The sequence below is a fragment of the Scleropages formosus genome, chromosome 2 (assembly GCF_900964775.1).
Source record: "Scleropages formosus chromosome 2, fSclFor1.1, whole genome shotgun sequence".
Classification (NCBI taxonomy): domain Eukaryota; kingdom Metazoa; phylum Chordata; class Actinopteri; order Osteoglossiformes; family Osteoglossidae; genus Scleropages; species Scleropages formosus.
This window is the reverse complement of record NC_041807.1, coordinates 23298654-23420549: the sequence shown is the minus strand read 5'-3', so window position 1 is coordinate 23420549 and position 121896 is coordinate 23298654. Positions and strand designations below refer to the sequence as shown.

The window sequence follows — 121896 nt, the reverse complement described above, 5'->3', positions numbered from 1 at the left end:
TACAGGCACATTTCTTTTCAGAATGAAACTGTCTCTTCAAATAAGTCGGAAGTAAACATGATTAAAAAATGCATTAGAGTTTCAGATTTGCATTTACCAAGGGCAGAATTTCTTCCTTTATTCTTGTATTCTGTTTCGCTTCAATCCGTTCCTTACCTGCCACAAGAGAGCTATTTTCAATCTTCCGCCTTTCTTTCTGTCTTTCATTCGCACTGAGTTTGGAACAATTGTACCTGGTTGCAAATGTGCCATTTTACCTGTCCTTTTTTCAAATCGTCATATGTACCCAGGGGTCGGCCTACTAATTAGACTTCAGCGGAGAAATGAAGATATTTCTGCTCGGCCAAGGATATTAAAAACATAATTTAAGTATTTCTCCGCTTGAAGGGCCTCAACTTCTTCATTTGAAATGATTGCTCAGGAGAGGAAAACTGTTATTATTACAAAGTCTGCCGAGGTAGCGGAATACTAAGCAGGTGCCAGTGAGGCCCCTGCCTGTTTCCGGGAGTGTGTCGCGTTCACGAATGAAGACGATCCGGCAGGCGGTGGACCCGAAGAATCCTCTATGGATGACGGTCAATTACATTTGGAGAGAGACCTCCCAGCATGCCATTTAACAATAACCAAGATGAAATGTGACGGCCTCGTTTGTGGCCATTCGGTATTTAAATAGGACATAGATTTTTTTCACCGCTGTGGATTTTTTTTTTTTAAATTTTCTCTCTAAATAATTTAAAGCATTCACGTTAAGAAAGGCATAAGCATTATCTAAAGTCATTATATGGGGAGTGCGCATTTTTAATTTTAAGTAATGCAGATCCGGCGTCTTCTTTTTTTATTTGCACTTCACTGGCGGTGGAGAGAGGGGTGTAATGCAATTTGCCCCAAGTGGTGAGCAGTAACTGTTGCTCGTATTTACCCAGGAGGATGGAGCTGACCTGGCGTGGAGCCGGCGACCTGCTAGCTTGTTTGGTGGATGTGACGGAGCATGGCGCAGCACTACGAGGGCAGGGAGGACAGCGCAAAGCAAGGAGCCGATCCTCAGCGTCCACAGGGCTCACACTAAAGGCCTTACCGGAATGCACAAAAGCACACAAAGGACAGGCAAGGAGATAATTACAATGCTGGGTATAAGCTCAAACAAAAACACAAGATATCTGTGGCATCTATACAAGTTATTGTGCTTATTGGGGTGGCATGGTGTCAAAACGAGTAGCGCCGCTGTCTCACAGCGGCTGGGTTGTGTGTAAGAACGTGGGTTTGATCCCCGCTCAGTGTGTGTGGAGTTTGCATCTTCTCCCCGTGTCTGCGTGAGTTTCCTTCAAGCGCTCTGGTTTCCTCCCACAGTCCAAAGACATGCTGTTCAGGTTCCCCCATAGTGTGTGACTGACACAGAGAGAGTGTGTTCCATGTATGGATGAGTGACCCAGTGTAAGTAGTGTATCTAGCAGTGTAAGTCACCTTCGTGAATAAGGTGTGTGGGCTCATAACACTACATGGTATCCAATGTTAGTCACTTTGGAGAAAAGAATCTCCTAAATAAATAAATGGGAATGTGCTGAAAAATACATAGGACACAAGCTATCTGGATTTTCATAAACAAAAATGATCTATACAAATTCATCCACGGTATTATTTTCGTCTGATGCTTCCCTTATATCTTCCCTTACATGTGATCTAATACTTCCCTGCTTTTATGTTAAGCTTAATTCATGTTCAGCAAAATAAACAGGGAGAACCATGTACATATGAGCTACATACATATAAACCTGCTCGGAGAAAAGCATCTCTGAAACAGGGAAATAATGCAGTAGAACAGTTTGACACAGCACGCATATAAAAAATCTGTGTTTAAATAATTTATAACACTTCTATACCGCAAACTTCCGTTGAACCCAAAGTAAATGTGCCGATTCCTTCTTTCATGTAGTCCGTAAAGGCTCTTTCTGCATCAGTTTTGCGGCTTGTCTGACTGCAAGTAAACAACATGGGGAACTGTATAACTTTTCTATGCATATTACACAAAACAAACAGTGAAGTATTATGCATGTAAATAAGAAGATCTCTCCATGGTAGAAAGATGGAAAAATCTGGAGTTACTGCAAAGAACCTGTATCCATTGCTCATAGCATGAAAGGGGACAAAATACTGTAGGTATTTTAATTAGCTTGCCGTGCCTTACATGATATATGCATATTTAGTGGAATAAAAATGAAGAAAGCATAATCAGTAACGTAAAATATTTCTGTCATTAACAATATATGATGCCGCTATTTAATTAATCCCAATTTAATTAATTTGATAAGAGGAAAGGTAATGAATCAATTTATATTAGTAACATATATTTATTAAGAACCTTTTTCCAACACGTTTTTATAAAAATGGACTTAAAAACAACTTTCATAATTCATTCAGATAAATATCTCTGCTGTGATGATACTAAACATTTCTCTTTTTACTTTCCTTTTCAATCCTGCACTGCCTAGTAAGAACACTCCTATAAACGTGAAGCGGTTATTTAATAATAAATCATAAAAATGCTCTGTGTTTCTTGACGATCTTCATGATGACTTTTTTAATAATTAACACTTGCAATATTTCATATAACTTCTCTGCCATCCACCTGTAGCAAAGTTTTTCAGCACAATTCCAAGTAATATGCTAATAATGATATAATGTATTTGATTCATAATTGTCGTGTGTAGATGACCCGTTCTGCTTCAGAAAGCTGATCTTTTTTGGTAATGCGCATCAAAATATATATTAATCACTCAACAGTTGTGGCGAACCATTGCATGTTTCATGATGTTTCATACATGAACACTAACTCATCGCAATGAGAATTTCCATGCAAAGAACCAGAAGCGGAACTATGCAGAACGTGATATAATATCCATTGGGAGATGACTCTTCACTCAAGCACAATATAATAGGAAATTTCATCAGAAACTTTAATAAGTGAGACAAACAGTAAGGGGGAAAACCGAGTTTCAACTCCCACTCTCTTTGTACGACTGGACGGATTGCTGCAGCTGAGCTAAGGGCTGGAATAGCAAGGCCCTGCAGGGGCCGTTAACCTCACTTATCACTGTTCCTGGGACGATACTACAGTCCCCAGAGGCATCCGGAGGCATTCATGACTTGAGGGTGTTGGTAAGTTCTGCGGACATCTGCTTGGAGAGCCAGGCGGCGCTACAGGGAGGCTGAGGGCAGGAGCGGGATGCCTGGCCTGGTGGCCCTCCCGTAGCCGCTGGCCCTCGGTCTGTTCCCCCAGCCCATCACGATCCCGCTCCTTCCAGAGCTCCACAATGTGGCTGGAACGCCAGTGGCCAGACCATCTGCCGAGCCCCCGTCTGCGGCCAATGCTCACAAAGCACGCGCAGCCCCCGGCACATCTAGTAGCTCCAGCTGGGAGCAGGTCCTCCAGAAGGGCCAACTGGGCCAGCGACCAGGACACTCTCGGCCACGGCGAGCCACCGAGCCCCCGATTGCAGAGTGCAGCGGCACAGATAAACTATGCAGGCCTTGGCTGGGCCGCACTGTCTGCACTGACACCCACACACATTCTATCAGCTGGTGTTTGTGAAGACGTGCGTAAATATGTGCCCCCACTCTGCTGTGCCTCCTCATATTACACTTGATCACACGTGTCTCTACTATGACTATTATTACAGCGGTTCTATCGGACTGCATTTCAAGTGTTTGATAGCGGCGCGCTCGCATATGAGGTATGACAACTATAAAGAAAATTGCCTTCGTCGAGATACAACCGTCACAGAGAGCGATTAGCTTCTCCAGCTCTGCTATTGCCAAACTAATGGTTTAATATAGTTATATAATTGCTGTAATGGAACGCTCAGATTTCGTATGGTGAATATTTTTCACGTACTCTGTAATATGTGCTTTATGGAGATTAGATTTATCACTTTTAAGATGTTTTCATACCATATAATTAGAAAAGGAAATCAAGAAATTTCATACTGCTTTCCAAGGGCTTCTGTAGTAAAAAGAAAGCTGAAGCTCTACGGTGGGGAATGTTGGCTGTCTCAGCCAAATCCACAGTAACTAGGCAATCGGCTGGGGTAGTCTAAACCCAGGTGGGAATTCTCTACTCTATTAATTATGTATCTTTTGGCTATTATGTATATCTTGTATGCTGGTTAAAACACACACTAGTTGTAGATGTGTCATGAAAACAGTGTAAGAAAACTATAGACAGCGATTTAGAAACCTGCGCTGAAGTTGTTTGGACTGGAATCTGTTACAAAATATGAGAGTAAATGTCAGTTTAGATTGCCTGAAAGGTCAGCTGAAAATGTGGAGAATTAGACTACGCAGCAAAATTTTTCAAAGTTATGCCAATTTTGCACTGATTATTACTCATTTGCATTTATTCATTTAGCTGATGCTGTTTTACAAAGTAACTTATAATTGAAAGGTGCTTAAATCAATTCACCCACTTATACAACTGGATAATTTCCACTGGAGCAAGTTTTTTGAGGGTAAATATCTTGCTTAAAGGTACCACAGCTGGAGGAAGTGCTCAAACCTGCAACCTTTTGGGCAAAAGACAGGAGCTTTAACCACTACAGGAATAGCTGCAACTGAAGTGCAGTGATTAGAAAAATACCACTAGCTCTTCAAAAGTGTCAGTTTTAGTTTAGTACTGTACAACCATTAGAACATTCTAGAAAACATCTGATCCTAAAAGGTACAGGAATTTCCAGTGCTTTGAACTCTGTACCAAAATTTGCCAAAACTTACTAATTTCAAGAATGTGCAATATTTTTCTAAAAACTGACCTATATTAAGGACTAACTCCAAAAGTATGTTAAATCTAACAAACTACATGGAAAATAAAAAAAAAAAATAATTAAAATTATTAACAAATAAAATTTGTTACATTCTGTCATTTATTGCTGCCTTATTCTTTTTTAAAAATATTTACCAGTAGAGAGCGCCATAAACACAGTATTGTCTTAGTAACACAGTTTTTTTTTTTTTTTCTTATCATTTGCACAAGATGCTGAAGATCAAGAAACGGAATTCCAATTTAAAAAATGTACAGTAACTGTGTAAAAAAAAAACTTATGTTCCATGAGCGTTGCAATGCTACGTTCATCTGCTTCTACCTGTAGTCAACTCACTCGCTCACTTACTCGCCATAACTCATCCATAACTACTTATCCTCATGCAGGGTTACGGTGGTCCGGAGCCTATCCTGGAAGCTCAGAGCATTTCGCCTCCCGATTGGATTGCAGTCTATTAGAGTCTACTTGGACTTTTAGATCCAGTTTTATGTTTACTTAATTTTTAAACATCTGAAATCAAACCAGAAAGTGTTAAAGTGTTTGCGATGCTCAGAACTCGATAAAAAACATGAGCTGCCGGTTATTAATGTTAAGTACGAGTTATGGTTTTCTCCTGCGACTTGGAGGAAAAGATGGTAATTTGGGAAACTGCTTTTGGACGCGACTAAAGATGAAAGGCGAGGCCTTTGTTAGAAGCCTTTGGTGCTGCCACTGACATCTTACAAAATTTGCTCTTCAGAGCTGGAGGAGCAGAGTGAATGAATTTATGTGTGAAAGATCCTGAATAAACCCTGAGATTGGGATCACAACCACCTATGATCTCCCCTTTCATAAGTCTAACAAAAATTGTTCTTGAAGCTGGTTTTCCACAGTAATGTCATAAATGGCAACAGTCAGATAAGGGGGTGTCTAATAACAGTAAAATCTCAATTCAACCTTATACAAATGACATTAGTCTGAGACAGCCTTCAAGTCTCAGCAGTGTGAGATGTGTTAACTGGCATTAAAAATGTGAGAACTATTATAATTTCTTTTTCCTTCTGCACCCCTTGTGCCGCAATCCACAGAGGAGCGGTGTATTCCACTCGGTGCTCCGGCATCCTCGGTGCTTCCCGGCCACCCAGCGTGCATCAAACAAGAAGGAATGTATAAATAACTGGCAGAAGCTTCCGCTGTATGAAAGAGACTTCAACTTCTACACTTTGACAGCTTCCAGTGGAACGAGAACCACAGTGGGAGATTCCTAGGTTCATAACCCAGCCAACCTCCGAATGGCTTCCTTTGAGATAAAAAAGTGTTTTAAACCCCACAAAATCTTTGCTTAAAATCTTCTTGTGGAAATGAGTGCCTTGCTTTGACATTGATGCCATGCTGGATATATTTTCGAGGTGTTGGCCCTCTGTTCACCCTGTTACCTGCAATACTTCTCACTCTTGGATGTGGGTCCATACAGAGACATATCCGCATACCTGCATTAATGTTTCCACTTACTTGGAGCAGTAGCATACATTAAAAAGTACAGTGAGGGCTCCCGGGGGGTTCTGGTGGTGCAGCGGGTTTGGCCTGTGCCTGCTCTCTACTGGGTCTGGGGTTCAAGTCCCACTTGGGGTGCCTTATGAGGGACTGGCATCCTGTCCTGGGTGTGTCCCCTCCAGCCTTGTGTCCTATGTTGCTACATTAGGCTCTGGTTTGCCATGACCCTGCTCTGGTCAAGAGGTTTCAGTCAATGTGTGTCAGTTACTGTTCCATAATGCACCAGAGAGCTCAAGCTGTGCTGTGTTGTTGTCTTCTCCTGCAGTTGAGCACGGGCATGGCTCAAGACCCCTGCCTTTCAAAGAAATGACTCCAGGCTCCACAGACCTTCTGTTGCACTCTGTCACATACATACATACATACATACATACATTTTCAGAACCGCTTGTCCCATACAGGGTCACGGGGAACCGGAGCCAACCCGGTAACACAGGGCGTAAGGCCGGAGGGGACACACCCAGGACGGGACACCAGTCCATCGCAAGGCACCCCAAGCGGGACTTGAACCCGAGACCCACCGGAGAGCAGGACTGTGGTCCAACCCACTGCGCCACCGCACCCCCCTCTCTGTCACATATAAAGTTAGAAATCTACTTTTTTCATCCAGTTCGGTTAGCACATTCCAGCTTAAGACAGAATACTCGACAAGGACTTTTTTTTCATGCAAAGAATTTTGAAATGCAGTTAAGTTAGAAATACTGAAAGGGGTCTGAAGCTGAAATGTTTTATATTTGTCTCACACTTTTATCCACAGTAACTTAGGATGTTAAGCTAAATGCAGTTATTTACTTATTTATGGAGCTGGGCATCTTTCCTGGAGAAATATAGGTTAAATACAGTGCTCAAGGATGCTACAACTAGAGGGGGATTCAAATCTGCAACCTTTGGGTCCGAAAGAAGCAACTCTAACCACTACACTACATTTATTTAGCGGATGCTTTTCTCCAAAGCAACTTCCAGTGAACTCTATGTAGCGTTATCAGCCCACACACCTTATTCACCAAGGTGACTTACACTGCTAGATACACTACTTACACTGGGTCACTCATCCATACATCAGTGGAACACACTCGCTCTCTCTGTCACTCACACACTATGGGGAACCTGAACAGCACATCTTTGGACTGTGGGAGGAAACCAGGGCATCCAGAGAAAACCCACGCAGACATGGGGAGAACATACAAACTCCACACAGACTGAGGGGGGATCAAACCCACATTCTCTCACACCACACAGGCACTGTGAGAGAGTATCGCTACTCGCTGTCCCACCCAGCTAGACTATCAGTGTGTTTGCATGAGGCTAACATACAGCTGCCAGCTTTTGCAATGTAGTGTATACTGTATTTGCATGTGGCTTTCATAGAGAAGTGTTGTGTTCAGACCTAACTGCTACGAAGGACTGGGGTTTCACACCCACAGACAGCCCCGACCGTGTGCACTTGGCGTGTTCTCCCCATGCTCCCTCGGACAATTCCCTCACGCGTTCCGAACACATGCTGTTTGGGTGAACCTCTGACTGAAATGGCCTATGAGTACGTCTATATCTCCTTAGGGCAGTGGATAGCGTTTAGTCGCCATCCAACAGGAGAACCTGGTTCCGATTCCACTCTCCCGCTCTAGAACCTCTGAGCAAGAAATTATCGCGTTAGAGAAATGAGTAACACGATTAACTAAGTATGAAAGTAACCTTGAACGTTACCTTGGACAAAAGCGTCAGCTAAGTAATGGTTAATAATAATGTGCTGGTACCCTGCAACATGAAATCTGAATTATGATTTTCTGGGATTGGTCCCAAATCACTATGACGTAAATTGCATCAAACAGAATTTGTTCAATATAGAATATTTTAGTAGAATATACAGAATGGACAGATTGTTGAAAGAAGGAGTATATTTAGGGATTTTTCCAGCACCCCTTCGGCTTAAACTTGTTTTCATCGCTGGTTGAGAAACCCGAGCGTGTTTCCTGGCTTGGAAGGATTACCGGGGGAGCGACAGCACGTGGCCTGTGTTTGCAGTAAATACTTACTGGAGCTACAGGAATCCCGCTTTGTGCTCACGGGGAGAACCCAGTAAGAGTTGCCTTCTCTTTTTGAAGTGGCAGCTCTCAGTTCTGGACACAAAAACCATGACAATGATGGTTTCAAGGAGATCTGTTCATCATTCACAATAGCTGCAGCTGCATGCATTACGTAACGTAACCGTTCAAGGGATGGCGTCCTCTCGCTCTCGGTCCGACTCTTTGTTTCAGTTCCATCTCACGTTCCTCCCCTTCCTTTCCCGACTCTTTCGTTTTGTATGAGTAACCTGATGTTACGTTTCTTTGGGCCTTTGATTTCTCTACTACGCACACAGCCTTTCAGTGCGGTCACTCCAATGCTTCTCCCACAATGCTCTGGCTTACGGTCCGTCCGGTGTCGAGAAGTCAAAGGTCCATCTGTGTTGAGAAGGTGAGAGAGACGGAGCCGGGAGTCGCAGGGGCTGTGGATTTTTTAGAAGCTGCGGCACTGTTGCCATGTGCCACGGCTCACTGCGGCCACAGAGCACGGCGCCCCTGTGACCGCTCTGCGTGTGCAGTCACGCAGCATCCGTCGCCGCCAAGCTCGTGTGCAGCACTTACGCCCCTATCCATCTTTGTGCTCAACGTGTATTCAAGCTTTGCCCAGTTCCCAAAGATGGCTGCAAGCCATCACCCAAGAGTTACTGCACTGCCCCCAGGGCACAGAGCAAACCGAGCTCAGATCACCGGTTCTCCGGAACTAGGCTCAAGAGTGACGCAGAACAGAGGGGCTGAGTGATGGGACATGGTGCGGGAGGTAAATAGAAATGGTTTAACTCATATTCTGATTCCAGTGAGCTTACGCATGCCAGTTTTGATCGCTGAAGAGCCAACAGGTTGGCACTGCTCCACTATTTCATACCACCTCTATTTCACATTCTTTATGGTGAGCAAAAGTCAGAGTTTTTTGGTGACCAGGAGCAGAGGTGGTCAATAATCAAACCTTTGGTTAGATCTCTGTTAACAGTTAATGTTAGGCAAGCCAGGTATAATGGACAACTCTGGCACTGAAAGCCATCGGGTTTTGTTTCACTGAAACAGCTCTAGATTTTTTTCTTAATGTTTCCCATTTGGGTGCGGTGGCGCAGTGGGTTGGACCACAGTCCTGCTCTCTGCTGGGGCTGGGGTTGGGGTTCAAGTCCTGCTTGGGCTGCCTTGCAATGGACTGGTGTCCCGTCCTGGGTGTGTCCCCTCCCCCTTCAGCCTTATGCCCTCTGTTACCGGGTAGGCTCCGGTTCCCTGCGACCCTGTATGGGACAAGTGGTTCTGAAAATGTGTGTGTGTATATTTCCCGTTTGGCTTTAAAACATAGCATTTTTATCAGCGCGACTTATTGCATGCCTCTGAGCATATTTCCATTGTTTCAAAGCAAGTGATTAAAAGTGACCTGATAAAAAGGCTATGCTTTTGCTATGCAAAATGATTTCAAGCAAATTATGCTGGGGAACACAGTGGTCTGGAAAGGCACCGAGGTCTATATCAGTTGTAAGTTCACATGCAGACTGAGCCATTTCACTTGACTTGTGCTCCTGTGCAGATCTTCTCAGCATCTTCCCTGCAGAAGCACCCTTTGGTATCAATAACTCCGGTGAAAGAATGAATGTGTGTGTGTGTGTGTGTGTGTGAGAGAGAGAGAGACATTTTCATTGTGTGTATAGGCTTGCGTCTGAGTAGGGGTGAATGGGGGCTGTCTTTCTAATTGTCTCTGTTAATTCTGCACCAATTCCCTTATTATGTCTTTCTCTCCGAGAACAAGGGAGCACACACTCACTGCTCAAAAATAGCTTGAGCGAAGCAACACAGTGAGGTGAATGAAATAAATCATGTTCCATATTCTTTAGATCGAAAAAATTAGGTTACGTCTTCCTATATTTTTGTTGTTCCAGTTCATTCTGTGGTGCCCTGTGAATTTGTGAGAAACCTTTATCCTTGACAGGTAACCCACAACCCTTTGACTGTGACTGATGCAGCGATTGTAAGAGCAAACTGGGAAGCTGCCAGTCCCCAGTTCCTGCCCATGAACACCATTCAAATATTCCACTGTGACCATATTAGCAATTATTGGGAAAAGTGTGTTATGCTGAAAAGGGGCAGTCCAGAATAACGTGATCTGCACCATGGATTCGTCAAATCACACCCCTGCTCTTCTCTCAGGTACACAGAGCCTAAGATAGGATCAGCATCTCCAGCACCTCCAGACATGTCCACTCAAGTTCACCAAAAACCAGTATCAATAAAAACCTGGAGTTATTTAATCAAAGAAGTGTTTTTTTTTTTCTCTCTCTTGCCAAGCAAACATAAGTAACTCGATACAACCCACTCATTTTATTTTTCTCTGAGATGTAAGTCGCTTTGGAGAAAAGTCTGTGCTAAATGAATAAATGTAAATTTAAATGCTTCTTCCACCTCTCCACCCCCAACAAATTCTAGCTCCGCACAGCCACCGCTCTTCCCCAGCCACGATCCCACACACAGCCGGTGCGGTATTACAATAGACACGGAGATGGCGCCACCACTCACAAGTGTGGAGCCCCGTCGGGGTTCTGCTTCGCTGACTTTATAAGGAGGAGATGGGTCATATCATGGTGCTCTCACATAATCTGACACTTCCCCGTGGAGCCAGAGTGCTGCACAGAGCTGAACTTGCTACGTCTAGCCATGACGAAACATACTTATACTGCTATTTACTGTATTAGAAAAGTGTTTATGAGTGTGTATGTGAGTGTGTGTGTCTGTGAGATGTAGTGTCGTGACTGTGTGTATATATTGCTCAGGCAGATTAAAAAGCCAATCTCTGTAACTCATTTTTATTGCCTATCTCTTGGATTTTGCTGAGGCACTAGATGCTGCTCCACTGGTATTTTACTGTACTGTAAATACAAAGATGACAAATTAGAAGAGTGAGGGAGCTTCAGAAGGGAGGGGAAGATGATATTTCTCTTCTTAAATAAGAGTATATTTGAGGAAGAGGTCAAGGAGGCACAGTGGTGTGCTTGCAGGGAGTGTCTCGCATTATTGGTGTGCAAGTCAATCGAAATTCACAAGGCTTTAGTCAATATAGCTGGTATTGTATTGAACTATGTAGTAGAATGCATCATTCATCAGCCTCCAGATGAGCAACCGGTCTGACAACCCATGGTAACTCACACTGTAAAAATAATGCATTTTAGATTACTGCACCTACTGTAGCTCAGATCTGTGAGACCAGGGACTACTCAGCTTCCTTAAACTTCATGTTAGCACAGCGTGACTAAGAAGGATCTCATGACCTTTTGAAATAGTGGTTGCACTTGACGAGGTTATTATTGTTAAGATGACTGTAATTTGACTCCTTTTACAGTACTGTTGAGACGAGATCTTCCTCAAAGAGCACCTAGTAGGCTGATGTCCAACATCAGTTGCTAGTGTGTTTCATTCTTGTCTTCCACACCTGCCCTACTCTTTGTTCCTTCACTCTGCTCTCTGAAAGGTACACTTGAAGATGTCACAGGTCAACAGTCCATCTCTCGATTTGAACCAAGTTACTACAGGTGCGGTAACTATCCAGGACTTACTAATGAATTATTCTTGAGGAGATAGTGAAGACCCCCCCCCAATGTATTTATGCTGAAATGCATATGCCTCTTGGCTTCAAGTGCATATGCATGTACCATTGATGCAAGCTACAGGAAATAATTGTAGAAAATGTAATTCTGTAAGAGAAAAATCAATGTTGCAACCTTTTCTTGAGTTTGAAGGACCACTGAGGTTAAAGGGCATCCTTTCTAATAAATAGGAACCTATAGAATGTATAGAATTGCTGAGCAAGAATGCCCTGTACCGCACATGTGTCTTTTTGCTTTAGGATAAGAAATACAACAGAGGAGGTGAAGGGGCTCCACATTGGGTCATACGTGAGTCAGATAAAGGTGTTTTCCTCCTCCTGAAACCGACATGATGTTTAAGAATGCTATTGGTGGGAGAGTCTGGCAAACAAGCGGTGTAATGCAGCTATCAACTTCCTTCATGAAGTGTGTATGTGACCTACAACGTGTATAAGCACGAGGGACACTGCTGTCAGTCGGATCTCTCTGGAGGTTCCTGTGAGCGTGCAGAGAGAGTCCCCGCGTCGTGAAATAAAGCTGACTGGGTGCTACTCTCTCACTCTGCTGTGATTCTTTGATTTTACAGCTACCACAATTCCTGTACATGGTTACATGTGTAGGACATGTATAGTGCATTGTACGTTCAGCAGTAATATATGAAGGAACATATATTTGTTTTTTTTAATTAATTAATTTCAGTTATATTAACAAAGTGGTTCTGATAGTGCTGCATTTTGGAGAACCCTGATGCAACACTACTTTTGAAGCAAGATCTGTGAAGGAGTTCTCCTGAGTATTAATCTTGTATAAATACACTGACGGTTATACTTCCTGGAATTAGACACAGTCCAGCAGCCCAGCCCCCGCATGCAATCGCTTCAGCATAAGCGGAAAGGCAGTCAGTTGCATAACTGTGAGAACATCGCGTAGTATTTCACCCAGCCAGACACCCACTTACGATGTGAGAAACTTTCTTAGGGAATGGAGAGAGGGGAATCATACTGATTGATAATAAATCCTATGCTTTCAAGTTAAAGCTCATCCAGTACCGTTTTGTAGAGTTTCAAATAGGGTCTGCATGATGACTCTTATATTTTGAGGTTACTGTTAATAAGTTTGGCAAGCCCAGCATAAGGCACGTGTAACATTTTGGATAAAAAGTAAAGGCGAATGCCCATAAATCTCATCTATCATCTGAACTACAATACAGTGCATGCAATGAAATTAAAAAAGTTAAAAAAAGTGCAATTTCTTCACTGAGGCCCCCTTCAGCGATTACATTTTGGAAAAAGTCCTGAAAATATTCAGTGACAGATTTGCAGTAATAGAGGAAATCAGGAATGGGACTGTGTGTGTGTGTGTGTGTGTGTGTGTGTGTGTGTGTGTGTGTGTGTGTGTGTGTGAACTCCGCTATTGCTGGTCCTAAGCCCAGATGAGAAAGGAGGAAGGCTGGGTATAGGGTTAGCAACCCTCCCATGTAAAAAAATGATCTCGCTGTGGAAACAAGTGCAATAAATGGAAGTAAGACCATGAACATCGAATGGGCAAATGCTGAGATCATTGCTGCCAACAGAGTCCATTAGAGAACACTCATTGCCCAATATGTTAACCGACGTGGGAGGAACTGTGTGTGTGTCCAACAGTTCTGTTTTGTCTACAGCTGGTTAAACCCATCGTATCAACTGTTTACCATGAGAAACAGGCCGTGCTTTGGTGTTCTGCATCTTTTACCGTATGTGACTTAATTGAAACATAATGGCTCATTGTGTTCATGCTATTCTCTTAGCATCTCCACTGTTTAAAAAAAATGTTATGATACTGCTGACTACTGAATAAAGGACAGTTAATATTGCCATTTATTCCATATATGCAAACAGTTTTTCTTTACTAAAGCCCAGCTTGATCTGTGTCACTCTCAGATTTTGTTACGCACGCCTTCTTCTGTCACATGGAGACGGAGGCGCAGGGGCGGCTGAACCCAAGTGCAGAATCGGTCGTCAGGAACCAAGGAATCAGGCAAGTTCTCAGTGTCGGGGACAGGCGAAGAGTCGGTCAATTGGCGGGCAGAGTGAGAGCAAGGATCCATGGACGTGGTCAGGGGATGAGGCGAAGGGTCGGAAGGAAGGACAAGGAAGCCCAGGACATGGCGCAGACAGGACAGTTGAGTCAACAAGTTTCCACAAGGGAATGGGAGTTGAGGAGGGTCTTCTAAGGGTGCATGTACTGATTGGTGTCAGGTGCTGTCGATTGTGATGCGGGCGTGGACGTGACACCTTCTTTATGTAAGAATTAGTAAAATTTTCCAGAAATTGTCCTAGACTGCCTCATACCACAGGCAGAGAATTTGTTATAAAGAACACATTGCTTACTTTTTATTCTGTGTTTAACATTTTTAAGTGTGTGGTGAAACCCCTGTTGAAGTCAAATACAATCTGACTGACTGAGTGACTGATTCCAGTAGTTATATAATTAAGAAAAAAGCAGGCAGAGGTCTGATCACCAAACTGCTAAACAGTGCTTCTACTGTTGTATTTCCTTTCTGAATTGAAGTTCCCTGCCACTGTTGGTCTTAATGAGGCTTTTGTTTTCATCATAAGAAGCAGACAACTGTGGCTGATGATCAAGCTTTCTCGTGAGCAACACACACCTTCCAACTAACATTTTCAATCTACTGGTTTGAGAGAGAAAAAAAGATCAAAATCACAGGTACTGTAACTTCAGTGGAATTCTGCTTGTTGATGACAGCTTATGTCGAAAAGGCTGCGCCGAAGCTGTGCCAGTAATTGTACCCTAATTAATAATTAATTCAGTGAATGTGATTTTTTGTTTTCTCTGAAGCCAAAGTTCTGCATCCCACATGAAACTCTGTTGTTCATTATAGAGAGTATAATTAGTGGAAGTTCTGAAAAAAAAAAAAACAAAAAACAAACAGTTTTACATGTAAGTCTGTATATTCCATTTTAAATCCCATCTTTAAAAAAAATTTTAAAAACTTTTACAGTGATAATTTATAGTATAGTGAGTACTTGTGTTAAGGCACAATCCTTATCCGGCATTTAATGACGGTGATATATTATAAAACTACAACTTATTCGAAAAGCAGTTTAATGAGTGATTAGCTTGCACCACTCTTGTCTCAGGATGTTTTATGAAGTCTGGAAAAGCTTTGTCAAGAGCTGTGCTTATACAAGTTGCAAATAAAAGGACTTATTTGGCCCCAGCACTATGGGCCACACAGCAGCATAGACCAGAACTCAGAACTGCTGGATCTCTCTCAACATTCAGGGGTATCAAAACTCAGCTTCTTCAGATTCACTTCTCCCCTGATATGTAAGTGCTCAATAAATGTTTATGTGTTTGTTACTTTTAATAGCGTAACCACCTGTGTTATTGCAAGTTTGAGCGGGAAACCTGTTTATTGTAAATAGTTGCATTATGGGAAAAATGTGAATAAAGTGTGCAACCACTGGGGGGACTTACAGGCAAAATAAAGGAGTGACTGTGTTTATCAGGAGAAAGAAGAGAAATGCTGGTGGGTGCTAAGCAGTTTAGCTTGAGATGCAGCTCTTAGAGAAAAAGGTGTTATTTCCCTGTGTACTGGTGTTTTTCTTTATCCCCCGTCTGAGCCCGGAGCACTGTCTGCTGCGGTACTTTTAATAACAATTTGTTTAATGATGAAAAAGCCTCTATGCAGCTTCTTATGTAGTTTATACTGGTTCATATGGTGGACGGTGGCAAATGGACTTCGCCTAACAGTGTCTTTACTCAAGAATCACGTCTGAACCCAAATCACTCCTTCTGTTGATATAATACACTTTTTGCATTGTTTGCTGAGATGTATGTCACTTTTGAGAAAAGAATCTAGTAAATGAAGGCCATCCTAGAGGCCCAGTTACAGGCATATTACTAAACCTCCTGCAGCACTTTTCACAGCTCTTAACATTCTTAATCCCTTCTCTTTCCTTTTATTCATTTCGCTGACACTTTTGTCCAACAAGATTTACAATATTAAGCTACTTACAGTAATTGACACATTCATACAACTGGGTAATTTTACTGGAGTAATTCATAGTAAGTACCTTGCTCAACAGTACTGCTGTTTGAGGGGGGATTCAAAGCCGCGTTCGCGGAATCCAAAGGAAGCAGCTCTAATCACTAGAGTACCAGCTGCCCAAGCTGCCTCTGACCAGGGTAAACAACTATTGTAAGAAACAATCCTGACTCACTCCTGTGGACTGTTTCCCTATACTTACCATGTGACAGTAGGTAGAAAGTTTGTAGTAGGTGAAATCGAACCCACATCGACTAAATCAAGTAGAATAACCACATGGACATCCAGAGGCGTTTGTGATCTCTTGGGGGTGCCTTGGTACCCACTACAAGGGAAGCCAGATAAAAGCCCAGGATGTTCATCAGCCTTTCCAACCAACTGAGGATAAAGAGACTAGTCTCCCTTTTTTAATCTGGCTGCAGAAATTGGAAAAAAATAATGAAAGCAGACTTATTAGGAATTTCCCTGTGTTGAGAAGATCCAGACCACAGCTGTTCCATGAAACTTGTCTTTGTCCACCAAACATGTCAGTGGGATGACTTCCAGCCACCCAACACAAGCACATTTGAGTCTGCACTGCAACAATTTAAGTCTGAACTGTAGGACTGCACCTGATCAAAATAAATGTCAAACACACACACATTTTCTGAACCACTTGTCCCATGATACGGGGTCATAGGGAACCGGAGCCTACCCGGCAACAGAGGGCGGAAGGCCGGAAGGGGAGGGGACACACCCAGGACAGGACGCCAGTCTCTCGCAAGGCACCCCAAGCAGGATACGAACCCCAGACCCACCGGAGAGCAGGACCTGGTCCAACCCACTGTGCCACCGCACCCCCCTAAACGTCAAACATAACATGTAAAACTCGAGTATAAGGTGACTTGCCTATTACTGGAAACATCTTTCACATTACATACTCTCCATTCACTAGTTCACATATTTGACAGTGAAACGTGCAGTTCAAGTTCTTGCATAATTACAGCATATTCCGCCAGCAGGAAGTTTTAAAATTATTATAAATTCCCTTCCAACCCTTAAAATTCCATGCAAACAAAATTTATTTGCTTTGATATGAATGTAGGAATTGAACTCTAGAACAGTGGTTCCTACACTCAAATTAGTTAGTGGGCTTTGCATGCGACACACTGCCTGCAGAAGCATAACAATGTCATGGGGAAGAAGTGGAATATGGTTACGAAGTAAAAAAGATGGTGATGTAGTTCAGAGGACTGGAGCCTTGAGTCTTGTTAAACACTTTAAAGAACTTCCTCTGAATCTTCCAGTTCTATAAATATAACACACATAGATTATTTTTGTTTTATTTTTTAATTTGATCACCCATTGGTATCCATGGGAAATTTTGGAAAGTCTTGATTATTCAACTATTTAGTCTCCCTGATGTATTGATTTTTCAGGCTGACTCAGTTTTCCAGGATAGACTCTGCTTTCCTGAGATCTAGGTTGTTTTATGTTTTTTTTAAAGATTGTAATCTGTCTTTTTGCATTTACTGCCAAGTCCCAGGTCTCACAGTACTGAGCCACCAAAGTCAGGGTTTGCTGTAACTCTTATTTATTGTGTGCCAGCAACATCAGATGATCTGTAGAGAGGAGAAATATAACTCCCTCGCTGTCCAAAGTGAGAGATGAAGACTGAACAAGTAAAACTGATCACTCTCTGACTCAAACACTGAATAGTCCTCGGGTTGCAGGATAGGTTCACTCCACACCACTCAGAATTCTGCTCTTTACTGTCAGTATTGGCACATAACGTTACAGGTAATTTGGACACTTAGAACACCGAAAAGAACTTTTCCAACTCGCAGCCCAACTTCCGTTGACAGTAATTTAGACACATACAGGCTGGAACATAGGAGCCACTCTTGACATCTTATGTTTATTCATTTAGCTGATGCTTTTCTCCAAAGCAGTTTACAGTTATTTTCCAATTTATACATCTAGGTAACTTTACTGCAGCAATTTAGGGTAAAAGTAGCTTGCTTAAAGGTACTATGATTAGAGAGGGGGATTTGAACCTGTGACCTTAATAGCCCAAGGCAGCTGCTCTAACCACTATACTACCAGGTTTCAGAATTACTGATTATAAACTAGAACTCACTCTCATTAACTGTTAGTATTTGGCAGGGTAACAGCAATTTAGAGCCTATCCTGGAATCACTGACTGCTAGTCTAGAGCAGGTACACCCTAGATGGGATGCCAGGTAACCACACATGCACCACTATGTGTGTGGACTGTGAGGGGAAGCCTGAACACCCTGAGGAAACCCATTCGACAAGCGGAGAACACGCAGACTCCACACAGAGCGAGCTGGATTCGAACCAACGCTCAAACAGAGCAGGGGCTATGAGGTGGTGGCACTACCCAACATGTTTTTAAAAGTTCTTTGATTTTTATAATTTATTTAGAAGGGTTATTGATTTCTACATTGTTGGTGAATTGCATTCAGAATTGCAGCCGGCTTGTTTTTCCTATATGGAAAGGCTTGCCGTTTGATGCTTGATTTGCAGTATGTGCGGGACAGTCCCTCACACACACATCCCCAGGAGACAGGGTGAGTGTAATGCATTGACTTCTAGGAGGAGACAGGAGTGCTGGTTCTTCTCTCCGCAGGAACGAGCAAGTACAGAGGTCCGGTGCCGCTCCTTGCTCCACTCTCACTATCAGGAGCAGAATGTGCCCGAAAAGGGTGCAGTAAAGAGCAAAGTTACCGGAGCTGGTAAGGAGCAACATGGGAATTCAACCATTCTGTTCTACTGCAGTGTATTGCTCATCTCTAGCTTGGACCGATCACTTCTGTGCAAGGGCGAGATGGTCAGTAAAATAATAATGCATGGTGCTGGGCAGGGAGGCTCAGCTCGTCTACATTCAGGTGTTGATGGTCCTGATAATGTGGCGTGCAAGCAGTCCTTGGAACACCGGCACACAGCGAGAGTCCACTCCCGCTACGACCATTGTCGCGACTATCACGCAGCTGTCGCGATCATCGCGATCGCGATCAACTGTCGCAACTATCACACAACTGTCGGGATCGCCACCACCGTGTGTGCGACTGTCGCGATTGACTATCGCGACCACTCTTGCGACTATAGCAATCGCCGCGATAGTCGCGACAGTTCATCGCGATAGTCCGGCGCACGCGCGCTCGCTCACTTTGAAGTTGTTCCCGCGCAAACGAAAAAAAAAAAAAAAAACCTCGCAGAAAGCAGAGACAAAAGTATTTCTTGAGTACAAGCGAAATACATGGGCAGCGTTTCAACAGAAGTCCATCTTTTTTTTTTTGCCCCCATAGAAATGAAGCTGTGATAAACCTTAGTGGAAACACGCATTCGCAAACAGTTCAGACTCGGAAGCACTGATCCAACATATGATTTTCTGTCTTGTTTTTATCATCTCGAAAAGAAGCCTGAGGTTTTCTCCTTTTTTCGAGAAAACAAGACAGAAAAAACATGTATCCCTATGTCATCTGCATAACATTATTAATTATATTTATTATTAATTACATGTCATTCATATATATTTGATAAAGTGATAGAATGTTAAACTATATAATAAATTATAACTATATATAATACAATATACTATGAATAGATATATATTTTTAATAGAGCCTCCCTTTTTCGGTTGTTTCAGCAATACCCTGACCCAACAAATATTATTCACATAGTCCCAACACAACTGGATAAGTAAACGTAGATGGATTGTACACAATGAAATTAAGTTGAGACAAAATGCAAACGAATTGTATTGCATCAACTAATTTTTATTAAGTAAATTGAACAAGCAGTAAAAGTCATGGTGAGTGAAGACCGTCTGTTAGAAGTCTACATAGATCGGAACATTTTATTGCAGCGTGATCATCACTTTTTTGATGTATTGAATTTCACTTGGACTTTACGCAATATAATTTTGTTCTCATCACAAACATACATGTAAATTGATTGTAAATGTATTGTTTTAGTATTTTCAGTAGAGCTGCTTTCCATTTTTTTTCCAGTCAGTGATCTGCTCAAGAGGAAGCCTCTGCGAAGCTCTTGTGTGCTTCTCTCTCTTTGCCGCATTACCACGTTCACGTCCACGGCGCTCTGCTGTGGCAGGGGGTCCCGGGTCCTCGGTGCCAGGGGACCCAACAGCTGGATCCCGGGGGGTTTCCGCTGTGTTCATACACTACACTTGTCACAATTGCTCTTCACTCAGATGTTTCCCCAAAATCCATGCTAAGCCTAAGGCCACACCTTCGCCTTCTCCCCCCGCTTCTGTCACTTCGCTCGCGTGTGAGCCTCGGAATAAAGTGCTCCCTCCCTTCCCGTGTGGAGTGGATCCTGTCCCGGAGGCGTCCGCCGCCGCCGCTGCTGCTGCACCGATCGCAGGGGAGCACCGCGGAACCGCCACTTAGCGCCGTCCCGTAAGTGGAGCGCCTTTCGCTGCGCTACCGCCGCGCTCCCGCCGCGCTCCGTCACGCTCTTCGCTGACAGCGCTCCTGAAACTCCAAGACGCAGTCGCTTGTCGTACTTAGCGTGGCGGCATTTTCAGAGAACTTTTCAAATATTTTTAAAAAAGAAACTTTTCTGCAGCCTCATTCATTTGAACCGTATGAACAGGAGTGTTTTTTTCCCCCCCAGTTATTATTTTTCTTTTTTATTTTGTCGCACTTCGATGCATTCACGTTCGTATTGTTGGAATTTACATTCGACTCCTGACACAGAGATTATGATGCCGTGCGACTTCTAAACGCCCTGATTGCTAAAACTGTATTACCTTTATTATTATTATTATTATTATTATTATTATTATTATTATTATTATTATTATGGGGGTGCGGTGGTGCAGCGGGTTGGGCCGCAGTCCTGCTCTCCAGTGGGTCTGAGGTTCGAGTCCCGCTTGGGGTGCCTTGCGACGGACTGGCGTCCCGTCCTGGGTGTGTCCCCTCCCCCTCCGGCCTTACGCCCTGTGTTACCGGGTAGGCTCCGGTTCCCCGTGACCCCGTATGGGACAAGCGGTTCTGAAAATGTGTGTGTATTATTATTATTATTATTGAAAAAAAAATCCCACTCTGTTCTGTATAATAAACGTCTAAAAACAACAGGTGAGCCGGATTTGGACCCTCCCTTCTCCTCTCACGTTTTTGCAGGGATGACTATTTCAAGTTTCAAGTTTAAATATGGACATAGCTCACCGTACAGCTTGAAGTAATGCAAAATCATTGCGTTTGTGCCGTATATGGAGAATGTTTTACAAGGCTTACTGTAAGGGGTGTGATGTGTGTGAACATACCCTGCACAGCAGAAAACAAACATATAACTGTAAAATATGTGGTACGCTATCCGAGAGGGCAGAATACGCAGCTTGCGCTCATTGTCATTTACTAATTACTCAAGTGTTTGCGAGTTCTCATCACTGATTTAGTGCCCATGCGTTTATAAAACACAGCAACGAGTTGCACTGTACGTTCATGCACGTGCCACTTTGCCAAAGGGATTTCATGATTATTGTATGATTTCATGTTGGGTCGCAGCTTTTGTTGGTTCTGCAACAGTCATCTTCGGCTGGTTAATCATCTCCATGTGGTGGAACACCAAAACCAAATCTCTGCTTTCTCTTTCTGTAGCTGAGAAATAGGTCAACACCCCCCACCCCACGCCACCCCACCCCGCACCAGTTCAGTGGGCTATACTAACTGGCGGAGTCCAGGATCCCTGAGCAGAGCTGACCCACTGCCTCAGTCTCTAGCATCACCTGCATATTTAGGGCAGCTCACTAGTCTCTGAAATACACACAGCGACATACTTAAAAGCCTGTTTCTTTCATTGTGGTTTTTTTCTGAACACCCACATAGTTTTGCACTGTTGGTGTTTCACAGCGCCTGGGTGGTGCGAGAGGACATGGGTTCAACCCCCACTCAGTCTGTGTGGAGTTTGCATGTTCTCCCTGTGTCTGGCATGGGTTTCCTCCAGGTGCTCTGGTTTCCTCCCACAGTCCAAAGACATGCTGTTCAGGTTCCCCCATAGTGTGTGAGTGACAGAGAGAGTGTGTTACACTCATGTATGGATGAGTGACCCATTGTAAGTAGTATCTAGCAGAGTAAGTTACCTTGGTAAATAAGGTGCGTGGGCTGATAACCCTACATAGAGTTTGTTGGGAGTCACTTTGGAGAAAAGCATTTTGCTAAATTCATAAATGTAAAATTGTTTCAGAAACAGCGTTGTATGCCCAGGCCCACTCTATCACAGTTTAGAGTGTTTCTTTTTTTTTTCCATGCAAACACACAATAGTATCACGTACACACAGTGCTCATACAGTAGATGCAGGACAGTAGTGTAGTGTTCAGTGGTGTCACCTTGCAGTCTGAAGGTTCTTGCTTTGAATCCCACACCAACTGTGCTGCTCTTTATGAAGAAACATGCCAAGAATTTCCACTGTACTCTTTGAATGGTTAAATCATCCTAATGTGGCTTCTTAAACTTGTAAGCTGCCTTGAGCAAAGATGAATGTTAATCACTGTGTTCATATCCCACCATAGTCTAAACTGATTGCCCACACTGCAAATATTTGTACTGTACGTTGATCTCGCCCAGGCTGTCACGGACAAAGATTCCAAGTACTCTTGTGTATGTTTGCATTCTTTAAAATGAATCGCAAAAAGCAGACACAGTAAGAAAGAAAGTGAAACACCACATATTGTTGCAGATGTTGCCACAATACCTTGACTGAGAATTGCGTTTATCCTCAGAAACCTGTCGCTTTGGCACTCTCTCCGAGTTTGTTCAACCTCCGTGCCTTCAAGTTGGCTTTTCCTCTGTGTTCTATCCAGTGGTATTCCAGGCTGTTTCCTCGGAGTCATTACATAATTTATCAGCTTACGCCACAAAGAGCTTCTAAATACACCGTTTTGTTATTCTGTTATTCTGCCGCTGCTATTCTATTCTCAGAAACAGCTGAGTTTTATTGATTCAAGAAGCATTTCATGCAATATTGCCATAATATAGATTATCCCTGCTCATACGTGTTACAGCCAGACCACTTCCAGGAATGAAACCAATCTTCTCCATCTTAGAAATCTGAGTCATGCACTATTATCACGAATTTTATAAGGGTTCAACGGCAGCTTTTCTCCTGAGATTTGAACTCAGATGTTAAGTCTTGTTTTCTTTCTCCTTCTCATGAACATGCACTCATGCAGCCACCAACAGATGTAGACAAAAATGCTCTCCGGTTTCCTCGACCGCTGTCAACGTGTCCCCCCTGCTGAGGTGGATGTGTTGTTTGGGCTGAGCACAGGGGCAAGCATCAGCAGGTGGAATGGACCTCATTCCTAGTCGGTAGTGCCTTGGGGGCACTGTGAGCGGGCAACCAGGTGGAAAATGTGCTCTCGGTGTCCAGGCACACATCTGCCTTTTAGGCTGTCAGGCCGTGTACCCTGCACTGCAGAGGTCTCCGTTGCCAAGGCAGCATGATGATATCATAAGTCACTCATTGCCAGTCCATTATTTTGTTTTAGGGTCTGTACTTGAAGCCCATGCTATTTCGTTTTTATGTTAGAAACAGAGGTGATGTTAAAAAAGGCCAGCATGCATCTCTTTATGTCATTGCAAAGTCTTCAAGCAACAGCTTTTAACAATTTTAGCATTTTAAGAGCTTTTTGAACTGATGTTATTACTTGCCTTCTGTATATTACTCAAGTATACCAAATTCGATGTAAATTGCAAAATGGGAAATAACATTGACTTCTACACCTGAATTCATTGGATAGAACATTTTTCTCTTCAGCTTTCTAACACAAGACTATGTTTTTATACTCTCCAGATGGTTGTTAAGTTAAAAACTCTGGCACTGCCCATCTGGCCGCAAAAATTAAAAAAAAAATTTAAAAAAAAGTTTTGGAATTTCCACCTTTAGGCAGCTTGATTGCTTCCACTGAGCAGTAATGTGTCATAATTATACAAAAATCTGAAAACACGTAGCATACCAATATGTTATGCGCATACGTACAGAAGAAACTGGAGGGAAAATAGGGTGTGATGGAAGGTCTTCTGTTTAAGAACACCAATCAGTCAAAATGTTTTAAAAAAGGCAGGTTTTAACCCCAGTAGCCAAATCCCCCAGTCCATCCCATGGAATTTATCCTGACAGTGTGTAGTGACTGTGAACCTTCAGGGCTGTGTGTGTGTTTGAAAGGAAAAGAGAACAATTAGCTACAGAGGGGATCTTAAAGACGTAAATCTTTGAAGTCCTGGAACCACGGCAGGGGTAGCAATCCTATCAGGCTTCGCGGGCGTAGCGGTTTTTCATGCCACCGTGCAGGTCCCCCGCGCCCGTGTGACAGGTCCCTGCTGTGTGCGTCTCTGTTCCCGTTCTGTGTCGCTGCGGTGCTGGAATACGGCAGGAACAGCTGGGGTGCCCGGCTCCGCTTGAGGCCGCACGGTTGTGTGAACGGTCCCGCCGTGCGTTTTTACACAGGGAACAGACAAACAGCTGTTTACCATCACAGGGGCATTCAGATGACTTTTTAATGCTAATTAACATAAACGCGCGCGCCTCGCTTCAGTTATTTGTAACGGTGGATCAACTGTTTGCATTTCAAATGGCTGAGACTGCATTGCTGCAGCGAAATGGTCCGGTCCGGTTACGCATTTTGTCCGTTTTGTCTACGTAGACTCGTCCGCAAAAAAACCTGCTGTCTATCTGCTTTTTGTTGCTTTGCCTTGTCTTCGGTTCATTTCCAGAACAGCCGCCGTCGATTTTTCAGGCCGCCCTAGTCACCTTGCAGCACCTCGTATGTTACCACCTGTTGCTACCAGACCTGTTGGTCGCAAAATCCCTGGTTTTCCACGACTTTCCGTGAAGACATGTCAACTTCCAACCAACACAGGAACATCCCACCCCCTTGTCATATATAAGAACCCCACTTCAGACAGGACACCCAGTATGACTTTCCTCTTCATGAAAGGAAGAGAAGAAAAGCACTCCATCTACCACTGTGCAATGAGTAGAGTGGGTTGTTGGTTGTGGGTTATGCCAACTTGCATGCTTTAGTGGCCACTTTCCAATGCCTTCAGTTTGACTAAGAAGGGCAGTTGGATCACCTTTCCTTCCATAGATCAGGGGATTTGTCTACATGGTCTACATGTCTTCCAGTGAACTGGCTCCCAGAGTGCCCAAGTTCAGTGCTTTCAGCAGAGCACTGATGCCTGAACTATGCCCTCTGTGTTTCTCCATGTACACAGTAATGAAAGAGCTCTCCGCTCTCGCACTCTCTACGGGCAGTGTTCGATTTGGGCAAAAGCAAAAAAAAAAGAAAAGCGCTAAACATGTTCTCTAGAATTCTTCCCTTACTCCCATATCACCACTTCTCATCTTCTTCTTCTCCCACTCACATGGACAAATCAAACATCAGACCATGAGAACAAATAGTCTGCATCGATACCGTAACCCTGGTGCCTTGGCCACTAGCAATTTCGATACCGGTACAGTTCTATAGCAGGCTCATATAAAGAGGTCAGTTTAACATTGCCGCTCTTTTTCTTCGTACAAAATGCTCCAAGTACAGTCATATATTTCTGTTCCCAAGATGAGAAAATGGATGAGATTTTACTCCAAACCTTTTCTTTGCACATGAAGAACACACAGACAGCGGTGCTTGTGAAGACTAGTTCTTTAATAAAACAGCCTGCATCATTTCTGAGAGTGTAGTTTGACAAAGTCTGTTTTTCTTGGCAGTTCACTGGCGTGCACTTTTGTTGTGCAGAGTTCACGGAATGAGCTTTGTGGGTGCTCAAGGGACCCGTTTGCTTCAGACCGATTGATGAGCCCAGAGCTGCCAAAGGGCTCGGTGCTTGGGTTCCTGCTAAATGGACCACGAGAGGTGCCATTTGTTGGCCCATCAGTGAAAACAGCTCGGGTTTACATGCGCCTGCTGGGATGGCCGTGGATGACGGCATCATGTGTAAATGAGGAAACACGGTTACTGATTTTTTTTCAGACAGGGACAAAGTGTGGACATTGAAGCTGAGATCGGCAAAAGCGGTGTTCACCATGACATTCTCATTTGCATGGATGGGTGGCAGCATGAAATTTCTCGCTCAGTATCTGCAGTAATCGCAGCTTGGTCCAAAAGTCACTCATGCCCCGTGGCTGTTTGGTGAAAGGTGATGAAACAATCAAATGTTTACGCACACGTTTTTTGCAGGATCTTAGATTATTACCAGCCCTGTTGAGTAGACAGTGGCCTTCTGACATCTTGTCAAAGTAAAATGGACTTTTATTGAACAACGTAAGATTTCCTGAACCAACTGCTTTAGCTATGTCAGTCTGCCAGCTTCCTTTCCCTCCAGTTCAGACAGCTTGCCCGATAATCACTGTAGATAAACAAAGTTCCCTGGCAAATAAAGACCATTTCTTCAAACAGAGGCAAGTAAACACCTAGATTAATTTAGCTTCAAAGAGTGCAGTGCTTTTTTTAGTGGTTTCTAATTTCCTGAGTGGTTGATATAGGATTGAATATTGCTTCAGGGCTATAGAGCACATTCCCCTTTTGACCATAGTTATACTGTGTCTCAATATTCATGTGATTTTCATTTTATTAACTGTAAAATATCTAGTGTAGAGGTAATAACATATGAGGGCTTCAGGGTCTTCGAGGTGTTTGTTCCGCCTGAGAGAATTAAATTGTTTTTATATGTGCTGAGCATCAGTATGTGAACATTATTGTATGACAATTTAAAAGTGTCAAAATAATATGAGGTACAGACAGAGTTATTACAAATTATCTTAAAACATCACTGAACAAAAAGCTATGTATTTCCTGATAGAAAGCTTAAAGGAGTGTCACAGGAGTGTCACGCGGACACTTTAAAATACCTCTTCCAGAAAATGCAATGAATGGAAAATTCACCCAGCTGCCTTTTTTTTTTTTTTCCTTTATTTTCTCTTTGTGTTCTCTTTTTTTTTAACTTTTACGGACATGTTGCATCTCTGTGTACATTGCTTTATTTTGTGCTGTCTTTAAGTTTTGAAAGTACACCTACTTTACGGACGGTTCATTTTTAGAAGGCTATTCTAGTACTTCTATAAATCTTTTGTCTGAGCTTATTGAGATTCAGATTTTTCTTTACTGTTGGTATATTCAAAAGATTTTGGGGAGACTTTTAAAAATTATGTTATTATGTAAAATTAAAAAATACATCTTAAAAATTTTTTACAGTATTTTGACAACATGTCGTTGAGTTTTGAATTAAGCAAACAACGTAAGTTGCAGTAACAGTTCATTACTTTGATCCATTTCCAAGAAACCTGAGTAAAATTATGGTGAAAGTGCTGCCTAAAAATTCAATATATTAAAATTATGTTTTTAAACTTCTGCTTTCTAAGCAATATCAAAGAGCATATCTGAACAGTTTGTACGGAATTACTCTAATTCCTCAGTTAATTAAAATGATCTAATTTTAATAGAATTTATGTGTTTCCCAAGTTTATCCGGTTATTTAATATGGGGGAGGATTGTGGTGAAAACTGACAACAATACCAAATTGGTTCATACTGAAACCATGTAGGGGGGGTGCAGTGGAGCAGTGGTTTGACTGGGTCCTGCTCTCCGGTGGGTCTGGGGTTCGTGTCCCGCTTGGGGTGCCTTGTGATGGACTGGCGTCCTGTCCTGGGTGTGTCCTAATGCCCTGTGCTGCCGGGTTAGGCTCCGGCTCCCTGCTAACCCACATTGGACAAGCAGTTTCAGAAGACGTGTAACTCAATTGTTATTTATTATATCAGTCATTTTCTTCTTAAAAAGGGAGTGGCCTAAGAGCAACCTATTTCTTTGAAATTGAATTACCAAATACCTGCTGGCTTCCCGATGTTTTGTGGTTTGGAAGATGGCCACTTGCTCTAACTGTTGTATTTGTGGTTTAAGATGGGTAATCTCCACCCCAAATACTGTTTCAAGTAAATCTCTGCAATATAACAGGGAAGTTCACAGACAAAAAAAAAAAAAAAAAGCCAGACCAGAGAAACGGATGCAAAGCAAATTGTTTTCCCAAAGCAAACCCACATGTCACCACCTCTTCATAGAAATGCACAAATACCCACCACAGAATGACCTCAAAAACCCCTGCCAATTTGTGTTTCAGTCGGGCTCAAGCAGTAGTGTAAACACCGGTACTTTCATTCAGCTTTCCTCCAAAATGCAAATGCTCTAGCTCTTATGTAGAGTGGCTGTTTATGCCCAGGGCAGGTGTGAGGTGTGCATTTCTCCTGAAGGCTGGTCCCAGCAGGTACAGAGCGTGTGAACACAAGCCACTGTGACGGAGCCACCGGGAGCCTGTGCCATGTAACTGTCAACGCCAGGCAGGATGGGGCATGCTGCTGGTCGCCAGCAACCTCTGGAGAAATCGTTCACCATCAGTCAGATGCCAGAAATCAAAACAAACAATCTTAAAACTGACTTTTGCTGTGGCTATCAGCACCTAATCTCTTATTCTATTCATGACCTTGAGGGAAAACACAAATCACTCAAAAGAACTAGTGTTACTCTGAAACAGTCAATTCTTATACATTTACTGTCTGCCGTTATATTTTTAATAATTTGAACGACATGTCTGAATGTAAAGTAAAATTATTAAATATGGGCAGTGGAAATCACTCCATGATGGTATTATTATTATTATTATTATTATTATTATTGTGATAGAAAGGATAGTAAGGATAATAATAATAGTTTCTTTTTTTCATTTGCAATTAATGTTTTAAACATTATGTATATATTTCACTGAAAAAAAAAATATATACACACACACACACACACACATTTTCAGAACCGCTTGTCCCATACGGGGTCACGGGGAACCGGAGCCTACCCGGCAACACAGGGCGTAAGGCCGGAGGGGGAAGGGGACACACCCAGGACAGGACGCCAGTCCGCCGCAAGGCACCCCAAGCAGGATTCGAACCCCAGACCCACTGGAAAGCAGGACTGTGGTCCAACCCACCGCGCCACCGCACCCCCCCCCAAAAAAAAAAAAAAAAAAAAAAAAAAAATATATATATATATATATACACACACACACACACATTATCAGAACCGCTTGTCCCTTACGGGGTCACGGGGAACCGGAGCCTACCCGGCAACACAGGGCGTAAGGCCGGAGGGGGAGGGGACACACCCAGGACGGGACGCCAGTCCGCCGCAAGGCACCCCAAGCGGGATTCGAACCCCAGACCCACTGGAGAGTAGGACTGCGGTCCAACCCACTGCGCCACCGCACCCCCCTATATATATATATATATATATATATATATATATATATATATATATATATATATATATATATATATATATATATATATATATATATATATATATATATATATATATATATATATATATATATATATATATATATATATATATATATACCCGTGACCCCGTAAGGGACAAGCGGTTCTGAAAGTGTGTGTGTGTGTGTGTGTGTGTATATATATATATCTACACTGCAAACACCATTGCATGCCATAATGTCTTTATATTGGTTTTATTTTAGCATGTTCTTATTTAAATTTACTAGAATTTTAGAATAAAATAAATAGAATATTTATAAAACTTTCTGCCAGCTGTAGGTTCAAAGAATTACTTCCTTTTCTTTTGAAGTACTATGTGTACTTTTAATAAATGTTTTCTCGTTTTAATCTTTTATGTGATAACTTATCCCAATACTTAAAAACACATAAAGCATCTTCATTTTGAAAAAAATGTTTTAAAACAATTTGAGTTTTCAAACACTGGTGCTTTTTTGGACAGAAGTTAAAGTGTTTCTAAATACATATTTTCATGTGTGACTGTGATTTACGTACAGTATGTTTTAGCGGTTCGAAAGAAACAAATTGCGTGTTGTGGGAGCTTGCCAGAGATTTGGAGATGTTGGAGGAATGTTTCCGGTCTCAGACCTGTGGAGTTGGGGCTTCCTGCTGCTATCGCTCTGCATGTTGCAACGGGTCAGAGCGTTTTCCCAGGTCATCACTGGGGTCAGTTGACATTAGGTGCCCTTTAATAGAATATTTTTCTGTTAACAGAAGTTAAACTGTAGATGGTCGCTTCCGTCATGAGCTTTGTCCATTACCTCGCTTGTGCTTTAACATGGCTCTTGCGCGAACCTCCACAAGTAGACAGCTGCCCCACCCTCCTATTGACTCAGAATTTACGCCTTCATTCCCAGTACAGATGCACAGTTCTGCTTTAGTTCCACACTCCTGAGTGGAGTCATGGGAGGAGGTCTGATCTTTGTACACTTTATTACTATAGCAAAAAAGACTTCCTTTATTCCCCCTGAAGAGAACCAAAGTGAGGACTGAAGAGCCCTAGCAAAGCAGACGATGCTTTGTGTGCCGCAGCTTGGCTTCATAGTCATACCGTGCAGGAGCAGACACGAAACGCAAGGCAACATGCCGTCCGCTGACGTGTGAGAGCTCTACAAAAGCCTTGCTGAGAAAGCTATCATCAGGCTGTCAGGCAAGAGACCTCGAAAGTCGAAACTAGCTGCATCTTCTCTGCAATTATTTGTTTCACTCACGGGATGGTGCAAGCTACCGGGGGCACCATGCAGCCCGGATGCAGTGAAATGATGTAGAAGATCTGAGGTCATCAGAGAGGCAGGACCTTCTCTAGAGACCCCATAGTACAACATGTGCTGTGCTATGCATTTTTAGATGTAATTGTTTCTAGGCAGCAGCATCCCATAGCCCATGTTCATTATTATGATTTTTCTCCATTATCAGTTTTTCTGGGTTAATATACAGTTTTTTTTCCCATTATATGGCTTTACAATTATTATTAGTTCATTTGAGCAGTTGCTCTAAAAATCAGAGGTCATATCAGCCAACCAGAATGAAAAATGCAGCATTTTGTGTATAAGGAAGATTTGGCGCTGCTGATGCTGATGACTTGTGTTTGAGAGCCACTCAAGTCCGTGAGTGCTGTTCAACATGGACTAATACAGAGTCACTGGTCTCACCGCTCTGCCTACATGCTTAGGTTCAGCAAGTTAAGTGCGCCACTGTTCATTTCTAGATACTTCCATCCAAGCCACATATCACAGTGTGTACTCGTGCAGCACTTACATATCTCTGCACGTAAGCAGATGACTAATGAAGCAATTATTATACTATTGTTGTTTAGCTGATGCTATTATCCAAAGCATCTTAGAGTACTTGACCCGTTTAAACAACTGTGTGGTTTAATGGAGCAATTCACAGTAAGTGCCTTGATCAAGAGTACTCCAACAAAAGCGGAGAGTCACACTTGCCCAGTCGACATTTTCGTCTGTGTCTCTAACTAATACATCCCCCTTCCCCAGATCCCAAGAGCTGACCGTACTTCTGTTGCTCACAGTGATAATTTGGAAGCGGAACACACCTCGAGTCCTTGAACCTGCATCACAGGCCTGATTTGATGTGTGTGTTCAAATCAGCTGTTGCGCAATACTTTACCCTGCTCCAGCCACTCGTCTTTGAAATTTGAGATGTTTGACATTTTTTTTTTTGTTTCCTCTTTCAAGAGGTAAGCATGCGTGCTCCTTTTTCTTCAGCTACATTGTATCTTCACAACTGTAATTTAATACAGGTAATACAGGTCTTCCTGTCAGAGGGCTTTCTGAATCCTGTGAGCGAGCACCCGTTCCGCTTTGCGCTGGTTATGTCCACACACTCCACCAGTGTGCCGGACAGAGGGGTAAACACTGAGCGGGAAAATCTTTTCAGACAGGATTTCTGCAGGAAAGGTAAGGGCTCCCGCAACGTTTCGTTTGCTGTCAGCCAGCGGGGTTATGTGCGATGGAGAAATCTCTAATAAGGCATTTTATCCCTGTCAGGTCAAAGCTTTTGACAAAGTGTTAAATCAAAAGCAGATCTGTGTATGAGTTACATCATTATAATTACATACATATGGTATTATTCTTCTGCTTTCACGTGTCAAAATGACATTATTTCACAAAATGAATTTAATGGTGTGCCTCTCTTATAGAGGGGTGCAGTGGTGCGACAGGTTTGGGGTTCGAGTCCTGCTCGGCGTGACTGGCGTCCCATCTTGGGTGTGTCGCCTCCCCCCCAGCCTTACGCCCTCTCTTGCTGGGTTAGGCTCCGGTCTGCCACGACCCCGCTCGGGATAAACGGTTTCAGACAATGCGTGTCTGCGTCTGTTATATAATAAACTGCCTGCGTTTCTAATTATACCGACTACAGAGAACTTTTAAGGATGTTTATGCTGTAAACGGGGCTTTTTAAGTTGGAGAAACACAATAAAGTTAAATTTGTTCAGTGAATGAATGAATGAATGAATGAAAAGACATGGACTGCTGAATATGGAAGGTTTGTTACTACTCAGAGTTTTGTGGTTTCTCACTCGGACAGCTAGGGGAAACAAGCACACGGGAGTAGGGTGGTGTCAGCACACACACACACACACACACACACACACAGGTCCAGTGGAAAGTGTCTGCTTGGCCACTGCTAAGGGCTTTGCAGTGTAAGGGGAGCTCTCCTGGTGTAGTGGTATTGTGTTTTTTTATTAACTGCTTGTGGTTTATGTAGCTCCTGAGGTGTTGACTGATGACTCTCATAGCCCGGAGTTGTTTGTGACATACTGGGAGAGGGACATCTAAGCAAAATAGCCCCTAGACTGGCTTGCCTATCCCCATGCCATGATTTTTCACTTTTGTTTTTAGAAGCACGAACGGAAAGTAGGTCCCAGCACCACTGCTGAAATTAACGCATCTTATGTTTAGGAGGTTCTCGAAGTTCTTGGCTGTTCAGATTTTGCAATGTTTTGGTTCGTCTCCGCAAATACTGAGGATGGGAAAAATAAATTGCAGGTCTGTTGCTCAGGTCATGGCCTGTACAGCTGCTGTTTAAACTATGGTGTCGGCTCACTTCTGTTTGTTAAATTTTAGTCAGATTTGGTGTGTTTTGCTTTTCCTTTTACCCCTAATTCCTCTATATTGCAGTTTCAAATGTACACATGTTGTGCATGTATTTTCCTGAAAACTGGTAACACACACACTTATTCCATGTACCCTAACATATCAGATTAGTGATCAGAGCTGTTATTTACATTTATTCATTTAGCAGACATTTTTCTCCAAAGCGACGTACATGTCATAGAAAATACAATGTGTGCATTACATTAGCAGGAAGAGAAGCTTAGATGCAGATGTTTTTGTGTTATTTCACATGTTATTTGGCTGTGGCACCTTTAACAAAAAGTACCTTCTGACTTTCGAAATACAAATAACATTACTTTCTCATAAGGAAGTTTAACTTGAATTTAGGCTAAAATTGCTACTGCCCAATTCCTCAAATCACTGCAGCACTCACATACACATATCCTTATTCTACTAAAAGAAGACAGTTGAGAGCTTTAAGAAGCAAAGGCTGTGTTCAATGGATAATTTCCCTAATAAGTTATCAAACACCTGAATTCTCATTTCACACACACACACACATACACACACAACAGGATCAGAGATGAGAGCAATTTCAAGAGTAACAATATAATAACAATGCTGAGATTTGTGGTTTATATGAAGCATTGCAAGAATGTATTTACCCGAAGCCTTAACAAGAATCCAGCCTTTGTTTCAAAAGGTTTCGTTGAAGGCAGATGGATCTTCTCAGTTTACTTTAAATCTGAGAAAAAGTAAAGTACCTTTGTTTGAGTGGTCATGAGATATCTTTGCAGTTAAAAAAATAGTACTGAAATAGACCTGAAAGAGGTTATTAGGTTGAATATTTATTTTTAAGCATATATTTCATAAATGATAGCATATCAAATGAATGCTGCTGGGCACCATTTAGGATACCATGGTACAGTTCTTACAGGTACATGCTCCTTTGTGGAGTGAATATAAGACCTACGATCCTGTTATTCTGCAGAATAAGTAGGATAGTCACTCATGACCATGTGTGACTGCTCTTTGCTCATGTAAGTAAACCATACGAAGTTGAATTAGTCTTAGAATACTACACAAGTTTAATACAAAAAGCCCATGCAACAAGTACCACAACACACAATGAAAAACAAGCGTGTGGAAAAAGCCATGGGGCAATGGAGGAGAGGCAACAAAATTCTGAAAATGAGATAAAATCATCACTGGGAGTCCAAGGACAGGTACCCATGATTTTTAATGCAGCTTCTGCACAGTTCTGGTTGATGTCTGGGAGGGAGACGATTTTGGGTGGGTGACACTACATAAATGCCATGGGTTTGCAGGTCCCCAAGATTCACTGTGGTGAACTTTAGAAATGACACTAGAGTTCCTAGCTAATTCTACAAAAGGTGAAGTTTAAAAGTACCAAGCTGATAGCTGGGAACAGTAACCGCCTACATACCTCATTTCTTCCAAGAACCAGGACTTCTCTTTTCCTGAGTTCAGAGGCAGATAGTTGTCATTCATCCAGTTTTTAATCTCATAAAAACAATTGGCTGTAGCTGTTACTGGTGCAGTCATTTTGCTCTATTGATAAATCAATTTCTGTCAACAGCATAACAGTGGAAATCAACTGGATGCCTTTGAAGGATCCTTCTGTTAGATGTCTCCACACAGAGAAAGCGATGGTCTAAATAGAAAAACAACTTATGGGTATGGTACAACATATTGCATAAAAGATAGCACCAAGCTTATAACATTTATAGCATTAACTCTTGTGATTTTGGTTTAACTGCTGTGGAATGTGGAAATATTAGAATTTTTGAATGATCTAAATATATGCACTTTCAAGAATTTTTGAAAATTAAGGTTTGAGGGGGGTGCCTTTGACTGGATGGGATGCCAGTCCATCGCAAGGCACCCCAAGCAGGACATAAACCCTGAAATATAGTATTAGTCAATTATAAAGAATTGTAGTGAAGCTCTGGGAATCCTGTATTCTCTGACAGTTGTGGTTTTCTCATTTTCCCTGAGAAAATACTGCTAAGCCAGGAGGGAAAAAAACCACTCAGTTATCAACATATTTATCTAGCCATATGGAATAAGTAGAGAATAGCTATTTCAAGGTTCAGGAAATTTCTATTCAGCCTGCCTTGTCATAACAGCATTTTTGTGATCTAAATACAGTGGATAAGAACGTCTTTGGGCTGCAGAGCCCTTGTGTGGAATTCATAGGAAGAGTTTAATACGTTGGAGAATTTATTAATATTATTATTATCTGCAGGTATGACTTTTGGTTAGCAGCTGACAGGGTTGTGAAGTTAGGAAAATTCTATGAAAAAAACACTAATCATACACATAAACAAGTTCATTCTTGCATTATATTGTGGGGTAAGACTGAGGCCAGCATAACTAGTCTTGCCTGCATACCAGAGGCAGGAGTGTTTACCGTGTGTACTGTGTGTATAGTGGTATGATTCATTTTTAGGCAGTTTTCATCTGTTCTCAGCACCTGTATTAGTAGCAACACTGAGGGATCGAGACACCAGGCACTTCACTCATGAAGGTCTGAACCAAAAAAAATGATGATAATAAAATATCTGCAAATACAGAGCTGTAAATCCCAAAAAGAATGAAAATTAAAACACCTGCAAGTGGAAAAGTCAAGTGAAGACCAAAGAGGATCAAGGAAGCCCCATTATTATTAGACACTGGCCCTTGTGCTGTGTTTCAGGATTGTCTTGTATATGTAAATTTAGTAATTACTGCCACTATGAGTCTACTTTCCTCATACTCAGAATCTGATGTATAAATGTACAGAATGTTTAGTTCTTTTTCTGCAAGTTTAGCACAGTGATTATTGTTTCATTCACCATTTACTGGAAATTCTCCCTGGAACAATTATTTCACAGTGATTAAACTTTAATAAGGTTATAACTGTATACATCAATAAATTGAACACTTACTGAAATAAAATATTAAATATTAACCAGTCTTCTATAAACAGCTATGTTTTTATTTATTTATTTATTTTTCACAAAATTACGGTATGGTTAGCCTTAACTGTAGCCGACTGGCTTGGAACCAGAATGTGAGATATTCATTTGAAACATCATTTCTGTTTTTATTAGTTAGTATTGGTTTTTGCTCTAATGTTTCATATAAATGTAAAACTGTAATCCCAATTACTTCTGTATGAGACAATAAATATAATATTTCATACAGTTCACATAAAAATACTTAATTTGTAATGTAAATGTGTGTTTATCTCACATTTAAGGTGGACATCTGTTTGTTTCAGAACTCCCAGCTAAATATGAATTGAGAAGCGCTTCATTATGTAGATTAAAACTCGGTATTCCTAATAGTCCTCCCTTATTAAATGTTATTAACTGTTAGCCCTCTGTCAGTAAATGCTCTTTGATGAAAGGCCAGCAGATGGTTGAGAAAATTAAAAGCATTCTAGCCCAGTTAAGAAAATGCAACTAATGACAAGGATTTCCGTGGGCCCTGAGGGCACATTCACAGCGAAGAACTTTGTTGCTTTCGAAGTGTGACAGAAGCGGCTCTGCTTGTCTGTTATGAACATGGCTGATCCAATACAATAGGTGTGTTTTGAGTCCCCATACCGTGATTGTACATTCAAGTTTCATGTTCAAGTTTCAGGTCATTTTTTTATTTATTTATTTATTTAGTTGCGTTCCACATTTTAAGCTTGAATAAGTTCAGTGTGATATAACCCTATTCTGGCTGGAGAATGTTCTTTTTATACTCACACACAATGTCTACAGCTGCTCGTCCCGAGCGGGGTCGACGCGTGCCGGAGCCTAGCCCGGTGCAGGGCGAGGGGGGGACGCACCCCGGACAGGACGTCGGTCCACCCCAGGGCAATCCAAGCAGGACTTGAACCCCAGACCCACCAGAGAGCAGGCCTCAGCCATATGCGCTACACCACCGAGCCCCCCCTTATACTTCTAATGTTAATTTTTTGTCCAATTACTCATTTAGGAATGACTGAAAAGTCAAGGTGCTTAGTCTTTCCTCTGTGAAGCTATGATCAAATCTTTATAAATTTAGCATTTCTACATCTATATGTGAGTGTGTCTGCATTTATTAGGGGGGGAGGGAGTTTGTGTGTGCGTAATTAATGGGTGCATATCCTGATTTTCTTGTGTTTTTGCAGGTACCAGCCTTACAAATGCTGCATGCCACATAAAAATATGTGTTGCAGTGCATCACCCCTGTTTTCTTCCAGTAGTTTTTTTCTCTCTGGAATTACAGCTAGAATGTGTTTTGATAGAAATCGGTTTCTCTGTGAATGTTTACTTTGGTGTCTCACAGCATACTCTTTACTTCTTTACTTCTTTTACAGATAAGATATATTGATAGTGATTTTTAAGAACTCCACCTGTGGTCTAATGCTTTAGGTCACTGTTTCAATATTATCAACATACATTATATACGTGTGTATACATATATATATCTATATATGTATACACACGTATATAATGTATGTTTATAATATATATATATATATATATGAGGGTGCAGTGGCGCAGTGGGTTGGACCACAGTCCTGCTCTCCGGTGGGTCTGGGGTTCGAGTCCCGCTTAGGGTGCCTTGCGACGGACTGGCGTCCCGTCCTGGGTGTGTCCCCTCCCCCTCCGGCCTTGCGCCCTGTGTTACTGGGTTGGCTCCGGTTCCCTGCGACCCTGTATGGGACAAGCGGTTCTAAAAATGTGTGTGTGTGTGTGTGTATATATATATACACACACACACAGTATGTAGAAGTGAGCGAAGAGAGAGAACAAAGGTGGAATTATTGGAAAGTCTACCTTAGACCAATAATAATATGAATGATAAGAATAACATAAAAGTGTCTGAATGGGGTTAGAGTCACACTTATTATACCATAGTTAGGCACATTACAGATAGATTTTGCCTTTTTGGGGACTGTGGCAATTCCCCTCAAAGGAGCAGGCATCCCAATGCATTCATATAAACCAGTATTCAGAGTCTTCAGCTGTGTTACCACCACATTCCACCCCCACCCCCAGCCCCACCGGGGACATCTTCAGTCCTCAACTCACCTTCACTAATTCGCTTCTGTGTACCATCCAAATTAAGATTTCCTCATAGCTCGAAAACCTCCCGTAGAGGCCAAGTTAATGATCACCTAGTTTATTTCTATAGAAAATACATCTCCTTTGAAATCTATCCTCAGAAGAATGGTGCATTGTTTTGAAATTCACTTTGTCGTGAGCTGCTGTGCAAGTTCAAAATAATATCTAGTTGTGCTAACTTTCGAGCTTTGGCAAACAGTGGCGAGGGTCCAACACAGAGAATGGTCTTTATCAGCTCTGCCCGCCCTGCCTCTTATGACTCAGTGCATTCTGCCACGTGAGATGCTTTCCATGTTACGGGCGCACCAGCTTAAGATAACGAACGCAGGCCATTATTAGCTGATGGCTTTGAACCACTTGTGAAAGGGGCCCCTGGCGGCGATGCTGTGACCATGGGATGTGTGCCTACGTATTGTCAGCTGATAGTTCAAAGCACCCTGAATGATCTCATCCCTTTCACTTACTCACTGTTCTCAGACCGGGAGCGTTATTGATTTCAACAGTTTGAGATACACTTATTCTGTGACATGACCTGCAGAGAATCTACACCTTTTAATACTTATGCTATCCAGATAGCCAAAATTTATTTCAGTTCCATTAATAATCATGCAGTTAATCTTCATGTGAAAAAAAAAAAAACTCCTTGAGTCTTTCTGTATATCTGTGATTAATTTTATTATTATGTTGCTTAGTCAATGCTTCTTATCCAGCAGTTTATTTGTTTCTCATTTATTTTATACTGTTTAATGCCGATGTCATGAGACTCCAGTAGGACACTCCAGAGGCTCTAAGTCCATTTTCTGGACCGGTACACAACATGCGTCCACTACTATAGACTTTTCTTTTGACTGTGGCGAAGTAAATGACACAAATGAACAAATGCATGCAAATTATACCAGTGCTCATTTTTCTGCCATTGCTGGGCGAGATGCAAAAGTGAAGCAACCGGTTGAAGTGCCCCGTCTCGTTTCCTCCCATCTGGGCTCTTTGAGCATGACATGCTGGGAAAGCATCTGGCCACTTATCTACCTTTCAGCAGCTCTGCCCACCTGGGAGCTCGGTGTTTGCACTGTGCTAACAGGGCGTTGCCCGCATTGTGTCTCAGTGATGGCTACTCTAGCTTGAAGGCCCTCCAGGGTGAGCACCACCCTGCTTCTGGCCTGGCGCACGCGGGCGGCAGCTGTCCTCACATATCATCATTGCGCTCGACTGCACGTTCGAACATTCACCGCTGAGGCATGCCGCTGCTGCGCGAAAGCACTGCATTGCATTGTGGGTAAAAAGACTGCTGGATAAATTAATATTAGCGCAAGTGAGAAGGAGAAACAATTATGTACAGTAAATCAAGAAAGAACAAAACAGTTGTTGGGGGTTTCTGCTGGTCACAACTGTCATCTGTTCGGTATGTAAGTTTTATATTCAGAACAATAGGGGCTGTAAAATATTAAAAAGATTTAATGAGAAAAATTTAAATTAATTTAAGCTTGAATTTCATATTGGTCAGTAAATGGATAGAGGACAATGGATTAAATTGTTTCCAGCTAATTACATGCAAATTGAAAATTCTTGATGGCCTTTCTAATTAAAATGAATTCTATATTGCACAAACAACATTTGAATTATGTAAAGGTCATCCATCTTAAAAAATATTAAGTGGAAGTGCTTTTCAATCAGTCAGTCAGCTTTTCAATCAGTGCACTTTTTGTCTGCCATTCATTATGATGAATTTATTCCAATGTTTGAGAAACAGGTGCAGACAAATCAGAACAGAAGTGATGGAAAATAGTAAAAACAAAACCTAGTAATTAGCAAACTGTGTGGAAGTTTTCACTAATTTCCTCATTTTGCTTATTTTGGAAACAGCCAAGTCTGCTTTGTTCATAGCTGCATAGATATCTTTTTTTAATGCACTAAATTTTACATTTTTAGCTTTTACTGCAGTCTTTATTAAATGAATGCCTGTGTGCCACCAGGATACCTATTTAACTGTAGTTTATGGGTCTCTGTTTCATCCTGTAGCCCACAGTGATGTTGTTTGTTTTGAGACCGAAGGAGTTCAGGAGATTTGGGCACATGTTGTTCAAACATGCAGAGGGCAACATGATCCAGATAATCCATGACATACAGGAGAACAGCATGTTGTGGAACCACAACATGTTATGTTAGTTTCTGACATAAATTAGACACCAAGCTCCAGTGACACACAATAAATGCTCGCCAAACTTAGCACTGCAGTGCCTTAACCAGGTGGTCCACTGTCCCTTTCAAGTCAAGTCTAATTGCCTTCCAATTGTTCATTAAGGAGTGAAGAATTTCTTCTGTTGGTCAGAGCAGAGTCTAGGCCCTGACAGAGGAGACGATGTGAAATGTAAAGTCCATCCTTCTCTCTGTCCTGGCTGGACTGGCCATGGAAATAGTCTGCATTAGACAGTCCCAAAAGTCACACATCTGCTGAAAACTTGAGAATGTTGTGCCTGTCCGCTCACACCTACGTTCATTATAAATCAGGGTGCAATTTTACGGTTACTGGCATTGATGATCACACACGTTGAGCAGAACCCTGTTCCAGATGTCGGGACACAAGTGAATTGCTCCAAGGGTTGTTTCTGCAAGGGTGCTGATGAGGGAAACCGTTCTCAGTCCTGCAGCGCATATATACATACGTGGCATGGTGGTGCAGTGGGTTTGGCTGGGGCCTTCTCTCTGGTGGGTCTGGGGTTCGAGTCCTGCTTGGGGTGCCTTGCGATGGACTGGCGTCCCGTCCAGGGTGTGTCCCCTCCCCCTCCAGCCTTGTGCCCTGTGTTGCCGGGTTAGGCTCCGGTTTGCCATGACCCCACTTGGGATAAGTGCTTTCAAACTCTGTGTGTATACATATAGACAAAGCAAATGAATAATAAATACATGAAAATTGATCTGAACTTTCAAAGCGTGAACCCACAAAGGCTGAAGCGTAGCTTGACCACTGCTCCAGAGGACAACTAAGCAGGCTGTCATCAAGATCTGTAAGCTGCGAAACACACTCACGCTAGCGCTCACACAGAATCACAAAGGGACGATGAGCATATGTGGGTCAGTGCCGCAGTCCTTTGCCCCGCTGAGGACAGCGAGTGCAGACACCCCCTCCCCTTGATCGTTGCAACCCGGTGTGATCCATCTTCATCTCTGCTGTGGTCACACTCGCCCGCGCTCGCTCCCAGCTGCCATTCGTCATCGTCTCAGCTCCCGACCCACCAGCTGCCTGCCACTGATGGTGCCACAGTTAAGATGTCCACATACAGACACATGTGAAGAGAAAAAGACTCTGGAGCCTTAGGCAAACTGGGCCAATGCAATTTTTACTTAAACATTGTCATAACATGCTAATTTCATTCATCTCATTAAAATGGCCATTTTCTTCCTCTGCATTGCATACACTGCAAATGTTGCAAATTAAACTCAATGGAATCAAGTGCATACATTTGTCTATTTGATATTACTTCTGGGGTTGTTTTTTCATTTAATTGAAGACTTGTTCATGGGTTACACAAATAGTGTTGTTTAGGCCCATTTTAGATGCTCCGAAAAATACGTACAGCTCCATTTCCCCAGCTTTAATACTTCTCAGTGGACGTTTTGCATTGCTTTGTACCGGATATGCTCATGAACACTGTATATAGCCTCACTGTAGTCTTCAGAATCCACAGGTGCATTTCATATGTAAATTAAGTGGTACCATGTGACCTGTGAGCCAGGTCGTTCTCTCTACCTTTCGACGCACGCTTAATAAATAGTGTGGGAAATTTTCATTAGCCCAGCGGGAGATTTCTAAGATGGACTGAATGGTCACCTCCCTTCTGTAAAATTTTTATGCTGAGTGCTTCCCCGAGAGAGATATTTTACCAGAGTGCATTTAAATGCTCAGTTAAACAAAGCAGTTAAACAAATCAGTTTCCAGTAAGAAGTTGCATGAGCTATTTTATACACAAACTCTCAGCAGGACCAAGACTCGAGTGTTTGCTGTCAGCTATTGGACATAAAGAGAAGACAAAGATCAGGTTTATGGCTGCTCAAAATGAATGGAGTGATCTGTATTCATTGTGTATGACTGCAAATGGTTCTGGTCTCTTAACATCTTAGTCCTTTTCGGAGCTCAGAAGACTGCACAGCATGATAGCCGATGCAAAGTTTGAATGAAACATCTTATCACAGACAGAGCAGAGTGCTGGTCCTTCTTTTTTGTGGTGTCTGAGCAGAAACCCTATTGAACTGAAGAACTTTTTTCTCAAAGTTTTTTTTTTTCCTTTGTGTAAAGACAAATGTCACATTTCTATTGTGTGTGCAGTTCCAGTCACGTCTGAGAGGTTTTCGGGTGTTTCCTGAGGCAATGTCTTAAGACTGAAGGTCAAATGCTGATGCTACGAAGTGGTGTCCCCAATAAGTCCCTTGCATCTATCGAGGACAATGTGCTGCAGACACAATGTGTTGGCAGTGCAGGTATTTCTAGTTTAACAAAATGTATCTGTGCTGCATCTTTTTGTTCAGATAATGCAAATCGCCACCTTATGTAACTTAAAAGTTGCCTCCCTTGCTCAACACCACGAGCCAGTTAGTTTAACCAAGGAGAATGTTCAAACAATGCGTTCCTTTATGAAACAGCATTATGAGACAAGTTTTAAGTAGAATGTGGGGAGATGCAGACATTATTATCGTGGGATATCCCAGAAATCATAGAATCAGCACACAATTTTGGCCTTATTCATGCTGGGCGCTTTGAAATGAACCTTTGAAATATATGTGCACTTTACATCAAAGCTATCTGGACCTTCCAATCCATCCAGATCTGCTTTCAGACTGTACAGTCTCTTCGGATCCTTCTTTGAATTGTTGGTTTTCATCCTACGTGGATGCCTGCTTGGCAACCAACTCTCCTACCTGCATGTCAGGCTTTCTTGTGGTATCTTTCCTTACCACCAATCCACTGTCAGAGGTGCTGATCATCCCTGATAACCTGGTGAAACAAATTAACCTTCACAAACAGAGCGGGAGGGTTTTTCCACGATTTATGTGAAATCATTATCATATGTTATGATCGTGGTCACCAGCATTTCTTCACTACCATTCATGGGACTTGCCAGTACTTTCCCTGTGTGGAGTGACTCTTCTCTTAAATATAGGGTGTGATTTCCCACATGTCCTCAGGTCGAGTTGCTCAGTTTAATTGAAGGTTTAAGCTGCGTGTGTGCGTGTGCATGTGTGTTTGTGCATGCAAAACATATTCTCATTAAACGTTAGAAAGGTGAGATTCAGCAACTTTAGGAAAGAAATCTGAGAGCTCCTCAGGACATCTTCTAGCTTTTCCAGTCTAAGGAATGGGATCTGACATGGCATGATGTCTCTGTTTCTGGCCATAGGCTTCCCCAGATTTTCTTCTCCTTGTGGAAGGTGAAGTGGACTTAGTGCACTGTACTGACAGGGACCATGTCAGCATTTTGTTTTTCTCTGGACCTCATCACCCCAACCAAAGGTCGTCCCATGGGGTCATCGTGGCGCCTCTCCCTAATGATCCTTTCTGCTGTGTGTTTCCACGTCCGCAGCCTGGATATCCCATTGGAGGGTGAGTGAAGCCCCTCACCAATATGCTGTCAACTCAATTCACAGCTTCACCGCCTCTCTTCATACTGGTCTACTGTGGCATACCTGCTTCGGCCAGTGCGTTCAGCTCCACCCTGTAGTCCACTACCAGTTACTAACAAACTATGCATTTTAATCATTTTAAGCAAAGCGACTTGTTTTGTTACATTGTCAGTGAGCCTTCAGACTGATGAAAATAATCACAGTGCAAAGCATGGCATAAAATAACCTGCTTGTTGTTTTGTTTTTTTTTTCCCCTGCTGCCTTTAATGAACAGAGTAAGTTTTGTACTTCATACCTTTACTATGGTTTGTCTTCACAAAATCTGGGTAACATCCTTCACTTTCCCTCCCACTGGTGTGTTACACTATATTTTATTCGTGTTTCATTTTCCGTCTGTATTTCGCTCCAGAACACATTGGCCTGTAACCTTCTTTACCTTCTTTATGTGGTGATCAGGTGGCCTGAGGCTCTTTCACTCGGACTGTGAATCTGTAGTTCACGTGTCCTGAGAAGGCCGGAGCACTGAGGTGCCAAAATAGTGGTCAGGTTGTTATTTCTGGGGAAAACCTTTCAGCTGTGAAGGAGACATGCACACAAAAGTCTGAAAAAGCCCCTATCAAATGGAAGTGACTGCAGCCCATCGCAGTACGAAGGGAATGACTCTGCTCTCATAGTACCCCGCCCTAAATACTATTAGTATAGTATTACAGTTAGATCACGGTAACACCTCACCCTCCCCCTCCTTATTACCTTCCACAAATGAAAATTAATCGATACCTATATCAATAACCTGGAAAGCTGGTAGTGTAGAGGTCAGAGCTAGTGCCTTTAGACCCAAAAGTCGCAGATTTGATTCCCCTGCTCGAGCTGTAGTACTTTCGAGCAAGATAGTTACCTTATTAAATTTCTCCAGGAAAATTATCCCCTTGTATAAATAGTTAATAATAGTCAGTCGCTTTAGAGGAAAGTGTAGGGAAAATGTGAATTAAATGGCAGGTATTAGTAGTGTCAAATTTACAGTCTCATTTGTTTTCCTGATATGGTTTTTTGATTTGAAATTCTCTGCGACCGACTTTAACATCTGACCTCAGTCATGCTTTCCTCTCCCCTCCTTCCTTCTCCAGTTGAACAGCTGCCCACTATAACCCAGCAGGCCCCTAGGTTGCTCATCGCCTTCCCCTTTGACGAAAGCTACACCTTCGAGTGCAAAGCAAGAGGCAATCCTGAGCCCGAGTGAGTGGCAGCAGCCGCAAACGGGCCCCCTTCACGGCTGTCTCCTCCAACTTCAGCTCGCCTCACATGATCGCCCCTCACATTTGTAGCTAAAAATGGAACGTTTCCTCTTCTAATGTTGACATTCATTACATCCAGTGGCTGGTGAAGCGCCTCTGGTCTGGCTTTCATCCAGTTCCCACACCGTAACGTATGATGAACTGTCACTCCGGCAGATACCACTGGACAAAAAACGGCTTCAGGTTCGACCCACGCCAGGACCCCAGGCTGATAATGGAGGATGATGCCGGCAGCTTTACCATCCCCAGCGGCAAGAACATCACGCAATACGGCGGACGTTATCGCTGCTACGCCTCAAACAGACTGGGGACGGCCGTGTCCGAGGAGACCCAGTTCATTGTGTCGAGTGAGTAATGACACGTTCTGGGTTCACGCCAGGTCAAATCTTCTTGCTACCTGTTTGGGCTGAGCACATTTTCCCCTGCGCTGCCGCATTAGACACAGCGCCTCCATGTTCTCTCCAGATATGTTTTCAATCTACGGTACTTATACAAAAATCCAGCTGGCTTCCAGACAGCTTCTGATGAAACATATGTACGCCTGCAGGTAGCATGATCATTACATAGACTTGTAACCTGAAGGTTTCTGTTTCAAGTTCCATCCACATGAGCAAAATACTTGATCTGAGTTACCCTAGGAAGTATGTAGCAGTATATTATACTGTGCGGTATAGTTAGGTCCCGTTTCTTATTGTCATTTAAGCGTTCTCTCTCTTAGCAGCAGACTTTGTACAGTGGAAGTCAGCTGCCAATGATGGGACTGAATTACAAACTCATTACTGTGTTTGTAAATGCAACAAACAGAGGACTTTCCTTAACCTTGTTTATTGCTTGGGCAGATTCTCCAAAGTTCCCCAAGGAGAAGATCGATCCCATTGTGGTGGAAGACGGCCAGTCTGTCGTCCTGGAGTGCAACCCTCCATCAGGAATACCCCCCCGCACGATTTACTGGATGACCATAGGTGAGTGAGGCGTGTAATGCTACCTCTGAGTATCACCATCATGCGAAAAGACAGGTGGTATTTAAACTGGTCAAGGAACTAAGTTAGAAGCAACTTTAGTAGGGGTAGCATGTTTCACAGCGGTTAAGGCTACTGTCTCTGGGCTTAGAGGATGCAGATTTGAATACCACTGAAGTATCCCTCAGCAAGGAACTTAGCCTGAATTGCTCCAGTAAGAATTACCCAGCTGTATAAATGGACAAATAATTGTAGGTAGTTTAACACTGTAAGTCCCTTTGGAGAAAAGTGTGAGTTTTTAGATCAATGTACAATTTGTGTTAAAGATTTAAATTCCTGGAGCAAAAACTGCAGTTGAACTCTGTCAGACTGGCAAAATTGTGCCAGTAGTTATAAAAGCATCCATCCATCCATCCATCCATCCATCCATCCATCCATCAAAAGCAACTCATTCAGTACAGGGTTGTGGTGGTCCTGAGCTTATAGCAGCTCAAGACTTGCGGTAGGACACACCGTGGAAGAGATGACAGTCCATCAGAGTAAAATAGTAATAAATCTATATGAACTTTTAAACTAAATAATTGGGTAAATACACCATGTAATGAAATTAAAGCCTTCATTTGACCGAACACAATCCACAGGTGATACTGGCACTTATAACATCACTATACTTCTCAGATTTCCTACTGACTCCCTTGATTGACTTCATCTTAATAATTTTCCAATGTGGGGATGAATGAGTTATTTCAGCAAAATTAAGGAGCATTAAAATTTTATTACAAAATGCTAGGAAGAAAAAATTTAACTCAAGGTATGTCAGCTGCACCTATGGAGAAAATGCTTCTGCAGTGATTTTAGTAATAAGCACTGAACTAGATGTGATGAATTGTTACCTGAGGCCAGTGAAGAGGAATTCCAGTGAAATTTTAAGTTAAAAATAGGCATGACATGAATTTCAGAAACGTGTTGTCTAGTAAGAACATCAGTCAGGTGAAGCAACGCTTGTGAAGTATGTGTAAGTAATTTATTGCTTGACAGAACATAAGCAAGTTAAAGAATTTCATTGGCCTCCCAGATTGAGTGGTGATTGTAGCAGCACGGTCAAAGTAAAAGTAAAATTGTAAATGTTGTGAAGCACTTGTGAAGGAACATAGATGAGATGACTTCATCTTCACTTGGTGCCCTCAACATAGGCCTGAAGCAAATTGAGCAGAACCAACGAGTGTCCACAGGTCTTGATGGGAACCTCTACTTCTCCAACACCCTGGAGGAGGACAGCCGTGAAGACTATTGCTGCTTCGCTTCTTTCCCCAGCATACCCACCATTGTCCAGAAGACTCCCATGGCCATGCTGGTCAGGAGCCGGAGTGATGGTAGGTCTTGTGTGCTTTTGTGTCAAAACATGCTGTGTGAAACCGAAAATGGTTACTTTCATGTGCGTGACAAAGATGTGCATTTCTTTGTGTAACTGTTTAACCCATTACTATACCTGCATGCCACTGTTTCGTAGAACTTCATTGGCTCCATTTATTTATTTATTTATTTATTTATTTACGTACTTACTTACTTACTGTGTAATTACCAGATAAGTTTCCCAGTGACCCAGAGCACATTGTCGCTGATGGTAAATATAGAGTCTTGGCACACTTATATGTTTATGGTGTTTTATGAGAGCTAGTCAATGCTCCATGGACTTTTAAAATGTGCCAGTATTTTGTACATCAGTACACGTATAAATGTAAGTATGCAGTATTTTGCATATTAATCATGTAAGAGGCCTACACCACACTGGTTATTGTATGTAAATTATTCTTTCTGTGTGTAGCTGATACCTATTAAAAAAAAAAAAAATTACTTACAATTTTAGATAATGAGATTTAACTTGATTTACATATGTACGTAGCCAGTTATTCTCACTCTTCTAATTCAGAGTAAGTACCTTGATCAATGCTATTTGAAACTGAAGCCTACAAGTGTGATATAAATGTATGCAATATGTTGTGTGCTTTCAAAAGCAGCCTTGCTGAGATTTTTTCAGTAAATTTTCCAGATTTCTCCAGTACAGTACTTTTCAAGTTAATGCAATTCCTCTGTCCCTGTTTAAAGATAATTCAACCGTTCAGAGGAAACCCAGTCTTATGGCTCCCTCTGGAGTCCAGACACAAGTACGGCTGGTGAAAGGGGAAGATCTGCAGCTGGAATGCATGGCAGAAGGATTGTAAGTACAGGTGTGCCCCCAACGGGGCCTGTATACTGTAACTCTCAAAGCACGAGGAGGCGATTATGGATCGATACATGTGCACATCCATTCATTATCAATAAATGCTTGTCCAGTTTAGAGTCGTGGTCCTCTACCCCAGAAGCACAGTGGTGCAAGAAGGTGCAATGAGTTTCCTCTCACAGTAAACTCAGTATGTGTTTCAAACTGATTACCCCAATTTGCCCTTAGTTCTTAGTATGTGTGAGCATGCTGTGATTAACTGGTGTCCCATGCAAGGTGGACTCTACCCTGCCCTGCCTTTCTGGGGGAATGGGAGCACCATTCCACTCCGTTGCCAAATTTTGCACTCTTCTTTCTTAAATTGCTGTTAAAACCTAAGTAGTATGTTTACATTCATAGCATTTATTGTATATTTATTGTTTATATTTACTATTATGTTTATATATATATATGGTTGAAATGACAATAAAAGCCACTTTGACTTTGACTTTTTGGGTTAGTTCCAGACTGCTGTGACCCTGAACTGGAAAAGCAGTTCCTGCAAATGAATGGATATATACTACATATAGTGAACTCTGGTTAGGATGAAGTAGTTAAATTTCACGGACAACTATTTCTGAAGGGGTTTTTATGCTTCTTCTCCTGCTTGTATGAAGCCCAACTCCAGTAGTCACCTGGACTAAGTCAGGAGAGAACCTGCCCAACCACAGCAGCATCGAGAACTTCAGGAAGCGCCTGGTGATACCCAAGATTAACAAGGATAATGAAGGGATTTACGTGTGCAAAGCTGAAAACTCGGCAGGAGAGACCACTCATGAGTTCCATGTGACCGTGGAGGGTGAGGAACTGAATGTGTGTGAAAAAGTCAACGTCCATATATAAAATATGTGGTGCCTACAACGTTGCTTCACATACATGGTGTTATGTAGGAAACATATCAATTTGTATTTGGTTCAAAGTCATCAGTCATTTGAATTGGCAAATTTTCTGCATTAATTTATTGCTTGGTGCATTAATCTATTAGACCGACCTGCTTCCTGCATGAAACTATTAGTTAATTAATTTGTTTATTAGTTGAAGCACTTCAAATGATGTTACTAACAATGAATATATAGTTCCATTCATTAGTTTGAGTACACCTGTGTAATAACTGCATGTGACCGTCTGAATGGAAGAGTTTTATTTTCCAGCAAGTGTCCTCAGACTGATGGCTGGTGGAAAAAAAAAGTTAGGAAACCCTAAAAGCAGGATTAATTGTGAGGAAACCATGCATCCCAAACCTCATCAACCACCACAAAGAAAATGTTTGCCATGTGCTGGATGTGACGTATGTTCCCTTTGCTCCAGAACCACCCCACTGGCTGGTGAAGCCGGAGAGCCAGCTGAAGAGCAGCGGCTCTGATGTTCACCTCCAGTGCTCCGCTGCAGGAAATCCCCAGCCGGAAATCACCTGGATGATGAACGGACACCTTCTTAAAGGTGCTGTGGAGGAGAAATGACTGTCGCATCTCTTCCACTTTGTCCTTCCTTGCCGTGTGTGCCCTGCTGAGTTCCGTCCTTTCGACTTGTCCAGACAGTGGGCCGCAGTAACAGACGATCTGTTTCCCTCAGATGCCCCGGAATTTGGAGGACAGCTGCTCGGTGACACCGTTGTCCTGCACAATGTCAAACCGGCTGACAGCGCCGTGTATCAGTGCCAAGCTTCCAACAGGCACGGGACACTTCTAGTCAATGTTAACGTCATGGTCCTAGGTGAGCGCTGCTTCGCACACGCAACGTAGTTAATGTTATGATGATATTCCATAGCTTACTAGATACTTCCATCCCAGTTACGTGTATGGCTGTAAAATGCTACATTTTCACATGACCAGTTCTGCTTCTGAACATGGTAAAAAGGCCCCTCAGGCAACTGGCCCTTTAACCCTTTGGTCACAGACCCAGTTCCTCAAACACATGAGCACCTTATGAGTGTATTTTGTTGCAAAGGTTTTGTTTGAATACTTTTGGATAATCATTAAACCAACACATTACATTCCGGATGAAGAAGCTGTAGCACAATACGAATCATTTTGTTTTGTCTGGTGTTAAAAGTCATCGGTTGCTTTGTTTGTATGTGCATTTTTGCTGCTGAATTGACAGTATTGCAACATGTAGCACAATGATTAAGGCGTTGAATTTGCCTAAAGTCTGCAGGCTTAACTTTCAGCAGGGGAACCTTAGAGTTTGGTATTTAAACCAGATTGCTTCAGTAAACACCCAGGTGTGTAATTGTGTGAGCTGTTAAAGCCCTGTAAGACACTTTGGATAAAAGCAGGTAATCTCCTAAGCAAATAATGCAATTAATAATCTAGAGTATTGCCAAGTATGAAAGTATTGCCCAGTGTATGCCTATTATACAGCTATTTTTGTCTTCTTGTACAACATAACTAATCTTCCATGGTTGCCCTTCACCAAGGAGAGCAGCCTCAAAGGGCAGGCTTCTTCCAGCATTCGTCTCACCAAGCTCAGTCCTACCCTTCCACTGTTTACCCTTCTGTTCTGGCCAGCTGTTTCTGTCGTTTATTCATTCCACGGTAATGATGCAGGGGATAAACAAGCTGACGTGTAATTGGTAAAGGATGGCTAACAGCTGCTAGTTTGTACCTGACAGAAGAACAGGAGCCCTGGGATGGGGGTGGGGGGTGTCAGGCCTGGCAAGTAGCCGGCCAGGTGCAGCATTGCTGGACGGGGACAGCTTGTCATTGCAACATGGGAGATTCAGATCCCCCTGCCAGCAGTGCGGTTGGTCTTTCTCTAAGTGCCAACAGGTTTTGAATGGTTCGAGAAATGGTATATTGAACACGCTGAGAAAATTTGTGGGACGAACACCTTAAGTATAACCCTGTGTTGTTCGGTTCATTGGAGTCACTGCTGATCGTACGGGCGTGTCTGTGATCTTGTTGCCATAGTCACAACAGGAGATGCTGCACATCAATGATATGGATCAGATCCGAATCATGTCATAACAGCGCTGAGTTCTTGCTGCACATGATTAATGTATGAACTCTGCCAGGACTGAGGCCTATGAATGACTTCTGCCTCTTTCTGTAGATCTTGGCCCCTTGATTCTGACCGAGGACAGAAAGAAATATGAGGCTGTTGTGGGGACGACTGTACTTTTGCACTGCAAGGTCTTCAGTTCTCCTCCCTCGGTCACCACCTGGTGGGTATCTGCTCTGACACAAGTCTCATTTCTTCTCCACCACTAAATGCTTTTGACTCCTCTAGGATAGGCCCAGATCGTATCCCCCCACTTGATCAAGGACTGTGACATGACTCGTTTTAAAATGCAAATTGCACGGCAAAATCATTTATTTAACTCCAAATTTGCTCATTTCAGATAAACAAACATTGGCAAATAGAAAAACACGATATTTACATTTTATTCATTTAGCAGAACCTTTTCTCCAAAGAGAAGTGCCTCAGTATAAAGAAAAGTACATTCAGCAACAGCCAAAGTGCTACAGAAACAGAGACACTGTTATTAAAGCACAGCATGTCTGTCTGATACTCTACTTCCACTTTCCTGGCACTCATTATTCAAAAAGCTGCCTATAGATATGACAATGAAATAGCAGATAGTAAATCATAGAAGCAGACAGTGTTGGAGCAATTTATGTAGCTCTCAGTAGATCAGGAGAGAAATGGGTTTCAGAGTGATGGTCTTTGAGACCCTTCTTGAATGACATGAAGATGAGCATTATTTGCAATTTCTCTTCAGTACAGTGTAACTAGGTGACCTTTTCATGTTATAGTTTATATCGTACAAAATGACTTGTTGCATGGCATTATTCAGGGTGAAGTCTTTCCTTGGCAGGTGATTATTGCTCCCATACCCCCCCAACCTGCCCCAATCGCATCATTGCAACATCAAGGGTCTGTTGAATCTTAATGCACCTACAGGGCCAAAGGAGACACGGTGGATTCTGTAGCAGGTGAGAACTTCTATATCCAGGAGGATGGATCACTCAAGATCCATAACGTGCAGAAGGAAGATGCTGGAGAATACACCTGCTTCAGCATAAACTCTCAGGGGAATGCAACTATTTTGGCCAGCCTAGACATAAAGGGTAAGAATTCATACAGAGCTGGATAGTCACACAGTGGATGGAATCTGAACCATCCCTTAGAAACAATAGTCAAGTCAAGTACTTGAAATCTACTGGTAGCAAAGCAGTTAAGGGTCCGGACTAATTGGGGGGTGCAGCTGGTATGTTAGTGGTTACAGTGACTGCCTTTGGCCCCCCTTTCCAGTTGTAGTACCCAGCTGCATTAATGGGTAAATAGTTGTACAGTAAGTGAATTAATGCTGTAATGACTTTGGTGAAACGGGTCAGATAAATGAAAATGTAATGTATATGTGTATATATATATATATAAAATAAAGTTACCTGGAAGGAAATGTTGATATTCGGATAAAGTTTTGAGCAGCTAGATGTGTGGTGTACATTGATTCATATGGTGGATAGAAACAAACTGAATGTACTTCAGAATCACACGTCTGTATTTGAGTCTCTTGCTGCTAAGGTAATGCACACATTGTATTTTCTATGAGATGGTCTTTGCTTTGGGGAAAAGCGTCTGCTAAATGAGTGAATGTAAATGTAAAATGTGCAGGTTCCAGTCTTAGATGGTGCCATCTGTGTAATCAGGAATATTATCTTGAATTTCAGAGGCAACCCAAATTGTGGAACATCCACAAAATCTCCACGTTGTCAGTGGAAACACAGCGCAGTTCACCTGTCGAGCATCATATGATGAATCTCTTACTCGGAGCTTTGAGGTGCACTGGGAGAAGGACAATGTGGAGATATCACTCAACCAAACTGAGTTTCCTAGGTAGGAAGGCCTTGTAACTGCATGAGTTTGCAGCGCTGGGAAATGAGATCTAAAGTGTCCATGGCAGAGTAGAACTTCATTAGAAAGATCAAGGCAGTTATGATTTAGAAGTAGCAGTACTGAACCCTTACTGGGATGCTGCAGCTGAAGTGAGTGGATCAAGGTACGTTTTCTGCTCAACAGGTGGCAGTGTGGTAAAAGGTATGAACACTAGACTCTTCCAGGTCCAGTTCACAGTGGAGCCGGTGGTTTATACCCTTTAGTAAGAATAGCCGGCCTGCTCAATGAGCAGGTATAAGTCTAAGATGTGCTGTGCATGTGCTGTGCGTAAGAGTGCCATCAGAACTAATCAAACGGAGATGTGATGAACCCTGCTTTGGCAGATATTTTGTGGAAGAAAACGTCCTGCATATTACCAACGTCAGCCACAGTGACCAGGGCACATACCAGTGTGTCGTCAGGACCAGCCTGGACCAGGACTTGGCTTCTGCCCTCCTCATCGTGCAAGGTGAGTCAGTGTGTTTAGAGAACCCTCGGCCAACATTGCTGGAATCAAACACAGCTGTTTTAAATGTACCAGGGTTGCGGATCCAATGGAATTTAGTCCTCATAATTTTTGCGCTGGCTAATCAGAACACATCTTAAATACAAGGAAAATCAGTCAACCAAGACAAAGATCAAACTTCTTCTATCCATCACCACCTGTCCAATTTAGACTTATTCAGGGAGTCTGGAGTCTAATGTGACTTTATGATTATAGAAAAATTAATATACTTGCTCATTAGCTCATCATAAATGCAAGCAATAAAGGAATTTAAATGTTGCTGAGTGTTTGGATGTTACATTCTCAGGTCCAAAGCTTTGGGCTTATTGTTTTTCCTGCATTTACAGTAGCTCTCCACTAAGTACCTAACCTGCCCTAAGTTTATTGACTTAGTGAATCCAACAAGTCAGTTAATGAATCTCTATATGACATTCAATTATCAGTCACTAATTATGACTTTCTATCCTGTTACATGTCAGGAGTTTATCAATGGCAACTATTTATCATATGAGTGGCTTATTGTAGCTTGTTTTTCATTCTGTAAGAACTATCATTTTTCAACTCAGCATCAACGCAGTCTAAAAATATGCTTTTTGTGGTATTTCGTAACCAGTTTGTGTCCCCAGAGGATTGAGAGTCATCTGCTAAGGCTGTGGCAACACTCTTAAATTTGTCTGTTTTCCCCATTATATGAAAATGTTGATGCTCTATAGTAGAGTTTATTTCTATGCAAACTTGCTTTTATTTGATGGTAGGTTAGACTGACCCAGCTGTGCAGCCTTTTTGTATTCACTGGTTCTGCAATCCGCACTAAATACCAGTTTTTACATCTGCATGAGTCATGTGACCTGATCCTGAGAGGACAAGTCCATCAGCCGTGACCACACTTTTAAGCTGTAAAAATGTTCTCTCAGGTGTTCCTGATGCACCAGAACACCTTGAGCTCTACGAACCTGACAACCGCAGGGTGAAGCTGAAGTGGGTGCCTGGGGATGATCACAACAGCACCACAACCGGTAATAGGAATGTTCTCCTCTCGATGAACTAGGCAAACCACCAGACTGATCCACAAAGTAACACTGCTCCTGTCTACTCATGGTGGACCCATGTGAACCAAAAACACTGACAAAAACTAGAGGTATACTTTACACCAGGCCTTGGGGCACAGACTGACAGAATTGGTCTTCTGTGGACAGAATTCATTGTGGAGTATGAGGAAAGCAGGTGGGAGCCAGGGAGGTGGCGGGAACTGCAGAGGGTGTCCGGGAACCAAACCTGGGCCCAACTGGACCTCAACGGACACTTAGATTACCAATTCCGCGTGTCTGCGCTCAGCGCCATTGGGAGAGGCCCACCCAGTCGGCCCACAGAAAGATATAAAACCCCTGCTACAGGTGTGACTCCTGTGTGCCCACACCCCGTCTTACACCTGTCTGTTCATCACACTGTCATCCCCCTCTTTTCAAGGGGCACCTTTGGGTTGATTCATTTTGTGTGAACTAAACATTCCAGTCTCTTTGCAATTAAGATGTAATGAAGTGTGGAATTTCAAACCGAACTGAATTCAATTCAGTTTTAAACTGTAACCGTTGTGCAGGATCTCTGTAATTGATTTACTTATTAGCACTAAACTGTAAACTAATGTACCTCAATACTGCTCATAGGCAGAATAAATTTAATTTATATGTAAAATGTTCTTTAAAAAATCAGTTTTGCTGAAAATACTGAGCTGAAAGAAGAACATGAATGGTTGTAAGGTTAAAAAAAAAAAAAAAAAAAAAAACATCTCATCGGTGTGTTAACAACAACTTTTCTGTCTTTTAATAGCTCCAGACAGCAGCCCCAGTAATATTAAAAGTGAAGGCAATTTGCCTCATGAAATGATTATTCACTGGGAGGTAAGAAACTTTCCACATCTCAATTTTTACTGTAATCTTTCAATGAAGTGGATCCAACAAACATTTACCAAAGGAGACATTTATCATTGAAGAGTGTGCGAACAGAAATAAAGAAAGCCTGGAAAAAAAGGTGCTGGATATGTCACTGTGAAACTCATTTGAATTTTTACAGGCTTTTCCCCACCTTGCATGTGATCCACGCCAGCTGATTGTCTCTCTGCACTGCATTTTCAGCTTCGAAGTCTGAATCTTCAAACCTATGACTTTTTCTTGACAAACTTGTAATATTTTTTCTGTTTTCATACCATGTCCAAGGTCCTCACTTTCTTCATTGCATACAGATGATTTTAGAGGTGTATATTGATGTTACCCCAAACAAAGTCTATGCTCTACCTTACCTTACACACACACACACACACACACACACATTGTCTGAAACCGCTCGGCCCAAGCGGGGTTGCGGTGAACCGGAGCCTAACCCAGCAACACAGGGCGCAATCTCTGAAGGAGGAAGGGACACACCCAAGGCGGGATGCCAGTCCGTTGCAAGGCACCCCAAGCAGGACTCGAACTCCAGACCCACCAGAGAGTGGGACCTGGCCAAACACACTGCGCCATCACACACCGCTACCTTTCCTTACTTGGCACCTAAAATACACAATCATTTTAAAACAACCCTTGAAATAGATCAGTGAAAGGAAAATGGGCTTGTTAAGTGATCTGTTTGATTTCCTCCTTCATTTATTATACTTTATTGGCTGACTGACTTATTATAAAAGTCTTCAGTGTGAATAAATGGTAATATCAGTGATTGACCTTTTCCTTTATCCTAGCCCCTCTTACCAGTGGAGCACAATGGGCCAGGCTTAGAGTACAAAGTGAGCTACAGGCAACAGGGTGTGGAGGAAGACTGGCAGGAGCACATGGTGAAAAGACATTCCCTCGTGGTCAAGAACACTCCCCCCTACGTTCCATACGATGTCAAGGTGCAGGCAGCCAATGATCTGGGATGGGCTCCAGAACCCAAAGTCTACACTGTGTACTCAGGAGAGGACTGTGAGTACTGTCCACAACCCACACAATGTCCTCACCACACTGACATCATGAAAAGGCTATACTATCCCTGCAGTGTTGCAGAAATGTTCCAAGTTGTGGCTGAATAACCTTGAATGGGCTAACACAGTGAACTAAAATTTAATTTTGTTTCGGCCATTTCTGAGATGCTTTTGAGGTAATTGTATTTACTGTGTGGATCTTTTTTTTTTTTTGAAAAATCAATAAATGATGCTCGTAGCTGCAAAGGTGTTGAAAAGTATTTCCTTCAAGCAACATAGAGAAAGTGCTTCTAGCCAAGTTTTAATTAGATATGGTTTCCTACAGATTTCTTTAGATATGGTGTTCCGTGTTGGGGAAATTCTTCGCTACAGTGTGTCCTAGAGGACAGATTTTCTGATACGTTTTCTGTCAGAGGTATTTTTTGACTGTCTTCTACAGGCGAGATTATTTTATACAGTGTTTCTTAAGAGAGTTTTTTTTTTTTCCTGTGTAAGGTTCCTGCTGGTGAGTTCCTACCAAAGTGTTTCTTGGGTATTTAGAGATATGTAGATGTGGTGTTAGTGAGCGTTAGAAGGTGTGACAATGACTGTACTCATCGCGTCTTCTCTGTCAGTACCTGACATGGCTCCAAGTGACGTGGCCGTGACTGTGCTGAACAGTAGCCGGATCCACGTCAGCTGGACACCTGTTCCTGTAAACCATGTGTGGGGGCTCCTTGGAGGCTACAAGGTGAGTGTCCACACACCTGAGCTCCTACATTCAGCCACCTTGTGTTGCACATGGTCCTCACCACCATCCATGACCCTCCCAGGTTCAGTTATGGAGGCTGCGGGACCTCCTGAACATTGAGAAGGGTCCAAAGGAGAAGGAGACCATGGTGATTTCTGGAAACCTGAGCTACACAACAGTGCAGGGCCTCATCCCGTTCTCCGAGTACAGCCTGATGGTGGGTGCTTTCAATGGACGTGGCATGGGACCCAGCAGCCACCCTGTCACCTTCAAGACCCCAGAAGGAGGTGAGAGAGGGAGTGCATCATAGACACAAAGACTGCAGTACTGGATTATCATAATCCACTACAAAGAAACAGCTGTGCTACACTCATTATTTTGCAGTTCCTGAGAAAATATCTATACTGAAAGCGACAAATGCCCAGAAAGATGCCATCACGCTGGTGTGGTCACCTCCACTGAAGGCCCACGGTGTTCTCACAGGCTACCTCCTACAGTACCAGATGGGTATGTGCACATGGACACTTTTTACCTGCTACCCATCACTCTGCAAAATGCTTCATGTCAGAACATACTCAGTGTTTCTATTCAGAGCTGTAGGGCTGAGATCGGAAGGTTTTTCCTCCAGCTGGTCAGTGAAACACCTTATTTAATTTATCATGTTGACTGGTTCTATTTAGCCTCACTGAGATCTAAGTGCTTTAATCTTGGCAAAAACAGTGTAACAGCCAGTGGGATAGTGTCTAGATCTGCTACCTTGCACTTGAAGAACTTGGGTTTGAACCTGACTTCTGCTGTAGCACCCTTGAGCAAAGCATTGACCCTTTATTGCTTCCGGAATAACCCTGCTGTGCTAATAGCTAAAGCTCTTAAGCCAAGTGGACCTGAACTTCCCAAGGTACAGTCGAATAGCCTGGCAATAGAGTCTGGTTGAGGTGTCAGTGGTGTCCATTGGGTGGTGCTGTTCACATGGTGAAGAAGAGTTCAAGAGCTCCTGCAGTCTGCGGGGCTTCCAGATGAGTGAAGTTCCCCAGCAAAACTGCTGTTATAACAATGAACAGCTTGAAAAGAAACGTAAGCCATGCCAAGTAGACCCTGCATTGTGAAGCCGTATTCATTTTTTCCTTTTTTATGCACGTTCAATTGTGCCAGAGTGAAAATTGCCACTGGCTGTGTCACACTGTATTTCAGAAGCTGATACGTTTTCAATATGTAAGATTCAGAAGCTGTTTTTGAAGTCCTGTTTGATGACAGCCGAGTTTTAAATGTTAAGAGTGACGCCTGCGTCTGTCACTGTGGGACTTTGTTAGAGCCAGTCGAACCGGGAGCACGTTTCCTTTCAAAGGCTACAGTCAGGCTTTGTGACCAGCTCCGAGAATCTCGTGTGCTACCATCTCAGCAGTTTCACGTCGTTCTGCTGAAACACTGAATGTTAATTATGGTGCACGAGCTCCATGTAGCTATCAGACTGAGACTAGCACTGTGACTTCTAATCATCAGTCCTGCATATTTTGAGTCCATGTTTACTACCAGCATCACCCTTGAGTTCCTCAGTCCCACCATGTTTGCTTTGCTCCTTTGTGCAGTGAACGACACAGCAGATTTTGAGAGCCTGCACAATGTTACCATCCGTGGACCGGACAGCACCCAGTGGGTTCTTAAGGACCTGGAGACGGTCACCCGGTACAGGTTCTACGTGAGCGCCTGCACCCGGGTGGGATGTGGGCCGCCGGTCAGCGAGGAGAGCCAAACCACACCTACAGGTGAGTGACTGGTGTAGGGGAGGGACATCCTGCCATCAGGTGTGCTCTGGGTGAGGGCAACAGCTGATGTGGAGATACGGAGCCAGTGTCTTTGTAACCATCACAAAGAACATTCCATTGTACCTGTGGGCCAAATGTAAGTCTGTAAGATCAACCAGTCAAAGAATTCATGTGATTGCACTCAATTATTTATAATGGAGCAACTTTTTGCAAGCATCTTCTTGCAAAGCATCTTACAGTACATTTTATAGTACACCAATTAAAAAAAACATAGGAAAAAAACTGTTTGAGCTGGCTAAAAAAATAGAATACAACCCAAATTGCACCAGAAAAAAAACAGAACTAAATTAAAGGGGACAGCTGTTGCCTTCGGACCCAAAGGTTCAAATCTCACCTTCAGTTATCTTACCCTTGAGCAAGGTAATTACCCTAAATTGCTCCAGAATAATTACCCAGCTATATAAATGGGTAAATAATTGTAAGCAGCTTAACAAGTGTAAGTTGCTTTGGAGAAACATGTCACATAAATTAATAAATGTATAGCTCCTTGCTTCTCTGCACACAAGCTCTCTTCATAGTCTCCATTACAGTTAATTGGCCACACATGGCGTTCATTCTCACTTAATCAGTCATCGTTGAAGTGCAGCCATCACTCAAGGAGATGGAGATGGGGCCTTAGCCACAGCCTGCTACAAGTGCCTCTGGGCAACACAATGACCAAAATCCAAAAGATTGTGACTGAGTGCTGGATATTGTGGTGAGAAACAGTGAAAACACTTTATATAAAGAGTACTAGTTATGTTTAAGGAATTTGAATTTGTAGTTAAGTCATTCATGGGGAAAAAAATGTAACTGCTTCCATCCATGATGGGCTATATCTATACTGGAATGTTTAAAACAGTAATGACAATTACTAGATTATTCACTCTTTGTGCACACGCAGACATTGGCTGAAGCCACCTGTCCCAGTGTGTCAGAGCTTCACCCAGCAACACAGGGTATAAGGCTGGAGGGGGAAGGGACACACCCAGGACGGGATGCCAGTCCATCATGAGGCACCCCAAGCAGGCCTTGAACCCCAGACCTGCCAAAGAGCAGGACCCGGCCAAACCTGCTGCGCCACCGTGCCCCCATTCTTTATACAATGAGATACTAATAATATGTCAAGTCTGTTATGGATTGCTGCATGCATACAGTATGTGCCTGTGGCACAATGTAAAAGAGGATAAATTTCCCCAAAAAACTCCCATATCTAGGTCTACTCGAAAGATGATTTAGTATGCAAAAGCAGAAGGGATTCATGGGTAAGACATGTAGCCAAGACACCCCAGGTATGGCCTGGAAAAAGGCAGCAGAGTTTTCTCTTCTGGTTGAGTTGAGAAGCTTGTTCTAAAGTTGAAGGTTGGGAGAAATCAACCACAAGGACATTTATAGGGCAATGTGTGCGTCTGAGGTTACTTTGGAGGATTTCAACCACCTCTCTGATGTTGGGACTACGGATATTTTCTTTGACACTGAGTAAGTGATTCCAGCCCGAAGGCTTTATATTAAGAAAAATTTATATGCCTTCTCACAACCGTGGATGACAGTGTATCTCCCGTAAAAGAAGTTTTACAGAGTGTGAGGAGACACAGGCCTCGTTCTGCCTGATGTACACAACAGACTCTCCGAGAGATTTAAAGAGTCTGCACCATGCCATTTTAGTGCTCTCATATTAAAAATACATTTCTGAGTATACCAAAATCTATTAGAATATTTTGCTGCAAACTTTTATACGTTTACCCTCAGCTGCCACCTTTGATATTATAATCTTGTACAACTCTAGAAACGAGATTGTTGCATCTCCCAACACAGTAATAGAAAGCAGAACATAATGAAACAATTTAACATGTGTTTATATGCTGGGGTCATTCAGTTTCAGTGCTGTCAGGACTGTGCCATTCTATGTAAGAGATGCAGGGGCTGAGACTACCAGCATCCCCACGCATCACTCCCCCACCGCCGTCTTCCCTATCGCACTACTCCTGCAGTAGTATCTAGATAGGGAAGCGTCGGGGGATTTTCACACGCTGTCAGGACGTCTAATGGTGGCAGACACTGTGATAAAAATCCCTGTTTCTGCTGAACCTGATTAAACACACGCACACATACACACAAAAGGAAGAAAAAAGAATAAGTAAAAGCATGTTTAGTATGAATTAATTTTAGGCATGGAAAAGCTTGGTGAGGTCATAGGTATTTTTGATGCAGTTTGGCACTGAAAATGAGGAGTGTAGCACTAGGCTTCAGAGACTTTGCCAGCATGCCAAGGAACCAGAGCTCAGAGACCAGAGCAGAGTTAGCAGCCCTTCAGAAGGCAGAGATAGCTCAGAACTTCAGAACCACCCAGGGGAGGGGGTGTCTATTCAAAAAGGTGCCTTTTTGCTGCCAAATACATTTGGTGATTCAATGGAAATGAAGGACTTCTGTAATTGCATTCTGGCCCTTACAATCAGTTCTTACAAAGGCCACAGTGAATAAATGAATGAATATAGTTATATTTTATAGAATTCAAAGCTGTCTTTTCACATCACACAAGTTAATGCGCATAATACAACAGGGTATCAAAATAACATTTTCAGAAGTCATTAACTTTCTTGTTTGGTCAAGGGACCCTTTTGATCTGTTTCAATTAGTCTTCCTCTTTATTTATAGTTTCCTGAGCCGTATTGTTTACCTCATTCAAAGTTACCTTGAACACATCCCTTTACAAAGAAACGCAAAGCAATACCTTTCTTCAACACCAAAACACTCTGTTTACAGGAAGAGCACAGCCTACAGAATATTTAAATCTGCATTCCAAAAACCTTGATTAATTGGCAGTTTTTTTTTAATATGTTAATATTCAGTTTAAAACATGTTTAGCATTTAATAATTAATGAAAAGGCTGTTAATCTGGTAATTCGCACATTATTTCACTTCTCATGATCTGCGCTTACGATTAATTTGCATGTCATTAACTTCGGTTTTCTACATGATAACAGATGTGTGGGAAAAGATGGTTCTTGGAAAAAAACCTTATGAAGAACCGAAATTTGCTTGTATCATTCACCTTGCGTTGTTTTATTTTGGAAACAGAAGCTAAATATAAACAGTTTGAGAGACCAAGAGACAGCTGAAGATATGTGTGGCCAATAAGCAACCTAAAGACAGAAGTGAGTTTAGTTCTTGGTTTGTTCTGTGCTTCTCGAACCATTAGCCACACCTGGTCATCAAGAAGCATGTCGCAGTCCCCCCCCCCGCCCCACCCCAGTGACAGAGACTCACACGTCACCCTATCACTCCATGGGCCTGGGTTTGAGGCAGGGCGACGGGGGCGTGCATGAGGGGAGATAGGTGACTGGAGGTGTGTAGACAAATGCAGAGGTGGGGCTCTGTGACGAAGACTAACACACCACTGGGCTCTCCAGCAGGGGAGACATGCTGTCGGAAGTGATAAGTCTGCAAAATAAACATTCTCTGGGATCGAGACAAACAAAACCACAGAGAAAAATGGAAACTAGGGAGATCCATCATCTTTAAACTGGACAGTTGCATGAGGTCCCACTTCCATACATTACAGAGGTGTTTTAGATCCATATTCATAATGCAGAATTATTTGATGTAGCTGAAAGTGCCATTTGAAAGATTGTAGTTCTGTGCAGTGACAGATGCGTTTGCAGGTGTTTGTCTAGGTGATGCACGTTTGCCTGGTAATTAATGTACTGGAACTTTCATACTTACGAGTGACAGATGAGCAGACGATTAAGAGAAACGGTTCCAACTCCCTGTGGCCGTTTTCAGTGGCTCAGCCTGTTTATACCCTTCAGAAGTAGAGGATGGATGGTGTCTGCAATCCTGGCCATTTCACAAGGTTTATCTATATAATCCCAGAAGGACTGGAAAATCAGGAACTAGAGACAAATCGTAACTTTAAATGCCAAGCGTGAGATGGAGGCACAATAAAACACAAACTACTGACATTTTGTTTGGGCAAAATTACATGATTATTAAACTTAATCATAGTCTAAGATCAGGGTGGTGGCACTCGGCACTGCGTCAATGTTGACTAGTGCTTGGTGTGGCCCTTCCTCTTTAACAGCAGTCCTTATATAATTACCAGAAACCATTTCCACCAGCTCCTTTGGACTGTGTGGCAAATGTGGCAAAGAGTGCACTTCATGCAGGACAAAAAGCCCATTGTAGTGAGTGCTAATTATCCAGAAGAGCTCAACTGTAACAATTGCTCCCGCTCTCATGCAGGTCTGGCCGTCAAATCGGAATCGTCAGACCCCTGGTTCATCGGGTCCATGTGCGCAGCGGTCGCCCTCACTCTCGTCGTCCTCATTGCCTGCTTCGTCAGGAGGAACATAGGCGGCAAATATTCAGGTGAGCCTCATGGAGACGCCCCCTCTCTACCCGCCCCCCGTCGGGTTCCACTGAGATGGCGGAGCGCTGTGTCTCTGTGGCGGCGCCTTGTTTGCCACTTCTGTGAGACGCCCTCCGCTCTGCCCATGGAGCCTATTAGCAGGGTGGTCAGACAGGCAGGCTGCAGCATGCCTACTTTGTTCCCGTACTCCTTGCCTGCTACCTCCACCAGCACTTTCTGGCCCTCTGTGTTCTCATCTCACATGCGCAGAGGGCAGGGGGTAAGTGAGGTAGAGGTGGTGGGGGGTTGGTCTCTGTTTCACTTGCATGCTCTGTTGACACAAATTCCTGAATATTTCACTGCTGCCGGATTTCTTAGATCCCATTAGGCGCCTTTCCATGAAATTGAAATTTCATCAAGACCTTATTTAAACTTTTCAAACACAATGACCATATGATTTATTGAACAGTAAAAGAGGGAAAAGATAAAATGCAGAGGTTGAAAAAAATGTAAAAATATATTTGGTATTTTTCACTAATGTTCCGATCTAAAAAAAAAAAGCAAAGTAAAAATATGGTAATAATGACAAATAAATTCCTGAACTAGACTGCAGTCATAATCATCCACACCTTTTACACAGTTAAAGAGAAGGAGGATGCCCGTTCAGACGTTCAGTCCCAGGGCGCGACTAACAACGCCTCGTCTGAATACAGGTAAACACTCCTCCCCTGTTGTCCTGCCTCATGTTTAACATGTCCTCTCACCTTGTTCTTCTCAAAGAGCTCGGCTCCCAAACAGGATGTTGACAGGGACCACGCGCATAAAGTGTAGGGCGAGTTATGGGCCATGCAACCTCCTTTAACACTCCCAAGCCAACGATGCAAAGTACGACATAAATCGAGCTGTTTTTATACGCAAGGGGGCCGGTAAGGACGATGGACACGTTGAGCATTTTGTGGGACTTGGTGGAGAAAAGAACATTGTTCTTTGGCTTCTTCCCTTGTCACTAATAAATTCAAAGCAAAGCCTAAATGAAAACACAACTGTTGGAGGGCAAAGCAATCTAGGTGAATGCCCCACGGAGCAGCAATGCGTTAAATTTAACATCTTCCTGAACAAAGAAGAGCTAATGAACCCCCGTCCCATCGACGGAGTGCCACTTCAGAGCCTTCGGAGCATTTGTGTTGTTGCTGTTTTGCAGCTTTAGACAATACTCTTGATGTGTAAGAGGCACAGAATCAGTCAGTTGGATCTGTTTGTCGCGCAGCACTTCTCAGAAAGGAGCAAAAACATCAAGTTTGCGTTGATGAATACGGAAATAACAGGAAAATCGTTTCCTCTCCCACTTTTATAATACAATTTACATTTACATTTACATTTATTCACTTCGCAGACTCTTTTCTTCAAAGTGACTTACAACGGATACTATGTAGTGTTACTAGCCACACACTTTATTCACCAAGGTGACTTACACTGCTAGATACACTACTTACTTATTTACTCATCAGTTGGCTTGAACTCTTTGGGTATTGCGCGTACAGAGTATTTGGATATACTCTGCACTCTGAATCAGGAGAAATGTCAGGTTAGATTATACTATGTTCATCCTGAGGAAAATAATGAAAAAATAAACTTTATGTGACCTCTATGATCAGTAAATATGACAAAGGATAATTCTGTACTTCTCTCTCTACTTTTTATTCTGTGTTTCTAGAGAGGGAAATTTATGCTCTCTGCATACCGGAATTTTCGTAGGAGCACCTACCATATCTATTTTATTTGTTTTCAAACAAAATCACATTATACATTATAATATTTATATTAACAGACAGGGCACCCAGACCTTTTGTACTCCTCCATTTCCCATGAATCTCTGATGCTAAGAAAAGATAAAGAGTAGCCTAGTTGATGATGCAATACTCACTGTGAATTACTGGTTGTGATACGTACTCCAGGAAATGAAACTCGCTGAAATAAACTAAGTATTATGTGGTGTAGACTGCTGCAGCACTAAACACATTTACATGATCAAGTTTCCCCTATAAAATCAGACCAGTGTGAATAGGGAGGCCAGCAGGCCCCATGTCCAGGAAGGGGACCCCTCCAGGCCGTCTCCTGTTGCCAAAGAGCCGGAACTGGCTGTTAGACTTTAGCTGTGATTTCCAGTCAAGAGAGAAGTTGAAATGTTGTCTCATGTTAAAGCTGCTGACGGTAAGTGAAGCGAATGCAGTACAGCTGCTGTGCGTAAATAATGGAGCCAGTTCCTTTTCCTAAAGCAGCGACAACGAGAAGAAGCCCCTAAAGGCCAGCCTGTGCTCCCTCAAGTTGGACAGCGAAGAGAACAGCTGCGGGGTCAGCATGACGGACAGCGAGGATGAAGATGACCGCTTCGGTGAAGATGGGTCATTCATCGGCGAGTATGCTGGCCACAAAAGGCCTGGGTCCACCGAGGCCAACGGAGCGGCCCTGGTGACAGCATAGCAACAGGGTCATCTACTGGAGAGTGCAGCGCTAGCATTTGCAAGAGAGACGGGCATGGATTTTTGGACAGTTATATTACGTGAAGTGAAATTCATATGAAAATGAATGAGTGCCTGTAGGCTGCACTGTTGCCTCTGTCCTGTATAGCTTTGTGTCTGCGAGTCAGGTCCTTCATCCCTTCCTGACATGTCCACCTCTGTGTTTTTGGAGATCTCTGTTGAATATCCCCGAAAGTTTAGAACAAAAAACTTTTTTTTGAACAAGGGGACATTTACATCAGGTGCAACACAGCATCCATTAAGCTTTGTTTCAACTCTAGTAAAAACAATATTATTTAAGTGTGGGTTTATGTTGTGGAATACCAAATCGTTCTAACTATACCCGTTACTGTTCTTGCAACAAAAGGGATTACCCCTCTAGGATGTATTATTGAAAGGCATCAATATCACAGTGGGAGAAAAAGGACAATGAACAGTGTTCAGTTTATAGTTTAGTGCCAGCATAATTTGATGTGATTATCACAGTAGACCTGACAAAGCTATTTTTTTTTCTAATAATTAGGCAGGATTCATATTTCAACAGTGATAACTCAGGAAACAAGATTTTTTAAGCACTCCAATCTTTAGGGGAAATAATAGGTTCCATGTTATCATTTGACTTTTTGGTAAGTGTATGTGAAACTCTTATTGAAAGAAGAAAGAAAATAAGTGCATATCTTAATGCAAATAAAATTGTTTCTGTTGAAGCAGCACACTGAGATAAACTTAAAGATAATATTTGCATTAACTCTTATGAGTATAGTTAAGCAATCTTATATGTATATTATATGGATTTTTTTTTCCCTTAATAGAATATCAAGCAGCTATGTCCACATATTACAATGTATATATTGCAACCCAATATTTTGCTGGTTAACAGGCTGTGTGCTTCTTGACATTCATGTTCATATTCCTTTACTGAGAACTCAGGAAAGTTAAGATGTGCAATGTGGTAAGTGATGAGAATGTTGGTGTGCTGGAGAAAAGACAAAACCCTAATGATGTTCATTCTATATGTAAATGTGGTGTTTTGAGTATCTGCAACTTCATCTACTCAAAAATGCAATTCTGTACATCTGTGGTAGAACATTCAAACTTTAAATGAGTACAAGTAAGTAGCTGAATTTGTGCCGTGTGGTGAAAAAGCACGATAATTAGGAGATGGCAGATGCTGTAAGACATTATAAAGTTGATGGAATTGGCCGTTCTTTTGCTTAGTGGACAAGATCTCGCATTTTCAGTATATCCTTCTGAAACTTTACCAGAACAAGACAAGGTGAAATTTCATATTTCCAGCTGGAGATGGCAGACAACTGTCCTGTACCAAGTCCTGCCACAGAATGTTATAAATCATGTAGAAAAAACACATTTGTCTGGATGGCCTGCTGAAACTTTACCTTACCAGCATTGTGGCAGGGGCGGTTTTTAAATGTACAAGAAAAATGAGCCTGTGCTGATGCCATAAATCTTTGATTCTGTCACTAGTAAGAAATTGCTTCAGACATTCAAGTTCAAGTGTTAATAACGTGATCATCCTATGTAGGAAATAGATTTTGGTGGAGGTGGTCAAATAAGACCACATGACAAAGCAACTTTTATGTCATGATGATGATAATATCCATGAACAAATTGTTGACATACATAGATCTTTTGATTTGGGACAGCCTCATAGCAGTTCTCTCTCTCCCCTCCCCCGAATGCTCCATTATCCAGGCACCTATAATCAGTCTACTTTCTGCCCTAATAACCTGTGTGATGTTTTTGCCCTCTAAAATTGTACCATTACATTGGATTATATGATGATTCAAAAATTACATATAGGACTGTAGGAAGAGTGTGCCTTGAAGAACATCACTGGATGTGCGTGGAAGTGCCAGCCAGTCACATGGTTTCGTAGGCAAGGGAGGAATGGAAATTGTTTGCCAGTGCCGTCTTGCGTGCATTTCTGCAGGGTGCAAATACAAACATGCAGACTCCACACACCCTGAGCCGGACTGAAACCCGTGTCCGTCAAGTTGCTCAGAAAATTGTCAGGCAATGGTTTGACCTGCTGTGCAACCATGTGCCATATCACTGGATATATCCATCCAATTGCTGAAAGATTTATATTAGTTGTAGTTTAAGATGGCATTTAAATTTCAAACTAAAGCACAATTATAATCACCAGATGGTGAAAGGACAAAGCACTTTACAAAAATTTCAAAAGAGCTGCCTAATTTTGGCCTCACATTTTTAATTTATGCTTGTATTTTGCCCATAATGTGACAATGTTCATCAGGAAAATACTGAGGGGTGTATTGTTAAACCAGTTATAGGTTACTTCTGAAAAAAGATCTATGTCAATGTTAGTACTGGTTGATTATGTTATGTGCTATGTGTAAAATACATGCAAAGCATACCTTCTAGTGTTCTATTTTGCTGTTAACGCCATTGTCTGTGTCCCTCTTTTACATGAAGCAATAATAATAAAATCATGAAATAAAAAAATTACTTGCAAATGAGAATTCTATTAATAATTTATTTTCCGTGGGCAGAAGATGACCTCAATCTTAAACCAGAATTAGACATTGTTATAATCAAAATCTTTCTTCATCGCCTTTGCACTGACTGCAAAACTTTCAAACACTGTGAAACACAGTGAAAGTGGTAGGGAAAGGGAAGGATAGGCACACCGGAGAAGCAGCCATGTGTTTCGCTGCTTGTAACAAGGCAGCAGGCAATGTAGCGGTGAAAGACGTGTAACCTGATGTACAACTAGGGCTCCTGCTGTAGGACCCATTAGGGCAGTGCTTAACATGAATCATGCCATCGAAGCACCCAGCTGCTTAATTGTCAAAACAAGACAATACATTTGAATTTGTTCTCTCCCAAAACTCAAGTTCAAGTTCAACCCATCCTATTTCCTGAGGAAATTAGCCATTTGAATCCCTTTTTAAAAATATAAAGTAAATCTGAACATGGTCCCTGCGCTAACAGCTAAATAATTCATGCGTCAGCTAATGATTCCTAGAAAGTGAGCCTCAGTGCCCATTGCACTTCTACCCCTTCCACCCTCTGGCCATGCAGTATTTTTGATTAGGCTGTTCAGTTATGTGTTTAGATTAAATATATTGCACATAAAACAGACCTTGCCCTGGGTATAGATCACAGACATGTTTTCCTTCTGTAAATCTTCACCGCGCTGCTATTTTTTCAAACAGTCCACTAGTGTTCAGAATACTATATGGTGCGGAGAAGCACTTCTGTGAGCAGCATTAAGCATGGATCTGTGTGTATAATTCATAAGTCATAAGACCAGGGAGAGGGTCACATGTGCCCCCACTGTTTGCTCATTGTCCTATGAGTACTATTACAGTTTTGGTCCCCAACACCTGGAAATTTGTTACAACACTGGTCTAACTACAGAATAACTGAATATGAATTAGGCCCACTAAGCTGCACTGCAGTCTACTGAAACTGACATATGGTCTAATTCTAAAGAGAATGGTGATTGATTTACTCCATAAAAAGGCTCAAGGCTCAAAGAGAAGTGTACTTTTGATTGGTAGAATGGCAGCTATCACTGTTGGTAACTTGCAGGCACCACATGCTGAAAATGTTCAGGGAGAATGAGTCCATCCTTTGCGAAAAGAGTAAAGCATGGTCTTGAAAGTAGCACTACATTACAAGAAAACTGAGATAATTATGCATTGTTCAAATGTTTAAGGTGGCGAAAGCCCTCTTTCATTAAGAAAGAATTCCTAGAGACCTATCCTAAAATACCATGTCTCCGGCAAAATTGTTCTCAGGACTTTTATTGAAAACTCACTAAAGACACAAACTCATTACACCTTTTCTAAATTTGATGTGGCAAAATTTGTAGATTTACCACAATTCATTTTCATTATCTAATAAAACCTATTATGATCACTATTTTGCACTCATGTCACTATTTTATTTGTTTTCAGTTGTACAAGCTGTTTTTGCTTATATGTAGCATATTTGTTAGAGTTGCTGCTTTTGGACCAAAAGGTTGCAGGTTCAAGTCTCACCTCCAGCCATAGTACCCTTGAGCATGGTATAAAGCATTAATACTTCTGTACACATTTATGCTTGGAGCAGCTTATGACATGCTGCCAACACCATAGAATGTTAAGCAGTGGGCAGGTGGTGATGGTTCTTCTAAGTAGTGTAGTGGTGTGGCGATGCTGAGGCACATTTTGTCAGGGTTTAAGGTTAGCTTGGCACAGGGGCGCTATACTTGGTGCCATAATCAAGTTGTTAGGTGTTTTTGAGAGCAAGCGGCAAGTGGTGAATTCTTTGCCTTTCTTTAGCTAAAAAAAAATGCAATTGTCCGGGTAGGAGAGAATAACACTCTGCAAGAGCGAACGTGTCTTGGCAGGTGGGGTAACGCATGGAACTGGAAGCTGCTGGCTGATGTGGGCGAAGATCTCCAGGTGCCGCAGGTCATTGCAGTTACTTTGTGGTGTCTAAACATGGTATTATATTTGGAGTGTGAGTGGATTGTGTACTTTGTAGAGTTAACAGTGCCATTTGAGGATGCTATTGGGGAGACATATGAGCAGAAAATCTTTAAGTATGCAGATCTGGTAACAGAGGCAAAAGACCATGGGTGGCGGACTCATATGAGACTGGTAGAGGTAGGTGTTAGGGGGTTTATGGCTAAATCAGCAAAGTCTTTGTTGCGGGAATTTGGCGTTAGAGGCCAAATGTTAAGGGTGGTGGTGAAGGAGCTGCCTGAGGCTGCTGAGAAGGTGAGTCAGTGGTTGTGGTTGAGAAGAGAGCAGAGTAGTTGGGGTTACAGGTTGGAGGGAGGTGTATAGTTGTGGTAAAATTAGTGGCAAGTGGCTAGTAATGGGGGGGCAGCTGGTGGTAATTAAGGAGGTGTGGCCTTGTTAATTGGGTTAGTTTAAGTCTGTGGAGTGATACACTTGTATTTTTTTTCTTTTGCTAGCCAGTATGTAAGTAATTCATGCTGGTTTGAATTTGTGAAGATGGCTCATTTAAAGGTATGTATGGAGCTGTAATTTAACTGGGGTAGTTGAGTTTGTGAAGCTGTGGTATTTGTTGAGGATGAAGGGCATTTAATGTGTGCTGAGGGGGGTGGATTTGGGATGCCAGGCCCTAATTCAACAAAACACTGATGGCAGGTACCCACTTGATAACCTCAAGGAAATACCGGTGTTGGTACCCTGTGGTTGTATTTGGTAGGATAGGAAGTTTTTTAAAAAAAAAAAATGTCTTGAGTTATGGAGATATATTTGTTGGCAAGGCTGAATGTTGTTCTGTGGCCTCATGGTGATGTTGGTTGGACTGGGTCCTTGTCTAGAGTCATTATAATATATGCATGAGGTGTGATATCATGTCCTGTGTATCTTGAATAACTTTTAATTAAATTGAGAAGTCTCAAGAATAGTAAGATTCTAGTTAAATTCAGAAAGGAAAGGTTACGTTGTGTCTGAATCCAAATGTGGAGTACTTTGTAACTCATGAAACATGATGGCCAAAACAATACTTGCGGGTGGGGATAGGCCTGGGTCAAAATGAGTTGCGACTGTGGTTCTGAGGGATTATCCAGTGCTGTCACATAAGCAGGGAGGAGGTGAAACTAAGTGCAAGGAGGGGAGCTCCTTGGCAAACAAGAAGGTAGAGAACACAGGTGGGACAGTTCTCTCAGAGAGTCCATGGTGTTGAGGGGGTGGTGGGGGAACCTTTATACTCCACCCTGCTGATTACTACCTTGTTTGAGTTCTGGGTGTGATAGTATCATCTAGCATAGAGCCCTTGCCAAAAATAAATTCATAAATCAGATATTTGCAAAGAAAGAAAGGGACATTAGGACTCACATCTAATATTTACTTAGAAGTAATAACTATTCTAATCAGTTCATTGATTAACCCCAGTCTGCAGGAAAAATTTGAAGTAATACAACTGTTAAGGAACAAGTCCCAGCCAAGTTTTTTGTAGTATCTACAAAATCGAGTGCCTTGCATGATGATCCTATTTGTTCACGCTGCCATGCATCTTTGACCAAGAGCTTTATAAATGTGTTCTGCACATTTGCTGAAATTAGATGCATTGTGTATGCACTTTAATTTCTGATTAGTATTTTCCAGGTTTTGTACTTCATAACCTTCTCGGTAGGGTCATAATTTGACTCACTCATGAAGGCAGTTAAGGTTTTTTTGTTTGTTTTTATTCCTTCTGGAGAAAACCAAAAGCTGCAAAGTGTTTTGCAACAACTTTCTCGTAAGAATATAATGCATGAAATAAAATTAGACTGATTATGTTGAACCACAAATGACCCCAGCTGAAACTCATCTCTAATTCAGTTAACATTGCTCAAATGGAATTACAGTCCAACCCAAATCCACTCTGACTTTCCAGAAAACCAGGAGAATTCAGATCAGATGCAAAAGCCACAGCTTCCAGTAAGTTTATAGGAAATCCTGTACTGACATATACAATGTATCCCGATTGCAAGTATATGTACTGTTTAACATAGAAAGCTGTGATATAAGCAATGGAAGTTTGTAACTTCTCAGTAATATGAGAAACCCATGATAGAACTATCAGGACACAATTCATAAAAGCAGTAAAAGCTTCAACTTCATTATTAAATTAAATTAATTTACATATGTCCCTTTAGACATCATAGTTTGATGCCTGAGCCATGGAACAGTAGCCTGTTGATGACAAATGATTTGGAGAACGAATTCTTAATTATGGCTCTTCCATAAAGCGCCAACAAAGGCTGATGGTATAGATCTCATTTGCTTTGTATGCTTTGTATAGTTTGTATACTGCTTCTCTTCCCACATCGTCCTCAACTTCGAAAAGCTTTAAAACTGAAATTCAGACAAGGCTTGGCACAGTGAAACCCTGCCCCTGAAAAAGATCAAATATTAAGTAGTTTCCACATTTCCCATCACAAGGGATTTCTGCATTCCCTATTTCAAAATTGCTTTCCTTGGGAAACGGTAAACAAGACACTTGTCACAATTCAGCTTCACCAGTCTAAACATAATCTTAATATGTTTAGGCATAAACATTATCTTAAGATAAATGCTTGATAAGGTAAGGAAAGCTGTACATTTGAGTAATAAGTGGTTAGGCCACCAGTAGATTAGTAGTGATCAAGGTTAGAGCTTTTACTGCTTATGTTTAATTTAACTGTGTTCAGTTGGGACTGTATGTTTAACGAAGATTGTTTAAGACCCAGGCAAGGCCTTTAACCTTAAGTGGTTTTAAAGAATTTAAGATATATTCCTTCAGCTCTATAATTTTGGGGGGGATGAATGTTGCTTTAGATAGAAGCACTAATCAAGAAATTCAAAACCAAATGTTTTGTGTTGTTCATCACATACACAGTGCCTTTGGTTCAATAGGAGTTTCTTTCAATGCAACACTGGGGTGAAATTGCCACTGCAGTGTCCTTAAATATATGCACAGTGCTTAATGCAGTCTTTCGAAAGAATTTACACTACTTTGAATAAAGTTGCCTTTTAGACATCTTAGTATGTGGTCAAGGGGGGTGCAGTGACGCAGTGGGTTGGCCTGGGTCCTGCTCTCCCATGGGTCTGGGGTTCGAGTCCCCCTTGGGGTGCCTTGCGACGGACTGGCGTCCCATCCTAGGTGTGTCCCCTCCCCCTCCAGCCTTATACCCTGTCTTGCCGGGTTTGGCTCTGGCTCCCTGTGACCCCATATGGGACAAGCGGTTCAGATGATGCAAGTATGTGGTCCATATCTTAGAGCAACAGAAAATGTTAGTTTTTATAGTGCTTTTATAGTTCAATTTATACTATGAATAAAGAGAGAGATGATTGTGGAATTAAATCTCAGTATGTATCTAACAAAAACTGGAATTTTTAATTTGTACAGTGTAGTGGTCCAGCATTGACTGATTTTCATTTAGAAATATTTCCACTATTTCACACTGTGGCCAATGGCAACTTACAGTAATGAGTTTTTTTGCAGATGTTTTGTATGTTTTTAGTTTTAATTTTAGAAACAAGATGCCTTACCAAGTTATACACTGTATGTCTCGTTGGAGAAAAATGTGTGCTAAAGCAAATGTATTAATGCATTTGCTGGGGTGAGTCCAGTCAGAGGAAGGACTTGCCCTCAGGAGTCCTTTAGTGATATCTCCTGCTCTCTTAATACTGCAGTAATAGACAAATGTGTACGTTGAGCCCTTTGGATTAAGGAGCCAACTGTTTGGATGCACTTCGCTGCTGTTTGTCAGTGTGGTGGCTAAGACCTGGTCAAAGTCACTCATCCAAAGATAAAATTATGAAACAGACATGAAAATGCAGTTACAAATAAGTTGGAATAAAATGTACCAGGAGAAAAATTGATTGGTTCTTATTTAAAAAGCCAGCACAACTTTATTCATGAATGTGGAAGAACAAAATAACCCAAATCGGCATCAAAAGCAAGAGTCCATTAATATTTAAGTACAGATATGAGAAAACAGACTCCCATTAAAAGGTAAAAATATTCTGGGTACAAGAATCAGTGTTCACACGTGGAATTAAACTGACATTTTAGAATACATATTTGTGGAAGCTTTTCGGGTTGCTGTGACTTGTTTATGCTTGGATAAATAAGAAAAAGAAAGCACTGTCAGAACGAGGCCTGCATAGAACGATGGACTGTTTTGCCTTGAGTGATAGTGCAGAAGCAGACTAATCTGTGTAAACACAGAGATGAGCACTGGCCCTGCATCAGTAATGATGGAGTCTGCATGCTTGCTGACTGTTGGTGCAACACTCCATTTGTCTGTACTGCACTCCGTTTTTCACGTCTCAATTGTTTTGTTCTTTTTGTTTTCAGTTCCGTAAACACCATTTAATACTCTACACTAGAAGCTCTGATGATATGCTCTGCAGTTGTTTCCAGGAAAAATTTAAAAAGTAATATACCTTGTTTGGGGTGCGGTGGCGCAGGGGGTTGGACCAGGTCCTACTCTCCAGTGGGTCTGGGGTTCGAGTCCTGCTTGGGGTGCCTTGCGATGGACTGGCGTCCTGTCCTGGGTGTGTCCCCTCCCCCTCCGGCCTTACGCCCTGTGTTACCGGGTAGGCTCCGGTTCCCTGCGACCCCGTATGGGACAAGCGGTTCTGAAAATGTGTGTGTGTGTGTGTGTGTGTGTGTGTGTGTGTGTAGTGACTCCAGGATATCTCAACTTTCATATAACAACAAATAACACTCTAACCCAAGCTGATAGAGCACTTGAGTCAGCACCAGCTTTTATGTGCCTTGTGGATTCACTATACTTTCTGAAATAAATATGCAAACTGAAGATCAAAACAATGACAGTCAAACCTGCATGGGCAAAATGATGAATACAAATGCATCTTAATCCCTTTTTCAAAGGAGCAGAAAGCAGGTTTTGTAACTAAAGCTGGGTGGAAAGATGCAAGACCTCATAATTAAGTGGAGAAGAGAACATGAATGTACTGCATCACCTGAGGGCAGAAAACAGCTTTCTTCAGTTCCATCAGAACACAATTCTCTGCTGTCAGTTTTAAATTTTATTAAATCATGTGCTTAAAAGCTCACCTTAACTTAACCAAGAAGAGCTCTTAGCTCATAAAGACCTCTTGGAGTGCTTAAGATTGATAATGATGATTGGATGTCTGGATGGCCTGCTAAAGAAGTTACCACCCTTCAACCCAGTGTGTCATAAACTAAACAACAGAAAAAGTAAGAGCAGCTGTGTCACTCAGTACTAAATGTTCGTCTCGTAGCGTCCTAGGTCTCAGTGTTGTCATTACGGCCTTTGGCTTAAGTTACTGTTCTCAGACATTAAATTGAGTGGTTTCAATTTTGCAAACTATGGAAGAAATAGTGGGATTATTCATGATTTAATATTCAAGTGAAGTGTCTGGTCATTCAGCAAATGTTTCCTGGATTGTTGGAACACTTCAAAATTACACTCACTACATGCACTAGTCTACCGTGGCAATGATTCTGTGAAGATCTAAAAAGTATGATTTATGCTACTTCTGAGATTCCTGTATTGGGTTTCAATAAATATCAAAACAAACTTTAAAGTCTCATTGCTTGCTTCGGCTATGAAGAGTATACTTTTTAAAATTTTATTAGTCCTCTTTGGTATCTCCAAGGAGGGATGCACCCTTTGACCACGGGATGTTCATTTGCTACAGTTAATAAATCTGCTGCTGTTATAGCATTGCTTCACACCAGAATAGTCAATGTTAAGGAAACGCCTGTATCAACCAGTTCAAGTCCAATGTCCCCTGCTTTTTCATGTATGTTCTGTAGAGTGTTTTTCATTCCATTCTCTGTTATTGTCTATCAGTTTTGACTGCTTTGCCTCTTCCTTTACCATACACCTCTAACTTCTCTGGGTCCTGCCATTAGAATTGCTCCACCTCCTGAATGGATCACTTGCTGAGTGAATGGGGAGCACCTTGGCAGTTGATTGAGTTAAGCCAACTTGGACATGGAAGCAGGGTTACGCACTCTGAACAGGAGCAAATGAAAGAAGATTCATCAGCAAGTGTCTTGAATCAGTTGACTTTTAAAGGCAGTCCTGATGGCATAATAGCGGAAAGGTATGCAGGAGAAGGTACTAGAACTCGGGGGAGGGAGCCCTCTGGTGCTCATCAGAAGTACAGTTACCATGGTTTGTGGTGTGCTGTGATCATTACATTTATTCATTTAGCAGATGCTTTTCTTCAAGGTGACATACATCTCACAGAATCATTTACATTTATTACTTATTTAATGTAATTTTTGCATCATTTTTCCAAGTGTTCTGAGGCAGCCTATAGGAAAGGATTATTTTAATTTAGGCTGAAAAGCAGACTGTATGAGTATTTTTAAAACTATAACTGGAGCACAAGTTCACCTCATGCTAAAATTTAACCTGCATTATCAGTGTGCACCTCACAGATATTACGCTTTAAAAAATAAAGTTGCACTGACATATTTGGAGTCCCCTTGGTAGGCCCAGAGCTCTATTACACCAGTGCTGAATCGCACTTAAGACTCTGAATTTGTTTGGTATGGTATATTAAAAGAAATCTGCTTTAAATTAGTGGTAAGACATAGCAAACTCTCACAATTAGTCTCATAGGCTTTTATTCTTTCCTAAATACCCAATTTAAGGTAAGTACCTCACTCAAGGATATTACAGCTGGAGGTGAGAATCAAACCTGTAACCTTTGGGTCTAAAAGCATCAGCGCTAACCACTACACTATTAACTGTCCCAGCACAGAGTTAAAGTGCTCAGGGTTTTGGAAAGATTTCAAGGATCTGTTTGTCAGTCACACACAAAATAACCTCATCTGCATATGCAGAAATAACATGAAGTGAGGTCTTGAGGGTAGACAAATGAGTTTTGTTTTAGGTGTTAAGCAAGAAGCTGAAGGTATTGAATAAATAGAACTGGATATATAGGACAGTCCTGATATTTTCTATGAAAAATAGTTAATGCACACATTCTTTATACTACTTCAAATGGCATTCATAAATTTAGTCAGTGAGGTGAAGTAGTTTCCCAGGATAATTTTATGAATCACTCTAAAATGCTTTCTGCACATCCAATAATCAAAGGGTGCTGATTATATCAAGCTACTGCATCTGAAATAATATATGAATTAGGTGATGTGCACCATTTACTCTTCTCTTCTGACTTTGTTAAAGCCTGGGTTTTGGTGGAGAATATGATGCAGTAATTGTGGGCATAAGTTACTATTTATCAACTTCAAAAAACACAACATATATCAATATTTGTATCTACTGTTTAACTGAATTCATCTGAATTATGTAATGGTGGTTCAGATCAAGACCTTAGTGAATTTTGCATGGGGCCATCAACCTTGAGCAGGTGTGCAAGTTTTCATAGTGTAAAGCAGACTTCCTGACAGCAGTGTCAATGCCACCCTACAATTTATCATTATAGTCATGGATTTTCTGAAATGAAAAGGTTCCTACAAGAAGTCTTGATCTAAAGTGATCCACTCGTAGCCTTCCTGAACCTTGCGAGAACATTTACTTCTTACAGTGCATGAACATGCCAGTTTCAATAAATCATACTGCAGAAAATGTCCTTGTAGAAAAGGGAGTAACATTATTACATTATTATAACTATGTATGTGCCACATTCAATAAATCAAACTGCAAATAAGTTTCCTTGCTGAAATAGGGTTAACATCATTACAACCATGTACATGCCACTCTCAATAAATCATCAAGCAAAAGAGATTCCTTGCTGAAACAGGAGTAATATAAATGCAACGATGAGGCCTACAGTAGCTTAGTTAACCAGTACATTCCTCCATTACTTTCAGTCATCAGCAGGTAAGCCTGACTACACATGAGCAAGCAGCCAAAAGGGAGAAAAGTGCAAATCAAACCCAAACTCAGTTCTTCCGGTATCTTCTGCTATTTTGTAGGACGTGTCAGGGCTGGTACAGATATTACTGGATGATAGCCACCTACAGCATGCCAGCGATGTGTTCTAGATGTCATTGCTGCTGTACATAATAGTTGTTTACACCCCCTGTACTACTTGCTGCCTTGTTTGATCCAAGATGCTTTTGTAAGGGGTCCCTGCTTCTTTCTTCAGTGCAGAGATCCTGTAAGCTGAACACAAGCTCCTATTTGCCTGCCAGAAAGTGGAGTTCTCCCTCAGTCATGCTGTGTTATAATCCTTCTTGTATAAGATATAAGTGTTCGACAGATTGGTGCGTAGAAATGATGAGAATCTATGATGTGCACCTCTGGAGACTTCACTCCTTTGTTTTCTTTGCTTCCTCCTGGCATTTCAGAGTCTTAGCAGTTTTAATGGTTCTTCTTTTTATTTTTTTAACCCATGCGTATAGATGACAATATAAAGCACTGTCTGTATAAGTGTACTGATATAAGTATATCAGTGAAAGATAAGCTAAAAACCCTTGTTCATCTACATGCCATCTGTAGCTACTGGGTGCACTCAGTAACATATAGTTTTCATCCAAACTTATGGTCACAAGGAGAACAATTTGCTGTTTGGCTTCTTGAATTTTGAGAAAAGATGCTGAATCACATAAAATTTGCCCTAGAATTTCCTTGTTTTTTACTGTTCCGATTTAGCTTATTCAGTTACTTTAATGTAACTGACCAATTTAAATGCTTTTTAAAGGCAGTCTTCTTTATACAGGGCATTTGTTAATGAATCTATCTACACACACAAGGAATGTATGATTATACATGAAGCAAGTCAGGAGGGTCACACTTCAATCTCCTCTTTGCAAAAGTGTCTGAGACAATCAGTTCAATATAAATGTTGAGACAATTAAATACTAAAGTGACAATAGGATAAAATTAAAAATTTGTTTTTCAGTCAGATTCTAAAAGTTAGGCAGCCTGATTAATGACACAGATGTATGCAATAAACAATGTAAAAGTTAAAACAAAAGAATGGTGAAGAATGTTGGCTACTCATCCCTCTTAGTTACAAGGAGAGATTTAGTGATCTAGTGTTGGAACAAAATGCAGTCTTCACAAAAGCAAATGTAAGCAACATTTTGAACATGAAAATACTTTTCTTTTTTGGAGTTCTTTTTTAAGCAAAGGAATGGATACTACAGTGAGGTTAAAACTTGCAGATGAGCCTGGGAGTTGCTGTATCAATAATAAATTGAACAACTCAAAGAACAGTCCCCATTATGACAACAAACAAGAAGAATGCATGTCATTATTCTCGCTACAGGTCAACATAGACATCATCCAAGCAAGTCATATTTTCACATTTTCTATTGTTAGATGCTGTTATCTACAATTTCGGCATTGTTTGTTCATTGTTAATGGATGTTACATCAGGTCCTGCTGACGCGCAGTAAAAGTCCAAAAGGAATGCATACTAATGTCTCAAAATAAAGTGTGGTAATGATTTTAAGAAAACTTGAATTCATTTACTATGGGTTTCAGCAGCTTTAACAATAGTATTATGAGTCCCCTTCCCCTCCTTCTCCGGGATCAGAGGCCAGAGGGACAATTACTTGCCTTCTAATGAGCCAAATCGCTCCCCTGTTTTAAAATTGCCTAACACACCTTTAGCTTGTATTTGGAATAACTTCTTTTAAAATCTCATTCAGCTTTCATAATGCAGAATGGTAGCAGGTGGTACAGCAGTAAAGAGTATTGACTGATAACCATGCAGTTGCCAGTTCAAGAGGCTCAGCTGTATCCTTGAGTAAAGTACTAGTATTGTCAGCTTCGAACAGAAGCAGCTGCTTAGTAATAGCCATAAAAAAAGACATTTCCAAATGATAGTATTTTTTTTATGTTACAAAAAAGTATTCATCCATTGACCAACAGTAGTTTCCTCTCATGGGAAAAGTGATGCGCCCCTTCAGTGTTTGCTCAGTAAACTGCAACATTGTTCGCTCACGTTTCTTGCACAGCTATCTATCAGGCTGAGTGTAGATGAAAGCTGTTGTCAGAGATGATGCTTCAGTACTGCTGGGGTTCATGACAAGACTCTCCTGCAGAGAGATATACTATGCCTGCTGGCTGTTTAACTTGCACCACAAGCTCCCAGCTCCGTGTATAAGCTTTTGACTGCAGCTGGCAAATGCAACATACAACTCACATTAGAAAAACAGATTGTCATCTGCTTCGTTGTTTCTTTCATAAACATTAATTCATAAGAACGCAGATAGTTTTGTCTTCATTATGGTTTTTTAAAAAAAAAGATCCTCTAAAAGGAAATTTGTTAAAAATTATAAATCCATCAATTCACAGTGAATGGAAAGATAAAATATGAGGCATTTTCCTTCAATTTATTACCTATCGTTTTGTGGGCCATTCCATGGTCAGTTGCCATTCAGTTTGCTTATTTTTGTTACCATTACTTGCAGGCTGCACACAGTAATATGTGAGCCCGAGTCAGTGGGTTTGGTGTGTGTGACATCCATCCCGTGCCATCCATCAACAACCTCGTTTTTTGTGTTGCTGTATCGCATATCCCTCCCTCACTGTCCCTCTGAAGCCAGCTCCTCTATGATTCTTTTCTGCTATGCAGTGATATCCTTCTTGCACTGTGACCAAACTGCCAGCAGAGTGCTTGGTGTTTTTAATCTAATCTTCAGCTCAGTTCTTTAAGTCTTTTTTTTTTTTCTTTTTCCTTGTTGTCCTGCTTTAAAACATGTTCCCCTAAGTTCTGATATGAGATGTCCAGTGTTCAGTTTTCTTTATTTTTTTTTAACTCTTTGTGTGTAGGAGGGTCAGAGCTTCACAGCTTCAGTACAGTATGTATGTATGTATGTACATGTGTATATTTATAGAATCTACAGAATCACACTCTTACCACATATATATGCTGTGTTGTTATATGATGCAGGTAAAGCAGTGTGTGTTCCTCTGTGTGTCCATGTGATTCTGTACACATGCTCTAATTCCCCATGCATGTCCCATCAATCTCCTCCATGGCCTGGCATTACCCTACTGCTGCCGTTGCTGTCGCTGCCTCTGCACCATGCCGCCCTGCATGCAAAACAGGTTGTGTAAAACGGAAAATAATGGCACCCGCACAGAGAGAGACCGTATTTCACCGGCAGCACCTCCTTTAAGATTAATCTCTAGCCAAACATTGTCTTCCAACATGCAGGCTTCTAATCATGTTTTTAATAATGAGTATGCCCTCTCTCCAAAAGTACCGGTGTCACTTTCATGTGTCCTTGTAAGCCATGTGTAGGTCAAGCGAAGGAATGAATGAAGGAAAGGAAATCTGTACCTATTTATTAGCAGTGGTACCACTTAATCTCTTAGTTCAAGGCACTTCAAAAATAAAGTGATATGTGTATGACTGCATGACTTTATATATTGTTGTTGGAGTGTGTGTGTCTCTCTTTTTTTTTATGATTCCCATCAAAATTTTATATAGACTAATAGTTAATTTAGAGCATCTAGTTTTAAAAATATTCAGATATCATCAGTGGGGTCACAAGGTAATGTCAGAATTTAATTAATGTGACAAAGCACCAAGATCAGTATGAAAGCTTTTTTTTCTTTTCTTTTTTTTTAAGTTGTATTATTCCTTCAATTAAAATAACTTGAGCATCAGACAGGGCACATGTCCTGTGCAGCTGCCTGTCACCTGGCTGACAAATGGCAGCTCACATATACACTATCTTAGCTGTATTTGTCTTCATTCTCATTGCAGCAAAATGACAATGACTAATTGGTTTGCTTCAGGTGATGGACTGAGTTGCAGCACTCCACTCGTATCAGCTGTCCCTATCCAAGGGAATACGCAAGGGGAAAGTAGAGCTGTCATCTGTACAAAGGACACTGGGATATCAGTGTTCATCCCCACCTAGGAACCTAATGATGTGTTCACTAGGAGTAACTAGGCTTGAAAAACAGTCTTGAGACTGACAAATGCTGCCATATGAAATGTAGGAGCTGTGTTTAATTTCTTATGGTAGGATCACACCTTGAGAAGAATCATTGAAATACACTTTGACTTTTGAAAGTTTCTCTGGCAGGGTGTTCTTTTTCAATTGCTGACACGAATCTATTTTTATACCATATGAAAATATGCCTGATAGACAATTTTGCCAGTTGGAAATTTTCTGAAATCAACACTGCAAAAGTTATACAATGAAGAAAGCAAACAAATTGTTTGCATTTCTTTTAGCATTTGTTCATTTGGCAGGTGCTTTTCTCCAAAGTTTAAATTGTTTTGTTTTTATCACAAATTGTTTAATGTTCCTTGTTGCTGAGGAAGTCATAGCCAAGTTTGCCCATTGCGATAGTTAATAATGGGGCAAAGTACAGGAATGAGATGAACCCTTGACTTGGCTCTGTGGTAAGGATAAATGCCCTCACCAGGACAGAAAGTAGGATTTGGCCAAAAGATGTAAAATTGTAAAGGTGCTGCCAAAAGAAATCTGGAAGGAAAAGGGGTTGTTCTCACTGAACTGAGCAGCTAAAATACAGTTAAGGAGAGCTTTTTTAGGGTGGCCAGTTTTGAAGTCTGACTGGCATCAGTCAAGGACATTATTCTTGAAGAGGAAATCAGAGCTGACTAGTAACATCACATTCAGTGTTTCGTAGAGGGAGAGACAAGGACTCTCCAATTTCACATCAATGTTTTCCTCTAGTTTTTCTTGAAGCTGAAAAATAGCATTTTAGATGCTTTACATACAATCCTGGGAAATGTTAGTTTACTTTCTCTATTGGCAAGCAGTGCAATGTATAAAGTTGAAGACTTTGGTTAATCCTGATTAAATGCTCATAGCATCAGCTCCAAGGTACCAAGAGGATTTGATCATTTCCTAAAACCTCGAACTGCACTCCTTCCTCTCTGGCTGATTAGCGGACCGCTCGGAAGGGATCCAAAATCAAAAATCTTTGGGTGCGCTTGACTGCAGTGCAGTGGAATGAGCTCCCTTCTCCAGCAGAAATGCTGAATTTCTTTGTTCAAGAATGGCCTCAGGAATCTCTGTTGGACCAACTTCTCTTCTGATTTCCTAACACTGACATACTTGCTTACTTTCATTGACCACTTGTCCTAGTCAGGGTCATGGAAGTTTGAAGCCTATCCTAAAATCACTGGGTATAAGGTTGGGAGAGACAGACCCTGGATGGAATGCCATTCCGTCACAATAATTTCCTAACAGCTCCATAAATTTGCATTGCACCATCTGTCAGGATCACCTGTTTCCCACTTTGCAGTCTAATTCTATATGCAGGAACTCATGTAATATGTGCTTGCAGAAACAGAGATATCAAACTATACTTTGACAACTTTGAGTCAGCGTCTAAAGCTCTTTCTTTGTTGTAAAATGCACTTTTATTTTTGCTCAGTAACATGTTCCGTTCAAGAAAAGTATCTGCTAAATGAATAAATGTAAAAAGTAAACATGACTTTTGTTCCTCTGTTCAGATAATTCTGGATTATAATTAATCAAATCTTTTGATAAATGTAAAATTCAAGCACAATTTCATCATATCACAAAAAAAAAAAATCTGTTTTTATACTTGGTAACAGGGAGGGGTGCGGTGGCGCAGTGGGTTGGACTAGGTCCTGCTCTCCCATGGGTCTGGGGTTCGAGTCCTGCTTGGGGTGCCTTGTGATGGACTGGTGTCCTGTCCTGGGTGTGTCCCCTCCCCCTCTGGCCTTATGCCCTGTGTTACCGGGTTTGACTCCGGTTCCCCGCGACCCCATATGGGACAAGCGGCTCTGAAAGTACCAAGTACACACACACTTTCTGAACCGCTTGTCCCATACAGGGTCGTGGGGAACCGGAGCCTACCCGGCAACACAGGGTGTAAGGCCGGAGGGGGAGGGGACACACCCAGGACAGGATGCCAGTCCATCGCAAGGCACCCCAAGCGGGACTCAAACCCCAGACCCACTGGAGAGGAGGACCTGGGCCAACCCACTGTGCCACTGCACCCCCATGCACAAAACAATCAATAGTTATAAACTGACAAAGGTTTTCCATTTTCTTCTGTATATCATTTAACATTTACTGAAAGACAAATTCAGATATTCACTAGAATTTATGCCAAGGAATGCTGCCTCTTGGCTGGCTGATTATCACCTCTGAGGCACCAAAACATGATTTTCATGGAGCCTTCTGGGCCACCCACTATTCAATGGCTTTGCAAGAAAATTCCAAAGGGGTTTGTGATATTGAAAAAGGTTTGAGTGTCAGGGCTGTGTTCTACAAAAGATTAACAATTAACGAATCTTGCAAACCAGTGTTAACTTTTACCATTCTTTGGCTAAAGATGAAATACTTTTTTTTTTTTTTTTTTTTTACTGTTCCGAAAAATCAGTATTTTTCATAAGCTTTTTAGTTGGTCAATGAACTTCATTAAAATAATTTGAGATATTCTATTTTACATTCAGGGGGTGCGGTGGCGCAGTGGGTTGGACCACAGTCCTGCTCTCCGGTGGGTCTGGGGTTCGAGTCCCGCTTGGGGTGCCTTGTGACGGACTGGCGTCCCGTCCTGGGTGTGTCCCCTCCCCCTCCGGCCTTACGCCCTGTGTTGCTGGGTAGGCTCCGGTTCCCCGTGACCCCGTAAGGGACAAGCGGTTCTGAAAGTGTGTGTGTGTGTGTGTATTTTACATTCATATAAAACTAATTTATTTCTCTGCTCATTGTAAGCAGTGAAAAGCAACAGTGAAGTATGTGTAAATAAAACATATTTGCATTTTTAATATTTGTATTCTCAATTAGTCAAAAAGTGGAGAGTGTAACAATTATTGGTATCAGAATAATGCTAGAACATTACTCCATTTTCTATTCACGTTCCAAAAAATAACAGTGTACTATATGTATACAAATAACACTTGGAATGTACCCAGCCTTTTTATTTAAGTTCATAATTTAATATGACACTGTTTTGGTGCCAAAATGTCAGAGAACGTGAACTGAAAAAATGTTAAGCTATTAAAAAATGATAGAATAACCATTACAACTACATACAGATGTCTAACCAAGCAAACAACTGCAGCCGATCTAATTTCTGAGCACTCAGTCAAAATAAACCATGGTTATGTGAGTCAGAATATCAAATTCCCATGCAGCATCCTACGCTTTGCATTTTGCATGCCAAGTATAGTGAAGCAGGCCTCCGTACCTCAACCTTACACAACACTACCTCCGCTGCAAAACTTTCCATAGATCAGTTTCCACTATGCTTCATTTTAAAGCACAAAAAGTATGTATTGCTATGTATATTATGTATGTGAGATACATAACATCATAGCAAACGCTGCTGCTGTTACTATTGTCAGACAGTTATTTAGCTACTCTTTAGCAGGTATGTGATGTGTTGTCTAAGTTTGAAATATGGATGGATAATGTTTCAGATTTCAGAGAATTTACCTGTCTATTGAAATAAATGATAATGAATTAATTTCTATTAATAAATATATATTTTCTAAACCCGGGGGGTGCGGTGGCGCAGTGGGTTGGCCCAGGTTCTGCTATCCAGTGGGTCTGGGGTTCGAGTCCCGCTTGGGGTGCCTTGAGACGGACTGGCGTCCCGTCCTGGGTGTGTCCCCTCCTCCTCCGGCCTTACGCCCTGTGTTACTGGGTTGGCTCCGGTTCCCCGTGACCCCATATGGGATAAGCGGTTCAGAAAGTGTGTGTGTGTGTGTGTGTGTGTGTGTGTGTATTTTCTAAACCCCACAGATACCATTCTAATTTAGTGAGAGTGTAACACTTCTCATGTTTTGCCAAACAAGACTTTGCAAGTTTGTTTATTCAAGCTATTTACTGCACTATTTAAGGTTTTAATAGTCTTTGATTTAAATGAGGCATGTTCCAGATGGAGATCATTAACTTCCAGAAACAGTGCAGAAAAAGTAGATAGCTTCAAAGAAATCCTGCTAAGTGTTGGTCAGTGAACTCAAAAGTTTAATACAATCTCATTACAAAGTATATGTGATTTTGTATTCCATTTCTATATTTCAATACATGTGTTAAGACCATAGTTTTATCACAAAAATAATATTTGTTCATTTAATAGAAGAAAAATGAGTTAAGAGATGTTTTTAAATACAGTTGCCCCCCTTTTTTACAAGGCAATTTCCTGGTTCAAAATATATGTCTTGTGAAACATTATAAGAGAATATTTGTAGAGAATGCATCTGTGTCTGATCAGCACATGAACTCACAGAAGTTAACTGATGCAGATGTAATGTAACATGCCTATTTACAGAACTATGGTTACCAGCTGAAATGATATTTAATGGTCATGAACCCCAACTTCCATATAGAAACACCATCTTTAGATTTATGCTGTATCTTCACGGTATGTCTATACTGGAAAGTCATGAGCTGCACCTACATTCTTCCTCACTTGTTTAAGCTGTGCACATCATACCAAATCTGTAGTTAATGGGCCTACTAATAGATCAGTACATCAAAAATGCACAGCACTGCAAACAGAGGATAAATATAGAGCAGTGGTTACAAGTTATATCTCTTGGGACTTTAAGATCCAGTTTAAAGAAATCACTTCTTTGCTCTCTTTTCTCGTTGCTTTCCATTGCCATGAAAAAAGCAGCATTGTTGGCATAATTGTTCACCAAATTAAAATGTTACATCTGTTTCAAGGAATAAATTACTTGCTGTTTAGGCTTTCAACATTAAGGGGCAAAGTTCCGATAGCAGTTCTAAGGCATAACTATTTTTTCTTGAATATTATTTCTTGAATAAATGGGACTAGGACCAGGACAACACAAGCAATCAGATTTGTTTGTATGTGAGTGTGGACACAGCTGACTGAAGATGATGTGCAGCCTCTGCTACTGTTTACCTATTCCAGTTAAAAGGATTCAAAAGTCAGAATTGGCATCATTCAATAAAAAATCCATTTTCATCTCATTCTCATCCATATAAATTTTATTAAATATTTTGCAATTATATTTACTGACAAGACAGAATGTTAATTAACCCCACCACATGCATCTGTGAGACAATGTTTATCTGGCAAATGCATTCTTATTCAATTGTATTTTTAATGAGACATTCTTAACATGGCGTATCATTATTTCTTAACCAGAGGCAATGAACAATGAACTCTATCCTTAATATGCTCAGTTGCTGGCTTTGCCTGAGACGTCCCATAGTTTTATTATACCTGATTATCTGTTTATTTCCACCAGCGGGCAACTGACATAGCAAAAAGTGGTGAGACACAAAATAATTAACAAACCATTCAAAAAATAAATTATACAAAGCCTTACTATAAAATTTAGCATTTCCAAACATTAAGCTTAATTCCTACTGTACCTGCAATCCCCTAAAGCCAAATAATTTGTGTAGTCTACTATGCCAAAAATCATGCATTTAAGTTAATTTACCACCCTAAACATTTCAAGCTGAGACCACACTCGACTGCACCATTTTGTGAATTCCGAATAATCCATAATACTCCCTTGCCCAACATTTTTTTTTTTCAGTGAGGCAAACCCATTTTTTAAAGAGTCCCTAATGAGCTGAATGCTTTAAACTTAACCACCCCCCTCCAAAAAAAAAAAAAAAAAGAAAAAAAAAATACTTTAGAGTGTAGAGGTAGAGTGCCAAGTACTGAAGTTATCTTTAAAGTGAATCTTGGATCAAAAGGCAGAGTAAGTGCTGCAAGAGTAGTTTTTAAATAACTTCCTGCAGAGTCCACCCTCCCCCCTTTGGCTTTTGCTAGCTTTTTACTTTAACTTGTACGGTTTAATTGAAAGAAAAAAAACATTGTATTACTGCTAATGACATTTTATTTAACGTCTGAAAATGCCAAAGTTAAATATTCTACTTTTGAAGTAATTCTTAGAGGATTTCTGAGTTGTCACTTCAGAGGAAAGTGTCAGTTTAACAAATAAATATAAATATAACCACATTAGAATGTCCAGGAAGGATGATTTTCCACTGGCACCTGAACCCCTAAATATTTACATTTTTTACCATTCTCTGTGGCTGGGAGTTTTTTCGTTTTCTTCTCCTCAACCGGCTTACTTGTCCAATGTGTGCAGTACATTATCACATTTCTCTCTCTGAACTGTTTGTTTTAAGTCATTGGTGCAATGTATCACTCAGCTTAGAAGAGCACTCTATAAAAATAGATTGAACTGAATTGTATAATACAAAAACTGTTGATACATGTGAACTGTTAAAGAATTCAAAATGGAAAAAAAAAACAATACAACAGCATAAGGCATTTTTCCCATAATGACATGAATAAGATGTGAGCCTCCTAAGACAGATATTAGAGAAAACCGCTCTCATTTTCCTAACAACTTCCTGTTTTTTTTTTTTTTTTTTTAGTTTTCATACCAGAGCCACATCAGCAAAAATGTGACATGACAGTGGATATAGAACCGTGGTACAATTTGTACGGAATCATTCACAAACCTGCCGTACCCTAATCTTTCTTTTTAAACAAAAACATTTTTGTAGGAGCTCACTTGAAAGGAAAATGTATGTATTCCTGTTCTGTGGTGGTGTATACACATCAAAAGAAATATGTTTACACATTTTTGCAGGACATGGTGTGCCTGGCCATATTAGTAAATGACCCCTTTATTTTTTCTCCTGGGTGTCCTTGAAGCCTTATGACAGCTTAATGTACTCATGAAGACATCTGGATCTCAGGATTTTGTAAAATTAAGCATCATTTGGTAATTTTCCAGATGCATGAAGAAAATATAGATAACTTTTCAGGCTCAGCATGAATGATTAACCTGACTTAAGATGGGTAATTTTTTTTTATGAAGCTCACACCTCTTGATTTTTTCAAACTCTGCTCATGCCAATACAGCAAACGAAGTGTGTGTGTGTGTGTGTGTGTGTGTGTGTGTGTGTGTGTGTGTGTGTGTGTGTGTGTGTGTGTGTATATATATATATACACACACACACACACACACAATCTGTTCAAGAACAATTATATATATTATTGTTCTTGAACAGATTGGCTAATTTTTTTAAAAAATATAATTACTTAACCAGTAACAGATTCATACTTTTTACATTTCCTCATAAAAGATGGATGGGTAGTTTGATGAAAGGATGGTTTGATCTATGGAACAGTTCACACTTTAAAATTTTAACATAGCCTTTACATATAGAGATTATTATATTCTGTCAGTTTCAGGCTGTATTAACTGTGATTCTTGTATTGGAGACAAAAGTAAGGTCAGAGTTTAGTTAGTTTTCCTTTACATTATTATTGTTCTTGTTGTGTTGTTGTAAACAGCAGAAAATGAATTTTAATTTAATTATGAAGCATTCGGAATGTCACAGAGATGAAGAGGAATACTTGTAACCTAACTAAAACTTGGATCATTTCAGATAAACACAATTTTTGCAGCTGGAGTCTAGGTTTTGGTTACCTATAAAGCTGTAAATTAAATTTTGTGAGCATGATTCAGCAACATTTTCTCTGCCATATGCTCCATACTTAGAGGAGTGCAGTTCATATCACCTTGACCCCAATTGAAGCATAACTGAAAGGTGGCTGACGAAGATGGATGGGTAGATTGATGAAAGGATGGTTTGATGTATTGAACAGTTCACACTTTAAAATAAATTATGGTATATTTGCTACTCTGATGGCCGTCATTTTGAACGCAGGGCCTGTGTACTGAAACTTCCAACGTGAACACCCTATCTTTTGCGAAGATACCCATATAGGGTATAATGCTATACTGAAAACTGATATTTTACAACATATTCAAATGTGCATCCATTATCAACAACCACTTGTCCAGGGCTGGGTAATTATTAGAAACATATGGTGGGGGACAGGTTACACCCTAGATGGGACACCTGTCCATCACAGTACAATCAAACATGCAGTGCTTTACCCATAGTTACACACACTAAAAACAATTCAGAGTTATAAATTCACCTGAAATATGTCTCTGGATTGTGGGAGTAAAACAGAGCATCCAGAGGAAACTCATGCAAACAGAGAAAACAGGAAAAACTCCACACAGGCTGAACTAGAGTTAAACTTATTTTTGAACCCACAGTTCAGGAGCTGTAAGGCACTAACATTATCAGTCTCGCTACTGCATCAGACATTATTGAAGTTTTTTATTTAAAAATTGTAATTTATGAACTTGCAAAAAAGTCACTTTATTATTATTATTTTATTATGCAGCCTCTTCATGTTAAATAAGGTTTACAGCTTCATCACAGAAGCAATGTTACCTTCACATAAAACTCTGGCACAAGGTTTGCTTGGTCAGGTGCTAAGCTGCCTGCGGAGATTGATTTATATAACTTTTATTACCTAGACAAGGAAGAAGAGAGGTTTAGTCAAAGTGAATGTTTGCTTAAGACATTTGATGTGAGCTGACATTTATGGCACATTTATAGTGATGTGGATGTCCTGTGTACCTCTGAATTGCTTATCAGCATTGTGGGGTCAAACCTGCAAGAGGGAGCCTCTGGATATTTCCTGTCAGCATGCTGACTGGTCTGCTCCAGTGAGTTTTTCAAAGTGGGTTGATACACCACACCTAAGGGTGAAAAGCCCCCAGATACATGCTGTGGGACCATTGGCATGGAAACTTAGCCCTGGCTTGAGAACACCAATCAAGGATAAGAACAGTACCCACAGGGGATGGAAAAAGAAAGTGTGGCATGGAAAAAAATCATTTATAAGAACTTGCAGTGTTGGACAATCTCTGGAGAGAACAATGAAAAGTATTACAGTTTTTATCATTAAATATCCCTAGCCAGTGCATTTCTCAGGTTTATTGAGCACCACAAAACTGTTGTTTTTATTCACGGATGTTTTATTCAGGAAGAAAATGATTCTTAAAACTTTACTTTCTCCTGTTAAATGTAATTCTCTAGATGTACTGTATATTTGCTTCTTCTGTATATTCCATTACTTAAGTAACCATAGCCAGGTGAAATCCAGAAATGAAAGACCATAATACGTTTGCGTCACATTCAAATATGTTTAATCTCGTGAATATGCATGATAAGATCTTAATAATTGCTGCGCAAAGAACAAAATTAGACAATGGTTTATATCCACACACACACACTATATGTATTTGCAGTATGTTTAGAGAGAGGATGAACTTAAATGAGAAATTGCACTCCTGCATTTTTTGCATTATACTGTACCACTGAATCTTCTTGCTGCAAATTTATTTAGGACTATAGCCTTCTGATAACAATGTATTTCAAGTAAGCGTTATCTTCATTTAATTACTCACAGCCATTTTATTATCATGCTTCTTAGTATTAAGCTTTGACACCTGTAAGTGTGAATGTCGTATTATTTTTTTATTATGAAGATAAAAATAAAGGGTTTAGTTCTTAGAGGACCTAAGGGATATTGTCTTTATGAATAAATACAATAATTGTTGTAATTATGGATTTTAATCTTTTAGGGGAATGTCAGACATCAAGAGAAAGTGTTCTGATGAATTTTTGTCTTTTGCTTTAATGAAACTTTACACTTGACACTTAACACTATCACCGTTAACTTTAATGTTTTGCAGAATAACTGCAAAGATTTTACTAATGTCATTTACTGAGTACCAAGTCATCAAGAGATGTGGAGGCTTTGAAATATCTCATTACAAAGACTATGATGAATCTGAAGTCAGAAAAAACCACTGAGGATGTTGCTGCTGAGAATAGAGGGAAATGGAGTTACGTACTGACATGTCAAAGCGGAATAACTTCTGCACTTAAACAAGCTGAACAGCTTATACAAAAAAATTCTGGCTAACATTTTCTGTAGCGAGTGCAGATGATAAAATGAGGACAAGACAGTTCAATGAGAAAGTATCTAATGTTACTGAAAGCTAGATGTCAAGGACAGAGTTCTTCAGAATTCTTCTGTTCCTAACATGTTTAAGGGTAAAATATTGATTTTTCACACATGAAATATTCAACTGACTGTCTGTCTGTTTATGTGTCAGACATACTAGTGGGTAACAAAGTGTATAAAAGTAAATGATATCACCGGGTGTAATAGACTGGGTGGTACAGTCGCATAGCACATATTGTTGGTGTCTCACAGGCCGTGAGCTGTACAATTGGATGTACTATAGGTCTGATGGTCAATCTGTGTTGCATTTGCATATTCTCCCCATGATTTTACAATCCAAATACTTACATTTTAGGTGCATTGGTGACCCAAAACTGCCAGGAGTGTGTATTGCATTCCTCTGGTGTATAGGAAGGTTAGTGCAATGTGTCTAGCATTGCAAATCACCTTGGATGAGTATCTGCTAAAAACCCTATAATAACTGTAGATCAGTTTGGAGAAAAGGCATCTGTTGAATGAAAATATATAAATGTAATGCTATATAGTGGAATATTTCACAATGAATAATAATTACCATACCGTTAAAGCTATGATGTATTGAAGTTTCCTGATTTAAAATCAAAAAGGAGAAAATGAGTCTCTTGCCAGACTGCTGGTGAGATGTTTGTCTAATGAGTGTTTCATAAATAATGTGTGTTCTGATGTTCCCTTCCAACAGGCCAGAATTTGCAATTTTTTGCTGCCTTCAGACTTCCCTGAAACCTTCATATTGCATTAATTTTCTGTTTTGCAAATTCACAATTACACATTACAAACATATATATGTGTATATATATATGCAAAACATCTGCTCTTTAATATTTAAAAAAATAATTTTAGCATTATATTTATTACTTTTTATCAAACTAAGGCAACCCTGAGGATCTTTCTGATCATTGTCTTCATTTCATTCCTATCAGTCGCAGAATCTTGTGGAATTCCAGCAGAAATATATATGTGAGCATGCAGCAGTTTCCTTTCCTTGAAAAAGTATACTGATTCTTCCAAGTTTGCAAACCATTGCTCCACAGTTGACACATCTGCAAGGGTTATTTTTGTTCAGTTAAACTTACTGCAGTATCTTTAAGAATATTTGGCTGCTTTAACAGGCTACTTATTGGCATTTTGCTTTGCGTTGTATCATTCAATAAGGAGTTGACCTTATTAAGGAATGGGCATCATCTCCGTGCCAGAACACCTTTATTCATGTGGATTCAGAGTGATGTTCCATGCAGAGGCAGTGGTTGCTAACCGATTTTGCTTCGAAAACTGGCTTTGCCTCAGGCACAAGAAACTCATGCAGGAGCATTCAGACCTCGCATCCACATTATGCAGATTACCAGTCAGTTAATTATGTCTAACAATTTAATGTCCCCCTCTGCCCCCAACTCTGTCTCCCCAAAGGCAAACAGGCAACACAATGATTATTGACTTTGCTTTGATTGAATTTGACTCTGCTCAGAGGCTCAGGGAAAGTCTGGCTTTTTTCTGAAGTGATCCTAAAGGAGGAATTTCCTCTTCTGGAAGCTTGACAGACATTTTCAAAGAAGAACTGTACCTTTGTGCTATACAGACAATATCAACACAGCTATTGCTTTCCCCTTGATGCTTCACTTATTGAACAGATGCTGAATATTGATTGCATACAAAAAGGGTGATTCAATAGCTTTAAAGTAGACATTGTGTAATAACATAAAAGCTTTACAACTTCCAAATAGTATGGTTTTCTAGCTTTTGGCAACAATATTGTTTTGTCTTATCTGTTTTATGTGATAAGAAAAATGCTTTTCTTAAATACTGGAATACCTGTTTAGGCCATTATAGGCATTCTAGGCGGAAAAGTTTTGTCTGGCAGCCAAAAGTTTTGGAGACATATTCAGCATATATTTGTTCTCCAAGTTCCTAAAACTTTCTTGAAGTCAAACCTGAAACTGACCTATTTAGAGCTAAACCAACCAATTGCAATAACCGCTTGTCCCGAGAAGCCGTAGCCTATCCCAGAATACTGGGTGCAAGGCTAAAGTGGGGCCACACCCTGGGCAGGATGCCAGTCCATCCCAGGGCCACAACTAGGGACAGGTACTGGAACAACTACAGAGCAAGCACCTTGCTCAAGGGCACTATAGCCGGAGATCGAACCGGCAACTTTTGGAGCCAAAGGCAGTTGCTGCAACCACGACGCCACTAGCCATCCTAGAGCTAAATCACTCAAGTCAAATATTTACAAGAAGTGATGTCAAGTACTACATATAAACTACACTCATCAAATTATGAAAACACAGCATCCTGTTAATTTGTACTCTGTATTGATTTTAGGCCCTATTATGGACTAGTTTAAAATGCTGCCACAGCCCACAATAGATCCATCACAATCATGAAGTAATTTCACTAAACCCTCAACATGCACATAGTTAGAATAAAGTTCCAGCTCATAAAGCTAACCCAATCCTTAATAGCTGGGTATGTGAGTGCTCAGCAAAGCCTTCCAACAAGATTCAATTAATGGGGACTCTTGCAAAAGGAAATGTAAAAGAAAAGAATTGTACAAAACTTTGCATTCTAGAGGTTGCACTATGGTCATGGTAATACTGAACAAATTCAGTGAGCAAATTATACAAATTAGATCTACAAGTCAGCTGTGAAAAAGATGCATTTTTGATTATCCAAAAAATTTCTTCAGACTGAAGGTAAATAGTTACATGAGCCAACACACAAATATACATGGTAAGAAAATTTGTGATGATCCACTCGATGCTGACATTAAAGTGGATTATTTTGGAAATGACTGGAATAACCACATGTCAAATTTGGAAGGCATATAGGATGATGACTGAATATCTGACTAAATGAAACAAATTATGCTCCAAAAATGGGTTTATGTGTTTTCATGATTAAAGAAAAGACTTCAATATTTGATTAGACAAAATGATTAATTATTAATACTGCATTAAGTGGGTCCTAAGCATAATGTAAATTTCTCAGCTTCTATCTGTGTTCAGAGTTTGTGCCCTTGAAATATACTGAAATCCAATTAATTAATTTCAAACCAATTTTGTGGACTTTAATGACCAAAGTTTTTTTTTTTTTTTTTTTTTTTTTTTTTGAAAACATCTCCTGAACTACATCCTTGGTCTATAATCAAAAAAACAAACCCTGCTTTAGTTAAAAATGGTTGATTGTGCATTTTAGCATTACATAGACAAAAAAAACCCTAGTTCAGTCCAAGCAAGACAATTGTTCATTAAGATCTTCTTAACTATGAATGATGAAGAATGACAAGCAACAGTGTAAATATTTGTTTTTTTTCAAGCTTGTCGCCCTATTAACAATATATATAGACATGGCATACAAACAGCTACTTCATTAAAGCCTTACTAAATTTTGACATTGATGTATCCACCTGAAAAATGGGATGTCGTCTCACAATCTCACTTCTCAATGACCTCATTTGTTCATGAGCTATTGTCTTTGTGGAGTGATTTGGCAGGGATTGGACCTGGAAAAACACCATGTATAGTCTGCATATATGCATGGAAAGACCATAGCTATCATCATAGGATTAGTGAAAATAGGAACACCAGGCAACATGAGTATGTTCCTGGCACTGACTGGAGTACAGAGTGTGGAAGACTGCATTAGCCCTAGCCCACTGTGGTGATTCAAAACATCTTGCAATTTGTGTCTGTGTCTGGTTAGCCTTGTGCCAGGTGAGAAAACCCTTCAGGAAGGGAAGCCTGATGGATGCCAGAGCTTAGATTTGATGCCTCTCACCAGGTGCAAGGGGTTGTGGTGCCCCATTTGAGAGCCTCATCTGTGCTGTGGCATGTGATTAAGAAAGACTTGAAGATTGTTCACTTTGACAGTTATTACCTTTCTTTGGGATACCAAATTATGTTAATGGCTGTCACTTTTTCATTTGTCAATGGCTTGAGTCCACCTGCAAGCCCAGTAGTCCTGGGTACCCGCTCATCAAGATTAACTGCTCCAGCAGCTCATACCCTGGGGCACAGCAGCTAAACACATGGTGTTTAGCTTGAAGCCCAAACCCTCTCACGGGGACATCTAACTGAATGCTCTACTTTCCTACCCAAATAGGAACATTACTGTAATGTACTATTTTACTGGAGTATACAATGCATTCCACTAAAACCTATTAAACCAGCTGGCCTGCTGGGACACATGAGCTTGTCCTGGGCTGATGAACCTAAGTGTGGGCTCATTCTGCTAACCATGCACAGGTGAGGACAGTTAAAGAGACTTTAAAAGAGCTTGTTGTACTTGGGGGAGGAATGAAAGCTGAAGAAAGTCTCCCCCCTGATTTTTTTTTTCTTTTTTTCACATATTATTTTAAATTTTGGTTTGTTTGGTAGTGGTTTATACCATGAGAAGAGCTCATGTCATTTGTTTTCACCCTATTTGTTCCCAGGGGCATTTTTAAAAAACTTGACTTTGCCACATCTGATCACTTGCCAATCAAGCATACCGAAGGTTTGCCATTGTCATGGCGGCTCGGAGGCAGGACGGACTCAAGCGCAGAGTGAGAGAGGTTTATTAGTTAAGAATCGTTATCCAAAGGCAGGTCGTGGGACAGGCAAGGGTCAGGCGATCAACAGACTGGATACAAAGGGCAAAGATCAGGGTTGAATAGTTCAGGCAGCGGTCGTTCACGGGTACACGTCATTTGGGGAAACAAGGAGGCACAAGCTAGGTTCCGCACCCCTGTTTGCACGTCGTCTCCTTTTATGCAGCTTTCATCAGGAATCTGCAGGTGTCGCTGATGAGGTGGGTGCGTGGGGCGTGACAGCCATACTACTCTTTTTTTTTTTCTCTCCCAAAAAGAAAAAGTTGCTGGTGGGTTTTTCTATTATTTTTCAGCAGTGTTGGAAGGTACATGAGTGTTTACTTGTTGGTGTGTTTGATTATTTTAAGAATTATCAAAATTATGACCTGTAGTACATGTCCTTTGTTATACTACAGCAATGACAGGGAAATTGGTTTGAGGTGCATGACTACTGAAAAGAAGGATTTGAAGCGATTTGCTTTGCAGCAATTGCAATTTATCTTTTCTTTTTTTTGTTATGAATTACATCATCTGTAGAATAGATAAGGATAAATATGTGCCTCCATGAGTAAAATGATTTACATTCAGATCTCTTCACTACAGATATGCATCCTCTTGAATCTTGTTGTCTATGTCAGTATAGTGGCAAGAGGATGCTGAAAGGGATGCAATTATAGTTGTGCATTTGACAGACACTTTAGTAGGCTTCAGAAGAGCAGATCCTGGTCATCACTGACCCACCATGCCTGTTTGTATCTGTGCCATTAATTCAGCACATTGGAGCTAAATATTCTTCTGAGCAGTATTTTGATCATTTTTCCATCTGCTTCCATTACCTGTGAAAACAATGCATCAGCAGAAGGTCTGAGATTATGCTGTTGCTTATTTAATGCATACAAAGTTATGGATTTAAACAATTTATTTTCCATCGCCTCTGGTATTATTACAAGTTACATCTACCATACATTAAAATGCCACTTATGGGATTACATCTCTTGTTCCTATAATTTGATACAGTCAGTGTGATGATTGCTAGCAACCATGAATTATATAAATGGATATTTGGAATTTTATAGTAAAAGGCCCCTCCGTGAACTGCCACCTTACCGTGGTGGAGGGGTTTGAGTGCCTGAATGAGTCTAGGAGCTATGTTGCCTGGGGCTATATGCCCCTGGTAGGGTCTCCCATGGCAAACAGGTCCTGGACGACAGACGAGACAAAGTGCGGTTCAAAAACCCCTTATGAAGAAAATAAAATCGAGGCCTTCATTTACCCCGCCCGGTATGGGGTCACCGGGGCCCCACCCTGGAGCCAGGCCTGGGGGGGGTCTATGCCCACGGGGCCTGGCCGGGCTCAGCCCGAAGCCATGACGTGGAGCCACTCTTCGGTGGGCTCACCACCTGCCGGAGAGACTGTAAGGGGCTGGTGCATTGTGATTTGGGCAGTGGTCGGGGCAGAGTGCCCGGCTGACCCAAACCTCGGGTGCCAACTCTGGTTTTTGGGACTTGGAATGTCACCTCACTGGGGGGGAAGGAGCCTGAGCTGGTGCGGGAAGTTGAGAGATACCATCTAGATATAGTCGGGCTCACTTCCACTCACAGCTTGGGTTCTGAAACCATTCTTCTTGACCAAGGGTAGACTCGCCACTATTCTGGCGTTGCCCAGGGTGAGAGGCGGCGGGCGGGCGTGGGCTTATTAATAGCCCCCCAGTTTAGCCGCCATGTGTTGGAGTCTACCCTGGTGAATGAGAGGTCATCTCCCTGCGCCTTCGGGTCAGGGAACGGTCTCTCACTGTCGTTTGTGCTTATGCGCCTAGTGGCAGTGTAGAGTACCCGGCCTTCTTGGAGTCCCTGGAGGACGTGCTGGAAAGCGGTCCCACTGGGGATTCTGTCGTTCTACTGGGGGACTTTAACGCCCACGTGGGTAGCGACAGTGACACCTGGAGGGGCGTGAATGGGAGGAACGGCCTCCCTGATCTGAACCCCAGCAGTGAGTTGTTATTGGATTTCTGTGCTAGTCACGGTTTATCCATAACGAACAGCATGTTCATGCATAAGGGTGTCCATCAGTGCACTTGGCACCAGGACTCCCTATGTCGGAGGTCGATGATCGACTTTGTAGTCGTTTCTTCTGACCTTCAGCCATATGTCTTGGACACTTGGGTGAAGAGAGGGGCTGAGCTTTCAACTGATCACCACCTGGTGGTGAGTTGGATTCGATGGCGGGGGAAAAAGCTGGACAGACCTGGCAGGCCCAAACGCATAGTGAGGGTCTGTTGGGAACGTTTGGCGGAGGCCCCTGTCAGAGAGGTCTTCAACTCCCACCTCCGACAGAGCTTCAACCAAGTCCCGAGGGAGGTGGGGGACATCGAGTCTGAATGGACTATGTTCCACATCTCCATTGTCAGGGTGGCGGTTCGGAGCTGCGGCCATAAGGTCTCCGGCGCCTGTCGCGGCGGCACTCCCCAAACACGGTGGTGGACACCGGAGGTAAGGGATGCCGTCAGAACTTCTTCTTCAGCTTGACGGGCCTGGCTGGCTCATGGGACTCCTGAAGCAGCTGAGGGGTACCGACGGGCCAAACGGAGCGCGGCTCTGGCAGTCGCCGCGGCAAAAACTTGGGCTTGGGAGGAGTTCGGTGAGCCCATGGAGGAAGACTTTCGGTCGGCCTCAAAGAGATTCTGGCAAACCGTCCGGCGACTCAGAGGGGGGGAAGCGGTGTCCCACAAACACTGTTTACAGTGGAAGTGGTTCACTGCTGACCTCAGCTGAGGATGTCCTTGGGCGGTGGAAGGAGTACTTTGAGGATCTCCTTAATCCGTCCAACACGCCTTCCGTAGAGGAAGCTGAGGCTGGGGACTTGGAGGGGGACTCGTCCATTACCCTGGCTGAAGTTGCTGAGGTAGTCAAAAAACTCCTCGGTGGTAAGGCTCCGGGGGTGGATGAGATCCGCCCCGAGTTTTTCAAGTCTCTGGATGTTGTGGGGCTGTCTTGGCTGACACGCCTCTGCAGCATCACATGAAGTTCAGGAACGGTGCCTCTGGACTGGCAGACCGGGGTGTTGGTCCCTCTTTTTAAGAAGGGGGACCGGAGATTGTGTTCCAACTATAGGGGGATCACACTCTTTAGCCTCCCTGGGAAAGTCTATGGCAGGGTACTGGAAAGGAGAATCCGACCAATAGTCGAACCTCGGATTCAGGAGGAGCAATGTGGTTTTCGCCCTGGCCGTGGAACACTGGACCAGCTCTATACCCTCACTAGGGTTCTGGAGGGTTTGCCCAACCAGTCCATATGTGTTTTTTGGACCTGGAGAAGGCATTCGACCGTGTCCCTCGTGGCATCCTGTGGGAGGTGCTTCGGGATTATGGGGTTCGGGGCTCGCTGTTACGGGCTGTTCGTTCCCTGTATGACCGGAGCAGGAGCTTGGTTCGCATTGCCGGCAGTAAGTCAGACCTGTTCCCGGTGCATGTTGGACTCCGCCTAGGGCTGCCCTTTATCACCGATTCTGTTCATTATCTTCATGGACAGAATTTCTAGGCGCAGCCAGGGAATGGAGGGTATCTGTTTTGGTGGCTGCGAGATCTCGTCTCTGCTTTTTGCGGACGATGTGGTCCTGCTGGCTTCATCAAGTCAAGACTTGCAGCGTGCACTGGGAAGGTTTGCAGCTGAGTGCGAAGCGGCGGGGATGAGAATCAGCACCTCCAAATCCGAGGCCATGGTTCTCAGTCGGAAAAAGGTGGGTTGCCCCCTCCGGGTTAGGGGGGAGTTGCTCCCTCAAGTGGAGGAGTTTAAGTATCTCGGGGTCTTGTTCACGAGTGAGGGAAAAATGAAGCGGCAGGTTGACGGACGGATCGGTGCGGCGTCCACAGTAATGCGGTCATTGTACCGGTCTGTTGTGGTGAAGAGGGAGCTGAGTTGTAAGACAAAGCTCTCAATTTACCGGTCGATCTACATTCCTACTCTCACCTATGGTCATGAACTCTGGATCATGACCGAAAGAATGAGATCGCAGATACAAGCAGCAGAAATGAGTTTCCTCCGCAGAGTGGCTGGGTGCACCCTTAGGGATAGGGTGAGGAGCTCAGTCACCCGGGAGGAGCTTGGAGTAGAGCTGCTGCTCCTCCGCATTGAGAAGAGCCAGTTGAGGTGGTTCGGGTATCTGTTCCGGATGCCTCCTGGACGCCTCCCTGGAGAGGTGTTCCGGACTTGTCCCACTGGGAAGAGGCCTCAGGGCAGACCCAGGACACGTTGGAGAGACTGTCTCCCGGCTGGCCTGGGAACGCCTTGGGGTTTCCCCAGAGGAACTGGAGGAGGTGTGCGGGGAGAGGGAGGTCTGGAGGACTCTGCTCGGACTCCTGCCCTCGTGACCAGGCCCCAGATAGCGGAGGAAGATGGATGGATGGATGAATGAATGAATGAATGAATGAATAGTAAAAGGCAGGATAGTGGGGAACTAGAAGTCAGTTTCATGAATCCTTTTAAATTTTGTTTAAAGATATTTTTAATTTCAGATTTGTGATGGTTTGTGTTAGAATGTAAGTGCAGGAGAGGGAAAAACTCTGCTCTTTTTTTTAACAAAAAAAACCTTTAAAATTTACTGTCACCACAAAGTATGTCCTTATGAGTCTTAAATAACCTTCCTGCTATCAGGTAACTTCTCACACAGTACACTGAACTGGTCCTAGGAGAAAAAGCTGAACAAAGATCCTATTAGCATTTATGTAATATACTTTCAAAGCCAGGAGACAAATTTTTCTTGAATTTATGCTTATACAGACCACAGTTCAAATCTTCCATAACTACAACATTCTAATGTATTTCTTGTCACACTATTCAGCGAATTGCTTGTTGAAAGATGCTTCCACGTGATACTAAATGATGCTGTAGTACTATATTTTCAGATCTGCTTCACCACAACCAAACATAGTACAATATGAAATCTTTCACTCAGGAATCTTTAACAGCTTTGAGTCTCAAGATAATTATATCCTCAGAAGCAGAGTATGTATGTGTAATGAACCCTCATCCGAGAGCTCCATTATTTGAATTCTCTCTGCTGTCATGTAAAGATGAAAACAAAGCCAGGATGTTTCTTGTGCGATTTCCACTTGGTTTGATATTACACAGATGCCGATGGAAAGATACAGTAGCTATGAGTATGGACTGAATGGGATCAGGCAAGAATTATAAATATACTGAGGAGATCTGAGTCCTATGGCAGAACTGAATCTATACACACAATGTGACCATGATCACACCATTTCTGACATGGACAACTTTAAATGTAAAACAGTACAGTAATGTATTATTTAATTTACAATGTAAAGGCAAAGAATTGTACTCTTGCTAAAAATACTGCCAAATCCTGTAATGTTATGTAGAGTGAGTCATTGTCTTTCCATTATAGTAATATTCTGTGTGTCTTTTCTGTTTTGCAGTGTCTTACTGGTAACATATATTTCCTGGTAATATTGAAATATATGGTTAAAATGGAAAATTATGGCATTCTTTTCTATTTACATATTTGTTTCTTTTCCTTGCAAACTTGCTGAAGTCATTGTTCACTTTTCTTCTACTTTTCCCTTATTTTCCTGCCCTTCCATTTTCTGCATTGGAAACAGTATTCATGTTTTCAATAATACATCGTGTTTTAAAAACGTTCGTTCTTCATTCATTCTCATGCAGCTCACTGGCAGCATCTCTCCTCATCCAAGGTCACCACATAAGGAGCTTGCACTTGAAAGTCACATCACTCACATTAAGCATGGAATTGTGTAGTGCTCATTGCCTCCCACCACTTCAATGTCTTATAGGGAAAGTGACATAGGAACATGCAAAAAACCAGTCCACAGGAATAATTTTATGACCACATCAAGGGCCTAACCACATGTCTTGTTAGCAATTCCATTTGAGCACCATAGGATATTGGATGGGGAACCAGATAAATATGTCTAGTTCATTTACTTTCAGTTTGAGTTCCTCAGTGTTCAGCTTTTCAGGTATCTTCTTGTCATTGTTTTTCTGAGACCCACAAGATATGCCATGCTATGCCATGCCATTGGATGAAGGGACTGCAAAAGAGTTTATGGGTGTCTGTTTAAAGCCAATACAATGTCCAGTACCATGGCGAATGTCCAACTCCTTTGAGCCCAAAACACCTGAAGCCATCTGGGAAGTTGCTCAGGTGTGTTCCATCCTTGTAGGAATATAGCAGCTTTAAGACAGAGAAAATGGAGAAATCCAGGAGAGATTCAGTGCAGTATTGTAACAGTGCTGATGGGGATTAATGTAAGTAGTTGATATTAGTGTTTATTCCTGAACATAGTCCTGTGTTCCTTTCTTATTAGTTGTTATATTGCTCACACTTAGCCTGCCACAAGGAATTCTAGGGGTTCAAGGGGTGACCCCCTAACCATTGAGTGACCTAGATGAAGTTGGAGCTTAGAGTGACTTGCTGGAACGCAAGTGTTCAGAAGACCATCTTGTACTGTTTGTGGTATCTTTGTCAGGACTGTATCACATGGTCCCATGGTCGAAAGGAGAAGTCGTCGAGTTGTTCTGGGGCTCAAGGAGGGCACGTGGACTACGATTCAACCAAAGGAGCTTGACCACCATCTGCAAAACTTGAACTGGCGCGCTGTCTCCAAAGTAAGTTACTGGTCAAAGGGGTCCTGTCCATGCACAAACTGACCAGCCACCCACTCTGCCTGCGACTCCAGTGCAGCGAGAACGAAACTCTCACACACGCCTTTTGGGACTGTGGACAGGTGTGGGAGGTGTGGCGTTTGGTGACCCGCCTGTGCAGGAAGATCAATCCGCAGATGGTTTTGACGTATGACAAAGTCTTGAAGGGATAGAACCCTGGCACTCAGAAGGCAGCAGCCGCCCGAACGTGGCTGATGATCAGCGTAGCCAAATAAATGGTTTGGAACGGAAGAACCCAGCTGGTTTAGACAGGGCTAGACTTGGGCATCCAGGGTGTCTATCATAAAATCCGGGCCGACCTAATGTTTAGGATGGAGAAAGACGTCATGCAATGGGGTTGCTTAGAAGCCAAAGAGAGGTGGAAGGGCCCCTTTTGTCTGTAACCCCACAGGTTTGTGGCAGATCCTCCATTCTTGGGTAAGTAACACACACACCTTTTCACACTAACAAAACTATGCCCATGTACGCAAAGTTCATTGTTGCCACAAAATTGTGCCCTTTGCAAACAGAGATACCATCTAGTTCATGTGCAGTGTGCATCTGTCTACAGTTTCATCACACAGGTCACAAATCCATGTATCCTACATGACAATCTATTTATTCATGGTTAGTGATCAAATTCATTAGTATTATTTTCAACCTCATGATATAATAGCATGATAATTGATCATTTTTGTATCTTTTTAAATCAAATTTCAAGGTGTTTAAGCCTCTGGGAATATGTGTGTTCTTAATGTTAAAATTCATGATGGCCATAGGCCTTGGAAGAATGCAAAACCACAATGTACAAGCTTTAAATTTAAAATTGGTTCTTACAAGAATAATCCCATAGCCATCCTGTAACTCTGAATCAAAACCCTATTAGCTCAGTATTGACAAAAATAATTTGTATGCGTTAAGTTAATTCAGCTGATACTGCACTGCAAAACTTAATTCACAGTTATGAGTAAAGGTGAGAATCAACCATGTTTAATAACAAATCATTTTAATTTCAAATTTCTCACAGCAGCTCCCCACATGAGACTAACTGTATTAGAAATTCACTGGTTACTAACCTTTCAATCGTGTTGTTCCAAAATACTTTTCTTTGTTGATTCGAAATCAGTTTTTACAGCATAGTGTCAAGCTGGTTTGAAAGATTTTGTCAAAGAGAACAAGTAGTACTCAAGTTTTTGATTTCTGCCATTCATATCATCTTCTGCCTGTTTAATTAATGTTTCTATTCTCTGACATGAAGGCATTAATTGGTTCCTTGTGTTGTCTTGTCAAATAACAATGTGTAACTCGACTAATTAAGAGTTCACAAAATAGAATCTCATTGAGTTGTCGGCCCACCAGCTGCTGGGACGTTTGTTCTCAGAGGGCCATTTCTTCCGTGGTGGTCTCGTTTTGGTCCTCTTGTCCCAGGCATACAAAACATGTTAAATGTCCCCTATGACTTTTTAAAAATGCATCACAGCTGTACAGTTATCTTCAGGCTGCCTGACATTTCCAAATATTGCAGTTTTGCTAACCTTTTAATTTTAGTGTTATCCGTGTCACTGTCACAACAAATGCTGATAATGCTGACTACTCATTTTCAAATGATTATTTCAGGAGACGTAAGCTCCAGAAACACCATTTTATTTATTCACCACTTCTGATGTGTTGTCTGGATGCTGGATGTCCTTTAAGTGCCTTGACTTGTCAATCTTTGTCAGGAAGTCATGATGCTGGTACATAACTTTTAGACTGCTGTCTGATACTGTATATAAATACTTATTTCAAACACAGCACACCTACATAATTTTTAACGTTTTAAATGACATGCAAGTGACACATATGCCATTCAAAGTTGTCATATTGACAGGAAATGGCTGCTTTGTCCGTGTACACTGAATTTATATGAATGTGATTGACAGAGAGTCAGAAACAGATTTCTTGTATGAAGTGTAATATTTGTAGTATAAAACCAAACATTCTCTGAATATCATGACTATCTGTTCAGTTTAGGGGGAATACAAAGTGAGCATACTGCATAGCATGTTTTTTTTTCTGTATTGTTATTAAGATTATATGAAAGATATTTATAACATTGTATGGGTTATGACAGGTGAAACTAGTGAACAAGGGGTAATGGAGGTTGGGAACTTAATGTGGCACTACGCAGACTATAACTGTGCGGAATGCCTCATGTTGGCTCTGGTGTGGTACAGAAAAATGTAATGTAAGCCAAAGATGGGGTATTAAATAAACCTGTAAAGTGTAATTATTACAACATTAATGGGTATCTCTTGAAGCATGATTATTTTCAAACCCATTGATTTGTTAGGTCAATCATTAGGGTGGCAGTAGATACTGCTGATGCCTCAGAGCACCTTGGCTCTGTGCTTGGAAGTGGGTTCGAATCTGGATTAATCTGTGTGAAGATTGCAGGTTTCCTCCTGTAGTCCAAAGATGTGTTTCAGGTGAACTGGCAACTCAAAATTGCCCTTATTGTGTATGAGATTGTCCTGTGATGGACTTATACTGCAGTGTGTGCCCTGCCTCTTTTTTTTTTTTTTTTTTTTTTTCTTTTGGATAGGCTCCAGGCCACTTTGACTCTGCCTTGGAAAAATGATTGGTGACAAAGGATGGGTGGTGTGTTATCTGATTAAAAGAGAGTCTGTCTTCTGGAGACATCACATATATACAATATACTTGTACAAATCTGATGGGCTCTTTTAAAGCCATGATATTTGATTAAATTCCGTTCACATTGCCAGTAAGTAGCATTTACTGTACACTCATTTACTAAATGGTGTCGTGTTTACTGCATAATCTAGTCAGTAATTAGTTTACTCTGATTGTGGACCATTTTAAGTATTTCTGCATGAACTCCTCTGTTGCTTGTGTTTTCCTGGACCCCCTTCCCATTATTTTGTAATGTAGTTCTTCACCATACAACCAGCTTTTCTTGAGATTACATACTGTTATGCGAGATATACCGTTTTTAAATATACCCCTGACAAGAACTTCTGTGGTGGGCCAGCAAGTCAAGTTTTTTTATTTATTTATTTTTTTACTTTTCTTTTTACTTTAGGAAGCTACTGTGAGTGAGTGGCAATTTCACAGTCTGACACTTGTTTCTTGCTTGAAAGCATGCTGTGGCTGTTTTGTTTTCACACTACTGGTAAATGGTGCAACACCGAGAGGTTGGACAACCTACAAAAATGTTTAGTACTTCACAACGATGTCTCAGACAGTTTCAATGCAAGACTGCCTCCAGTCTCTTTTCATTAACAGGGAACAGGTGCTGCACAAAGAGCTGAACTGCCGATTGCTCTGCTTGCGTGGGCGCCGTTTTAATGCAGTGCAGAGAGCAGTCATTGGAAAAGTCTTATTTTCTATGCAGGGCAGCAGATCTCCTTGCTGTGGCATTAAAATGCACAGATTATACGGCATAACTGTGTGGACGCTGAAATGTTTGATCAGTCTATTTTTGGCCCCATGTATGCTAGCCCCATAATTCAGTGCTCAGGACATGAATAGAGTTATCAGGCATTCCTGAACTGCTGCAAACGTGCTGAAGTAGTGTACAGGATCGTATTCCTCTTGACACCTTGCCAGGCAGGGCTCTCTCATCCTTAAATAGGGTACAGGACCAGGGGCAGGGGGTGGCAGGGTCATTGTTCAGAAACAGAATAAAGACAAATGGCTATATTTAATGTGTGCGTTGCTTTTAACTGAACTAAAACAGCTTTGAACTATATATTTATCATTCGTGTTTAATGTGTGTTTGAAATGAAGTACTCTTAAAGGACTGCCAAATATACAAACCATTAATAGTTTACATTTTTCTACTATATTCAAAATGTCTTTTGTCAGTTTTTTTCTCTATATGATACAGTGTACAACTGCGATTTCTCCATTTTCCGTACTAAATGGTGTTCGGCTGTTAAGATCTCCTCAAACTTGACACTATTTCCTGGTAATTTACCTTTCTCAAAACACCAGCTGGAGAAAGAAAATGAAGCATAATCTCATTACTGATTTGCAGGTTGCAAAAGAAAGGAATCAGTGGGACTTGAACTGTGCTAAAGACTCTTTGAAATTTTTAGTAACTGATTGTTTGAGTAGTGTTAAAGTACTAGAGTAGTGCTAGCAAGTAGCACAACGTCCAGGTGGTTAGATGCACAGACTTACTTCAGTAAAGTATCCAGGTCTATGGATAAAATTGTAAATTAAGTAAGACAAAGTCATCAGCCAATTAACTAACATGTTTTCATAATTTTTATTCTCTTGACATTTTGTAGAGCTATATGTCTGTGTGCAAGTATAGTCATACCCCAAGATATGACCACTTCCAACGTCAACAACCGCTTTTCTCGAGTAGGGTCGCGGTAAGCTGGAGCCTACCTGGCAAGACAGGGCAAGGCCGGGGTGGGGGTGGGGACACAACCAGGACGGGATGCCAGTCTGTTGCAAGGCACCCCAAGCAGGACTCGAATCCCAGACCTGCCACAAAGCAGGCACTGGCTGAACCCATTGCGCCACCTCAACCCCCTTGTCCACTTCCTACTACAATAATTAAAATTTGCAAAGAGTTTCTTTTAATATGCCTACCTTGGTTTACAAGACATTTCTACGCATTCACAAAGACCGATTTTGGGTTTCACGCGCTACCTGACAGCTGAACAGCATGTGAAGAGAGCAATCACATGATCTTCTTCTCAATTATAGTTTGGATAATCGTGACTATCATAGCAATGTTAGCTTGCTCTCTGACTGTGAATACATTTGCATTGTTTTCATGAATTTCTTTCTACTGTTGTTAAAGGTTGAAATAATACATACCTACAGATTATTGTAGCATCCTGACTTGGCTGTGCAGTCGGCAGGAGTGCTACTAATGAGGCGACTGGGAGACAGGGCTCGGGAAAGATTTACTTTGTTTTGTCATTTTGATCCTTAAGAGAAATAGTATGGTGCCAAGCTGTGTGATTTATGGAATGTGTAGATTTGTAATGAATTTATGTATTTTATCATGTTTATTGGTGCTGCTTCCTGACTTTTTTTTTTTTATTGTTCTCACTATTTTCCAATAACGTAAAAATGCTTTTTTTGTTTTGAGACCAATGTAATTGAGATTTTCAGTCTGAGATGCTGTAAAACACAGTGTATGATCAAGAGCAGGAAACATTGCATTAGATCAATCTAGTTATGGTCAGATAAGTAGCTTATTGGGCTTGCTCTTGAATGTATACAGTATTTCCTATTAGTTAGTCAACCAATGAACAATGTTATTATCACTGACACCTTCTCTCCTGTGAGATGTACATTGCTTTGGAGAAAATCCTCTGCTGAATGAATGTAAATGAATCTTCAGACAGCCATTTAAACATGCTAGTTGTCTAAACACTGTTTCCTCCATCAGTGTAGACACTGGCCAGTCAGATATGTGATAGTTACAAATAAAGGAAAGCCCAAATGAACACTGAATAATGTGAAATTTATTTTGAACGAATGAATACATGAAACTATTAATCCTAGAGGGATATTCTGTTTGGTTGCAGCAGCATGCAATATACAACATACATATACATAAATATACGTACAGACATACATTAAGGGCACAGGGATAAATCAGTATATAATTTATGTACAGGAATAACTTGGGTTGATAAATGATGGATGGAAGTGCCACTGAGTACAGTTTGACTCATAGCGACCACCTGCATGGTTTAAAAGGCAACAAAGGAAAGGAAATAAGTAGGTAAATAAGCAAGTGTATTTATACAAGCGATAGTAGGGTGAGGTGAGGTGGCGCAAGGTATGCTGAGATAGCACACAGGATCTCAGTACTACTCAGTCATTAAGAGGTGACCCCATCCTGGCAATGCGAGGACTCACTGCAGAGCCTAATAGCCAGTCTGTCACAGGACAATCACACTCTGATTCACTGACACACACACACAACACTAAGAACCACTCACCATTTTACCTGAAACTCACATCTTTGTACCATGGGAAGAAAGATGTGGAAACATAAGGAGAATATTCAAACTCCACTCAGACTGAGTCTGAGCCGAACTCACATCCAAATTCAGAGCCTAGCATTTGTGAGGCATCTTAACCTCAACTGATAATATTATTTCTTAATCTGTACAGTTTACTCCACACATCTTTGTCATATGTATAATCATGTGAAAAATAATCTGCATTGTTTAAGATGGACAGAATGTACTTTAGTCACAGTGCTGTAAAATGAATTTCCTCTTTTGTATATAACCCAACTTATGAATTTAATAATCTTTCTTCAATGTTCCCCATGTCTGGGCACTAGACAATCTTTTGTCTGATGTTCTAGAAGTTCAGTTATCCACAGTCTGGAATTATTTGTTATGGAGCTTTGATAAAGGTCCAGTAATTCATGAGATTGTGAAGAGCTCCTTGGGTGAATTTTGCTTCAGAATAGTACAAACTGTCTATTCTTCAATAGTAAATTTATGAGATGTGACTTTTTTCCAGTTTTCTAGTTACAGGTTACTTTTTCCATAAATTGACTGAACTTTTCTCTTTTTTGGTTTACCTACAGTTGTTTGCATCATCCCTATACAAATGTGTTTTGTTTATACATTGCCCTTTAAGGACACTGCAGCTTTATAAATAATCTGGTAACGGCACTTTGTACTTATCTTGAAAAATGAAGACAAAGTTTGAGACATAAATTTCTTTCCAAAGTGTCATCAAGCTACAGTACTCTGCTTTCCCATTTGCCTGAATGAGAAATTCAGGGATACCATTTGATTTATGAAACATAAATCCTTTTTCAAATTTCAGTATTTTGTCAAGTCATCGGTTGCAGCAATGGGGTTCCAGGGGCGATGGCCACCTGACTGTTGAATTCATCGTGGGCATTTAGACTCCAGTCTGGCGTAAAATGTCGGAAGGCATTCTATACCACAAGGACAAGTGAGCTGTACTTTACTATAATATTCAGCGAGTCCACAGTCTGTGTGTGCATGCTTTCATGCATGTGGGGAAGCTGATATATATTCTTACATTGAAAATGGCTTATGCCACAAAGTGCTCCCTTTAAGAAATACTATGATGCAGAGAACAGATTTTGGAGAATCTCGGATGTGGACACGTGAGGGGCAGACTTCCCCAATGCCCTTTGTGGTGGCTGAATGGACGTGATCGGCACTTCATTCCGAAAGCTTACCACAATGACAAACCCAGGGCAGAATTAGTCTTCGAGTTGCCATCTGTGGGAAGACTGAATACACTGAAGAGGTAAATAATGGGGTTTTCACAAGACGGCAGTTGAGAGAGCCAGAACAGTGCGGCTGTAGAGGCACCAGAGGAGGTTTGTGTGTGCGTGAGCGTGTACGAGTTGTATATGCAGGTTCCCAGCCCCCGTACAATTCCCATGCCCTGGGGCAGCTCACATAAGGAGTCAAACTACAGTTCCGAGGTCTTCATGTGGTCATTAACTTAGCCGGGAGCTAAAGCTTGCCTTTTTCTTAAGAGACCAAAAGGGAAGTAAATTGAAAAAGTTGACAGCCTAACCCATTACCTTTACAAATACTTCTGAACGAAAAGTGAGGCTAGCTTCTGTATGTTATAAACGTTTACAGTCACGTGAAAAAGAAAAGAAAAATCTGTTTTATGCCTTTGCGTATTGGAACATTGCTAAGCTGCACCATATTCCTCACCAAGCCCTAAAAGAAAATAAATTTAACCAACATATAACAGATTTCACTTTGTCATTGTTCAACCAAAAATAATTTAAAAAAGCTATTTAAAAAGGGGCAGCCCGTACTTTAGTGACTTGTCGAACAATAACTTTAAATCATTTTCTCAATGACATCTTTGATCAGCATTCTTTCATTACCAAAGAAAATTCTCTCTCCTCTTTACAGAACTTCTTCAGTTTTTGATGATTTGATGTTTTTGTGAATCTTTTTAAGCTGCCACCGCAACATGTCAAATGGATTGAGACTTGCAGTTTGACTTTGCCATTCCAAAACCTTTGTTTCAGTCATCCTTTCATAGATTTACTGGTGTGTTTACGACCACTGATACAGATATGAATGCATGGTGTACTCTGTGTATAACTGTTAGACATCCAGGTCCTATGACTGCAAAACAGCTCCAAGTAATCAAACCTACACCACAATGCTTGATGACTTTCGGTCTCATTTCTCCAGAGGACAAATACCCTTAATGCATGTGATTGTTTTAGGTGTAATTTTGGAAACAAAAGCCTTTCTGCTATGCCCATCTTAGCTGGAAAGGTTATTTTTCTATCCCTCCACGATAGTCACACTTGTTCAATGTTTTACTAATTGTGAAGTCATGAACTTAAACAGTTAATATGTTGATGCAAGCCTGTCGATCTCTAGATGCATCTAGTGGTTTTCTGGCAATTTATCTGAGCAGTGATCTAATCTTGTAGTAAATCTACTGAAACACCCACTCCCTGGTTGATTTCCAACAGTCTTGAATCTGCTCTTTTAGCTAAATTTATATAGTTTGGATTTCTAAACCTCATAACCCATCCTAGATTATTCACCTTCAGCATTTGGTTCTCTTCGTCACAGATAGCTTTTGTAAACTTGCTATACAAACACAAATGTAAATGTTGCAGATGTGGTGGCTAGTTTCTGCTATGTGGTAGCATGTACTGGTCATCTATTAATCTTGTACATTATATTAGCAACCATTTTTTTATATGGATACAGTAAGAGTGCATTTATAGCAGTTGATTTATTTTGGTTGAATAAATAATGACAACTTAAAATCGGTTGATTTTATCTGTGTTTTTTTTTTTCACAAGAGTTTAGACTTATTTACTGTTAAGATTTGGTGAGAACTAAAATAGGGTTAATTTTGTGCTAATATACAAAATTATATAATTCAAAGAGTGTGCTTTCTTTTTTCCATCACTGGTAATGTGCCAGTTTATTGCTTTGACTACATAAACAGATGGACATTGAGGTGATGGAGGTGATCAGATATCATATCAGAAGAAGCAGCAGTTCTTCTGCTGCAAGATTAGTTTTGTCAGTAGTCTATTTCACAGACTTTGTAACGTATTCCTTTTGGCCCATAAGAATGGTATGCTGCTTATCTACAAGAATTTTACTAAAGCTCTATATTCTCAAGCTCTTTTCTTCTGTTCTTTATCGGTCACATTAAATGGCATAAAAACCTACTTCTTCCATTTTTATTAATACCATTGTATAAAAATGTAAGTTCTCCAAAGCCATCATCTGTATGTAACAAAGTTCTGAATTTATCCTATTGTGTATAGGATTGAGTTTTATAATGACTATGCCCCCTGGCCCTACTGTTAAAAGCCTCTAGCAGTACCTGAAAAATATGGTATTTCCTTGAACTTGACATGTAATGCCCTGTTCTTCTCTTCAAAGAAGTGATTCTTTTGCCTATCTCCCAAGTTTCTTGTTACTGTGCCGTGTGAGCTTCAAAAATTGTAAATGGGAAATGTAAATGGGAGACCCTTAATTCCATCCATAAAGGTCAGAAAAATGCTTTCCTAAAGAAATGGGATAAAAGCTTGTATGGTTGAGAAAGTCGTCTATGGAGAATGGTGCAAGGCAAAAGAGTTGAAACTAGATGGTTTAAAAAAAATTATTCCAATGTGTTTTGTGAATTCTGCATTCTGCACAGTGGCTCCGTGAGTAGCCACAGTGCTCCACATAGCCTGGGCTGTGGTTTTAGATCTATGGTTCAATCTGCTAGTGTGGAGTTTGGATGTGCATCCTGTGTTTGCATGGCTCTTCTCCACCAGTTAAAATACATGCACAGGAGGAGGCAATGGTTAATCATCTGTCTACCAAGAGTTCACTTTGACTTTATTACTCTTCCCTCTACCACATTACTGAAACAAATTGCTTAAAAATCAGAACTCTGCAACATCATTTGGAAGCAAACATTATTCTGTTCTGCTTTTGGGTTTTGGATAAATGAAACTGCATTTTTGCAGTGTCTAAGAAATTAAAACAACATGACTCTACCTGTGTCGATTTTTCACGAACCAGCTTCAATAAGAGCTAGTTGACTGCCATGCTCAGCCCATAGTTGGAATGCAGGGTTTACCCAGAGTCTGTCAGTTGTTTTTGTGAAGGAGCACTGAATGAGAGAGGGGCACTGAATAGAGAACTGAATCAGTTCCACTTCATCCTTTGCCATTGTCTTAGTCATGTTTCTGCTCTGTCTTCTCCTTTCTCACGTACCTGGCTTTCAAATGTGACTCCCCCAAAGCTGAATCACACTTATCATCCCATGAGGCTGCAAAATATTTCCTAATAATAATATATTCTGGTACAAAATTGTTTGCACTCTGAGGCTTTATTAAAGACTTGAGAGAGACAATAATGAGATCTGTGGAGGGATTCTGTTTTAGGTCCATAGTTATGTCATTTTCAGATTATATCACAGAGCCCGCAATATTCCTAGAATGCCATTGAGTTTTTCACATGCAAATGGGAACCACTGATCCACCGCTTGTACATTGAAATAACAATAACAAACATCGCTTGAGTCAAATTTGGCACAATTATTTATTAAATTGCATCACTAACTAAAATATACAGATATCACTGTAAGTTTATTACATATATGGAATATGATTCAAGCAAAGTGAAATCCAGGTCAGGAAAACATCTGTTTCCCTAGGCTGAAAGGCAGTATGGCTGGTAACAGCTGGAGTGACATTTGTGAAACTGATTGTCATGACAGGTGAAAGCTAAGGCTGAGATTCTGCCAACTTCAGCTATATGGTACCTGCTGAATATTATAGCGTTGACATTAATGTAATAAAACGAGTTTAAAAAAAAAAAAAAAAACAGGTATTAGACTGTTATAATAGTGAATAGAATCTATACTGTAAAGTCTGATCTTAGAACTACTGTTATCAAAATACATCAGCACCTGGGTAAATGTCATGTTGTCTGCAGTGAGTCCCCAGTGTGCCACATTTGCCTTCTGGTAAGGATGGCCAGGAAACACAATTTGGCCAATGCTTCTGTGGTGTAATAGTTTTGGTTCTTTTTCTCCCTGTTGTTTACAGGATCTTTCAAGCTGTAAAAGTAAAAGAAGCAGGCAGCTCACAATGCAGGTACTGGAGAAAGCATGTGTCTATATTCATCCTCTATGAAGCGGACAGTGTGTTGTGTGTTGCACAAAATTCCCTAACTATATGTATCCTAGGTTGCTCAATGACCACAGGGACTGCAACAAACCACTGTCAAACAAATATATTATTTGTGTAGAAGACACTGTAACAAGACGTTGACTTAGGAAAGAGCCCTTAAATGTGGAGCATAATAAATCCATTTCAAAATCATGCAGCATAGGTAATATTTGTTACATATTCTGCATTTCCCAAATGTACAGAGTGCAATTTTTATTTCATTTATTTATTTATTTCACACTACAGTCATTTGCAGGAAGGATTACTATTTTCCTAGAAATACAGTAGATGTGTGCTGTAGACCAACATGAGCAGCACATTTATTGAGAGATTACATCAGCATGTTGGGGTGCTTTTTCCTGCCTGAGATCATTTAGGCTAAACAACAGGGATAAGTTGCAGCTCTGCGTCATGTAATTGGATTCAGAAAGATTGCTACAGTCTCACAGGGCGCCATCACTCCCGGTCTGTTACAATGAATGAGGTAAATCTTGTTGTCATTTCCATTATCTTTTATTGAAGGTGTGTATCAGAGTTGCACCGATAACATAACTGGGTTTGCAGCCATCCTATAGTATTGAAGAGATTATAATCAGAAAGCAGCCTGGTGGGCCATAAAGCGAAGCATTGTGCGGGGAAACAGGACAGCCTCTCATTTCCTGTGAGTTAGCTGCAATTACCTGCTGGACACACGGAGATCGTGAACCCCAGGTTCTCTTTCTGCCTGTTGGGTGACTCTTCCGCTATTATTAACTACTTCTTTGTGTTCGTGGGAATCCATAAAACAGGATCTTCTGTATATTTGCTGCCACAATCTTGTGTGCCGTCATACACAATTTATGCTGTTATTTACCCTCACCTTAAAAATTGCTGTGGAGTCCTGTGTGGGGCAAAGAAAGTGTTTTAAGCAATATTGATTATAACCTGCTCTGAAATGTCTCCTAACTGCAACCTTGTCTCTCAGTATTTCATGTCATACCTCCGCGAGTCACGCATCAGCTAAATCAACCGCAATGCTAATTTATTTGAACTTAGACTTATTGCTTTCATCGCAGTACAGGCATGGGGATTCGTGCTTACAAATGAAGAGAAAGTCCACAAAAAAAAAAAACACATGAAATGTGGACTGTACCACAAGCCTAGATAATTTAATACCTCATACATTCATTAAAACAGCTGCTCATCCCTGATAAGTAATTGTTGTATCTTAGGCAGTGAGAATAGTGTGTGTTAAATCCACGTAGAATTTATTGGATTGTCGTAACCCGTCTCAAGTTCATATTTCTAATGCACGTGCACGTAGCTGGAGAACTACCCACAGCGGCACAGGAGACACAGAAAGCTGTCATACATGATTTTTTAAAGAACTCCCTGAAAACAGTCTGGATGGTAGGAGTGTGGCTGAGGTTTCTGGTCATTTCCAAAAAAAAAACCACCCAACTGTGATGAAATAAAGGAGAAACAAAGCAAATTGGGCAGTATTGCTGCCAACAGAACTTTAGAAGTCTCGCAGTTTCTCTTCTCTCTGTTTTCTGTGTCTCTTCTCTCCACAGGCTCACAGATAGCATTTGAGTGTGCCTGTGTGGGTGAGACGTTTGGACAGGAGTGGGACGGGGGTGGTCTGTTGGCCAGCGCCTTTGCGTCCCTTTGTTGTTGGCTTGAAATGGCATGGCTCCTGCCCTCCTGAGATTCTCTGCAGAGAATCACATCTGACAGGTCCATTTCAGGAGACCCTTCTCTGCTTGCATATGGAGCTATGCGATACAATACAGAGTCAGAAGCTCTTGTAATTATCCAGTTGACATTTCTGAGGTTATTGCTGCATGTTTAAATTGTTGTGTTGTGGTCTGTGATAGTATCTCTAGGGTTATTTTGGGTTGATTTTTGATTTGGTATGCACAACAAAACTCGGCAGTGCGTGACACCACTTGTTTTGGCATATCCCTGATTTCAAAACATTTATTTCTTGAAAAATAAGAAGGGCAGGCTGACTGAGAAAGTGTGGAAGTTGGTTCCGTTAGCACAAGTTTTGAACATGTCAAAACTCACACCTTGAAAGTACAGAATACATTTTGGATTATAGCATAAGGGTAATTTGAAAAGACCTTGTGTAACATGAATTTCTCTGGTTAAAAGCACTCAGAATTGTTAATAGCCACCACAAAGGACTTCACAGTGAGTAGAACACTGATCTCCTATGTGTGGCGTGGATAGCGCCTGGAAGTGCTGCACCTCAAGGGGAATTCTGTACTGTGACACAGGGGCTGGAGTAAATGGAGATGAGGGCCATGGACTGCTGACTGCAGCACCACGGCTTCTCTGGACGGCAGAGATAGAGTCTCTGCAATTAAAAGTGGATCTGTCAAATGTGGAGACAGCGTTCAGTGTTAAGAGGAACTCTTAAAGCCACTGGCACGGCCTCCAAAGGAACAGGCTCTACCAGTTTTTTTTTTTTTTTTGCTTAGGCTGTGCTAAACCTTTGCTTATGTTATGACAAGGAGATCAGAGTTGCAGGGTTTTGGCCTGGAATAGGGGATAATGCAGCAGTAATGCAGTGCACTGAGTTTCAGGGAACACACTTGTATTCAAGGATGGGGAGGTAAGGAGGGGATCAAAACCCTGTTTTTGCCACCCCTTTCCCCAGTGCTTGCAATCCTGAAGGTGCCAGAGGTGCCTACCATCCTAAAAGTGTTCAAACTGCTCTCACCCACATTTCTTCTTGTAAAATGCTTATAAGGTTTTCAAGATCTGAAACTTGTACTTATTAGCTGACTTGTCCGTCGTTATAGCTTTACTGCTGGAATTCGCAATATGTAATTGAAACAAACATCTACAAAAATTGAGCTTCTCATGACTCATGTACCGAGACCTAATGATGTGTTGTTTTCGGGCTATTGCTTTAGACTAGAGAACCTTTACATCTGATCATCTATAGCCATTGTATACATCTTTTTTTAGACCTATGTCAGCAAAGGTCATAAGTGAATCAGTTCATTTCTAAATCAGCTCATATGGACTCATTTGTAAAATAAAGATTCATGAAAAGCTACAATGGGGGTCGCGGTGGTGCAATGGGTTGGACCAGGTCCTGCTCTCCGGTGGGTCTGGGGTTCAAGTCCTGCTTGGAGTGCCCTGCGACAGACTGGCAATCCTGTCCTGGGTGTGTCCCCCTCCCCCTCCAGCCTTATGCCCTGTGTTGCCAGGTTAGGCTCTGGCTCCCTGCGACCCTGAATGGGACAAGCAGTTCAGAAAATGTGTGTGTGTGTGTGTGTGTGTGTGTGTGTGTGTGTGTGTATATATATGAAAAGCTACAAAATATGGAGTTCAAGTATTTGTAGAACCATGCTTCAAACTATACTTTTTCTTAATATGCCACAAATAATTAACATGAAACCTACACATTTTAGGAACCATTTCTTATTTAAATGAAAATGTGAGCGCTAATAAGTTGAATCCATAAATCAACAGTAAATAACATACAGCATGTATGTATACACCAGCTTTTGCTAACAGTATCAAATTAGTGATTTGTTGAAGAGCTACTGCTGCTGCACTGTACTGAGTTTCCAAGAAAACTGAACAAATACATCATAAGTACATATTTAAATGCTCATTTAAATTTCAAATCATGATTCTGCCTGTGATAGCACGTTTTTATTTATACTCATGTTGTGTAATTGCTTAATTTTTTACAATTTATTACCAAGTTATTTGATTTGTTAGATCATTTCCTTAATCATGCAAAAGTTTACAGTCAAGAAATTGAATGGGTACTGCTGAAGTTTTTTTTAAAGAATGAAAACTATTTTAATCTATAATTGAATAAAAGAACAATATACATTCTCTCACTAGGTAAATTTCTTCTATGTAAACATGTCGTACTCAGCAAGTGATTCATTGAAAGATATGTCAGTTAAACAGAGAACACTGTCATTGCTTCTTCTAGAAATCAATAAAGATTTGTGAAGCCCAAGGTGTTCCTTAACACTTTACGTTATACCTTGATGAGTCTTGCAATGGAGATCTTGAAAATGAGATGCTAGGAATGGGATTTTTTTGGCAGATACCTTTTGCGGTATTTGCAGTCAAACATTCTGGTTCAACAGATGATACCACATGTTTCCTCTGTATGTTGTAGGGACAAAATAAGCAAATGAGCACAGTTCACTTCCACACGAACAGACGGTTGCTTCAAAAGACAGTGGAACACATTTCTCAGAGACTATTTGTTTTCTCAGTCCCTACATGTCATGGAAATTGGAAGTGTTAATATTACTACACTAAATCATATGGAATAGCAAGCACAAATGACTGAGGATGGCCTTGCTAGAGTACTTACTCCTTCACTGCGAAACTTTGCGTCACCTTTTTTGCAAGGTTCTCTTACTCTTAGTGGCTGGATTAAGAACTGAACCTCAAAATTCCTTCAAAAATTGGACCTTCGCAATCTGCAGAGACATGCATTGTTCTCAACAAAGCTTTGTCTTCAACCTGTTTCATCAAATTGTCCATACGAGCCACTTTTAGCACCTACGCTTGTCATTTAAATAGGGTTTATGTAGGTAATTTCATCCAAATATGCTCAATTTTCCAAAGCTTAAAGATACAGAAAAGAAAAAAGCATTTGCCACCAGCTATCATTGTTTATGGTAGCTAGATTTAGCAGAGTGCCTTTTCAGCTGGATTAATTGTGAGAAATTGGATGGCTGTGTACACACAGATTGCATTTTGATTGTACTCTCCACATCATTATCTCGTTTAAAGCTGATTTTGTTTGCAACTTGCCAGTATGCTCAGGTTTATATTTTTGGAAAAGAACAAGCTTTGCACAAATAAACAAAGCATTTTGAGAGAGAGAGAGAGAGGCCATTTCTTTGTTTTTTCTTTAAAACAAATTATTAATTTTTTTTTTTTTTTTCTTTTCAATAGAAGTTTGAGAGAGATTAGCTATAGCAACTGTGACTGGAGCTGTACATGTCAGTGATCGATGCCACTTGATCAAATTCTGCAGAACAGAAATAAAAACCTTTATTCAAAATTTAAAACACTCCAAGGAACCAAGACTTGTCTGAAAAAAAGATGAATTCCAACAAAGTTCACCAAACTTTGAATTTGTTCTGTGCTATATAAACATTCAGACTGGAACAACCTGTATAAAAGTGTTCAAGTTCATCTCATCTGATGTTCATGTGTCAGTCTTGTTTTGTTTTTTTTTTGTTTTTTTTTTTTCCCTCCCCTTACTGTTTTTCATTCTGGTCATGTCAAATACTTTGTGTTATTAAAAAAGGAAATTTGGCCACATAAAATGGTTCTTTTAAATGATATCTAGAATTAAGTTCTCATATTGGCATTGCTTACTGATAGTGTATTTTTTTTCTGAATACCTTTTATTTAGTAATTTTTCAACATTGTTATAACAAACACACACTTTCTGAACCACTTCTCCCATATGGGGTTGCAGGGAACCGGAGCCTAACCCGGCAACTCAGGGCATAAGGCTGGAAGGGGAGGGGGACACACCCAGGACGGGACACCAGTCTATCACAAGGCACCCCAAGTGGGACTTGAACTGCAGACCCACTGGAGACCAGGACACGGTCCAACCCGCCGCTGCGCCCTCTGCTATAACAAACACATTGTCTTAAATAATGGATTTCAAAGTTTCTAGTGTAATATTTTCATGAATATTGCTTGTAAATCAGATTCTTATAAATTCGGCAAGAAATTACTAAGATTTTAAAAAGCATACCCTGGTCCTCAGTCATTGTCACCTAAAAACACCAAAATATCTCCTGATTATATAAATATGGACAGAATTAGCACAGGTTGTTTAATGTTAGTATGAAAGATCATTGTTTTATCTCATAAGGGCCGTAACAAACTATTTGCTAAAGTATAGTTTTTTAAGAAAACAGTACTGATTACAATGAGCAATGATAAAAATTATACACATAATAGAGTAGATTACTGAAGGTTTCCTAAAAAAAAAAAAAATTCATTATTAAACATGGGATATATATCTCACTTTAGAGACGCAGATGTGTGGACACATGGGTTCTCAGCAACTGAGAAATGAGAAACATGCATTTGTGTTTATATGGCAAGCATTTATCTTTATTATGTTTCTCATATTCATGCAACATAATATGAGAAACAAGCTTGTCTCCTGTTCTATTCCTCTGTTTTATAAATGTTTTTTTTAATTTTTGCAGCGGGGGGGCATGGTGGGTTTGGCCAGGTCCTGCTGTGTGGTGGGTGTGGGGTTCGAGCCCTGCTCGGGGTGCCTTGCAGTGGACTGACGTCCCATCCTGGGCATGTCCTCTCCTCTTTCAGCCTTGCGCCCTGTGTTGCCAGGTAGGCTTCGGTTCACTGCGACCCCTCTCAGGATGAGTAATTGTAGACATTGGTTGGTTGTTATTTTTGCTGCTATTAGTAAGATAAGCAACTTGTCCATGGAATTTAAAGTACACTTATTTTCACTTTGTGTGTAAAAGCAAATTGTTATACACCTCAGTATCCTGAACAAGGATGTAATTAAGGGCTTAGCTGGAAAGAATGCAAAGTTACTTGGCACTCAATGAGAAGTAGAGTGGGCCAGCCCTGCTCTTGGTGGAACACGCTACTCAGGTAAAAGTATATTTTACAAAGAGAGGCAAACATGCTGTTACTGAAATGAGTCTGTGGGTGTAACCCAAATAAATCTTTAATTTTAAAATTCATTCATTCATTCCCAAAAGGGATCCTGAAGCAAAAAAATATGATCTGAAGTTTGTCTGGGACTGCATGCATGTTAGATGAGGTAGTGGAACCCAGGGCAGGTAGCACTGAGTCTTAGTGGATTGCTCTCTGTTTTACAAAAAGAGTCACTGCTCTTCTTCTCTGAGAACGGGGTGATCTTCATCACAGAGAGTGATGAATGTTACCCAGTGAACAAAGAGTCCTCTTTTGCTGACAAATTGCTGAGTGTGATCAGATGGTGAGGCCTGGTGCAACTTGGAGGAATATGAGGTCTAACTCCTACAAGAACTGTAATTTCTCCTCATGAATAATTCATAACAAGTGCTGTGAACTTTGCCAAAGTTTTGTCTCGTTCCTAAATTTTGAAGCAGTGGTGATTCAGCTTGTCACTTCTGTTTAGGCGCAGGGGGTCTAAAGGAAATCTGACACTAGTGTCTTTGAATAGAACTTGGTGCTTCC

General features: G+C 41.2%; 1 protein-coding gene across 3 annotated transcripts; it reads left to right on the top strand.

Moving 5' to 3' along the window:
* The first annotated feature begins 20079 nt into the window (after positions 1 to 20079).
* Positions 20080 to 66650, top strand: LOC108939007 (neural cell adhesion molecule L1-like protein). Of its 3 annotated transcripts, none has more exons than XM_029259673.1 (25): positions 20080 to 20463; positions 43476 to 43678; positions 44823 to 44931; positions 45147 to 45337; positions 45830 to 45952; positions 47143 to 47322; positions 48056 to 48167; positions 48827 to 49008; positions 49518 to 49649; positions 49782 to 49922; positions 51261 to 51372; positions 52113 to 52279; positions 52883 to 53048; positions 53432 to 53556; positions 54507 to 54608; positions 54789 to 54986; positions 55420 to 55490; positions 56324 to 56546; positions 57160 to 57275; positions 57358 to 57562; positions 57660 to 57782; positions 58862 to 59038; positions 63320 to 63445; positions 64066 to 64138; positions 65702 to 66650. In XM_029259673.1, exons 2-25 carry the CDS (start codon positions 43543 to 43545, stop codon positions 65904 to 65906), a joined length of 3495 nt encoding a protein of 1164 aa, XP_029115506.1. In that variant the 5' UTR covers positions 20080 to 20463; positions 43476 to 43542; the 3' UTR covers positions 65907 to 66650. The 3 variants fall into 3 exon arrangements, with proteins under 3 accessions (XP_029115506.1, XP_029115512.1, XP_029115504.1); XM_029259679.1 differs by lacking the exon at positions 20080 to 20463 and adding an exon at positions 31692 to 31819 and having other exon boundaries at positions 65705 to 66650; XM_029259671.1 differs by lacking the exon at positions 20080 to 20463 and adding an exon at positions 31692 to 31819.
* Positions 66651 to 121896: the final 55246 nt, after the last annotated feature.

Coding starts and splice junctions, on each gene's coding strand:
- LOC108939007 (XM_029259673.1), top strand. CDS start 43,543: ATGTCAGCATTTTGTTTTTCTCTGGACCTCATCACCCCAACCAAAGGT. Junction 57,783..58,861: donor CCTCCTACAGTACCAGATGG/GTATGTGCACAT, acceptor TCCTTTGTGCAG/TGAACGACACAGCAGATTTT. Junction 64,139..65,701: donor AACGCCTCGTCTGAATACAG/GTAAACACTCCT, acceptor CTTTTCCTAAAG/CAGCGACAACGAGAAGAAGC.